At 40.0% G+C, this 121,925-nt stretch overlaps 1 protein-coding gene and 1 long non-coding RNA gene across 4 annotated transcripts; both read right to left on the minus strand.

Moving 5' to 3' along the window:
* Nucleotides 1-9,748: 9,748 nt before the first annotated feature.
* On the minus strand, nt 9,749-15,124 carry LOC308388861. 3 transcript variants are annotated; one of them, XR_013970184.1, is made up of 4 exons: nt 14,780-15,124; nt 13,129-13,317; nt 12,686-12,782; nt 9,749-10,420 (listed from the first exon to the last, which is right to left on the minus strand). It is a non-coding gene; the product is annotated as an uncharacterized lncRNA (long non-coding RNA). The 3 variants fall into 3 exon arrangements; XR_013970185.1 differs by having other exon boundaries at nt 12,678-12,782; XR_013970186.1 differs by having other exon boundaries at nt 13,115-13,317.
* An 11,493-nt stretch (nt 15,125-26,617) lies between these two features.
* Nucleotides 26,618-119,751, minus strand: LOC308388424 (uncharacterized protein). Its single transcript, XM_080869173.1, has 5 exons — nt 118,669-119,751; nt 56,186-56,290; nt 48,778-48,914; nt 38,731-38,855; nt 26,618-36,238 (listed from the first exon to the last, which is right to left on the minus strand). Exons 1-5 carry the CDS (start codon nt 118,777-118,779, stop codon nt 31,950-31,952), a joined length of 4,767 nt encoding a protein of 1,588 aa, XP_080725299.1. The 5' UTR covers nt 118,780-119,751; the 3' UTR covers nt 26,618-31,949.
* Between the last annotated feature and the right edge of the window lie 2,174 nt (nt 119,752-121,925).

The following is a 121,925-nucleotide window of genomic DNA, read 5'->3' on the forward strand; positions in this document are numbered from 1 at the left end:
CCTCGTAGTACCCTGTTCTTCCATCTTCCTCGTGCCATTAACTCTCTGTGATATAGTGGTTAGTTGCGGTTCTCAGTTTTGATTGGTCGAATCGCGTTAGAAGCTATTACAAAGCACCAGATAAATCTTTTTTTTTCTCCCCCTTCCAGACTTGAAATGAACGCTGCTGTCTAGAGTTGTGTAAAAGTGCCGTCATTGGAAGGGAAAACCAGAGCTTACAGTACCTTAATAATAATACTATTAAAAATCTATGTAAATGCTATTAAAAATGATAAATCTCACCAGCTTTCTACTCTCTCTTTAATGAGCAATTTTATTTATTCGCCAATTTCTTAATAATAACCACAGCACAGTCTCTGTGATGAGGGTGTGAGGATATCAAGTACCCCCACAGATCTACTAACATCTTATTATTAAAATAGTTTGGATTTCATGTTACTATAATCCTGGCACACCTTGACCACAAAAGCTAGCATTTTCTAATGAATGTGTACATTTTTATTAATAACTTATTGTTTTTATTAATATTTTTAGTTTAAAAAATATTTCAGTAAATCAGTCAAGAGGAAATGTTGGGGCCTGTTTTCCATGCAAATGAATCTACACTACAGGTCCAAGCTGCAGTATCATGCATAATTCAAGTGTGTGGATATAAATGAGATGTCATTATTGTGAAATTGAAATGATACAGTCCTTTTGTAAGGTGTTATAAGTGCATAAATGTTATACAAATTGGTCCTTTTAGCTTGTTCGTAGGTAGTTGCTAGGCGACATGATGCCATCATAATTTGTGATATAAAAGACTATTCAGGGTCGTAAGATGTACCTGTGTGCCGATTTTGAATGCTCATCTGTTCGAGGACAGTACAAATTTGTACATTTATGGAAGCGGGGTGATGGGACTGAATTAGAATAACCAGTATTACTAAATACATACTGCATATTAGTTAACTCAAAATTACTCCTTCCTCACAAAAAAGCGACTGCTTCCAGCTATAACTGCGCAGCTGTAATGCTACACTTACATCTGCTGCAGAGAGTGCTTGGATACCATTTCTACATTACACCCAAACAGCTTTTTTCTATACAAAAATATTGGAAAATATCAGCCAACAAACACATTTACAGTATACTGAGAGAAAGGCCAATATGGGCTTATAAATGTAATGATGAAAGAATTGGTGTCACAAAACTATATCAGTGTAACATCTGTGGGTTGAATCATTTCATTTTAGGTTCTGATATCTTCATGGGATTTATAGACAATAAGAAAAGACTTTTTTTTTCGAAAGTTCATGTGAACTTGATTTTTGTCTGATAAAGACGATAAACGGTGAAGCAGATAAGCACACTGTTGTTTTTAAAATGCAATCATTAATTTAATATTTTAGGAAACCTGCTTGAATAAAACGAGTAAACCTTTTTGTGTATTTCATCTGTACTGAAAATCTGTTAATGAAGGTTTACAACAAATGGTGATAATACCACTAACTTGTTTTGACATGTGACAAAGTAATCTCACTAAAGTCTGATTCTGTTTTCCTTTTTTTGTTAATATCATACAACCCTCATTGGTAGATGGAGTTTGCACTGTTTTCAATGGCTCGCTTTGACATTATATGCTGACATTTACATTCCTCTCTTTTCGTTATGTGTATTTTCTGCAACAATGCTGCTCTGTGGCTATTTTTGTACTGCGGTTTTTAGAAATCATTTGTCAGCGCAGCCAGTGCTATGACGTCTTTTTTTTTCTTTCTGTGGATAATCTGTCGACCACAGGAGTGCCCTTTTTTTCCCTTTGTATGTGGTATTTCAGGGCATGCTGACTCTTCGGTGCTTTTTAAGATATAAACTCGACCTCCAAATACAGCTTAGACATTTGGACATGCATCATGTAATACTATAGCAATGTGCCGTGCATATCGATTAATTGTTCTGGTTTTGTTTTGAATGACCTTTACAGTTTTCAAAAGCCCAAGAATGACTCTTTTGTTTGTTCTGTTCCAACATCCGTCATTATCACAAAGATAGTCAGATTACACTGCTTTTTAACTTTGAAAAGCAGCAAGTTGTCACAGAGTAGATATAATGTCTGAAAAATGATTTCCATTAAATGAATTATTAAAATATAGATTGATTTATTTGCATTGATCTCCTAATTATTGTTATTTTATTTAACACATTTAGGATCATAGGTTTTTTTTAGTTTAGCTTTTTGGGTAATGCGACAATTTTTGGAATTTTCCCCTGGTACACCACCACAGCAGACTCTAAATAAGAAAATCAAATATGTGACTGCATTTACTTCAAAAGGCTTTGGCATAAGTATTGGAAATTATGTTCAGAAATTACAAACATTTTTACACAATTTAAGCTAATAAAAGATCTTGAGTGTTGCATTTGATATTTTTACTTGAACTCTCTGGTCCAAAAAGATGCTAATGCAGTGGAAGGAAGCTATCATTAGACTGGAAACCAAAAAGAAACCTGTCAGAGCAATAGGAAAAACTTAAGTGGCCAAATAATCTTCTGCATTCTTTAAAATAATTAATACACTAGCCAGTTCACTAACACTGAATGGCCAGGAAGACCAAAAGTGGATGAAGTCTTTGTAGAATTATTTCCTTGCTTAAGAAAAATCCCATCATAATACTAGCTCAAGTAGAGAAGACTCTCAAGGGGGCAGGCATATCATGCCTCATGCCTTGAGGTAAACAGTGTTTACCTCAAGGCACTTTATACTTGATATTGTACTTTATATCAGCAAACACTTGGCGACAGTGGGAAGGAAAAACTCCCTTTTAATAGGAAGAAATCTCCAGCAGAACCAGTCTTGGGGAGGAATGACTGTCTGCAGTGACCAGTTGGGGGTGAAGGGCCACGTTTGACATTCGTAGTCCTTTCTGAAGTAACTTTGAGCACGTAAAACACCCTCAGATGAAGTTAGACTCCTAAATCCTTGGATGAGGAAGGGGAAGAGGAAGACTGACTGCATGGAGTCATATGAGTTTAACCTTTGATTTAAAATGAAAACTTCCCTGACAGTAGAAACCTTGGCATGCGATGGGATTTGAGTCAGGTCACTGGAGTTGAAGGTAAATACACACTTTGATCCACCAGCTCAGCCTCCACACTCTGACTTTGCACTTTGCAATTTCACTCTTAGACCTCTGACTGTATGTGCCGCTGCCTAACATATTTTTCCCATTTTTCATGCATTTAGTCATTTCTCACCATACCACATTTCTTCAGCTCTGTCTGTCACCCTTGTTTTATTAGACAACACATGAAATAGTATTATCTGTATGTATACACTGGCAAAATTTAGAAAGTAAAGACGCATTACGCCATGGGAACACTGCGCCCAATCAAATTTTAGATTCCAGCTTTGTCATATATAACACTGTAGCCTTTTTATTACACTGGTGATAAGACTATTTTATACAAGCAATAAAAGAGCAATAAACTGCTTGACAGCTTTCTTTACTCTGATGTTAAATCAGCTAACAGGATTTTTAAAAGGCAGAGACTTCTCTTCTGAAATCACTCTGGCCTCTCGTGGTTTATTCTTTAATTTTCTGCTCCTCCAGTCTCCTCTCAACTCGATCCCTTTCTTCTTCCTCCTACATCTCCCTCTTGCTCTCCTCCTCCTCAGCTCTGTGTTTTGATGTAATTGAGGAGGAGGTGGTGTGCAGTTCTCCCCCACAGCCAAGGGTCCAGTGAGCAGAAACGTCTAATCAGTGATGTCAACAGCCGACACTTTACAGCACTGCAATAGATGCTAGAAAAAAGACTGACTTTGTGGACTCGTAATGATTGTCTGAGCTCCTGACAACCAGATCACATTCATTTCAGCAAGGCTACAACAGACAGGAACTGTAAAGACACTTCTCTATACTAACCCCAATGCTAATGCAGGCATACTCTCGCTTTTCCCCTTTAATGTGACGAGGCTTGAAGTGATGAAAGCCCAAGAGGCTGAGGTGGAGATGTGAAGCCTCACACCAAGCTGGCTGTTATTTCTTTAACAAAACAGGCTGTAACACAGAAATGCTCAATAAACGGACCTCGCTCCCTGTCCTCTTCTCCTTCCATCGAGCAGTTTAGCTCCCGTCAGGGTTTGAAGGCTGATCTTCTTTTGGCACATTAACATTTAAATTAACATTCATGCGGTCACAGGTGTTCGTTTATTGGGTATTTAAAAATGGCTTCAGCTCAGCCAATCAGAGCCTAGGACAAGAAGTATCCATTTTATAAGTCATCATTAACATCGGCGAGCGGCACAGATGTCATACTCGCTGATGTTTCTGGGGAGCACTATCTGCGTTCACAAGTCTATTTCTGACTTTCTGGGATCTCGTCTCAATTATTTTTTTACACTTAAAGGCGGGCAGGACTGAAATCACCTCCCTATCTTTTCTTTATTATTGAAGGGGGAAGAAAAAACCTAATGAATAAACAGCACTTAAATGAGAGACAGAGCCCTGCACTGTCATCTGTAGAGCTTCAGCTCAGATGTCACACTTCAGTCACTGTGGATTACGTCTTTAAAAGGAGCCTCTGTGTGCATTTCTGTGTGCACATTTTCAATATATACGCAAGGCTCTTACTGAATTGTACTTCAGCCTTTACTCTATTAAGTGATTTTCTGAAAAAATACATACACTTAAATGGCTGTATGGTTATTTTGTGTTCAGCTCTGAATGCACACATTAGTTGAGAAGCTATTTGTTAAGATTTGTTCACATGTTATGGGGTGTATACAGTGGGGCAAAAAAGTATTTAGTCAGCCACCGATTGTGCAAGTTCCCCCACCTAAAATGATGACAGAGGTCAGTAATTTGCACCAGAGGTACACTTCAACTGTGAGAGACAGAATGTGAAAAAAAAAAATGATCCATGAATCCACATGGTAGGATTTGTAAAGAATTTATTCGTAAATCAGGGTGGAAAATAAGTATTTGGTCAATAACAAAAATACAACTCAATACTTTGTAACATAACCTTTGTTGGCAATAACAGAGGTCAAACGTTTACTATAGGTCTTTACCAGGTTCGCACACACAGTAGCTGGTATTTTGGCCCATTCCTCCATGCAGATCTTCTCAAGAGCAGTGATGTTTTGGGGCTGTCGCCGAGCAACACGGACTTTCAACTCCCGCCACAGATTGTCTATGGGGTTGAGGTCTGGAGACTGGCTAGGCCACTCCAGGACTTTCAAATGCTTCTTACGGAGCCACTCCTTTGTTGCCCGGGCGGTGTGTTTTGGATCATTGTCATGTTGGAAGACCCAGCCTCGTTTCATCTTCAAAGTTCTCACTGATGGAAGGAGGTTTTGGCTCAAAATCTCACGATACATGGCCCCATTCATTCTGTCCTTAACACGGATCAGTCGTCCTGTCCCCTTGGCAGAAAAACAGCCCCATAGCATGATGTTTCCACCCCCATGCTTCACAGTAGGTATGGTGTTCTTGGGATGCAACTCAGTATTCTTCTTCCTCCAAACACGACGAGTTGAGTTTATACCAAAAAGTTCTACTTTGGTTTCATCTGACCACATGACATTCTCCCAATCCTCTGCTGTATCATCCATGTGCTCTCTGGCAAACTTCAGACGGGCCTGGACATGCACTGGCTTCAGCAGCGGAACACGTCTGGCACTGTGGGATTTGATTCCCTGCCGTTGTAGTGTGTTACTGATGGTGACCTTTGTTACTTTGGTCCCAGCTCTCTGCAGGTCATTCACCAGGTCCCCCCGTGTGGTTCTGGGATCTTTGCTCACCGTTCTCATGATCATTTTGACCCCACGGGATGAGATCTTGCGTGGAGCCCCAGATCGAGGGAGATTATCAGTGGTCTTGTATGTCTTCCATTTTCTGATGATTGCTCCCACAGTTGATTTTTTCACACCAAGCTGCTTGCCTATTGTAGATTCACTCTTCCCAGTCTGGTGCAGGTCTACAATACTTTTCCTGGTGTCCTTCGAAAGCTCTTTGGTCTTGGCCATGGTGGAGTTTGGAGTCTGACTGTTTGAGGCTGTGGACAGGTGTCTTTTATACAGATGATGAGTTCAAACAGGTGCCATTCATACAGGTAACGAGTGGGGGACAGAAAAGCTTCTTACAGAAGACGTTACAGGTCTGTGAGAGCCAGAGATTTTCCTTGTTTGAGGTGACCAAATACTTATTTTCCACCCTAATTTACGAATAAATTCTTTACAAATCCTACCATGTGGATTCATGGATTTTTTTTTCACATTCTGTCTCTCACAGTTGAAGTGTACCTCTGGTGCAAATTACTGACCTCTGTCATCATTTTAAGTGGGGGAACTTGCACAATCGGTGGCTGACTAAATACTTTTTTGCCCCACTGTATGCTGGTGAGAAGGTCAAGTGTAAAAGAGCATTTCAGAGTATGAAAGCTAAAATCTGACACCTGATAAGAGAAAAAAGAGACAGTATAAAAGTACATTGACATTTTGGGGGTCTTTCATGATGGCAAGATGTTAAGATGACGAGGGCTGCAACTATCAATTATCTGTTATTCTGTTTATTTCACTTAAAAAGAAAAAGAAAACCACAGATAAGAGCTGATATTATATTTAAAAAAGCAGCAAACTGTCACAGTGCGTGACCAGTTTTTGGAAGACCTATTATTCACATCTTCAGCTCTATGTTTTTATTCTTGGTCTATATTAGAGTAACTTTGTGAGATTCACAATTCAAATTAATTTTTATTTGTCTTATATCGGCCAAAGATGGAACCCCACAGTCAAAGGAGCTTGCAAAGAAAAGCGTCTGGACTTCTTTAAGTTGCTTGAAGACGTTTCACCTCTCATCCAAGAAGCTTCTTCAGTTCTAAGGTCAAATGGTGGAGAGTCCCAGATATAAACCTAGTGGGAGTAACCCCCCATAGAGGGACAAAAGGACCCCCTGATGATCCTCTAATCGCCTGAGCCAAGGTGTGAAACTGGGTGTGGGTCCCAATCAGGCAGAGCTTCGGGTGTGTTCATTGTGAAACCTGGCCCCACCTTATCATGCGAATTCCTGAGGTCAGATGGCCCAGGATGTGAGTGGGCGTTAAGGCGTCTGGGAAGGGATCTCAAAACTGGATTGTAGATGGCAGAGAGTTGGTGTCGTAAACCCCCGCCTCTGTACGACACCAACTCTCTGCCATCTATAATCCAGTTTTGACACTATATAATCAGGGGGTCCTTTTGTCCCTCTATGGGGGGTTACTCCCACTAGGTTTATATCTGGGACTCTCCACTATTTGACCTTAGAACTGAAGAAGCTTCTCGGATGAGAGGTGAAACGTCTTCAAGCAACTTAAAGAAGTCCAGACGCTTTTCTTTGCAAGCTCCTTTGACTACGATGACCTGGATGACTGAGAACCTTCACAGACATGGAACCCCACAGTTCATCCACTGTCTGAAGCAAGCGGTTTTAGCTCCCCTCCCTTTAAGCAGTCTTACTTTAGATTGGCTGCCCCTTGTAAACAGAAGGTTTAAGCAACAAGTGGGTGGGGCTTCTTGCTTAATTTATTTATTTTTTTGTACTTTTCCTATGTCCCAGTTTTCCAATTTTGGAATGTTTTCTTGCTATTTTCACTCACTTGTTAGTTTTATTTAAACATATTACCCACTGGAATGTTTCCCAACCAACGTGCTGCAGCACACAGGTGTGCCGTGGAAGATTATCTGGTTCCACCTCTAAGCGATCGCCGTGAGTAACGGGCAGAACAATTACATTCTCTTCCAGTAGAGGGCAGTACAACTTGCTCCAATTAAATGGGTTTGCCAACTGCCAGTAAAACAGAACAAGATGAAGAAGAAATTACATAATAGTCATACTGTGAGACAACGCAGCAAGTAATAGCAATAGGTAAATAATGGAAAAGAGTCTGACCTGGGTCCTGATGAAAATTACGACCTAGATGAAGGCCCTAGCATGAGTAGTGGTCAGAAGAAAGCAAAAAAGGTATACTGGGGCCAAACTGAGCCAATTCCACTATACCTGATGCACGGGGAAAAATTATCAATATGCTTTTTGTGATGTTTTTGTTTGGTGGTGTGCTGTGTTTTTTTTCTAATGTGAAAATCTCCAAAAGTTTCGGAATACACGGACCTACTGTAACAGGGAACACCAGAAGCCCCCTGGTTACAGTAGGATGAAATGTCCCGTTGATAACAGTGATCGTGCATCTTGAAAAATTCAGTTTATTCAGGCCATTTAATTGTGGTATAAAGGAGTGTCCAAGCTCATCTATATGGCAATGAGTTGGGAGTTAAACTCATCTCACTATTATCATATTCCAGTCTATTATGTCATGGCAGATCTTGCTCCATTAACCACTATCTGTGCTTCTAACAGCCTGTACACTATGCCTTATGTACAGTTAATTTATACGAGGAATCTGTTCAACTATTGATTCAGTCAGGTAAATGTATGGCACTCAGTAAGCAAACCATATTTGTAGTTGTTGTTTTTTTTAAGTACATTTATCTGTAGTTTTAACCTCAGCTACTTTGTTTTGTTTTCTATTTCACTGAGCAATTTTTTTCTTTGCTATTTGTTCTGTTTATTGTTTTAAGTGCTGTAACACAGAAGTGGTAGAAAAAAGTACATCTTAAACTGTTATCTTACATCTTACTCTATTTTATTTCTCAAGCTCCCACACAACAAATGAAAAACTAAACCAAGGCCTAGGCTGTTACACTCTAATAAGTAAAACATTGGTTCAAATAAAAAAAACATGTTAACGTTTTCCACTAGAATTTTTGAGTTAAGCCAACTTCTGGCAGAATAACATTAATTCAAAGCAATATTTTTGAGTATGGTGAAGTAGCTTTTTTGGCCACAATTAAAAACATTCTTAAGTAAAATTAACTTAATAATTTTCGACTAGAACACAAAAATTTAAGTTGATCCAACGTGAATTTTATGTATAGTGAAGTTACTTTTTGGCCACAAAAAAAAACACATTCTGAGTAACATGAACTTAATAATTGTCAACAAATACACAGGAATTTAAGTTGATCCAAGATTATATTTATGTATGGTGAAGTAACTTTTTGATCAAAATAAAACACATTTATAATTAAAATGAACTTAACTGTCGGCATAAATAGTATTTATGTTGGTCAAATATGATATTTTGGTTACAGTGTAGTAATTTTTTGGTCCCACAGGAGATTCTATAAGGGTATTTACCTGTTTCCCAGCAGGCTAATTCGCTCCAAAATACAACCTTGATCATTTGGCTGTGTCTTATAACCATGACTACCGCGTAGGCAGGCTCATGCATGGTGGTGCCTGCCCACAAAGAAGTCAAGGTTCTAAGACCTTAGAAACTTGTCGATCACTTTTTTCCCCAAACGAACGTCAGCCTTAACATGGGCTGTGTGTGCGCTTGTGTCATGACCTTCAGAAAAAAGAAATGGATGTTGTGTGTATTTGTTTGAATGCGGCAGATGTGATGCCAAATACCTGGACATCAGCTAACGGACTCGTACCTGGTGCTCAGAAAGAATAGAAATTCAGACAGATGTATTCAAATGAGTTAGACCCATTTAATTACAATAACACACATCACAATTCTTTAACGTGCATGCGAAGTGCAAGATTTGTGGGCTTCAGTTTCCTAGAACACAAATTGCCCGCTGAAACTTAAGGAACTGTGTATTAAAATTGTAATAAAACCTACTACTTGAATCCTCTTTTTTTTACTTTAACATGTGACAGTGAATCAAAACAAAAGATGACAGGCTGCTATACATTAAATGCACTAATTTAAACATAAAATGAGCAAAGCTTCTTTCATTCAACTTTGTCAGCACTCTTACAAAGTATTCTTGATTCTCTTCCATATTTGACTTTTCACCCTCAAGATTAAGGCCAGCTAAAGAGGGCATTACACAAACTTTAAAACACACCAATACCCTCAGAACACAGGTCATGGGAGAAATTAAACGCATTCCTTAAAAATGTGCAAATAACAGCATTTAAGACACAGCAAACCATTAACTCAGAAGACTTAAGAACAGCGCTTTAAAATTTAGTAAAACACAATGAAGTAGTGCCAGAAATGCAGGAATAAGGTTTTTGTGAAACTCACTCACGAATGGTCTATCAAGTCTGCTCTAGAAAATACCAAACTAAAGATTCATTACTTTAGAGCTGGCTTTTTGTCCATCAAGCTCAAGGCATAGCTTTTGAAATACCTCAAAGGTAAATTTCAGCTGCTTGGGATAGGTAAGGTTCAGAGCGTAGATTACTCCCATCATCAAAGCACAGGATCTGGCAACATCAATCCTCTCCAGGATCTTGGATCCCTCAACGATGATGGTTGGAGGCCCATCACCAATGATAGCAATCTTCATGATTTGCATTGCAAGGTCTGCGTTGAGCTCCTCCTCATCCTTGTAGGAGAAATTAAATGTTAGGATGTATAAAATACATAGCTCAAGCACTTCAGGATGACGTGCATAAGGGAATGAACTACTACAGGTAGGAAAATAAGCTAAAACAGGTTGTCTTTTGTGTTTTTCAGTGATTTTACTTTGTCATTCTGTAATTTTTAAAAGCTAAATTAAACCATAATCCAACATTTAAAATAAAAAATGTCTTGTTTTTCACAGTTTTGTTTTTCCACTTTGAAAAGAAAATCTAATAAATCATTTTTAAGGGTTATTCCACTTCTAAGTGAAATTTTATCTATTGCCATATTGCCACAGTTAGAAAGTGAGAAACAAGCCTTTTGTAAACAGCACACTAATTCTCCTGATCCGGAAGCAATCCATTTGCTTTAGCAGAGCACAAACAATGGAAGTGAATAGCAGGTGCTAGCATGTTGTGTGCAAAAGTGATTAAAATGACTAACAAAAATGAAAACAGTAATGAAAACAAATATTTCTTGGGAGCTCAGTAATCATGTTCACGGCAAATGAAAAGTGCAAAAGTAACACGGAAGATTTGCAGAAGCTGATTTAGACTTGAGACTACATTGCAGTTACGACAAACACCGCTGTAAACATCCACTGCATGGTGCATGGATATAACGCAACAGTTGGAAAAGCCTCCAGCTTCCATAAACAAACACACACAGCCACTACTATACAAGCATGGTAAGCTGCAGTAACAATGGATGGGTCTTTGATTTGTTGAAGAAATATTGCACAAATAGCATGTTGGTTTATAGACACTGGTCGGCAGTGGCTTCAACTGCTGTGTTATAACCATGTGGAGGCTTACAGCAGTGCTTTGTCGTAATGTAGTCCCAAGTCTAAATCGGCTCCTGAAAATCCTTCATGTCAATTCATACTTTTCATTTGCAGTCAGCATGATTGTTGAGCTCCCCAGGAATACTTGGTATCATTATTGAGTGATTTTAATCACTTTTGCACACAAAATGCTAGTACCTGCCATTCACTTCCATTGTTTATGCTCTGCTAAAGCTGCTGCCAGATCAGGAAAATGACTGCGCTGGCTACAAAATTTTTTATCCTGTGTGTTTATGTTGCACCTTATCACGGAAACAGGTTTCTATTCAGCAAATTATGTTCAATGACAATGGCAATAAACATCTTCAGATTGTAATTCTGAAATGCTTTTTTCTCACTTATACATGGCAATAGACATATCTTCACTTAGGGTTGGAATGTCCCTTAACTCATTCAGTGCCAGCCACTCTCAGATTTCATACTCCCCTCAGTGCCAGAGATATTTAGCTTTTTCACTGATTTTGAAGGCTCACAGAATATTTTGTTCTATGACTATGTGAATTCTGAAACCACCATGACAAAAATGAGTCTCTCTTCTTTCAGCAGCAAAAAAAAATGTTTCTACCTCTGTTATTTAGAAATCTGCAGTAGAAAAGAGAAACTTTCATGACAAAACACCTGTTTCTGGATCAAAAGCGCTTTGTGTAAATAGGTTTTTCTAGCAGATCAGTGACTTTGATGTAAATATTTCGTGTTTCAATGATTCATGCAACATCTCAACTATGTTTTACTACTATGAAGTAAAAAAATCACCTGTAAAAATGTACTTTTGGCAGATTATTTTTTGTATAAAAATAGTTGTTTATAGACAATTTCAACATTTGAAAAATATATAAGAAAAAAGCGACTGATTTATGATTCAGAGAGTCTGTGTGTGTGTGTTACTCCCGCACAAGTGAGTGCGCGACTTAGTCTGTTCACCCCCCACCCGGCCATCGGTTCGTCTATCAACAATTTCTGTGCGTTTTATGCAGCAAATCGTTCATTATTCTGGTCCCTGCTGCCTTCAGAAGTTTCTAACAGGAGATACTGGTCAGATAAATCCGGTTCATGTTCACTGGAATCGCTAGAAAAACCATGACGTCAGGCTGCAGACACCTCAAGCTCGAAATGACGAGCTGGATCAAAAATCGCGCCACAATACTCGTTCTCAGTAGAGCCGACTGTCACGCTGGTGGGATTTTATCCATGTAATCAACTCCACCACCTTCTCAATTCAATAAAAAGCTCAAGAGGCGTCTATGGCACTGAGCATTCGGATTCATTTTGACGTCTAAAGACGTCTATGGCACTGAATGACTTAAATACTCAACCCTGAACAGAAAATCCAATGAACAAAACACAAAGACCCAACAGAGACATGCATTCAAAACTAAACAAAAAATTAAAAACCAACTCAAGTACTTGCGCTGTATTGTTTGAAAAGATCCTCCTCCTTCTCTCCAAGATAGACTATGAGGCAGCGAATAGCAATTTCTCTGCGCTTTTCAACTGTGTTGTCCTGATTGATAGAAAAAAATAGAAGGTGTTCAAAATACTCTTTTTCAGTGGAAAATGTGCCCACATTACAGAACTGGCAACAGAAACTGAGTATTTCAGAGGTTCTCATTGTTGAGTGAGTTGAGTGTTTCCTTGATCTGTGTGATTTTTGGCTACCCCATGACTTAAATGAACAAAAACAATCTAGGTAAGGACATGGCAGAGGCTGTACACTGGGGATATGGCGTAACCTATAATGTTTCATCAGCTCTTCCTTAGTGGAGGTTGCAAATTTACAGATTTTGCAAGGCCAATCCATACTTCATGATTCTGAATTACTCAATTCAAGCTTACTTGTTAAAGCTTACTTCAGAAGGTCCCTTGGTATTCGATACCAGGAGAAGATGATGGTTTGAGCCTTTGTCCTGGCAAGAAACACAGCAAAGTAACTGAATATTTCGGTGAGATTCCCACTTTCTTTAGAAGGCTGACCACGTCTTAACTGGAACCCCTAGATCTGCAACGCCAGGACAGTGTATAACACCAGAAAGTTGTGCCTGCACAAAAATACAAAAGATGGTATTTTCAACTTCACCTGTGAGTCTTCAATACAATGAATAAGTTTCACCTGTCAAAGCTGTGTGAGCTAGAACCAAACATTCAAAACTACATAGACCTGAATACACTGGGTGCTGGAAGGCCTAACGTGGCTTTCCATAGATCAAATATACATAGAGGTGACATGGACTGGGCCAGTCTGTTGGAGCGTGTATCCCCAACGACCGCGATCTTGGAGGGGTCTCCACTCGCCCCCAGTGCATGTATTTCTACTGAGGAATGTGTTAACTCAAAAAATAAATAAATAAAATTATATATATATATATATATATATATATATATATATATATATATATATATATATATATATATATATATATATATATAGTTTTTTTTTTATCAACAAAAGCAAACATAAGGTGTGGCATGACAGGACAGAATCATTTCTGACAGTAAATACGAAAAAAAAACCCCAAACTTTTTTATACACAAGCTACAATGTCAATAATCCCACTTGATCTGTTTTCATTTCATTCTCCAAAACCAAATTGGAATCAATGCTGAGTCAGCAGCTATGGTCATTTTTGTGCACCCTAGTGTTGCAAAAACTGGCATACTACTGAAACCATATGTGGGATTATTGACCTTTCTTGCCTTATCTGTTTGGAAAAATATTTAAACATTTTCCTTATTTACCATGGGTGAATACATTCCTCAGTAGAAAAAATGCACTGGTGGCGAATGGGGACCCAACCAAGATGGCGGCCCGCTATTGATTTTTTTCTTACTTTCAACCTTTATTGAGGCATATCAATGTTACAGCCAGTGCCAATGCACGTCGCCTCTACGTCTCTACAAAACACGGAAAGTACCCAAAAATTAGGGACAGCTAACTACCCTACCATATGCGGCACAGTGCACTTAAGTCTGGTCTTTTACCTGTGAAAATAGGCCGAGCAGCCGGTGAAGAACCGCTCTTAGCGGTCAACAGACACACCGGACTAATGGCGACCGCACTTCCTGCGCAGAAGCCAATGGGGTTGAACTTCACCCCGTAACGTTACGAAAATTTAGAAGCGTTTCTTAACAATTACTAACATAAAATGCTTCCCTTCAAAAAATAAATTTCACATTTCAAAAATAAAATCACAGTGAACACAACTTAGCTTGGCTAGCTACGTTAGCATAGTAGTTTGCGCCGGGGCGAACAACGTCCGCTATCTTTTAAAAATTATAAGACAATTACAGTGGTCTGCATTAGAGTAACGTCAGTGTTAAATTTTCCAAAAAGAGCCCAACAATTTATGCTATCGCGGAATTAGCTGCTGTGTGTATATTAAAACACACAAACGCGGGGGCAAGCTAAGATGTATGTTATGTATGTTACGTCGTTGTTTTAAAGTAAACTAACAAAATCCAGAGCGACTGCAGATATGTGTAATTTCGCATAAAATTACTCACCGTTCGCGACGAACACAGCTCTTGATAAACCTTGAACACGTGCTGTTGAATATGTCCGCTTGTGTAGAAGAAGGGAACTGTGAGCTGTTTACACGTCATCAAGTTGTATTTTACATCGACAGAACTTAAAATTATATTGTTTTTTGATTAAAAGAAGATTTTAAATTCAGACAAATCACGATTATATATTGAGTAAAGAGGCATAATTTATGTGTCACCCGAACTCAATAAAATAAAAATTTTAATTAGGAAGTCTAACAGTATTTATGAACTTGATTTTTCATTTCACAACAACATATATATGTAAGTAATGACTAAAGATCCCATTAATTACTTTTTAGAGTGTACAAGCAAAGAAATCCCATAAAAGCATGTAGTTATAGTAAAAATGTGCAAGTTTTGCAGCTCCCTGGTAGATTCTACAAACTAAGTTTTATGACAGCAAAATCACTGCCAGCACTTAAGAGGAACAACTGAGAGACTTTGACTGCAAGATGAAAGGGGAGGTTTTAAAACATATCATAAAGTACTCAAGACAAATCCGACCTGTCCACCTACCTGTAATGTAATTTGAGAGACTGACAGTCAGCACATTAATGTCACACCAGCTGAAGGACTGAAGGTCTATGCTCAACCGCCAAAGAACCACAGTAAAGCTCTCACATGAGGCCCATTCATCCACTCTGCTGCTGAACCATAATCACTTCGCTGCTCCGCGGCTGGCCGGTGTAATCGCCACCTGTGCTGACAGCGCTGGCAACGGGAACAGCAACCGCAGCCAGGAAGTGCATCAGCATTTCACCACCACACCGCGATTAGAGCACACACTCTGTACTTCATTTCATGGCATAAGAGTCTGTGAGATTTCTGTTCCACAGCTGTGAGAAAGCAGTAAAAACAATAAAGTGTGAGTTTTGCAGGTAAAATGTGAGAACTGACTGTTGTTGGCATTATGCTGCTCTAAATAATTTCCTGCTGATTTTTTTTAAAACTGTTTTGACATTTACATTAATACGAAAGTCTAATTCTCCTTTTATTGAAAAAGTAAAGACCCCAAGTTATTCTTAAACTACACAATATTGCTTTAAATCATCAGACTGATCCTTCAGGAGATTTTGAACGTATAGCTTTTAAGGTCTGCTATAGAACTACCATACATTAATAAATACATAGGTAAACACGATGGATTCCCATCTTACATCACTTCATGTTGAGAATTATCACTGGTAGCATGATCGAGGCATGATCGAGACATTTGACTATGACCGAGAGACCAGGAAGCAGTCTTTGCGGAGGAAGATTTCAGAGTCCCCAAGCCAGAAGGACAATTTTCTTCAGCATTGTGCTCCATCTGTCCACAGGGTAAGAGTGTCAACACTATCATCTAACATAACTGTAACATCGTGATGCCTCTGAGGGAAAACACTGGTTGCAAAAATCTCAGATGTGACACGCCAGCAGTTGGGTGATCCATCACAACACTGCACAAGTTTTTTTGGAGCTACAAGTATCACTGCCCACTCGTCCTCTTCACCAGATTCACCCTCATGAATGAAATCCAGGTGTCTTTCACACAGCTTTGTGTGAAAGCTGTGTGAAATATATATATATATATATATATATATATATATATATATATATATATATATATATATTTTTTTAAGAAACAGACGGGCAGTTTGTGTTCTGATAGTGAAGAATTTGGGAAAAGGAAATTGCTGCATCAACACACAGAGTCACTAAGTAACCATTTTGTTTTAGCTCATGGTTTAGCCAAATGCTGCCAATAGGTTCTCTTCTTTTGGAGTTCACTGCATCTTGTTCCTTATTTTCTGTCATATAAACATAACATAACATGAAATTCAGTTGTGGACATTTATATTAACTATTTTTTAGCATTTTGGCCAAAAAGCTCAGACTCAGAAAGCTCGAATTCTATGTGGTCATTTACTCCATGCACAGAATAACACAAAAAATGTTGTTCCGAGGCAAAAATCTGCCCAAACCCAAACAACCTTTTAAAATGAACATATGTTCAAAAAAAAAATAGTCTATTGGCGTAGTATTACCAGCATACAACAAGCATACCCAAGCATATAAATTGCTGACTGGGCTGAGTTATTAATAAATGATGTAACTGGTTAAGTTTATTTGCCTTTTTAGCATGAAAATTGGTTACATTTCAGTCTGTTTCTGGAAGCCAAGTGAGGGGCAGCCAGTCAGAAGGAAGCAGGCACATATATGGGGAGACTGGCCTTAAAGGACAGGAGATAAAGTGGCTTGTTTCAGACAGAAGATGAATCGAAGGCCTGCATGAAACCCCAAGATGAAAGAAATATGGATTATTTTGAACACTGGTATGTGCAAAGCTTTAGACCAGAAAATAAACATAATAGGCCCTTTAATGTCAAATCAGGCAGTGATTCATAAGTTATTAACTTTGTGGGTTTTCTGAGAGGGTTTTATGGCGGGGGTAAAAACACTTCGCACTTGTTCATTCGGGAAGGTTCCCCTGCAAAAAAAGTCATCCTTGAAGCGTTTTTCTCTCTTAAAAGTGAAACATGAAATAGCATCAAAGGCAAACACAAATCCCATAGTTGCCTAGTTTCTCTGCCAGTCACATAATCAAACAGCTTCTACTGTCTGGTTCTTGCAGCCGACGAACATTTTGCAGCCCTTCAGACATTTTTCCTTTTGTCTTTTTTTAAGCTCCTCGTTATGACACTCAGTGACAGCAGTAATTCTTGGTTGCTCGACAGATCATTTGGTCCCCAGTTTGTTTCGCTTCGCTAGTAAAAATATTGAGAGATGTTTCCGACGTTTTTTGATGGCATTGAGGAATTTATTTTCACTTTTTTTTTCTCTAGCAGCAAAATGCATTACCTCCCCCAGTCAGAAACTACTGAACATTAACCTGATCTTCCCATTAACTTTAAGGGCTGGCTAAATCTAAACGACACACCATAAAGAGACTTGAAGAACATCGTGAGCCTAGCACCATTGAGGGTACTAATGACCCATAATGCAGTGTCACACTGGTGCTCTCTACATCCGAAAAAACTATATCTGAATAGATTAGTGTCTCGTCCTCACTTAGAATATGACCACAAATGCAATTTTCAAAAATAAATGTAGCTGCACGTTTGGGTCAGTACTAAATGAGAAATCCAAACTGCCCTTCAGTCTTTAATTTTATCCCCAAATGTTTTCATTAAAGGAAATAGATCGTTTAACTGAAAAAAAAAACAAAAAAAAAAAACAAGTCAATCCAGCTTCTTTGGTCGATCATGGCAAAATCAAGATTCTGCTAATGATTTCTCTTTTTTTCGGAGAGCAGTTTAAATCCATTGCACTCTCAGACAGGCTGGATTTGACTCTGTGCCACACGTTGTGTAACTGGGTTTTAGGCTTCTTATGGAGAAGAAAACAGGTGTTTGATGAAGCTTTAAAACAGTTGGTTATTGAGCACAGGAGCTGCTCAAGGTTGTTCCGCCATCCTCCGTTGTAATTTCTGCACAATTGGTTGTGTTTATCAGGCTGAGTCTGTAAAGTTGTTTAAGCTCACAGAAAATGCCGCTGTTGTTGGGCTGATTGCAGATAATGAATCACTTTGCATAGCTAGCACTGAAGCACAGTGGAGAGGTTTTCAATCCGAAATAACCTTTTGTTTCGCCTGAACAGGAGCAACACTGAGAAAGAAACTCCAGGCGAGAAATGAGATGCAATCAGTCATCCTAAATGAGCAGAAAAGTGGAAAGGCTAGAAAAACTTTTTAAGTTCCTCAGCGCTAAAATACTGTCAGCTTTGAAACTGGAGAGCAATGTTGACAGCGTGGTGAGAAAGACCCATCAGAGATTCCACTGACTCAGACGACTACAAGATGTTTGATGAGTTTCTGGCAGCCATGACCCATTTCTGCAGTAACAGGAGTGATCAAAAATGTTAGAACAAATGTTATTGCTTTCTGTTGCTTCCCTGTGGTTTGGGGCTTTCTGAGTCTTGACTTCCTGTGAGAGGAAACATTCACCCATTCTGCTTAGCCATTACCAACCATCCCAGTGTGTGTCGGTGCACCGCACACAGGCAGAGTAATGCCTTGAGGATCCCACTGTTGTTCTGCTTCCTTGAAGTTAATGTAGTAATGCCACAATGGTATAAGCCTTCGTTACAAACAGAAGTCATTTAAGGACATATTTTCTTGGTAAACATTAGGAGTAAAATTAATTCAAATAGTCTCTGTCAGAATTGAAGAAATTAACACAGTGAAGCATAAAAATCGCCAAAGCTACAGATAAAATGTTTAAGACCCACCAGAGGAAGGATTACATGCTCCTTCACTGGCTGAGGTAAGTCTCTAAAACCCTTAAGATAATGTCTAAAAGTAATTTTCATCGAGGACATATTTTATAACCCCAGCAAATCAGAACCTGCAGAGCAGCTCGAAGAGATACTTCTCAGATAAATGTAGCCGTAAAAGACAAAGTAAAATAACTTCCCACTTTCTTTAAAAAAGGAGAAATTGTATTTACCACCCACAGCTCCAGCCGAGGATGCTAATAAGCTTAAAGTCCTAAACAGAACGGATGGGGAGTCTCATGTTCCTCGGAGTCATAGAGCCTTTCAGCCCAGCAAAGATAAATACATACATTAAAAAAAGCGCAAGCCACCTTTCAGTCTTGAGGTTTTTCTCTAAATTTATCCTCCGAGTGATATTTCACCATCATCAAGAGCGCCAAATCCATCTCTATAAAAATGAAAATTGCTCTTTATATGTCTGTGTTTAAATTTTTCACATGTATTAGATTATACAATGCAGCAGACAGAGAGCAGCATTCAGTGCTCATAACTAAATTCTGTGTATTATTATTCTGCCGAGTTTCTATAAGCTATGAGCTGGGGTATATTATGCTGTACCCTTGTTATGGTGCTCTATTGACAGAATTTGATATGTATTTATTATTTTCCAGTATAATAAAATCCCATCTGCTTCAATAGCTAATATAGCTAACAGTTTCTGTGAACAGCAGCACTCTGTTTGAAAATGTTATCAATCCACTAAATGGTTTTTATCAGTCCCATATTGTGAGTTGGAACCCTCCTCTGCCTACTAGAAGGTTCTTATCACATCTTATCACATTCTGTGGGGTCATTTTGCCTTTCTGAACAGATGAATGGTAGAAATGAATGGTGTGTTCTCAGTTTAAAATAAAAGAAGCCGTATCTGGATGCTGGAGGGCTGGAAGTTTTTCAGTCCGCTCAACTTCTTTTTCCTGCCGCTCCCTTTAGCGGTCATCAAAGCAGATTATCTGACTCCATCTCACCCTATTCCTATCATTCTCCTCTGTCACACCATCCCTGTGTTTGTCCTCCATCACTAAATCTATCCGATCTTCCTCTTTTCCTCCTGCCTAGCAGCTCCATATTCAACATCCTTTGTTTAATATCCACCATCCCTCCTCTGCACATCCAAACTGTCTCAGCCGTGCCTCTCTAACTTGGTCTCCAAACTGCTCAACCCGAGCTGTCTGATTTATTTGTTTCTAATCATGTCCATCCTAGCCACTTCCACTGAGAAATCTTAACATCTTCATCTACTGCCACCTCCAGTTCTGCGTCCTGTCTTTTGTAAGTGCCACTGTCTCCAAACTACATATCAAACCAGGTCTCACTGCTATCTTCTAAGCCTTCCCTTTCACTCCTTGTGTCAACCTTGACACTCGTCTCCACCCACTCTACCCTACCGACACTTTCTTCTTCACCTCTCTTGTGCACTTATCATTACTTTAGATGGTTGACCCAGGGTATTTAAGCTCATCTTCTTTAAGTACCACTACTCCTTTCACAAGATATTTGATTAGGTGAGGCATCAAAAGTTAGTGGTAACTAACTTTGTTAGTTTTGGTAAAAAGATCATCTCTTCACTTAAAACACATACATTTCTGAATTTCAAAGCACATTTTATAGAGGCACATTTGCCAGCTTATGGTAGTCATAGTCCAGTGGACACATCAGAGAGCAACATGAGGTTCAGTATCTTGTCCAAGGATACTTGGCCATACTTGGCTAGGCATTCATACTGGAGATTGGAGCAGCTAGAGATTGAATCACCAACCTTCCCATTAGGAGATGACCTGCTCTACCTCCTGAGTTAAAACCACCCTGGGTGGGGTACAGTAACACCATGGAAAAGTGGTTGGAGATGCAGTGCAAATAAAATTATTGTACCATGTTCAATGAGTCCTTGCCTTCAACATTTAAAGGCTGAACCATGAGATAATTGCTAAAATTTCTTTTCTGTTTTTTTTTTGAAAATGGAGTGTTTACTGAACCTCCTGACAAATTTAAGAAAAAAAAGAATTAAATATTAATTTGTCTTATGTGTGCTACATTAGGCATCCTTTTTTTGCAATTTATTTCTTAAAAATGTAAAAATCTACATGATACACTTGGCGTGAAAGGATTAAAATGATTGATTCAAAGACAGGGATCCAGATTTGTGACCACTTGCAGTTGGTTGTGATGTTCAATGCCACTTTGGTGAATCAAGATGAGAGTAAACCAGCAGTAAAAGAGAGTCTGTCTGCTACCAGTCTAATTCGACTGCCACTGTTTTGATGCCTCCCACCAGGCAACCTGTGCATTCGCCTTGTAATCTAAAGTAGTCGCCCAGAGATTGAAGCTGTTGCACACAATTTAGTGACCACCGCGACTTCTAGCAACTGGTCTCCAACACCAAAATAATTCAGTGCAGCGACCAAACAATCACTCATTTTTCCCAGTTGCAAAGAGGTTGCTCTCCTATTTTTACTTTGACTGAGTCTGAACACATTTACTGCTCATATTTTACATGCACTTCTTAACATGATCTCTAGAAGTTTTTACATCACCTGTGTGTCTCTCCGTTTGTGGCTGATTAAATTGCATAATAACAGCCTGCTACTAATAACAACTGATCAGTGCCATAATATCTGAATCAGATGCGAGCTTCAGGGTCGTAGCTATGTAAATTTTCTTCTGACACATTCCATGTCACATGTGGATGATGTAGCCTCAAGCAGAGATGAATTTCAGACTACAGCCGTCTGCTAGGCTCACTTTTTCTGACGTCACACTTCCAGATTGTTTTCAAGCTCGTAGTCATTAGCATCAGCCAGCAATTTATGAGACTTGGCTCAGCTCCCTCTGGAGCATCAAAAGGCTTTATACGTCTTCTATGTGAAATATGTAGACCTCTGACCTGTCAACAGATTTTAAAGTGTTGTTCCCTTACACTCGTGTGCTGAGCTGTTAGTTGATATATATACAGACAAAACATGTGCGTAGGGGCCCGTGACTGCCAAAGGCCCTGTTGCGCAAACATATTTTTCCCTTCTGCAAATATAAATTGATACATTTGGTAATTATAGGCCTCAGTACTGTCGCAGTGCATAACAATCAACTCTCTGCCCTCCGAACATAAGATTCTTCTGTGTGCTTTTCCAGCACTGCCCAGTTGGCTCAGTTGGTTAGAGCTCATCTTTACCAACATCAGACAACGTTTTGCATCAGAAATGGAAACAGACCTGCTTATATGCGTAACTGTAGCAGCTTTTTGATGTAAAACACATTAGCAATCGTAAAGACATTTTACACAAAATGGACCAAACGCATCCAATATATGTCATCCAGTCCTTTGATCTGTTTTTTAATGTCTGGACTTGAGAAATTTTTGTTGAAATCAAGAGAAATCAAATGACAATTAAGACATGATGGCATTTCCAATTTTGTGAAAAAGGCTTTTTTCCTGTTTCAATATCACAATGCGTCTTGTGCCACATGTCAGGTAAAGAAAAGGTTTGGCCTTCTCAACCCTTTAACCCCATCCAAGAATTTTACAATGACCTGTATCGCCGCCTGTAAACCCGCTCTTATCGCCAAAATGCAATTGACCTTATAGATACTCTCGTTGCTGAACAGAGGCAAATCCCTGCAGCCAGGTTTCAAAATCTGGCAGGACTGAAAACAGAGAGTGGAGGCTGCAGCAAATAATAAATTGCTTTTTGTAGCTGTTAATGAGACTTGTGCAGTTCTCAGCTGGTGATTTGGCCCACTCCTTTTAAACAAAATCCTTCACCAGGCTTGATGGGTGCCCTTTTATTAGCTGTGAGTTTCAGCTTGTTTCATTCAGGATCTATCAGATTAATATCATGCGTCATAGCAAGGCAATTCATAACAATTAGTCTTTGTTTTTCATCCATGTATGCAGGGAACATGACCTACAACTGAGGCAGACTCTATAACGCTGGGCTGATAGTTTTCCGATTTCCTTGTGTCCTGAGCCAACTGCTCCAGAGACACCAGATAACACAGCTGAGCCTCCTCTGTGTTTCACAGTAGGGGTGCTGTTTTTCTTCTCTGACAGATTCTCTTTTTATCATTGCATGAACACAGGACTTATGAAACTTGAAGTGACAAAAAACACTAATTTTGTTTCATCTGTTCCAGTGACATCCTCCCAGAAGCCTTGTCAACATGCATTTTAGCAAACTCCAGTTGGGTTTTTTATGTTTTTCTTTTAAATGTGAGGATTTTTCTTCCACAGAGCCCACTTTCCCTCAGAAAGCCACATACTGTGCAACCTTGAAGACTTTTAATTCACCACTCAAACCCTGCTTTAATCAGTCTGGTGGGTCAGTGTCTTGTAGCCTTTACCACAAGCATGCTTGTCAATTATTTTCCTTTCCTCAGTCAGCAACTGTCTTTAATTTATCTTGTTAGGATAAAGCAGTATGACAATGAATGTTTTTCCCTATTTAAAAAGCACTTTTTGCCATTGAAGATAAGTGCAATAATACTTAAGGACAATTGGAATTATTAAGATTTTTCTTCAAGATCTCACTTATAGTAAATAGCAGCCAGTTGCTGCTAATCAAATACATTTGATTCATCAATCATCAGCAAGTGTGGCCACCTCTGCAAAAGCAGAAGTTTGGTGAGTTTGCTGGTCTGGAGCATTCAGGTATGTGTTAACACATCTCATAATCTTCCCAGGAGTTGATGTGTCAGCAAATTCACCCCAAGGTCAGACTGTGGTTGGAGAAATAGCAAAAAACCCAAGAGCTACATGTCAGACTCTACAGGCCTCAGTTAGCATGTTAAATGTTAGAATTCATGACAGAATGAATAAGTATGGACAGTTTTGAAGGCTCTTCTCTACCAAAAAACAATATGGAAGAATGGGTCTGAACAAGCCACTTTTTCTGGAAGAATATTCTTTGAAAATATGAGACCAAAGTAGAATCATGATTCTGGCTGGTAATGGTTGAAAAACTGTAAATAATATTAATAATAATAATTTTTGTAGAGAACAAACAAATTCAGTTATGAAAATATTAATACATTACTGATTTGTGCATGAAATGTTTATATGCATGGTTTATGCATTAAGTTGTGCAGTGGTCCAATCAAAGCTCAGACCTCAACCTGACTAAAATGCAGTAGCAGGACTTTGAGATTGAGGTTTGCTGGCATTATTTAATTAAAAGTAATCTACTGAAACTAGCACTGTAAAGAAGGGTGGGCCAGAACTCTGTTCTCTGTCAATGTACGTACTAAAAAAATCTCAGCTATGGGCGTAAATATTGTAGTAGAAAGATGGCGAAGCCAAACACCTGCTAAGTGTCATTGGAAAGTGATTGCACATTAAAGTCACTCCGACACAATGTTTTAATTATTTATTTATTTATTTATTTTAGCAAAGACGGGAAGCACTATCTAACCACATGCTCTCAAAGTTTTTACAGCTCCGCGGGCTTTTCTCTTTTACTCAAGTAGGTTGAAGTTACATGAACATGATAAACTGATGGTTTGCCCAAACATCTGGCTTTTTTTTTTTTAAAGTGATTCATTGGAGTGACTTTTGTGCACAAACTGACATTATTTCTTTTTTGAACATGCTGCGTCCTATGTTTTGGTGGTATTGTTGGTTGAAGTTAGCTCATGGCACATATGATATAAGTCCTCTGGAGTTCTTCCTATGAAGGTGCCAAGGAAGACCTAATAATATGCTAACTACCCAGTTAGGTACATTGAGTACTTGTTGATCTTATTAGATAAAGTTTGCTTATTTTGAACAATGACAGAACATTTAACCAAAGACATGAAGATGACTTTGCAAGTGCAAGTAAGTAGAATTAGCAGTTAACATCACTAGTTTTGAAGTATTCTCAAAGTAGGCTACTTGTAAATTAATTATTTTGCACACAAAGAGAGTGTCCTGCATAGTTCCAAAGGTATTGCATTTCAAAGTAGGCCTAAGCATGCTAAAAGATAATGGAAATCATTAAAAGTTTTTATCAAGTTAAAATTATTAGTTGCACCTCACCTTAACAAAAAGGCTCAAATATGTTTTAGTTTGAATTTGTTTCACTAGGAATTGCTTGAAACTGATGGTAAGGGTTGCTGACACCAGTGGTAGAAGGGTGGGTCATCCATACACCTGACAAACGTTTAACAAATATACTCTGTGTTAATGCCTTCTATGGATATATTATTATACAATGACGCAAGTGTTTGTGTTTTTTTTTAGCAAGCACTGTCTTATAGTTCTTTTTTTGGTTTAGTTGTGATTAGCTTGTGTTAGACTACACAAAAGGAAATATCTGCAGCTTGTTTTTCATCATCAGTGTTCTTCACGCTTGATAGAACGATAGTTTGCCCAATAATCAGCAAGTTATGTTTTTGAAAGTGCCTGCCCTTTTTCAAACTGTTTCCAAGCAGGATTTCTGTGACCAGCCATCTGGTGTGTCAGACACAAAGAAGGAAGCATTTGGTTACATTTGTACATGTCCCAAAATTGCGTACACACAACATTATAAATGAATGAATCTGAATTTAACTGGGTAAAACTGGCAATTTACTGTGTTCCTGGTAAAAACATTTTTACATATAAATCTCTTACATATAAATATTTCTACAGGACGCGAGCGGCTTTCTAGCTTTGAGTGCTTCTGCTACAGAATTTATTTTTGTCAGAAAATATGCATTTTTCAACATATTTTGTTTCTAATTGAGCCTGAAGACAGTGAAAACAGCAGTTTCTGTTCAACCTACTCTCCATGCTCCCTGTGCACAATGACCCACTGCTGAGGTTTTCTTAACACATTGTTGAGTAGTTTCTGTGGTTGGAGCAAAGGAAGTGGACCATAATGTAGTGCCGCTGATACACCAAGAAAGTCTATTAACTCATTCACCATAAAGTGCCTGCCTGACTCGAGACATCCATCAACCCTTTCTGCCAAGTGCGGGGAGAAAAGTCAAATCACGGAGGCTGTAAGAAGCTGACTTCAGGGCCGAAAGATCACACGCACTCTTTGTGAAACTAATTCCATATGGTTGAGTTTTAATGTCAGAAGTTTCTTTGTTGGTTTTTAAAGGTCACTGAAGCAAATTACTGAGAACCGTTGATTCAGTAATGAGGTGAACTTGAATCGTCACACTCGCTGCATTTGTTACTTCCATACCCTAAACACGCTCACACACAGATGGAAACACTGTATGCATGTACACACTAACATAGCCCAAGGTGTTGAACATGTTGAATTTTGCTGCTATTTTAGTCATTGAACATGATGGTCGCAGCTGTCGGTGGGCCCTCTGGACACATGCACACACAGCCACACATGCATAAGGTCTCAATCCCAAAGCAAGCACGGATCATCTGAGGGAAATCTATGAATTCCCAGGCATGCTTTTGCCCCTAGTTTGCGATCCAAGTTTGAAAAATTATTAAAATATTTTCGAAATGAGCGCTGTACTCTTTTTGTCTTCATTTTCTTTATTGTTTCACAGGCAGGGGGAATTACAGGGATGTGGTGGTAAAAGGTATCGATTCACAGTTTCATGGACTGGGCTTATGAAAGCAAGTCAAAGGAAGAGAAAAACAGTGACAACAAGACACTCTGATATCAAGTCCACTGATTTATTTCCATTTTCAGAGTAATTCGTTTTTCTCAATGGATTTACTAGATCTATTATATTAGCAGGGTAATATCATTGAATATGAGTTTGCAGAAATGAGATTACACAAACAAATCAGCTAAATATTAGTTTATCAGATCTCAAGACAAAACAGGATAAAATGCTTTCTGAAGAAACTGAAATAATGCCTTTCGAACCCATTAATTGATGACCGGACCTTTAAAAGAACATACAGTGTGCACAACAGCTCAACAAGAGGACATAGTAGGTGGGCGTGGGGGTTTGTTTACTAGCTAAAATAGCATCAGAGTACATGATACAAAAACTGTGCCTCATTCAACTGAGGGTTCTCTACAAAAATACATCTAATAACAGCTTTTTTTTTCTTCTTTTCTAATGTACACAGTTTATCACAATAATACAGAAAACCTATGTTCATAGCGAACATATGGTTTCATACCCCGTGTGGTGCACGGCTACAAGGAGAGGACACCTTGCTGTGTCATCACACTAGCTATAATTCTCATGTTTTCTTGCACACACTGCTGCAAGAAGAGGAATAAGTTTTGAGGTTTGCTACTGTTCGTAAGCTGCATGTATGTCACCGCAGGCACCTATAGTGTCACTGCAGAGACATGTCTAACCTACCAAAGGTGAGGAGGCAGCATTTACTTAATGATGAGCTCTGGGAAAAACAGCAGAGCAGGCAAGGCAGGCAAAGACTGTTCCTATTAAGCTGTGTGTGTAGGTGTGTGTGTGTGTGTGTGTGTGTGTGTGTATGTGTGTGTCTGCGTGCGTTCAAGTTTCTGGGATCAATAAGACCCCAATATATTTTACAGAGCATGCCTTAAGATTTTAGTGAGAATAAGGATGCCAATCTGCCCACAAAAACTGATTCCTGTTGTTGAATTTTAATGCATATTTTTATTTGTTTTTATTTTGTCATAGACGCCTGCACCAGAATAATCCATATTCGCTGAGATGAATAGGTGCTGCCAGTGATGCCCCACAGCAATCGCAGCCAGATGTTCAGCTTCAGAGGAGCGAGAGAAAAACAATGTGTAAGTAGGTGTGGGCGTTTCTCCGCTCTTCCTTCCTCGTTACTCCTGCCATTCACGCCTCTGAAAGTCTGAGTGTCATGCAGTCGGGAGCGGCTCTCCGGATTTACGAAGAAGCGGCGCATTTTGTTATCTGAGACAAATTTCTCCTGCACTTCAGCCGAGATCATTTAAATGCGATAGATTTAAACAAAGAATAAGGGTAGAGCTACGCCTTTTCCGTATGTACTGTGTCGTATCCCTCTGCTTTAAAGGAAAAATCCACCCTGAGGCGTTGTTCAGATAGAAAAAGAAAGAACACTTTGAACATCCTGCGTTTGAGTGAAATGATGTGACTGCGCTTGGGTTATTTTGTCACACACCACAGAGTGGAAAATCACCTGTCAAAGTGCAACAAGCAACCAGTGAGTGACAACAGAGGGGTGAGAGTGTTAATTTTAAAAAATGGTTATTTTTTCATTACCTGTCAGTCAAATCCTCACATCTTTCTACGTTTCATCGCGGCTCTGTCTCATGGGGAAAACCCCTGTTGGAGTCAACTGTGTCCTGCGGCGTGCTAAATCACTCATTGTGTGCGTTTAGGCCTAAATGGGTGAGTCACTAAATGCAAAGTTAACCACCTCTTCGGGATGTTTGTAGTTCAGCTGCAGTGGAGTGAGACGGGAGAAAATCAACAGTCTAAAACGTCAAGCGTAAAGGTCAGACGCTGGAGCCAGTTCATCAGAAACAAAGAGCAAAGGCTTATTTCTGAACTCAACATTTTGTTCTGACGTTCAGCCGTCACAGCCTAAAGACACACTGCAGTACAGACTCACAATTTATGTTATACCATAGACGATAGTATATAAAAGATGGACGTGGTTTCGTGGTCTAAAAGGGGAAACGTTGGATTTTCTTAAAGCAGGTAGTATATGGTAAAACAACCCTAATCCTCACCTGATTTATGACCTCTGATTATTTTATTATCTCAATAGCTAGTTTCAAGCCTTACTGAATACAACATGTCGTTCGTTTAGTAACTTATGGTTGCATTTAGAGTCAAACAGTTCATAAACCAGGGTATGTTTTAAGGCCAGAGGTGGGCAATTTAACTTTCCAAGGGGCCACAAGAGACGTTGGGTCTGCTGGAGGGGTGCACCAATAGGCTTGTAAAGACTTAAATGAATATTGAAAAGAATTGAGTTCAACTTATTGGTGCAGCTTTCCACTGTGTCTCGTGTGGTCCCATGGGAAAATGCATAGCCCACTCCTGATTTAGCCAGTGCCAGAATATAAATAATAAAGTGTGACAAGGGGTATTTTACAACCATGCATGCATAGGACACAGAGAAATGGAGCTATAGTTGCAAAGTGCAGAAATATCTGTCTTTGATGGCGTGTTGTGGAAAACAGGAAAGTAATTTTTCCTACGTGCAGAAGTGGATTAATGAACTCGCTGCACAGAATTACAGTCGGGGTCACAGAGAGAGCGCAGAATGTGCTCAACACATTTCCATTTGTTTTGCGATTTTTGAGTGAGATCATGCTTTCAGTTACAAAATTGTAGGATTTAATGTAGCTGAGGGAGCGCACAGTTGCTACCTTATAATAGATATACAAAGTGCTGCCATGTGAGCATGTATTTCTTAGTATGAAGTCTTGGCAATGGCCAAAAACGCTTCAGTCAAGGTTTTAAGATTTTACAAAGCATTATGTGAAATCATTGTGGGTTTGTTCATCTATTATTTACAATCAATGGCTTTTGCTGTAATGGCAGCATTAGCAGTCCTATATTGATTCAGAAAATAGAAAATAATCATTAACATTTTACATTTTACTGTAAGTTGTGTTCGTGTTATCCACTGATTTTCCAGCTATTCACACCTCCCCCTTTTTTAAAATTTAGTACTGTAAGTTATAGGGTAATACAACGTAAAACAAAGACTATATTTTTGATACATTTATAAATTTACTTATAAACAAATAAATAAATTTAATCACTTTATTGCTATGTAGGATTTAGGACATGGCTTTTCTGTAATTTCAGATGTCAATGTAAACTCTAGACAAATTCATCTGCAAGGTTGCTCTTAAGTGTTTCTTGTGTTTCTTTCCCACACGACTGGGTCAAACTTGTCTGATGCTTGGTTCCGAGATACCTGTTGTTAAGCTTTGATTGGTGTACATACAGACTGCTCTGCGACCTGCAGTTATCCCTAACACTCATCTCTAAATACAGGGAAACCAACATCTTTCTCTGCTGCTTTAAAATCTCATTGAGCCAAGGTTTTCAAAGGGCGACCCACAGGCCAGTGGCAGTCCTTGGTGACATTAGGTAACAACAAGTCAATTCTAGGTAATAACAAATCAGCTTAGAATTACCATCAGGAAATCTGCTCATCCTTGAGCAAACGCAGATGTGTTTGCTGCATCATGTGCTGGCTCCCTAAATTGGCACTTTTAAAACCTCTCTCAAAGAAGGTTTTTTTTCTCTTTGCACTTCCTGAAAATCATTATTCATCTGTTTTATTGCTGTACTGGACAGTAAAATGAAAACATAATTTTGAAAGATAGGAGAAAGAAAGACAATTTTGTTACACAGAGTCTCTTAAGAGACCTTTTTTTTGGCTCATGCTGCATTCACATCGTGTTGGACCCTGAAAATTTCCTGTTATTCTGACTAGATAGTGTTCACATTATCTCGGCCTACTTATGCTTTCACGCCCTGAACATATTATCTGTCTATTACTATGCCAGTCTTGTAGTATTCTACCATTTTAGCATATATTAACTCTGCTGGACCCACAATGGGCAAATTTACTGTTAAAGCAGACTAAAGAGATATCATCTTTTTTAATTCCATACATTTTCTTCCTTGTCTTACTCTGATTCCTACATTACCCACAGTGCCGAGTGACTGCAGATGGTGCACTTCAAGGTTTGGGTATGTTATGCTAGCATTGGATCCTTTAGCTCCAAGCCTACAGCTTTAGGCAGCGATGAGGAATGGGCTACATGTGCCTGCTGCTAAGCTCAGTTCTTTCCAAACTCCACACCCCCAGATTTTATTCAGTTTCAAACTTTAGTCCCAGCCAGTTGACTCAAGGGCAACTCCACAAGACCTGTAAACAGTCTTTGATGTGTAGAATTTGTGGAGTTCTCCTTTAATTTTGCGCTTTATTTAGCTCCAAGTTAAAGAGGATTTGCTGCCATTAGTTCTATACAAATATCTGAGATTCTGTCTAGAATATCTACGATTTTTCAAGTTTGTTTCATTATGGTGTGGATGTGTTTTTCCTGTCTGTTAAATGGTGGATGCTTATACAGTACTAAACAGGGTCCTTTGAACAGTGAATCACACAGAGCTACTCCAGTATAGTTTAAGAATAAAAACATGTAGGTTTAAACTAAGTGAATGTGGCAACAGACTCATATTTTGTTAGTGAAATCTAACCAGAAAATACCCTTTCGTATTTGTTAAACGATGAAGCTTTCTAATTATGCAAAACAGCAAAGTAGCAAAAAATTGCGTGTTTAATGTTTTTAGAACTTTGGGTTTCTTTTGAACCCATTCTGGGAAAAACAACTTCCTGTTGTCCTGTGCAAATCTTGAATGCCATCAGCTCTTGATGGCCAGCGACCCGGAACATACAAATTAATTTAAAGAAAAATTCCCGCACATCTACGATGACAGACTGAAGAAATCTGAGCATGCGAGGGTGAATTCATCCTTTAAAGTCACAACATTTTCTAACGTGCCTCATGAGCAAATCGCCAGCTTAAAATGCAAAACAGCAGCTCTGACTGATTTCTGCTGAGGGAAACGAGCCCAGCTGTGTATCCCTACCACGATCCCGCTGGCTGCACACCTGAGGCTCATTTCAAGTGGGATTGCAGTTGATGAAGATAATTAGCCATCTTTATTGTTTTTCAGATGTGTGAATCAGTGCTTGAGTGTTTGGACGCGGTGATGAAGTTTTCCAGAGGATTTGACTTTAAGAAGGATCAGTTTTGTGTTTTTACTCAAGAGTTCCTGAAATTCCTCACATTTCAGCTACAGTAAAAGTATGCAAGCGATGACACCCAAAGCTGTTTGCACCCACCTGACAAGTAATTTTTTGTATCACAAATGTGAACATGTACCACTCTCAATTCTTTCTTTTTGTTCCTCTTTTTCAGAACAATAACTGCAAGGGCAAAACTGCTGGATGTGGAGTGGGGTACAGAGATGGGTGGTGGCTCTGCACAGGGTGAAATGCTGCTGCTAAGGGATATGGACCAGGGGCATCCAGGAGAGGGATGGGAGAAGATGCATAGAAAGTGGGAGTAAGAGCGGGAGGAGGAGGTAGTGGTGGTGGAGGTGGTGGTGGAGGGATGGGAGATAAATGTGGGGAGAAAGAGGGAATAAGATGAGGGTAGGAAGGAACGGGGAGGTGTGGTGCGGGTGGGAGGAGGGAAAGGTGATGTTGGATGATGGTGTGATGGAAGGAGATAGAGGAAGAGGAGGATGATGAAAAGGATGGCTGGAGCAGGAGAGGAGGATGGAGGTGGATGCACGATGGAGGGAGGCGATGAGGAAAGCGGGGCATCTTCTCTGGGAAGAGAGGTTCAAAATCTATCTCCCTCTCCTTACTTCTTTCCTCCCTTTCCTTCTCCTTCCTCCTCACCCATTCCTTCTCCCACTCTTCGTGCCTCTCCTTCAACTTTTTCCTCTCCATCTGTTTCTCCTCCTCTTTCTTTCTCTCCTTCTCCACACCGCTTTCATCCTCCATCTGCTCCCTCACGGGTGCAACTTCTTCATTCACAGCATTAGCACAGTGATTACAATCAGTGACATGATTACCGTTAAAATCGTCACACTGACCACCGTCAATATCATCGGCTCCACCTCCAACACTTTGCTGAATCCCTACGCCGCTTTTGTAATCAATCACTGAATCAGAGAGGCTGTTTTTGTGTCGAATGTGGCACTGAGATTTGGCTTTCTCCTCCTCGCTGTGGTCACTTTTGTTATTTTTCTGGCTGTAATCGCAGTTATGACTAAATGCGTCATTGGCTTTGGAGTCATTAGACTCTATTTCATTCACTGTGTTTTTACATTGACAGTGGTCAGTGTGTCTGTTATTAGTGCTACAGGCAAAATAATCTTCAGAAAGGCCATCCACAGGTGTGTCTGCAGTTTTCTCACTGGCTTTTTTAGCCACGTGACCATGACAAAGACTTTTGTCTTTCTCAAAAGTAGCACTAGAGATGGCAGAACTGTCACGCTTATTTTGCATGGTGCCCTTTCCATCATCCTGACTGTGGTCATTGGGTTTGTTATTGGTATGACAGTCACTAAAAGGTTTCTCCGGTGAACACTTCACCTTTTCCTCGCCTCCAGAGGGACCGACGTTAAACTGGCTGTAGTCATTAGCGTCTGCATTGCTGAATTTGCTGTCATCAGAGCTGCAGTAGTTATCGAGTTTGTCAGCGGTGTTACCCTCCCTGGTATTTGAACACAGAGAGTGTTTTGTCCTGCAGAGCAAATGGCAGTCAACAGTTTTGTCCTCTGAAGTGTTGCAGGTGTCCTTGCTATTGAGTTCAAGCGCCTCGTTACCATCCTGAATGCAACAGGCCTCGCCCTCGTTTAAATCCGAAGTCATATCAGTGCAAGCTCCGTCTTGCCTTAAAACACTAGCGACTCTCCTCGCCTGTCTCCTTCCCCTTTTCCGTTTCTTCCTCGGCGTTGCCCCAGCCTCCGGCAATCCGCTCTTCCTCTTGCTGGCTGTTGCTGCTCTCTTCGACATCCCTTCCTCTGAAAGCGCATCGGCAGGGAGGGTCATGTCTACACAGGCCGGCCTCAGTCTGGGCTCTGTTTCTGTCTGTTGGGCAGAGCAGCATGTGGTCGGGCTTGACACAAGATTGCTGTGTCCTGCAGGTATTGTTTGTCTTTGACTGCACGCTGTTTCTCTAAAAGGAGCAGGGACAAGGCTAATCGTTGGTTTGCATGCTGTTTCTCTGTGAGGTTTAGGAACAAGACAAATTTCTGCCTGGCTTGCAGTGTCACAACAGGAAAAAGGAAGACAGCTAATCGCTGGGTTACATGCGTTTTCTTCAGCTTTCGGAGCAGCGCTTATCTCTCCCTTACTCAGATTCCTTTGCTCCTCATCTCCCTGTCTGTCCTCCTTCCCTGCTTGTGTATTTTTGTGTATCACCCCCATCTCTCTGTCATTCTGAGCAGGGTCGGGTGTAATTGCAGGACAGCATGGCATCTCTATAACAGACCCTGGGACGAGGCTAATCACTGAGTTACATGCTGCATCCCTGCAGAGGAGCTTTCTGAGCCCCTGGCCCCACCCGGAGGCTGATTGCTGAGATTGATGCTGGCTGGCCTCCCTTTTCACCTGCAGACACAGCTGGTTACACCGATTACACCGATTCACAGGAAGATTACTTAATAGCTCCACTCTCTTCTCGTCATTTCTACCTGCCCTCTCTTGCTCTGTCTGATCTCGTCTTATCCTTCTCTCTTCTCCCCTCATCCTCTTTTTTATCCCTCCCACCAGCCGATGTGCTGCAAGATTACTTAATAGCTCTTTTTCTCTCTTCTCCTCTTTTACGGTGCCCTCTCTTTGCAGCCTGTCTTCTCCTTTTCCTTCAAACATCTGATTCACACAAAGACTGCTTATTATCCTTTTTCCCCTTTCTGACTCTTTTCTGTCTGTTTCCTCTCCTCTTTTCTTTCTCCCCCTTTTTCTCATTCCTCTCCTTACCCCACCCCTCCTCTTCCTCCTCCTCCTCCCTGATTTTTGAAGGCCTAGCGTCGGAGCATGGTGGCCTTCTGCAGAAATGGGAACAAATTTTAAAGCGCTTTCATCATGGCAGCTGGAGCGATCCGGAACTGCGTCGCTACCGCTACAATGGGCTACAAGTTCCATAGGATTTCCTGCCTGTCCTCCTTCATCCTCTTCTTCCCTTTCATCTATCTTCACCTCCTTTCCTCCCTTCATATCCTTCTGCCTCTGTTGGCAGTCAGGTTGTTTGATCACAGATGGCTTTATTCTCTCACCCCCTTCCTCCAGCCCTCCTTTCTTTTTTTCACCCCCTTCCTTGGCCCTGTTATGCGCTCTGAAGTCATAAAGTAGAGGATTGACACTGTAGGAAATGGAGGGCGAAGTTTTGGTGTAGCTGACCATCTCCGTTGGCCACAGAAGAACCCTGCTACCATCTCGGCTCAGGACACGACAAAACGGCTCTTTGGGACGACTTGGAGGCAAAGAAGCCGACTCTTTTGATGGAGCGGAGTTTGACTGGGGAGATTGGGGATTGGGGAGAGGAGTTTGCTTGGGCTGTGCTTGAGCTGACGTGGTTTCAACACATGAAATTGATTTTTTAGGCTCATTTGTTGTAGGACAAGCCAGATCTTTTACTTCTTGGGGTTGGGTTAAATCTGTCTGATTTTCCACAGCATCATGGATTTCAACTTTGCTGCTTCCGCATTCTGAATCTGTGCTTACACTTTCAGAAATATGTCCTGAAATGCCACTGTTTAAATAAAAATGAGCTCTAGTCCCACTTTCACTGCTGACTTGGGCTCCAGTCCCATCGTCCTTACATAAGGAGAGCTGGGCTCCATTCCCATTGATAATTGAGTCCTCTACTCTGATCACATGGCGATTACATAAAGAAACCTGGGCTCCAGTCCCAGAGAGTCCCACAGTTCTTTTCTCAGTAGACATAATGGCTCCAGCCTCAACGGGTCGAGTTTCAGTTTTACTCTCCTCACTGCACTGGTTTCCAGTATTCCAGTGATTTACACCAACAGCAACCATGTCTGCGGATGATTTGAGCTGCTGATCGGTGACTTTCTCCCCCAGATTTGTTTTCCTGTCATGCACTGCCGCACCTTCTTGCTTCCCTGACAAGCCAGAGCCCTGCCCTGCTTGGATAAATACGGCAGCTGATTGGTGTAAGAGGACACAGCTCCTTTTGGGGAGCGAGAAAGAGACAGGGCGGACTCTGCTCAGGATAGACTGCACGTCAGAGGCTCTGCATACTTCCCTGCTGCTGTTGATGCTGACATTGGTGGTATTAGTAATGGAGGGGGTGGTGGAGTTCTTGCTGATGCTGGTCACTGTGGTTTTGTTGAAAATGGAGCCATTATGGGTGGCGCCAGAGGCTGTTGTTGGGATGTTATTGGGAGTAATGGGATGGCTTAAATAATCATGAGCCCAAGGGATCTTGTTAAAGTGGCTGTTTTCTGTAGAGCTGTTGGTATCACTGTTTGTCAGGGTGGTGCTGATGCTGGGTGTAATGGTTGGCAGTTGACTGTAATCCAGATGGGTCTTGTCAAGCACGCAGGAGTCAGAAGCAGCAGTAGTTGTGGTGCTGTTGGCGTCTGTTTGCTCATAGGTCCACTGTGTTTTGCTCAGGAGTGCGGTTTCCAGAGGAAGGAAGGGCTGTATCCGGGGGATCTGAGACTCTAGATGGAGAGGGGAACAGAAAGGATTATAGCAGCTGACACTGGTTACATTTACATGTAGAACATAACAGGATTATGTGTCGAACCTAACTATAAAGAAAAGAGTAGGAAGGGATACAAAATACCCTTCCTACAAAGAATACCATTCATTTTTAAGGCTTCCTATACAGTAATCTCCTTAGGCTTTTTTGAGCATTTTGGTACCGCACCATTACTCTTTTGTTGCTTTCAGCACGTCTAAATATGATTTATGGATGTAGGATGGACTTAGGAAAAAATAAGCGCAGATTTGAATGTGTCTCACTTAGAAATGGCAAAAAATAAGACTTGTGTAATATGTGTAATATCCATCTTTTTACAGCCATTATGGGGCTCACCGTGCTGTCAGACATTCGTCTGTCTATACGTCAGTTTGGTGAGAGATTTAGAGAAATTGTTTGTTGAGTGAAGGTTTTAAGATGAATCATAACTTTAAAAGTGATCTATAATATGCTACATCAGAAACCTTGTTTGTAAACTGTTTGAATTTTAGAAGGGGAATTATGAGTCTTCCTACTCTAAAAGTGAAATGTATTTAGGACTTCAACTCCACTTAAATTCAACCCTTCTTGAACTTTTGCACTGATTTCAAATTTAAAATGAGAAGAGGAAACATATTGAACGCGTTGCTGTTGCTTACTTTTGATCTTATTGAGTTATTCTCACAGCATTTCTATTGAGACATTCACATACACTGTGAATGTGTTGGACAAAATACTGTAATCTCAAGTACAGTATAATAAAATAATAATAACTTATCTCAAGTGCAGTTTTCTCCCTCTTAACTAAAGGAGAAGTAAAGTAAAAAGTAGTAAAAACTCTATAATAGTAAGCAACTTGACCCAGAAGCATCCTTTAGTTATGCTGCTATAGAGAGGTTGCTGGGGATTTCCCATGATGCACTGACTACTTCTTCTCCAGGCCCTGCTACCACAGCATGTCATTAACTCTTGTATTTTTCTTTCCCAGAGTTTGACTGATGTTTTTGTTGTTCATGGACTCTCTATGAGGAGCTACAATCTTTTCTGTCTTCTATATTCTCATGGCTGCACCTCCTCTCTCTCTACTTCTTCCTGTTACAAAGAAATTCCTTCACTGGGACTCTCCACCATTTGACCTTAGAACTGAAGAAGCTTCTCGGATGAGAGGTGAAACGTCTTCAAGTAACTTAAAGAAGTCCAGACGCTTTTCTTTGCAAGCTCCTTTGACTCCTTCTCCCCACCTTCACCAAATGCTTGTTCATATCATCTGGGATCATCTGATCATTTATAATTTGAGTTTTTACCTTACAAAACAAGCCGCCTTGAGACAAGTATTCTTGGTGCTATATCAGTAAAACCGGTGCTATACATGAAACTAAATTCAGTTGGAAAAATATTTTTGAACAAGATACGAAATCTTAAGTTGCGATAGTTATATACCTTCCACCTGTGTTGCTTCCCGTTTCTTTCATTATTCTGTTCTGCTACAGTGTTTCCTCTATCTCAGGTCCACCAGGTAGACTAATTAAGGATTACCCTGCCCCTGCTTATAGGAGGCTGGGAGAAGGGTCTCACTGTCTCCCAGACCAAGTAGCTCTCCAGCATCCCTGCTTCTTTGCTTATTTTCTGGTTCAGGACTCATTGTTTGGCTTGCCCGGACTCTTTATATACTTTTTGTTTCTTTTTTTGCCAAACTTCTAGACATTTACTTCCCATTTTTTCCTGGTAAACTGAAGTTCAGGTGTTGTTCTACTGGGAACAGCAACTTTGTAATGTGTTAAGGCGAGCATTTTTGTTTTTCATCGTAACTATGATAGTCAAGCCACTTCCTTGCAGAGGACAGTAAAAGCAGAGATATAAGTGCTAAGTAAATGCCACCATTTATGCTCAAGCTCCTTAATGCACAACTAAAATACCCCAGTGTCCGCCAGAGCAAAATATAAACTGTAAAATGCTCATATGATATGATTTATTCTGGAGTCTTAAGCCATTCCATTCGCACAAAGGTCAGCACTGCTGAGATGGGTTGGAGTTGGTCAACAGCAAGAAATTGTGTGTCAAGGTTCATCAATGTTGAACACAGGGCAAAATGTCTGTGTTGATTTATTACAGCAACTCCAGTGATAGCTTAATTTTCCCTAATATTCACTGCAACTACAGAGACCCTAAAGCATCATTTTATTCAGTGTCTAACCAACCAGATTAGGTGCTTGTTATGTTGTACTCCACTCCTCCTCAAACCACACCCTCTCATATGTGTGCATTTCAGGTCTTATACATTGGAAAAGAAGTGAAAGCTCTGACATCAGAGTCTGCTGTCAACAGAGATATTTCAGCGATTCTGCAGCAGACCACACGCTATTGAATCCCTCAATATCAAGAGTGATATCCTCATCACCCAAACCAAACACATACTCATAAAGTATTTAAGAAGCCTAGTACATGCCTTTTTAAGTGGATAAAAGCTCTTACTTGTTCCCAGTGTGGTGTTGCTTGGATGGATATTGCTGCCGTTCTGCACAATCTCTGGTCTGGACTGATCGGCTGAGTCGACAGCCACGGTGGTGGACCGGAACATGGGACCAGAACCGGGAGCACTAAGGAGAGGAGGATACAAAGACCAAAGCGTTAAAACACCGCGAGAACAGGACGCAGCAATAGATCAGAGAATGAAATAAACAGAATAAATTAAAAGAAGAGAAGAGAGAAGAGTACAAAGGAAAAAAGGGAGAAGGGAAAGAAAATGGGAAACGTAGACAAAGGCAAGGCAAGGCAAGGCAAGTTTATTTGTATAGCACAATTCAACAACAAGGTGATTCAAAGTGCTTTACAGAGACATTAGAAACAAGAACAAATAAAAAGCATGATTTAAAATTGAATAAAACAAGCAAATAAACTAACTAACTAATTAACAAACAAACAAACAAACAAACAAACAACAGTATATAAAATCAAAACAGATAAAATCAGAACAGTAGATAAAATCAGTAGTTAAATGTAAGTTTTGAAATTTAAGCTTAAAGTGTGGATTTGGTGCTTTATTCAAATGCAGCTGAGAACAGGTGAGTCTTCAACCTGGATTTAAATAAACTGAGTGTTTCAGCTGATCTGAGGCTTTCTGGGAGTTTGTTCCAGATATAAGGAGCATAAAAGCTGAATGCAGCTTCTCCGTGTCTGGTTCTGACTCTGGGAACTGATAAAAGACCGGATCCAGATGACCTGAGGGATCTGGAAGGTTCATACTGGGTCAGGAGGTCATTGATGTATTTTGGTCCTAAACCATTCAGAGCTTTATAGGCCAGCATCAGAACTTTAAAGTCTATCCTCTGACGGACAGGCAGCCAGTGTAAGGACCTCAGAGCTGGACTGATGTGGTCCACTTTTTTGGTCTTAGTGAGGACTCGAGCAGCAGAGTTCTGAATGAGCTGTAGTTGTCTGACTGATTTTTTAGGTAGACCTGTAAAGATGCTGTTACAGTAATCAAGCCTACTAAAGATGAATGCATGGACTAGTTTTTCCAGGTCCTGTTGAGACATCAGATCTTTTATCCTTGATATATTCTTGAGGTGATAGTAAGCTGACTTTGTTATTGTCTTAATGTGTTTTTCTAAGTTTAGGTCTGCATCCATCACTACACCCAAATTTCTCGTCTGGTTTGTGGTTTTTAGATGTATAGATTGAAGTTCTCTGGTGACCTGTAATCGTTTTTCTTTGGCGCCAAAGACTATTACCTCAGTTTTGTTTTTGTTTAGCTGGAGAAAATTGTGGCACAACCAGTCATTGATTTCCTCAATGCATTTACCAAGAGCCTGTACAGGGCCTCGGTCTCCTGGTGACATTTGATATATATTTGTGTGTCATCTGCATAGCTGTGATAGTTTATTTTGTTGTTGTTTATAATCTGTGCCAGTGGGAGCATGTAGATGTTAAACAGAAGGGGTCCCAAGATGGAACCTTGGGGAACTCCACATGTGATACTTGTCTGCTCAGATGTGAAGTTACCTATTGATACAAAGTATTTCCTGTTTTCTACGTATGTTTTGAACCAGTTTAGTACAGTTCCTGAAAGACCTGTCCAGTTCTCCAGTCGTTTGAGTAATATGTTGTGGTCAACTGTATCAAATGCTGCACTGAGATCCAGTAAAACTAGGACTGACATTTTTCCACTGTCTGTATTCAGACATATGTCATTAAACACTTTTGTCAGAGCGGTTTCAGTGCTGTGGTTCTGTCTAAAACCTGACTGGAAGGCATCGTAGCAATTATTCTGTTTTAAGAAGTAACTGAGCTGTTGAGAAACTGCTTTTTCAATGATCTTACTTAAAAACGGGAGATTTGAGATCGGCCTGTAGTTGTTCATTTGTGTCTTGTCAAGATTGTCCTTTTTCAGTATAGGTTTGATTACAGCAGTTTTTAGTGATTCTGGAAACACACCTGATAATAAAGAAAAGTTGACGATCTGTAACAGGTCTGACTCTAAAGTCTTTGAGACCTTTTTGAAAAAACTTGTTGGCAGGACATCTAAACAGCAGGAGGAGGAGTTCAGTTGACCTAAGATGTCCTCCAGGTCTTTGCTGTTAATAGGTTGAAACTGTTTCATGGTGTTTAAACAGTTTTTTGGTGGACACAGTACATATCCTGGATCTGCTGTTGATGTACCAATTGCTTGTCTAATTTTTTGGATTTTTTCAGTGAAGAATTTGGCAAAGTCATTGCAGGCCATGGTCGAATGAAGTTCAGCTGCCACTGACACAGGAGGGTTTGTTAGCCTGTCAACTGTAGAAAATAAGACCCGAGCATTATGGCTGTTTTTAGTGATGATGTCAGAGAAGTAGGACCTCCTTGCATTCCTCAGTTGTAAATTATAATTGTGAAGTTTCTCTTTATAAATGTCATAATGAACCTGGAGGTTTGTTTTTCTCCATCTGCGCTCAGCTTTCCTACACTCTCTTTTTTCATTTTTCACCAGTGTGGAGTTTCTCCATGGAGACTTTTTCCTTCCAGAGATAACCTTCACCTTAATGGGAGCAATAGTGTCCATTACATTTAACATGTTAGCATTGAAGCTATTGACGAGCTCATTGACTGACCCTCTGGGCAGGTCAGGTGTTAATGGGAAGACCTGGTTAAAAATTGCACTACTGTGTTCAGTTATACACCGTTTTGTGATCACTGTTGTTGATATATTTGTGTGGGCTGAGATTTTACTTTCAAAGAAAACACAGTAATGATCAGACAGGCCCACATCAGACACAGTAACCTTTGAAATGCTCAGGCCCTTGGAGATCAGTAGGTCAAGAGTGTGTCCTCTATTATGTGTGGCCTCTGTTACATGCTGAGTCAGCCCAAAGTTGCCCAGAGTGTTACTCAGGTCTTTAGTCCCTTTGTCCTGAGGGTTGTCCACATGAATGTTAAAATCCCCAACAATAATTACACAGTCAAAATCAACACAGATCACAGACAGCAGTTCACTGAGGTCATTAAAAAAGTCTGTGCAGTATTTGGGAGGCCTGTAAACATTAAGAAACACAACTTTGGATGGGGCCTTCAGCTGTAAAGCCACATATTCAAAAGACTGAAAACTTCCAGGAGATAGCTGCTTACATTGAAATGATTCATTAAATAAGACAGCAACCCCTCCTCCTCTCCTGCTCGCCCTGACCTCACTGATAAAACTGTAGTTAGGAGGGGTCGTCTCGATGAGAACAGCTCCACTGTTACTTTGGTCCAACCAAGTTTCAGTTAAAAACATAAAATCAAGGCTGTGCTCAGTGATTAAATCATTAATTAAAAATGTTTTCCCAGCTAGAGATCTAATGTTTAATAAAGCCAACTTAAGTGTTTTAGAGGTATTACTTGTCCCCTCGTGTTTGGGAGCAGTCTGTGGCACACAAGGTATGTTTACTATGTTTAAAGATCTTTTAGAGTGCAGCTCTCTGTGTTTTGACCAGGCCACATGTCTCCTGTCACCTAAAAGTACAGAAATTTTAAAACCTTCTAGTAAACAGGGTCCCAGCTTCTCCTGGGAAAAGTCATCACTGCCATAATCCTCACAGCCCGGACCCTTCACACATCACGCATCAGACTGCGGAGACAGGGCATGAAGAGGAACTAAGGGGGGCGAGGCTGGGCAATGTGACTTCGATTGCTCTGTTGAGGGTGGGGCTCGATGGCGAACCTTTGGCCGCTCTGGTGGGGGGTTTATGGGGGACAAAAAGGGATTGGGACGGGGGGTAGATCTGAGCCCAGCATTGACCCGCTCCATCATCTCCTCAGTGAATTTCAGGTGTGGGGAGGAGGGAGAAAGGGAGGGGGAGGAGGGTGATGGCCTGTCAGGGGTTTGGGGGACTGGGGAAGGTCGTGGTCCCTTGTCCTGGTCGTTGGTGTTGTTGAGAGAGTTGGAGGCAAATAGGGACCCCTCTTCTTGCCTTAGATGTCTCTCCTTTCTGAGGCTCTTCCTCAGATGCCATGGATGTCTCTCCTTTCTGAGGCTCTTCCCGGGTGGGGGCAAATAGAGCTCCTCCTCAAGGTTTCTGCTGGGCTTTGTCTGTTCTTGGAGTACTGTTTGTTCCTCTTTATGAGATAACTCCTCGTTTATCTCAGCCTTGGCACCAAGCACGGATGGATGACGTATGGAATAAAACAAGTTGGAGGTGAACAGTTTCACCCCTGACTTGTTAAAATTAAATCCATTTGCTTTGAACAGATGCCTGCGTTCCCAAAAAATATTAAAGTTGTCGATAAAGTGCACTGAGTGGTCAGCACATGCTGATATAAGCCATTTATTCAGTGTAAACAACCTGCTGAATCTCTCGTCTCCTCCTCTGACCGGCGGTACAGGTCCACTGATGAATACAGCTGCATTCAGAGAGTTTACAGTATTTAATAATCCAGTAAAGTCCCGTTTCAGAACCTCCGACTGTTGTTTGGACACATCGTTTGACCCTGTATGCAGAACAATGTTTGTCACAGTTGGATATTCATCTGCAATTTGAAGAATTCTCTCCTTCAGGTTGTTGACCATATCGTTAGGAAAGCAGAGGACTTTAGTGTTCTTACCGCACATCCTTTGTACATCCTTTACGGCAGAGTCACCCACAATCAGAGTTTCAGGCCTAGCCTTTAGCTTTTCCTGTGGCCTTTCACTTTTCAACAGATTTTCAGACCTTACTTCGCTGCTTTTAGATGGATGGTTGTCCGATATAGATCCAGGGTCCTTTGATAGTGGAGCAAATCTGTTCTGCAGTTTCACATTCAGTTGTTTTGGAGGTTTGTTGTTAACCTTCCTATTCACGGTTGTCCAGTCCTGTTTCCTCCCGTATACAGGGGTAGAAGAGCTTCTCTGTCTCGTAGGAAGTGAAGGCCAGTCGGTTTCAGAGATTTCAGCTCGCTGTGCCCTGCCTGTGATACGTCCTCCCCCTTCCAGGAGACATGATTTATGTCTTGGTTTTGCACCAAGACAGTCTAAGGGGGGATTATCACTTGAGGATTTATAATAATGCACAGAGTCTACTTTCTTGGTCATGTTATCTGTGCTCCTTAGCTGTGTACTAGCTTGCTCAAAGGCAAGGTTGTTTCATTTCCACACAGTCCATTTACCTCCACGTTTACTTCTAAGCGATGAATTTTTGTCTCCAGTACTGCAATCTTCTGCAGGAGGCTGTGGTAGTCATCTGTGGAGAGGGAAGGCATCTTGTTGCTAGTTAGCCTAGCGGTTAGCACCTTTCCAGGCTATTGAGGCTGCTCGGTGCCCAGACGCTGTAATCAGGCTTCAGCTGTGTCTAGGCCACAGACACACGGAGCGCTGAGGATAAGGTAACCATAAAATGTTGCTGTTTCTGTTAAGAACACTCTAGTCCTAATGATCTACAAGTGTCCAGAAGTTATCGCAGGTAAGCTCACACGGAAAAAAGGGAAAAAATCAGCGTAAAAATCAATAAAAATCAATATAAGAAGCAAAGCATTCAAGAGCAAAGAGATGAAGCGTCCACCACAAAAGATGAAGGTAATGGGAGAAAAATGACAAAAGAAAAGATAAGGAAATCAGAAAGAGGGAGATAAAAAGAGATGGAGAGGAAAAGGTTAGAAGAAAGAAAATGCAAGGAAAAGAAAATGAGGAGACAAGAAGAATCAAATGATGAATAAGAAGAGATGTGAGGAGAAAATGAAGTGGAAACAAAGAGGAGAGGAAGCAAGGAGATAGGAGGGAAAGATTAAAAAAATAAAGGCAAAGAGGACAATAGAAATATAGATGGGAAACTGAAAGGAAAAAAATGAAGAGTGGAGGAAACAAGAAGATGAGCATTGAGGAGGGCAAGAGGAGAGTAGAGCTGAAATCCAGCTGAAAATCAATTTGGCCACGCTTCTCTTCTCTCTCCTTTTGTGCCAGGAGCCAAACTGCATTGTTGCAAATCTGAAAATGGCTATGACAGCCGATACTGATACATGTACAGTGAGTGGGTTCAGCCGTGCAGCGTGATTGGTCAGAAACACTTCATAGCCACTCTGAAAATACCCGTTAAGCACAACAAAATGCATTTTATTGCATTGTGACCAACGAGATTCTCAGTGATCTCTCTTTTCTTCTTTACTTGCAAGGCTGAGAGACAAACATAGGTCAGTCCAGGAACACATGAAGAAAACTTTCATGCATGGAGTCAAAAGTTGGATGTTAGATCATGTCTTCAGAGAGTATTTTAAGGCAGAGATCAATGTTCGCTTTACGTGGGCGTGCTCGGGTTGGGACTTGCAGCTTTGAGCTCAAATTGTGGATTCGTGTGCAATCGTATACATTTTGAGAAATCAATTTTTTGTGCTTGGTAGCTCGCCAGATGAACCTTTCTCATCACACGCTTTGAGCAAGAAGCAGCCAAATCTGCATCATCTGTTTTTGGACCTCTCTGTTTGTTTATCATTATTCTTACAGGATTTTTTTAAAGACAAACAGCACGTGAGCACAACAACTGTTTGGCAGCCCACTTGAGAGTCCCAGATGTCGGAGCCTCCCACTGGCACATGAACAAACAGACTGATATGTAGATTTTTCAGCAACATTAACACGCAGCTGTAAAGCAGCTCTGACAGACATAAACATGGCGGGGTGTTCCCCGTAATGGATAAGCCAGCTCACGCAAGTTCATCATTTCTACCGTCTGATGATCGTAACTCACTGCAGCTACATGAAAAGGACAGGGCTGATTTAGTAAAAGTCATTCCTGTTCAGTCGGGCGTGAGAAAGTACCCACCTCCAATATTTTGTGAGCTTCTGTTGTGATAATTGTGGTAATTTTGAGGCATATTTTCCACTCATTTTGCATCCTATCTGCTGTTTTCAACCCCTTTCTAGTAACTGTAGATATTTGTGTTAATTTTGTGCAGTCGGAAATTATATTTCAAATTAAAGCCTTAATTTGTTGGTCAACTATTTTTTCAATATTTTGATTACAGGCTTGTGTGGGGCAAACATTAGGTTATTTTTAACCACTCTGACAACTATACTGTAAACATATTGGAACAAACATAGTAACTGAACATGCATAATATTTTACGTAACACCCATAATTTGCTTCTGCAAACCCAGAACTTATCCAACACACCCACTCTGGATGTTACAATAGTACTGGACAAATGCAGCTACAAAGACACTATAGAAATAAGTACAGTGAAATTTTCCTAAATGGGTACTGCACATCTGTAAAATACTTCAAGTTAATTTAAATATAATCAGTTACACCAACTTAAAAAGGTCGAAAATTTCTGAGACATTAAAATGATTGAACTAGGATTTTCTAAAGTATAAGTTTTGATACAGTTTTATTCAATTATGTTAGTATTTGTCACCATGCTCTTCACTCTGAAGCCACCCATGGGTATAACTACTACAACTACTGTTTAGGTCCTTAAGTTTTGTGGCGTACTGTATTTGGGTCTCACATGGTTACTTAAACACATAATTTTAATCAGATGAGGGTATACATACTAACAAGCGCAGCTATATAAAGTACTCTACAAGTTCTTGAAATATCAAAAGTTTGAATGTGTTCTCACGAGGGTCACCACATGGGCTACACAGGAAACAGGGAATGTCTTTGGACGTGAACACATGAGCAGCAGCGAGGCCAGTACGAGCGCTTTGGTGTTTGTGGATTTTAAATTGTTTTCTTGAATGAAAAAGATGTGCTCGGAGGTTAGACAAGTTTCAAAATGCAGCAGGTCAGGTTGCTGTTTGATTAGTGACATTATTATCCTGTAATAATTCACACTTTGCATATTGTTTACACAGAGTACTAAAGTAAACCAGTGGAGCTATCAAACTGAGACACAGTGTGAGGCTCTTAAATACAAGGCCATCATTAATTCACATTTGAACTTTGAATGTGTCAAGTTCACTCTGCTACCACATGACTGTACCGCACAGTGCAGCTCAAATCACATCATCAAGTTTGCAGATGACACAACAGCGGTGGGTCTCATCACTAACAATGATGAGTCTGAATACAGAGAGGAGGTACAACACCTGGTGGACTGGTGCCAGAGCAACAACCTGTCTGTTCAGGAGACTAAAGAGATGGTTGTTAACTTCAGGAAGACACCCCACTGCACATCAATGGATCTGCTGTTGAGTTGGTCAACAACGGGAAGTTCCTGGGTGTGCACATATCAGATGACCTCTCCTGGAACCTGAACACCACCCCCATCACTGAAGAAAGCCCAACAACATCTTCACTTTCTCAGAGGCTGAACAAGGCCAGTCTCCCTCCTCACGTCCTCACATCTTTTTACCGGGGAACCATTAAGAGCGTTCTCATTCCTCACTATCCAGTACGGGAACTGCACTTTCGCTGAAAAGAAGTCTCTGATAGTGAGAACAGCAGAGAGGATCATTGGAGGCCCTCTCCCAATCATTTCCTAGCTCATCATCAAACACATCATCCGATGTGCAATCAGCATAGTGAATGACACTTTCCACCCCTCACATGCACTGTCCTCCCTTCTTCCATCTGGCAGACGGTTTCACAGCATCAAAACCATAACGGCCAGACACTGCAAGAGCTTCTTCCCCCAAGCAGTCAACTACCACCAAAGGGCCGATAAACATAAACACTTTTACAAACAAACACTTTGACAAACATAAAGATCTCTACAAACATTTTTACAGTACTCACCAGAAGATTCAATAATAACAACACAAACTTTCACATCTACATTATGCTACACTTGCACATTTTACATCTTTCACATGTCTTCGTCTTGTCTTGTCCACAATATCCTGACCATAACTTGAACATAGTATTCAATACCAACATCTCACTTTACTGTAATTACACATGATCACTTTGTATTGTCTTTTGTCCGTGTTTATTATACATAGATATAGTTAGTATTAGTACCTTTTCATCTTTTTCATTTTACTTAAATATAGTGAGTTATTAATTTTTTGTCATTTCTAGTTTTATATCCCCTGTAGATATATTTTGATACCCTTATAAATGCACCATGGGGGGCTTGGGGTGAAATGGCATTTCAATAGATACACTCTATACTATATATATTGTTGTATTGACAATAAAGATCTTGAATCTTGAATCTTTTCCCGCCATCTATTCTGGAATGAGCATTGTCACAGTTTTAAGTCCTGTGTGATGATGAAGCAGAAGACAAACTAAGTGTGGACAGATTATTAATAATATTAGTCTGATAATGTGATTTATTTAGCTTAAAAGATAGAATAAGTTTGAGATTAACCTCATGCAGGACAAATGTACTTATTTATGAGCAATTTTCCAAACTTCTTATAAACATAATGGAAAAAAAATTGTATTTGATAACATTTAATATTACAATAATGGATTACACAGAACTGGGCAATAAATGTCATTACACTAGATGTCTTTCTGAAAGTGCTGTAACTACGTTTAAGGAAGTACGTCCTTCACTGTTATCTTCTTTAGTGCCATGTAGCAGGACAAAGCAGAGCAGCTACCTTAACTCTACTCCCACAGAATGCAATACAATGCAAAACACCTTGAGGTGACTGTTGTTGTGAATTAAATTCAGTAACAACTGAATTTCATTTTTAGCTTATTCAGTAGTCCATCTAGTTTTTTTCCTCTAAATCTGCTGCTTGGTGCTGGTGGAAATGGTACTCCTGAGAGCTGGAAAGTGAACCAAAACTATAAATCTTCTTGGTCATAAAACAAAAAAAACAAAATAGATTTTTTTTATTCATGCTCTGTGGGGCTGAAGAGAAAGGCAAGAGAAAGGCAGATGTGGACATTGTACTCTTTTCATCCCATTGAAAAACTACAGCTTGAAGTCCTAAAAAAGACTTTAAAAGATAAAGAAAAACACAATGTTTAACAGTTTCACTGATTTTTGGAAAACATATTTTTTTACCAAGTCGATTTTGAAACATATTCCATAAAATATAAATGGAGCAACTGATACAATTGAGCTTTTTACACATAAAATATAATAAATGGGTTGAAAGGAAAGAAAGAACTTATGGATGCTACTAACCACTCTCCCGTCCTCCTGTCTTCATGCTGATTGAGTCTCCTCAGCACTCTCTCCTCTCTCTTCTCCTCCCTGCGCCTCCTCTGCCTCCTGCAGGCCAGTGCTCTGTAAAACTCCCTCTGTTTCAGCTCCTTCAGTCGCTGCAGGACAAGCAGAGTGATTAACAGAAGCAGATGCGGTCGTATCAGGGCTGCATTAAAAAGGAGATGTAAGAGGTCAAATGGATAATGCATTAAAAAGATGAATTTAAATGTTTAATTTGTGAGGTAAGTGGGTGGAGTTATCAGTCTTGTGTATTTGCTCTGTCTGTAAGCGTGTGTGTGTGCATTGTTTGTGCATGTGTGTCTATATGCACCGTCTAAGTCAGCCAGTGTCAGCTTTAGTAGAGTCCAGACCAGCTTAATTCACTTATTGAGCTCTGTCTGCAAGCTGTCTGCTGACCGGAGATACTGATACAGTGTGCGAGTGTCATTTGTGCCCGTGTGTGTGTGTGCCTATGTGTGTGTCACAAATAATAATAATGATAATAATATACCTGTGGGTTCACATCTCAAATAGACAGATGACAAGAGACAGACAGCGAGGCGGGCGGAGACACCAGCAAATAGATAAGCAGACATAAATAGACAGACAGATAAAACATGGAGGCAGGCAGGGAGACAGACGGACAAACAGAGGCACAAAGAGACAGGCTGGAAGACAGACACTGTGGGGTTTGTTAAAGTTTGTTATGTAGCCTGTGATTTTTCATGGAAGGTGTACATACAGTGTGAAGGGTGGACAGAATGACAGGAAGCCTCACGGTAGACCATAACAACGCGACAAACTAGGACTGAATCAACACCGTTAGCACACCGTCAACCGTTAAACTGTGAAACATGTAGACTGGTTTACAGCATATCAATATAAATACGAACATTTTAAAAAAAACAACCCAACATGTGATAGTTTCCTGCAATACCGATGATGTTGCCTATTAACCTGAGGTGGAATGAAGGCTATGTCTCTTTTGTGCAAACTGAGCCCAAATGCTCTTTTTTTGCTAACATTTGAGTGATTATAGCATCATATTTTTTAGCACTGATTTAGGCCACATTCATTCATAACACACACATGTACTGCTTACTTTTGAACCTATTTTTAACAACCTTTCACACACTTACAGGGAAATTCAGGGGATTCAAGGGAAATTTGGGGTTATGTATCGTGCCCAAGGACACTTTGACACTTTGTGGAATAGAGCCAGTGTCCTTCCAGATGGTCAAGCTGCACAAACTCCTAAGATACATTCATTCAGGTGAGCCCTACATACCAAATCATATCATAGAATGGAGACTACAATAATAGAGCCCTTGAAAAAGTATTTGCCCTCTTTCTGATTTTTTTCTTGCATCTTTGTCACACATGTTTCAGATCATCAAAACATTCAATATCATATACAGATAATTCACATGATTAACTGATTATCCACATTTTCTAAGAAACTAACTTACATTTCATCAGCCACACCATGCTCAGATTAATGTTAGACCTTTTGAATAAATAACTCACTTAAATATAACCTGTCTGACAAAATGAAGTATACTATCAGATCAAAAAGCAACACATCATGCTGTGATGTAAAGAAACAGATGAGAAACAAAGCCATCCATCGGTCTGGAAAAACATTATAGAGCATTTTATAAGGCTTTGGGACTCCAGTGAACCACGATGAGAGCCATTATCCACAAATGGAGTAAACAGTGGGACAGTGGAACAGTGGTGAACCGAGTTGCTGGCCGACCAAAATTACTCTAAGAGCGCATCAACAACTCACCCAGGAGGTCACAAAGGAATCTAAAGAAAACATCCAAAGAGCTGCAGGCCTCAGTTGTCTCAGTCATGAGTTCATGAGTCAACAATAAGAAAGAGAGTGGGCAAGAATGGCATCCATGAGTTCCAAGGCAAAAAACTCTTTTGGGAAAATATTTAGTGGACTGAAAAGACAAAAGTCGAATCTTTTGGAAGGTTTGAGACCCGTTACATCTGGTGTAAAACTAACACAGCGTTTTAGGTCATACAAACAGTCAAACATGGCGGAGGTAGTGTAATGGTCTGGGGCTGCTTTGCTTCTTCGGGACCTGGCGACTTGCTGTAATTGATGCAATCACAAATTCTGATGTCTAACCATCAGTTTCAGAGTCATTACCAGTTGCTGCAAACATTTGATTACAGTTCTTGCAGGCAAGGGTGGCACAACAATTTATTAAGTTTAGAGGGCAGTTACTTTTTCACACAGGCACTTTTAGATACCGGTTTTTTTTCTCTGAATAAATGAACTGATCATTTAAAAACTGCGTTATGTATTTACTTGTGTTTAATATCAAAATGTGTTAGACTAACATGTTCAGATCATCAAAGAAAGATACAAAAATAAGAGATTAAGAATCACAGCATTATACATGCTCTACAACTATCTAGGAACATGAAAGTCGTGCATTGCGAACAGTAGAACCTCTTGGAGTCTTAGGATGATGCATGATGACATTTTTCATCCAAATTTCATGTTGTCACATTTAGCTGAATACAGTTTGAGTGATAAACAAAAATAAGCTATTTCCAAAAACAGAAACATGATATTAACAGATTTTCTGGTATTTCCCCTGTTTGTTTTCAGTAATTAATTTGCCCTGTGGTACACAGCAAGATAATGAAATCAGAGGAATTTCCATGTACTTTACATTGTGTCAGCTGGGATACTGAAGCGTCATTACTCAGATGTGAAGCTATCAACCAATGCATAGTGTTTATAAAACAAACACCTCCCTCCACTCCTAGCATCATGTAGCAAATTCCTTTTTAAAAATATATATTAGTCTTACTGCTGTATTAGCAGCATTTTTAAATTAGACATCTCCTTTGTGTGAATCTTTTTTGTGAATATTTCTAAAGGGAGCCCTGGTTCAAGGGATCCTTATGCTTAGTATTCATCTACAATCCAAGGTTGCATTTATTTCCTCCCATGCTGATATTGTTATGTAGTGGAAATGATGCTGACCAGGTGAACTGTAGATAAATCACTGCTGGCAATAGCAAACAGGGAATAACAACTTACCCCAAACATAATGTAATCAATTGGAGTGTTTCACTACACTACACCATATAGAACATGAACAATAGATTTGAAATTAAAGATCCACATCGAACAGTACAGTTTGTATACAAAGGGCTACTGTATCTAGAAAGTTCATCAGCTGTAAAGCATTGGCCGAAAGTCGGTAGTTTCACCTCGAGGATTATTGTTTCCTTTAAGATTCACAGTGCTGGAGTGCAGAGCACACACAAAAAATGATGTGTCACCTTTCTGCTACTGACAGGTCTCACTGTTTAATTTATATATTTTATAAGATAAAAAAAAATATGTCTCTGTAAGCAGCATATATAGGATAAACTGTGGATGGTTGTTTTTCTCAGTCTGGCTCGTTTCATCTGTCACAGCAACACATCAAGCGCTGGTGACGTAGCCCCTCTGCAAACCACTTCATTTCTAAAAGAAAATGGGACCGTGACTGACCGTGAACCAAAAGATGGGCAGCTTAGCCGAGTGTGTGCAGGCTAGAGAATATTAGTGCTGGAAAATCCATTTCCTGCAAGTGTTGCAGTCTCGAACAATATGCCCTAAATGCTCCGCATCCTCAAGTAAACCTAATAACTCTGACACACAGCTAACTGTGAAAAATATTATGCCTCTTTCATCACTTGCAAGTGAACAAATGGTAATTGCAGCAAATACATTCCTCCCAGCACCTATAATTTTGTAAACACCCAAACAGCTGCAAGTTCTCAGAGTTGCCTTCCTCCACATCTCTCTTTTTTACATCCAACTGAAGAGAGAAAAATAATGAGAGAAGAATGTTGCAGCAATGCGACAATTTCACATATTTAGTTCAGGTAATCAGGCTGCATTATTGATAATCTTTGTGTTTTTATTTAATTAGGAGAATTTGTACTGTTGATTTTTAACCTAAAATGACCCTGTTTGCCTATTATTGGCTTTATAGATTTCATTTAATCTTTATGTCTTACTCTATAGAGGTATAGACTTCGGAATATCTTCATGAGGAATGTCTATGCATGCTGGTTAGTCAACCACAAGATTAAAACCACTGACTAGAGGATAATAACATCGATCACCTCATTACAATGCAATGTCCTGCTGGGAAATCTTGGGAAATAATAGGACTGAAAGCTATATTCTCTTGGGTGAAAGTCCAGCATCTGACTTACGCCATTGCACCTTCCTCCTCTGGACTTTGCTTCTTATCACAATTTACTAACTTGAAACCTGACACTTCAATGTGTAGATTTATGAGTAACCAACACACGTGGAGCTCTTTGGCATTGATTCTCCAAGCCTTTGAACTCTGCTACAGTAACGAACACCATTTTTCCAAATGAAATTTCCTCATTTGGTGTTTTGTTGATGATGGAAAACACATTAGTCTAATGTCTTCCTTAAGTCTTCAATGCAATTCTAGTGACTGTTTCTAGGATACGATTCACATCATTTTCAAACTTATCAAATATGTGACCTCGTACCCTATCGATATGATTACTGTCATCCTAGAAGACACTAGAAGAAATGTATCATCATATGATGAACGTGATCACTCAGAACATCTTTGTATTGATTTGTGTTGACCTTTTCCTCTAAGAAGACCCAAACCATATCGCCCCACCATCAACTATCTGTACATATAAAGTAAAACTGATGACTGCTTTTGCCCAATAAAATAACTTGTATATATTAAACATTGATTATTTCAGTGTTTACTCTTACTTTTTTATATTATTTTCTTTCTCTCTTTCTCAAGTGCAAATGGCCCGTGGATGATATGTATAAAATCCAATATAACATTATACAATTTTGGAGGGGCATAATACTGATATACAGTGGGCTGTGTCATCAGATAAAACCGCCATGCATTATGTGAAAAAAATCAATCGTTAATGGATTTTAAAAAAAGAGGAGAAGAATATTTGTTTTTGGCGAATCTTGTAAGTTGAATATCTGACTGGTTGTGATACTTAATCACATTGATACGAAAATCATTTTTAAAAAATCTAATGCTGCCATAAAACAGTTGTACTTATTGATTTGTAACATCAGCCACAATAGTCTAACACACACGAGCTGTGTAACTGTTAAAGGGGCAACAGTTTTAAACAAACTATCTAAATTTCTGCTTCAGATCTCTTGGTATATATATATAAAGTATATAAATTCAAGAACTGTAACAAGGACCTAATATAAACTCATTTTAAACTTTATTAGGTACACCTGTTCAACTTCTTGATAATGAAAATATCTAATGAGCCAATCACATGGCAGCAACTGAGCAATTCAGGACAGGGGATGAAATGTGATTTAAGTGACATTAAGTGTAGGCGGTCGGAGTATTTCAACAATGGCTGATCCACTGGATTTTCACACACAACCAGCTTTAGGGATTACAGAAAACAGACCAGATAGAGAAACTCTACAGTGAGCGGCAGTTGTCTCGGTGGAAACACCTTGCTGATGTCAGAAGTCAGAGGAAAATAGCCAGACAGCATTTACCTGAGAGAGGCAACAGCAACTCGAATAACCAGTTACAAGCAAGATATGCAGAAGAGCATCTCTGAATACACGACAACCTTGATACTGATGGCTTTCAGCAAGAGAAGACCACAACAGGTGCCACTGATGTGGGCTAAACAAAGGTAACTGAGGCTACAGTTCACACAGGCTCACCAAAATTGGTCAGTAGAAGACTGGGAAATGCTGCTTCATAGGAGGAGTCTGGATTTATGTTGCAACATCTGGATGGTAGGGTAAAAACTTGGCATAACCAGCATGAAAACCTAAAGCCATCCTGCCTTTTATCAGTAGTCCATGCTGGTGATGGTGTAATGGTTTGTGGGATACTTGCTGCACGTACCTCCCTTTGAGCCTCTTAGCACCAACTGAGCATCGTTTGAACTCTACAGCCTGCCTGAATGTTGTTGCTGACACTGTCCGTTCCTTCAAGATCATAGTGTGCCCATCTTTTCCAACAAGATGTAATGCACCATGTCACAAAGCTTAAGTAATCTCACACTGGTTTCTTGAACAGCACAATGAGTTCACTGTATTTCAGTGGCCTCCAGAGTAATGGGACCTCAGTCCAATAGTGCACCTTTGGGATGTGGTGGAACGGGAGATTCTCATTATTATCATACAGTCACAAATCTGCAGCAACTGTATTATGCAATAATGAAAACGTGGACTAAAATATCTCAGCGATGTTTCCAGCACCTTTGTGAATCTATGTCATTAAACTTTAAAGTAGTTCTGAAAGCTAGAAGTGTGTGCCTAATAAAGTGTCTGTTGTGTGTAATGTTGTTGAATACGAATATATTTAAAAAGTAGATCAAAACGTATATTTCAACACACATAAAGTTGTTCAAACTTCTGGTTTCTTCTCTTGAGTGTGTGCTTTCCCTCTCGCTCTCTACCACAGAGAGCTAATTACTGTAAACTCAGCTTTTTTATTTTTGTTTTTGCTTTTTTTTTTTAGCACCACTTGGTCAAAAGATGCTTTGATACATTTTCTCTGCTCATCACAGAGGAAAGAAAAACCCGGGCTTTATGGTTTGATGTTCTGCTTGCTTGTCTTGTTTGCCTATATGTTCTACTGCTGTGCGGTGTGTGGGCCAGACCATCAGGTCAGCTGCAGACGCTTTGGCCCAGTGTTTCACCCATAAAACTAAACCTTTGGGGGCCCTTGTTCCATATGCATCTTTGCTTCGTGCCACTCAACATTCCCACCAGTTCACTAATCCACTCACACATTCTCGGTACTGATGAAACTGACTTCCAGAGCTCACGGTCGTCTTTGTGTTGGTATTTTTATGTTAATTTCATGTTTTTTGTTAAAATAAATTAGTATTTACTGGCCTTCACCCTGTGTCTCTGTCTCTTGTCATGGCTTCTGAGCTGAGGTCTTGGCAATTTGCATATATTAAGAACATTATTATCCATATTAATCACATTATAATAGTGGGTTACCAAACAACGGGCTTTGCCTAGTGCTACTCTGTCACCATGTCCACTCCGAGTAAAAAAAAAAAAAAGAAGCTAATCCTGTCATAATGTAACTGTCAATTCTTCCATGAAATGAATCAGAAGTGCTGCAATTTTTAGTCATAGTGGTCATGAGGATGGATACGGTTCTGTGTTAGTGGGATTTTGTAGACCACAGCGAGTGTGCCGTGTGTCTGAAATCAGACTCGAGTGCTTGTTGTGGCACTGCGATGTAATAAATCCATGACCTTGGTCTGGAAGGTTTAAGGTGTTCTGTGGCAGGATAAACCAGACCTCTTGGTGCCTTGTTAAGGTGGCATGACTCACCTGCCTGTGGTGATGGTCGTAGGAGTTGATGTGGTTGTCAAACTGTTGGTGTCTCAGATACTGCTTATCGCAGAGCTCACAGTAAAACCTCGAGTCCCCCTCCTCCTACCGAGAGACAAAGGTGAGAAGGAAATCAGACAAGGAGAAAGGAGTGAAGTCTTAATATGAAAATATCATTTCTTATATTGTGTCTGTGTGGTGACCTTGGGAGTTATTGCTCCATTAACAAGACATATGGCTCTTTATTCTCAGTTTATGATGATTTTTTTATTAGAAAAATATTCATTTTTTAAATGGTACTTTTTGAAGCATGAAGCATATTATTTTCTTTATTTCATGTGCAAAAGGATTCTGGTTAGTGCAAAGGGAGTACAGTGTGAAAAAAAGGAGGAAAAACAAAGATGAAGCTGTATCACACAAAGTTTCTTTCCAAATTAATTTTCAGCAAACTATCACAGTTTTATCTCTTTAAAAGTTTGGCTATAGCTTCCTCCTATACACACTTTTCCCTTTGGACTTTTGAAAATTAAGAACAGACTTAAATCATTCTTTTTAATAAAGCTTGTAATTAGGGCCAAATCAAACTCAGACTTTCTGTGATACACAGACCATTTCTTTCCCACCCTCCTCTATTATAGGCGTTTGTACACCATCTCTGCATGTCATAAAACTGTGTCTTCTCTGTCCCAGGCCAGTGTGTGTTCTGTTTCCCTGTGCCTTTTTTTTTTCTTCTCACCCCCGAGCTGGTCAGGACAGATGTTTGCCCTGCTTGTTCTGCAGAGGTTTTGTTCTGTTAAAAGGGAGTTTTCCTCTCCCTCTGTGTAGTACTTGGTCACTGGGAGCCATCTAATTGAAAACCTACTGGGTTTCCATACTGGTTGTCTGTTTTTCTGTGCTGGCCCTGTAACAGGCTGGTGACCTGTGCAGGGTGTACCCTGTCTCTCGCCCTATCATAGCTGGGATACACTCCAGCAGCCCATGACCCTGAATTGGATAATCAGAATAGAATGGATGGATGAAGTGAAATGAACTAACTGAATGCATTGACTGGATATTGAAACCTTGACTCTTCAGTATGTCCTTTGACATCATGGTATCTTGAACCCTGGCAGGAAGGTGAGGGTGAAAGACGAAGGACCCCCCAGGTTTATACAGTAGCAGCCTGTCACTGACAAGAGTAGAAACCCTACCTACCCTATCATACCTTGCTTTATCATCTATTTTAGACGGGACCATACGTTTCTAAATGAATATCATGGTATAATGCACAAGACTTGCAACCAGTGACTGAGACTGTAAACTCTTCTTAAACTGTTACTCAAGTCATAGTCTGAGTGAAAAGTGAAGTCATATTCTCAAGGTCTTCTTTACAATTGGACTTCTTTTGTGCAACAAGAGAAGTCACCCGAGTGCTGGTCATTAGAGATAATGCAGATCAGAGATCTTTTCGATTTGTCTATGTGTGCTGACCGTAATGAATTTTAGGTAATGGTTTTTCTGTGTAAACACTCTGCTTATTACAGAATAAGAAAAAAGATTTGTAAACCCTCTAATATATATTTTCTACATATCTCCAACAAACATGAACTAAACTTCACCAGATCTGCACACAAGTCCTCAAAGGCGATAAAGAGAACCCAATTAAACAAATGAAATGAAAATATCATTACTGGTGATTGTATTTTTCTGGGCTAGATGACATTTTAAAATACGTAACACTATTCGGATCACAAGGCATGCAGCTTTTAAAAAATGTAGAGTTTGTTAAATTAGATTGAAAATAGTCATTCTCACAATATCCCAACAGAAATTACAAACAATACTTATACTAAAGCACTGTAAAGTATTAACTAGCTAATATGTTTTTTGTATTCAAATCATCTGATCAAGATGTTAAATACAATGCATAAATGTATGTGAAGGCCCTGAAGGTGTTTTGAGAGAAATAGCTGATTACAAAGACGTAGATTGTTATGCAAAACCAAACAAACTAACAAAGCCTCAGAGTTACACAGAATGTTTTTATTTTCATCTTATTGCACAGGATAAAAAATAAATATATAAACTTTAAGGACCTTCGGGCTACATGATTTAACTGTGGAAAAGCCCAGTTTGCATGATGAACACTTTTAGTGTTGATACCCTTAAGGAATTTGACTTCTGCCAAGTGGAATTTAAAATACAGATGTTTTTCATATTGCCATTTTCACATAAAGAGGACCAGTGATGCTCATTTTCATATCCTTTATGTAATCTTCAGGTCTGCTACAGTAGCTTTGATTCTCATTGTTCAAAATCAAGGAGTATTTTGATGTTATTATCTGCACTGATGCAGCCACTTTTAGTTTATGCCCTGTCTGTAGCAAGGTATTTTAGCATCCTTTCCTCTTCCTTTAAGCCAGCCTTGCCCCTTATTAGCACAAGGATTGAATGTGCCTACAGCCAGGGCTGTGTGCTTCAGAGGAGCATATAAGGGATATCCCATCTGTCTGATGTCTTACAGGTCCAAGCTTACAAAAAATGAGCATTTAGCGCAGTCTGAAACCTTTTCGCTCACAGGGATCAAATGCACATACAGTGACTTCAAAATGTGGCAATGTTTAATATGAGCATTCCCAATTCTAACAGTAAATAGTTAACAGAAAATAATAAAATAATAATAAAAGCACTTTAGCTGTGCATTTTGTAAAGTGTAAATGTCTCTTATGACCATGTCTAAAGCAGATTTACCTCATATACTCTTTCCTTATCGAAGAAAAAAGAAGAGAAGACAGAAACAAAACTGCATTAAGCCGCCTGCTGATTAAATTATTAGTCATAGACTCGAAAAATCAGTTCACAGCCATTTAGATTATGTAAAGAAAAATAAAATCTGACTTATCAGATAAAGATGGAAAAGTACATTTCAAAGTGTGTTTGCATATTTATAAATCATGATTTTGAAAGTTGGCCATAGGAAGCAAGATGAAAACAAAATGTGTTTGTGGAAAATCCCTCTGTGTTGGCTGGAGTGGTAAATTACAGTCATAACCAGTATCGGTTGTAAAATGCGTTTATGGGGATGTGTATTCATCATACTCAAGCTTTTAATTTGTTACCTGTCATATTGTGTGTGCGTGAGTGTTTGTGTGTGTGTGTCTGTGTGTGTTCATTGTTGAGTTTGTCATTTGGAGTGATGCTGTCTCTATTGCTTCCGATGGCTAATGGGCCCTTCAATCACAATTATTGATCAGCAATCTGAGTGTCTGAGTGAACACACACACACACGAGCTGATACACACCCAAATATACACGCACAAAAAAAACACACACAGTTTTGCAAACCCATATGTGATAATTTCTCTTTATACAGAACATACAGAAGTGTGTCTAAAGCCCACGTGCTTTCACAAATGCAATGCAAGATTTTAACACGCACGCACACACGCAGACACACACATTCTCCATTAATGGAAGATTGATTTATCTTTTAAAGCAGGGAAAACTCAATCTGTGACACGACCTTCAGTGGAGGTCTGGGTACTCGGCTGTGTGTGTGTGCGTCACAGATTGCATAAGTTGGAAAATTCCAACTTTTTGTCTCTAAAAATCGAGAAGCTTCCTGAGCACTGTGAGCATTGTGAAGAGGTCTGTGGGAGAGGAGGGGCCAGAGACAGAAAGACAAAGACATTAAATGTGATAGAGGACAGACAGAGACAAACAGAAAGCCTGTGACAAAAGCAGAGGGGAAACGCAGACAACCTCCCTTAATCCCTCAACGTCCCAGAACGGCTGCCATCCTCTGCCATTACCGCAGGGATCTCCTCCTTTACTCAGCATTAGCTCATCAGAGAAGTGATTACCGTAGCTACCATAATTCCATTAACTAACGAATTTATGTTGCATTATTCTATTACACAACGAAACATTACATTTGCATTATTTAATCAAAGACGGCATAGGTTTGCATTATGTCATTAAAGATGTCGTTGGGTTGCATTAAGCCCGCTGAGGATGGGTTTCCATGTCCATTACACATGACTTGCTGGATAGTTTGGAAATTGCTGCTCAGTAAACTCAAATTAAAACACATTACAGTTTAGAAGCTTTTGGTGCACTGCTGTGCAACAAAATAAAGATGTTTTCTTGCTGTTCTTTGAAAATCGCATTCCTTTTTTAAAATTTAATTTAATTTTGTTTTTTTACTTCAGTTGTGGGAGAGCTTTGTGGAAGAGTTTGGGAAATTGTCTGACCTGTAGAGTGAATGAATTTTTTAAAACCCTTTGGACAAACTCAGATGCACAGTTGTGAGGAGAAAAAGTAACCTCCCAAATCCACACTACATCTTACAAGCACAGTTTTCAGTGTGAAAAACAATTTCTGAATAGCTGCTTAGTCAGACCACATGTATTTAAAAAAAAAAAAAAAACTCAGCTAACTGAAGTAGAGGTGAGTCACGACATATCAGTCAATCTCCAAAAGCTGGTAAACAACTGCATTTAAAAATACAGATGTGATGCTGGCTGCTGCATTCCCTGCTTTAATTTCCAGTTTATTTCAGTGCTCAGGTGTTTGGTTCATGAGAGAATGAGCATAACATCTCACTGTTCTGCTTTGTGACCTAAGTGGGTGATTGGTAATTCATCCAACTGTGTCTGTTCAAGCATTACTCAAACATTATTCAGTTGCAGATGAGTTTGAAGAGACTTAAGTAAAAGTAGCTGCAGTAACATTGTCTTGGCTGTTTGACTTTCTATGTCTTTACACACCACTGTGCATTTAAATATTACTTATTATTAATCTCTGGCTCTCTTCCATAACATGTTTTTTGTCCTGTCTTTCTCCCATTATCCCCAAACCGTGGCGAACGATGATGTCCCTCCATGAGGCTAGTGCCTTGCTGTTAAAAGGGAGTTTTTCTTTCCGACTGTCACCAAGTGCTTGCTCATAAAGGGTCATCTGATTGTTGGGGTTGACTGCATTATTGTAGGGTCTTTACCTTACAAAATAAAGCGCCTTGAGTCAACTGTTGTTGTGATTTGATGCCATATGAATACAACTGAGCTGAAACTGAATTGAATAAATCTGTTTTCCCTTCATGAGACACCAGGAAAAAAAGAAAAGAAAAAACAGGGAATTCACTTTCAATCACTTTCACCAAATTTACTAAATCATATAACTAAATAGCATATTTCCATACTTCTGTGTGGAGCTTACATGCTCTCCCTGTGCTTGCAGGGGTTCTCTCTAGTTGCTCTCACATTTTAATACATGCATATTTGGTTAATTGGTGATTAGTTCACTCGGAATTGGTCACAGGTGTGAATGTGAGCATGAATGGTTGTCTGTCTCCCGTGCTGGCTCTACGATAGACTGGCAACCTGTCTTGTGTACTGGACCCTATCCTAGTGTAGAAGCCTGAATTGGATATGCAGTTAAAAAGATGGATGGAAACGCAAAAGCAACTCTGATGGACCTTCATCTTATCAACATGCCAATATGAACCTATTGGCTAGTCTGTTGACTTGATTTTCTGGGTACAACTCCCAGTTTTTATGGATTCTGGTCTAGCCACAATAATACAGAACATGCATTATATCTATACCCAATGATGAATGTCCAATTCTTTCATTTCTAATTCTTTAAAATGGAAATTGATGCTTTCAAGATTGTATTTTGGTACTTGCGTGCAGCCAAAGCATGTTCAAACATGATTGCTCACGAGAAATAACAAAAAAAACTAGAAGACTTCTGGTACTGAAGATCTTGTCCCTTGGTTACAAATTCTACATATTTATATGATGATATCTGATTATATAGACATTAACAAGAAGTCAATAGGTAAATTATAAATAAGATACAACCGTTAGATACAGAGCAACATGAGCATCCTCTTGATTTCATGATTCTGGACACTTGACTAATGTTGAAAGGTTGGAATGAAGCTATTAGAAGAAAAGATAACTTTCTCCATAGACCTACAGACAGCTGGTATACATTTGTCTGAATTTGAGTTTCCTTTTTCATATTATGAAACCAAAACAGGGCTCATATCTGCTTGCAGATGCAGAATTGTCTGTTATGTCTTGTTACTGTAATTGTCAACATCTGATTAGACCTGAGTGTTTCATCTTGACTCCTCTGCTTTTTTTTACATTTCAAGTTGAAGAAAATATATGAAAGAAATAGAATATAAAGCATCAAATAGTCCACATTTTGCCCCGCTCAACTCAATATCTTGAAATGTTTTACTTTTGGTGAAACAAAGCTGTCGGCTGTAACTAATTTGATTTTCGATGTCTTGTAACTGGCTTGATAAGTCTGATGTGTGAAGTGAAGCCCCTCTGCAGCTTTTTTCCTGCCTCGCATGCTCACTGAGCTGCTCCTGTAAATGACTTTCTTACTGACAGATTTCTCTTCCTCTGTCTCCCTCAGGGTTATGTTCTTTCTCCAAGCTTGTACTTTCTTAACACTAATGACAAACCACAGTCAGGATGTAGATAGACTCTTTTATCAGGTTTAAGGGAATAAAAAGGAGAATATTGATCATTTTATGCTGCCCATGGTGTGGCTTAATCATCACTTTAATGCACTAAAAATTAGGGACAAGGTCAAAACATTTTTCAAAAAAAAAAAAAAAAGGAGAAAGAAATGAAAGAAAGATGAATTATTGAATATTTTCTGTCAGTGTATGAAGAAAAAGACGAGATCTGTAGGAAATGCTGCGGCATTTGTTCACCTTTATACTGACTGAGCTCTTTAAATGTTCTTTCACTGCTTATAATGAATACCGGCTGATGTGACAACTAGGTGATAAGTAGCCTGGAAGGTTAGCAGCATTCAATAAGAAAAACTGAGTCAACCTTTTAAAGAGCATGCAGCAAGGAAAGATGAAGTCACTGCTCACTACTAGTAAGGCCTCTGTGTAATATCTCAGAGTGCCAAAAGTCAATAAAATATGTAATATAAGTAAATATGAGGTTACTTTATTACCACCGACCAAAGAATGCCACATTTTTTATTGATCATCTTTTCAAAGGGCCACATGGAGCTATTGACTCGTGCGCTGTTATTTTGTGTCTTTATATTAAACGCAGTTATAATTTTCTTTGCATTTGATCCGTTTTATTCATGTGTGGTTTTGGCAGGTTTTTTTCATCATTACATCCCTTCTGGAAAAATAAAGGCTTGCAATAAAAAAGGAAAATCAAATTCAGTTAAATGGTACTGTTCTCGTGTGTGTGTCAAGTGTGTGTAGTCGGAATAAGTATGTTCTAATTGCAAGAAGAAGGAAACATGGTTCACCATTTTATCAAATGTACCAGTCTCCAAGAAGGACCTATTATATTATATTATATTATATTATATTATATTATATTATATTATATTATATTATATTATATTGTATTATATTATCTGTAGGTTCTGGTCTTCTAGAGGGGAAATAAGCATTTATTAATTTGTTGTGAGAACATCCAGGCCTTCACATTATGGCAGACCAGCTCTATTACATTTTAGAAACTAACAGACTCAGTTTTAGAGCTACAGAAATGTATTTTGCCTTCAGTGGATAAATATAAAAACCCTTCCAATTTAAGGCTAAATATGAGAGTTTCAGTCCCTTTATTTCCTCCATGAGTCTTCAATTGATGAGTGCTTTGTAAGGTCTGGTAGTCCAGCGAATATTGTCCCTTGTTCATTTACTGGAGATTGGAAATGGTTCAAGAACAGAATGACCCGTCCTGCCAGAAGATGTACAGACAAGCTCATGTACATATAACTGAAAACTGAATTGGTTGCTCTTTGAAAATAACAGTGTTTGTTTAAGGGAGGTAAGCTGATTTAGAAAGAAAGAAAGTAAACATAGTATTTGCAGTAAAGGTCTTTTTATAGCCTTGATGCTATTCTATATGAATTAAAGGCAACCTATTTGGATCAGGTCCAGGTATGTATTTCTTTTGTTGGACAGAGCAGCTTTGCATGCCTTCCAAGTCATCCAAGTCTTTTTAGCTCCACCCTCCCTCAAAGCCAACTTCCTTCCAAACAGCTCTGCTCTGTATGATATCATGCAAAACCAAGAATAAAATTCTATATATAAATAAAATGCATATGCTCATCTCATTATTTGAAACTATGGCCACCTTTAACATAAACGTCCACCATTATAAGTATGTAATATATAAGAAAAGTAAAAAAAAAAACCAAACAAACAGTTGTTTAAAAGAAAGCTCTCCTGATATTGGGACTGATAAAAATGCCAGTGTTGTGTTTGAATCTTTGTTTACCCCAATAATCAAACCAGCAAAACGACTTTCAGATTCATTCTTTCGAGTATGTGATTCATTAGAGATTCAACAGTTATTTCTCTACTAATAACAGAAATGTGTACAGATTCTTGTCATACATAGTTTTAATCGCAGATGTCAGTAATGCCTTTGAAAAAAAATGAATATTAAAAATCAAACTTAGATTTGCAAGCATGGAAAAAGACATTCAAGGAAAGGAGGCAATGCAAAGAACACTTGTCTGCATATAGCACTTTGCAAGAGTCTTGAGTCTTCTTTATGGTTTACTAGGAAAATGGGAAAATGCTGCAGCATTATACTGAAACATAGGAATACAGCATATACTATCACCACAGCCTGAACCCTTTTAGGCAACTTCATTGTAATTTTTTAAGCAGACCTCGGGAATACTTCTCCAGGCTTCTTGAAGGACATTCTTCTTTGGATGTAGAAGGACTGGACTGAAAGTAAAACATTGAAAAACCTTCAGAAAGTCCAGAGAACTATTCATAAGTCTCAAGAAATCTTTAAAAAGTCTGCATCTTAAGAGGCAAAATACAATGAAATGAGGGATGTAGCTCAAGACTTTTGCACTATTATTATCATGACTATTATTATTATTAATCATGGTAATAATTTTATATTACTATAGGTAACTTGTTTTACTTTCAGTATCCACTGATGTGAATTTATGTCAGAAGAGCTGCACAGAAATGTTTGGCTGTATTTCAAGCTTTGCTCTGGGGAGCACACTCCTGCTCACTCAGCTGTTGGAGCTGCTGCATTTCAGTTAGCCAAAACAACTTCTTGTTTTGTACATGCAGGGGACCTGCGGGATTACTACACATTTTATAACATGTTGTCAGAGTCAAAGTATGCTGGTAGAGTCAGAGTTTCTGCACTGAGGGACTGCAACAAAGAGAGGCTGCTGCCTAAAAGCACCACCAGTAGCTGGGACTATAAAGGCCGAGCTGTCCCCAGCCGACTGGATGCGTCTGTGCTTAACCTCATCGCGCTGCAGTAAGGTCTTCTCTGGACTCTGTCTTTTTATGCCATTGCTGACAACAGCACTGAAAGAATGTGTGTGGAGTATAAAGAGGCTCAAAATTTTCCTGGGTGCCAAACTGAAGGAAACTATCACTGCTGGACAGCAAGAACTATTACTTGGATTTAAAAAATGACTTCTTGAGTATTTCTGCAGTGATTTAAACAAGGTGTGCATCAGTCATGGTTTTTCAGTTTTGATCATGCTTAGCCTCGGGCGATTCTCTGTGATCCCTTTTCATTGCTGTCAGTTTAACTTCCTCCCTTTGTTGGTTTTCTCCCCAATTTCCTCCACCACCTGTTCTTGATCAGTTAATCGCTCTCCCCAGCGTACACACTCCCCTGTTTCCCTCGCCAGATTGTCTTGTCACTGTCCAGTCAAGCTTCCAAGTGGATATTCCTTGAGCTAGATTTGACTCCTTGTGTTTTTCTTTCCCAGTATTTATCCCATGTGGGGTTTTTTCCCCTATTTTAAATTTTTCTTGCATGTTTTTCATAGTGTGACTCTGCTCACGTGTGACCTTTCACCAGAATCATCTGCCTTACTGACTGGGAACCCATGTATGACCATTGGTAACTTTGAAAATAAGCTTTTGATTTGATATTTTGCATTGTTTCGTGTTTTTGGTTTGTTTGTTTGCTTCCCTCATTGAATTGATACATCATCAGATGGTCATCATCATCTTTGGTGTCATTACATCACACAGTAAGTTCAACTACAGTCAGTCAAAGAAGACACTGATACACTGAGATAAAATAATAAAGTAACCACCTGATCATTGCAACACCCACAACTTGATGTCTATTTTTTACGATTGCAAACTTTTAGAAGCAGTGAAACTGGATCCAAGTTATTCTATAGGTTGCATGAATAAATTATTATAAATTATTATTATTAGTATTATTATTATTATGTTTGTTTGTTGCATTATCAGAAATGCATTATATTATTTGGTGTTTATGGCTAAGACAGGCTAGTATAAGGATATCTTACTCGGTTTACTTGGTTATTACAAATGTGGTTATTATTGTGTTGGTGGGACAGGACGCTTTCTGCAGTTAGACATTAAAGGTTGCAGCCAAGTAAATGTACTTTGGTTTGAGTGTTTGCTTCATTCATACTGGCAGCCAAGTAGAAAAACATTTGTCAGCTTCGTGGTTGAAATAACAACTAGTAGATTTAGAGAATATCAGATGGCTACAAGTTCTCCTGCGTGAAGATGTGCCAAAAAATAAGTGCCAAAATGGCTCCAAAGCCACCATTGCTGGCAGTTTCAGAATCAGAATCAGAATACTTTATTGATCCCTGGGGGAAATTATTTTTTGTTACAGTGCTCCATTTTAAACCAACATTAAGACAAGACAGACAATACGCTAACTAAGAATAGTACAATATATACATATATATACATACATACATACATAAGTCACTTATAAATAAATATTTGGAAAAGAAACATGTGTAGTTGTAGCAGCAAACAGTGTGTTAAGTGGATGCGTTGTACAGGGAGATGGCCACAGGCAGGAATGATTTCCTGTGTCGTTCAGTGGTGCTTTTCGGTAATCTCAGTCTCTCACTGAACGAGCTCCTGTGACTGACCAACATGTCATGGAGTGGGTGGGAGGTGTTATCCAACATTGTCTTTATCTTGGACAGCATCCGCCTCTCCGACACCACCTTGAGGGAGTCCAGCTCCATCCCCACAACATTGCTGGCCTTACGGATCAGTTTATTAAGTCTGTTGGCATCTGCGACCCTCAGCCTGCTCCCCCAGCATGCAACAGCATAGAGGATCGCACTGGCCACAACAGACTCATAGAAAATCCTCAGCATTTTCTGGCAGATGTTGAAGGACCTCAGTCGCCTCAAAAAATAGAGACGACTCTGGCCCTTCCTGTAAAGTGCTGTGGTGTTTTTAGCCCAGTCCAGTTTATTGTCAATGTGTACTCCAAGGTATTTATAGTCCTCCACAATGTCAACACTGACCCCCTGGATTGAAACAGGGGTCAAGTGTTTCCTGGTCTTCCTGAAGTCCACGATCAGTTCCTTGGTCTTTGCCACGTTGAGCTGCAGATGATTCTGCTCACACCACGTGACAAAGGAGTCGACCACAGCCCGGTACTCTGTCTCATCATCCCTGCTGATGCATCCAACCACCGCAGAGTCATCAGAAAACTTCTGAAGATGGCAGGTCTCTGTGCAGTGGCTGAAGTCTGTGGTGTAGAGGGTGAAGAGGAAGGGGGAGAGGACAGTCCCCTGTGGTGCCCCTGTGTTGCTAATCACCTTGTCAGACACACACTGTGGGAGACGTACATATTGTGGTCTTCCTGTCAGGTAATCAACAATCCAGGACACCAGAGAAGCATCCACCTGCATCGCTGCTAACTTATCACCCAGGAGGGTCGGCCTGATGGTGTTGAAAGCACTGGAAAAGTCAAAAAACATGACCCTCACAGTGCTCGCCGGCTGGTCCAGATGGGTGTAGACACGATTGAGCAGGTAGATGATGGCGTCCTCTGTTCCGAGACGAGGCTGATAAGCGAACTGAAGGGGATCCAGATGTGGTCTTACTATGGGTCGCAGCTGGTCCAGGATGAGCCTTTCCAGGGTCTTCATGATGTGGGAGGTCAGTGCCACGGGCCTGTAATCCTGGGGGCCACTGGGACGAGGCGTCTTTGGTACAGGGACGAGGCATGATGTCTTCCACATCACCGGGACCCTCTGCAGACTCAGACTCAGCATAAACAGTTTATGAAAGACTCCACACAGCTGGGGGGCACAGGCCTTGAGGACAAGGGGACTCACTCCGTCTGGTCCAGCAGACTTGCCTGAGTGAAGTCTCCTCATTTGCATCTCAACCTGGTATTGAGTGAAGGTGATGGGTGGGGGAGGGGTGTCAGGAATCTCACAGGAGGCAACATGTGAAGAGAGAGGCTGGCACAGTGGTGTGGCTCTGGATTCCAGGCTGACTGCAGGTGAGGTTGTGGGGGTGGGAGCAGACACTGTGGTGTCGAATCTATTGAAAAACAGATTCAACTCGTCGGCTCTATTCGCACCTCCCTCAGCTCCCCTGCTGTTGGTTGGCCTGAATCCAGTGATGGTCTTCATGCCCCTCCACACCTCTCTCATGCTGTTCTGCTGGAGTTTCCACTCTAGCTTCCTCCTGTAATTGTCCTTAGCCTCTCTGATCTTGTCCTTTAGTAACACCTGGACCTTCCTCACCTCCTCTTTGTTGCCCCCTCTGAAAGCCCTCTTCTTGTTGTTGAGGAGGGCTTTGATGTCCTTAGTCACCCACGGCTTGTTATTTGGGTAACAATGAACAGTCTGAGCTGGAACAATGGAGTCGGTGCAGAAAGTTATGTAGTCTGTGATACACTCAGTAAGCCCATTGATGTCCTCGGCGTGAGGCTCACAGAGTGTTTCCCAGTCGGTCACCTCGAAACAGCCCTGTAGTTCCGCTATTGCCTCCTCTGACCACCTCCTAACAGTCCTGGTGGTCACAGGTTCCCTCCTCACAATTGGCACATAGCGGGGGGTGAGGTGAATCAGGTTATGATCTGACCTACCAAGTGGGGGGAGGGAGGAGGAGCTGTATGCATCCTTGACGTTAGCATACAGTAAGTCTAAAGTTTTCTCTCCCCTGGTGGGACAGTCCACATATTGTTTGAATGTTGGTAGTGTATTGTCCAGTGATACATGGTTGAAGTCACCCGAGATCACAATAAAGGCACTCGGGTGCTGAGTCTGTAGCCGAGCTATGGCAGAGTGGATAGTGTCACATGCAGCTGTGGGGTTAGCAGAGGGGGGAACATAAACAGCCACCAAGATGACGTGAGAGAATTCCCTGGGTAAATAATACGGCCTGAGTCCAACAGCACACAGTTCAGTGTCCGGGCAACAAATCCTTTCTTTGATTGTTATGTTGGCAGGGTTACACCACCGGTTGTTAACTAAAACAGCAAGCCCACCTCCTTTACACTTACCGCTAGCGATGCTGTCCCTGTCCGCCCGAACAGTGTGGAAGCCTTCCACGGAAGCATTCTCATCGGGAATGACCTGGTGCAGCCATGATTCGGTGAAACACATCAGGCTACACTCTCGGTATTCCCTCTGACTCCGTACCAGTGCTGAGAGCTCGTCGATTTTACTTGCCAACGATCGCACATTTCCCATCACGATAGACGGCAGACACGGTTTAAACCTCCTCCTCGCTTCGAGCCTCCGCTGTCTCACCGTCACCTTTTTTCTTCTCTTCTGTCCTTGACCTCTGCATCCCCGATGTGTTTTCCTCCAAATTTCAGCTGGTACTTCTGCGGGCACTTCTGCGGGCCTGGCCAGCGAGCCGGCCGGCATCAGGGCGATCAGCTGATCTCTGGAGTAAACAGTCCGTGCGTGTAGGAGATGTGCCGCGGTCCCGTTCCATGATAAAAGTAACAGTTCCACGGCCACCAGAAGAACAAAAACTCTCTCAATCCACATGATTGAGTAAGAGATAGAAAACGGAGGAAAATACAAGTCAGAAAAAAAAAAGAATACGTAAGAAAAAAGAGCTAAACTAAGAGAAAAGCAGGAGCGACTGTAACAGGCTGCACGCTGGTTGGCGCATGCGCACTGAGTTTACTAGAAGTAAAATCCAAGAGTACAACTAATTACAAGAGGCATACACAGTATGACCTGGTCTGTTTATTTATACATGCTTTAAATTAGAAGCCCATTATCTTTAGGCTTCTGTATATTTGGAATGATTATGGGTCTAGAAATAGGTATAAGCCACATGAGAATAATGTGTGAATGCTTGTCCTTGAGTATATTTTTGTCATTGTGTGTCAAAATAATGTGAACATTGTGAAATATGGTACAGTACACGCAGGATCTCTGAAGTGGAGAGTTCCAGTTTGTAGAGAATGCTGAAGTGGTAATTAAGGACTCATGCAACCAGCACAGACTGACATTCATCTAATTAGAACAAAGACACTGTGACACTGGAAGGTATTTTTGTAAAACATGCACACCTGGTGGCCCGAAGTGATACTGAAATGTTTTGATCCAACCTAATGTCTCTCACAGAAAAGTGACAAATTGTTCTTACCTCCAAGTTATCACATATTGATATTTGGGCTACGTCCACACGTACACGGGTATTTTTGAATACGGAGATTTTCCGTTTTCATTTAAAAAAATAATCCCGTCCACACGTAAACGCAGAAATGAAGGAAAACGCTGCTAGGAACATGCCAAAGCAACAGGTGGCGATATATTCCTAACCGTGTAGAAATGTTGGCCAATCAGAAGTCTAGAAGCCTCGGTGGGAAATAGTAAACAAAGCTGGGGCATAGAAGCAGAACCGAGTCGTATGTGTGGAGGGACAGTAACTGTGTGTGTATATGTAAGAAAGAGAGAGTAAAATTAACAGTAACAGTATTGTAGAAATTAATTTCACCGAAACAATAACGTGGCGCACAGTGTGACGTCAAAAAAGGCGCACACCTCTGACGCTGCGTTTTCTCCGTTTTTTCTCGTCCACATGCAAATGCAAAAACGGAGTTTACGAAAATATCCACCCTGGCCGGCGTTTTTAGAAATCTCCGTTTTCAGTGACCGAAAACGCCGTTTTCGTGTGGACGAAAGGTGCAAATCCATAGAAAAATCTGCGTTTTCAAAAATACCCGGGTACGTGTGGACGTAGCCTTGGTCAGAACTCATTTCCACTTAGAGGTTAGCCACTTACCATCAACTTTTTTCATCTTCTTGTGTTGTAAACTAGACTTCAATATGCTTGCTGGTGTTTTCACAGAACCATTTAACAAAGGAGGAGAAACCTCTTTGCAAATGGAAGAAATTTGCTCTTTATCATGTGGTTCAAGTTGTTGAAGAGTGTGTGTGTGTGTGTGTGTGTGTGTATATATATATATATATATATGTGTATATATATATATATATATATATATATATATATATATATATATATATATATTAGGGGTGCAACGATACACAAAATTCACGGTTCGGTTCGATACTTTGGTGTCACGGTTCGATATTTTTTCGATACAAAAAAAATGTTCATGCCTTTTTAATTTTTCATTTATTAAAATTATAAATTTATATTTTAACTCAAAAGTACAGTTTTTAAATTTAACCCTAACCCTTGTGCGTGTTTTTTATTTTGACAGCGAATGCGCACCTGCGGACCACTTATGTGCAGCCCTGGTTATATAGTTCGTCATATTGCAGCCACAGAAATTATTTTGTCCATGAAACCATAAAGCTGCACTTTCTTTTTGCCTTATAGTCTGATTTGTCATAACTTCTCCGTTTTGTGGTAAGCTTTTCTTTGGCTGTCACTTCTTCACCCTGACCTGTCTTATTTGGCTCAGCAGAACTAAAATATATATATCCTGCTGCTTTTACACACGCACTCACATAAGCTCAGCGATTCTCTGCGCGATCAACCTCTCACATGTTTAAGCTTGCTGTGGGAGATTTCACTTGTCATGTTTGCATAGTAAGCTAACGATTAATAAGACGATGTCAGAGGAATTGGTGCGCAAATTATCATCACTCACAGATCAGTGCTGTCGCTCTCTATACACAGTTCGCACGATTGCAAAGTGAAAGCAAAAAAACAAGCGCAAATTCAAACGCGATTTCAATATGTCATATATTGACAGTGGCTCACAGATGCCAATGACATAATTACCTAGCTACATTTCTGAAAGAATGCAAAAGCATTGACATATATTTTTCCTTCCTACAATAGCCCGACGGGCAGGGCAGAGATAGATTTTGGTAGCCCGACTGAAAAAAATCGCTAGCTCCAGGACGTCGGGCTAGCGATATTGCAAGCCCTGTATCTGATTGAGGAATCACTCATCTTTGGAAAAGAGAGTTTATTACAGAGAAATGTCTCTTTCCAAAATAAAAGCTATACTATCCGCTCCTTCTGGGCTATATTCTCAGCAGCATAAGGAGAATCATGTGCTAACAGCTGTCTAAATGACTCGGCTAAAGTTAGTAGCATGCTTGTTGTTTTGGTCTTTGCACTAGGATGATGTCGGTGTAAATGTGCAGTCATATTCGTTGTGTTCCCACTAGTGCTTTCAGGTTAATCTCGTTGAAATGACCTTAACGCCACAACACGGCAAATCTCCGTTAACGAGCTACCGCCGATCGCCCCGTGTGTGGGGCTAGACAGCCAACACGTTAACGAGCTAACTGCGCTAACACACTAGCTCCCACCCATGTAATTGAGCATTGCATGGCACATCCAACATACTGTTTTACTTTAGTCCATGACTCGCTTACCTTCAGGGTCATACGTCACATGAAAACCAAAATAATTCCAAACGCCAGATCTGAATGAGGGTGGGGGAGGTCCATGTGTCTTGCTAGCTTGCCCTGCGCTCTTCCTTCTGACTATGCTGTCTGTGTTGAGCGCTCAGTGGATCTGCGCTCGACAGTGCAGCCTAGGCGGAGTAGTCGAACGAAGATTCACTGAGCGCTCAACACAGACAGCATCGTCGGAAGGAAAGTTGATAAAATAAATTACAAATGTTGTATTGTTCGATACATATGCGTACCGAACCGAAAGCACTGTATCGAACGGTTCAATATCGATACGAATATCGTTGCACCCCTAATATATATATATATATATATATATATATATATATATATATATATATATATAAACACCCAGCACGCCCCTGCGGGCGGTTTATCCTTCAAGCTCGGGTCCTCTACCAGAGGCCTGGGAGCTTGAGGGTCCTGCGCAGTATCTTAGCTGTTCCCAGGACTGCGCTCTTCTGGACAGAGATCTCCGATGTTGTTCCCGGGATCTGCTGGAGCCACTCGCCTAGCTTGGGAGTCACCGCACCTAGTGCTCCGATTACCACGGGAACCACCGTTACCTTCACCCTCCACATCCTCTCGAGCTCTTCTCTGAGCCCTTGGTATTTCTCCAGCTTCTCGTGTTCCTTCTTCCTGACATTGCTGTCATTCGGAACCGCTACATCGATCACTACGGCCGTCTTCTTCTGTTTGTCTACCACCACTATGTCCGGTTGGTTAGCCACCACCATTTTGTCCGTCTGTATCTGGAAGTCCCACAGGATCTTAGCTCGGTCATTCTCCACCACCCTTGGGGGCATCTCCCATTTTGACCTCGGGACTTCCAGGTTATACTCGGCACAGATGTTCCTGTACACTATGCCGGCCACTTGGTTATGGCGTTCCATGTATGCCTTGCCTGCTAGCATCTTGCACCCTGCTGTTATGTGCTGGATTGTCTCTGGGGCATCTTTACACAGCCTGCACCTGGGGTCTTGCCTGGTGTGATAGACCCCAGCCTCTATGGATCTTGTGCTCAGAGCTTGTTCTTGTGCTGCCATGATTAGTGCCTCTGTGCTGTCTTTCAGTCCAGCTTTGTCCAGCCACTGGTAGGATTTCTGGATATCAGCCACCTCCTCTATCTGCCGGTGGTACATACCGTGCAGGGGCCTGTCCTTCCATGATGGTTCCTCGTTTCCCTCCTCTTCCTTGGGTTTCTGCTGCCTGAGGTATTCACTGAGCACTCGGTCAGTTGGGGCCATCTTCCCAATGTATTCTTGGATGTTCCTTGTCTCATCCTGGACTGTGGTGCTGACACTCACCAGTCCCCGGCCCCCTTCCTTCCGCTTAGCGTACAGCCTCAGGGTGCTGGACTTGGGGTGAAACCCTCCATGCATGGTAAGGAGCTTTCTTGTCTTTATGTCAGTGGCTTCTATCTCCTCCTTTGGCCAGCCTATTACCCCAGCAGGGTACCTGATCACGGGCAGCGCGTACGTGTTGATGGCCCGGATCTTGTTCTTACCATTCAGCTGACTCCTCAGGACTTGCCTGACCCTCTGCAGGTACTTGGTGGTTGCAGCCTTTCTAGCGGCCTCTTCATGGTTCCCATTTGCCTGCGGGATCCCCAGGTACTTGTAACTGTCCTCTATGTCTGCAATGTTGCCTTCTGGTAGTTTAATCCCCTCAGTTCTGACTACCTTCCCTCTCTTTGATACCATCCGACTACACTTCTCCAGTCCGAACGACATTCCAATGTCATTGCTGTATAGCCTGGTAGTGTGGATCAGTGAATCGATGTCTCGTTCACTCTTGGCATACAGCTTGATGTCATCCATGTACAGGAGGTGGCTGACAACTGCTCCGTTCCGTAGTCGGTATCCGTAGCCAGTCTTGTTAATGATCTCACTGAGGGGGTTCAGGTCTATGCAGAACAGCAGTGGGGACAGAGCATCTCCTTGGTAGATCCCGCACTTGATGGTGACTTGTGCTATGGGCTTGGAGTCGGCCTCTAGTGTTGTACGCCACATCCCCATTGAGTTCCTGATGAAGGCTCTTAGGGTCCCATTGATCTTGTACAATTCTAGGCATTCCAGTATCCAGCTGTGGGGCATTGAGTCATAGGCCTTCTTGTAATCAATCCAGGCAGTGCACAGGTTGGTCAGTCTGGTCTTGCAGTCTTGGCTGATTGTTCTGTCTACCAGTAGCTGGTGTTTTGCGCCTCTGGTATTCTTGCCAATTCCTTTCTGTGTCCCGCTCATGTATTGACCCATGTGCCTGTTCATCTTAGCCGATATGATGCCTGACAGGAGCTTCCATGTAGTACTGAGGCAGGTTATTGGTCGGTAGTTGGAGGGGACCGGTCCCTTCTTGGGGTCCTTGGGGATCAGGACCGTCCGGCCTTCAGTTAGCCATTCCGGGTGTCTCTCGTTAACTAGCAGCTGGTTCATTTGTGCTGCCAGACGCTCGTGGAGTGCAGTCAGCTTCTTCAGCCAGTAGGCGTGAACCATGTCGGGCCCTGGTGCTGTCCAACTCTTCATACTGGAGACCTTTTCTTGGATATCTGCCACTGTGATGGTTACTGGACCCTGTTCAGGGAGGTCGCTGTGGTCTGCCCTCAGATCCTCTAGCCACTGAGCATTGCCGTTATGGGTTGCATCCTTCTCCCATATGCTCTTCCAGTATTGCTCCATCTCCAGCCTTGGTGGTGCTGTTCTCTTATTGTTCCCTTGCCACTGAGAGTACACCTTTGCTGGTTCTGTGGAGAACAGCTGGTTTATTCTCCTGCCTTCTATCTCTCTGGTGTACCTCCTCAAGCGGCTGGCCAAGGCTGTGAGTCTTTGCTTGGCAGTTTCCAAGGCCTCAGGTATGGACAGCTTGCTGTATTTCTTAGGCACCTTATTTGTCGCACCTTTCTGCAACTCCGTTAGTTGGCTAACCTCCCTCCGTGCTACTTTGATCTTGCCCTCTAGCCTCCTTCTCCATGGAGGGTACTGCCCCTTGTCGCTGTTCAACTTGTGGCCAAGCATCTCACTGATCACTGCTGCCGTATTGTAGATCAGCTTGTTAGTGTCGGTAATCGTGGTTGTAGGTATTGCCCGTAGTGCTGCATTAACATCATCTAGCAGACCTTCTGAGGGTATTTCACGTAATCTTGGTAACCGGCTACGGGGGATCCAGGTATATATATATATATATATATATATATATATATATATATATATATATATATATATATATATATATATATATATATCCAAATCCCTTTCGCTAAACGTAACCAAGTAGACAAAGTGCCTAAACACAACCAAACCAAATCTATGATTCTGTCCCCACTTAGTGTCATGTCATCTATGAGTACAAACTGTGTCCATAGGTGGGAATAAGATTGCAGATGCAAGTGGGGCAATTAGCTTCCTGGGCTCCCCTCAGTGATTTGCATGAACCACTGCTTTCCTGCATTGTAGTGTGGCATCTAACTAGGATGCCTCCTGGACGTTTTCCATGGGAGGTGTTTTAGAGAATAACCAATTGGGAGAGGACCCCGGGGCAGGCCCAGGACATGCTGGAAAGATTATGTCTCTCAGGTGACTTGGGAAGGCTTCATTATCCTCCCGTATGAGCCGAAGGAGGTTTCTGGCGAGAGGGTGCTCTGGGCATCTCTGTTTAGTCTGCTGCCCCTGCAACCCAGACCCTGATAAATGGGAGAAAATGAATGAATATATGGATGGATGGATCAAAGTAAAATAAGTGGGAAAATAGTGGTCCCAAAAGGGATATGAATCCCCTTCTTCTCAAATCGAGAGATTATGCCAACGACATCATTATGCAAATTTGACTCATCTGGCAAAATGGTATTCAGGAGCCTTACCGTGTATGTTACCTGGTGAGAAAGCTTCTCTCCAAGTATTAGCATGTGAAAAGTTGGGACTTAAAACACGTTTTGGGTCTTTTCCATCAAATGGGGGGAAAAAAACAAACACAGAAATACACAAACAAGCAGTATTAAGAGCCAGGGTGCTTCACGACTTTATAGAGCCTTAAACTGACAACAACTTCTTTAGACCCACAGCACATAAGGAGTTTTAACCTCAGAAGCGATGTCGTGCTAAAGATGTCAAACATATGGACGTGCCTCTGGCTTCATGTCCACAACAGATTTTATGCACTTTTTATAAGTTGTGTTGCATAAACAGGGTGAGGATGTGTAACATTTGGAATGGGGATGTGCTGCAAACACATTTAAATTGATGTTCCTGGCTACTTTAGACAATAGCACCCCCAAAGAGCAGCTTATATACTGTGGATGATAAATACTGCATCCTACTCTGTGCTCGAACATCCCAGCAGGGGATTAAAACCTGAACAGGCTATCCTTACAATGGTTTTGCAAATCAGCTGTTTTTTCAACTTTGCAGACTTTGAAATGTTTTTGTACATTTATTGAACTGTTGTCCCCTGGTTGACTCACACTGTTTTGTCCCTGCAGTACCTTGTTAATTGCAACAAATTAACCCAATTATCTTAATGGGACATTACCTCATTATAGAACTATGATTGACCTCAGTTGGAACCAGGTAATTGCGGAAACATCAACAGGTCTCTGGGATAATGTGTGGCAGCCATTAATGCACGACAGAAATATTCCACAAAGATTTAATTTGATATTTTAGAGGTTTTAATATTTCTGGATGATACAGAGACAGAGATATCTGATATATGGTCTCTGTAAAAGACTGAATTTGATTTATTTTTATTTTTTTATTTCATCACAGATTTAAAAACAAAACCCAGCCTGAAGACACTATTACTTCTATAAAGTCAAATTTCGTATACATTATTTTCCCATATGGAAAAGAAATAGAAAAAACGTATAAAAGACTTGCATAAGATTTGGCTTACTTCATATAGTGAATCATGTAAGGCTTATATGATTTACTCATGAAAGTGGCCACTTTCTCATTACTTTCATATATTGTTTTAGTAAGTATCCAAAACATACAAGTTTCATTTATATAATTTTTCAAGGGATCTTATATCTGTTTTCACTCTTGTATGCTTTTCATATAAGTTTCGCACAAGACAGATACAAACTTTATAAGATTTATATATATCTTTTCCATATGGGTTGTGAGACCTAAATGTCAATGACAGTATCAATACTTTTATGAAAGACTACATCTACATTATGGTGCAAGTAGCATTTTTATGTTACTCATATTTCACCTTTTTAACAGTAAAATTCAGTTTGTCTTATAAAATAAATAATTCTATAGATCTGTATTATATTTCTTTAATAATATTTCAATGAAACTTAAAATACATCATTTAGATTATTATATTATTATAAAACAAATCTACAAGGTTCAGAATAAATGGTAGCTAACTTATAAGCGTTAACATGAATAAACATCTGTTTCATTCTGTTATTGTCAGTGGTCCAAAATATTTTTGAATTCTTAACAGACATTTCATTAAATAAATAATATTTTACTTATCACAATAAGGATACTGTAAAACAAAAAGTGATTCATACTCAGCTTCTCTTAAGTGACATAACTTACATACCTGCTGCCCTCCTTTATATTTGTAAATCTGCCAAATTTAAGAGAAAAAAGCAGGCGTCCTGTTTGCTGCTGGTGCAACTAAAGCTCTTTGACCATTTGATAAATTTGCAGAACTTTTTGGGCCATAGTTATGCTTGATCTAAATATAGATTGGCAATTTTCTTCGTGCCCATCTTAGATGATAAATTATATATTTATACAGATATATATTAGTTCCTTAACAACTGCACTGGAGCTCCAGAGGCCACAAAAATTGTTTGATTTACTAATTTAATATGGAGTAATTTAATATGAAAACACAAAACAAGAGTGTAATCATTCATCATTTGATATTTTCAATCTATTGATCCAGAAATCTATCCCATAACTCTATCACAGCTCAGGCAGCAATTATTAATAATTTAGCCACCTACATGTTTACCACAAGGAAACAAGAGGTTCACTTGATTGCATCTCTAAACCTTTTCTTTCATAGAAATTACACACTTAAAGAAAATCCTTTGTGCCTGAAAATGGCTTCAATGTATCTCTACACCCCCTTAAATATGTGCAGATCTATGCATCTATGAATATGCAAATTATTCTTTGCTTCGGTCTCCACCGTCCCTCCACCAAGAGCATACCTGCTCACCTCCGACTCTGCAGAAACCATTTGAAAGTATGCAGTGGGAAGTTATATAATTGGAGCACTTTAATAGTTCGTGCTCAAACTGAAAAACAATACTGAACAATAACAAGAAGAGTTGTTGTGGGTTGTCTTCATGGGAATTTTATGTATCAGTCTTTATGGTAGAAGTGGAGTGATAATTACTAAAATGAGCCTTAACAAACAGATCAAAATGTTCTGCCAGTGTTATATTAGCTGAACCTTGACTCCTGAAGCCTGCTTTGAATAGACAGCCATACCCTGGAGTTGTTTGAAATTATTCCATAGGTTTGTTATTTATAAACAGATGTCTGAATCTTTGTTTTTGAGGCTGCAATTCGTCCACTGCACTCGCTTTGTAGTAAAGGAGTGGTCGGTGGCCCCAAGTCTGCCTACCCAGCACAACCTATAAGTGCTTGGTCATAGAGCTGAAGATACCACCAGTATTATTTATCTGGTAGACCTTTCTTGCAGATCCTGCTTGAGTCTACTGTTTTTAATTGTAAATATTTGACCAACAGAACACAACTACCCATTACCTTTTTGGTATTTTAGCTTTCAAAACAGTTGAAAAAATGTTCTTTTATAAATTGTATCAGATTTATTTTCTCATTAATTGAAGGTTATCATGGTACCTCATGGTACACTTTAATGTGGGAATCAGTCTAAACTATAAAGAAATCATATAGCTGAATTATCAAAAAAAAAACTTGACTATTTGCCACACAGACACAGAGTGAGACATCAGTTTCTGTTCTTTAGATGCCTAACAAATGGTATGTTAATTCCTCAGCAAGCTTTGTCCACCTTTTTAGTTAGCAGTTCTTTTTTGTTATAAAATATTTGTTAAAAATGTCCTAAATTGCAAGTTTGTTCACTATATGTCTTTCAGAGGTGCTTAATTAATATTTGTTCTTCAATGCTGTAACACGTAGAGGCTGTGCTGCACATGCAAAAATTACTCTGCACAGCAGCCTGCAGCTTAACATGTAGTTGAGGAAAATGTTTCTAAGATAAATTTGGTATTGGATGAGTGTTTACCCTTTATTAAAAATAACGATATTTTGTTTTCTTTAGGGACCTACAGAGAAAATTACGTGTTTTTGATGATTCAGCAAAACCTGATATTGTGGTCAGGGATAATTCCTGCAAGAATATCTTTACATAGCAACTAGTCAGGTTTAGGGGATGATTGTGTTTTATTAAACAATAAAACACAATCTTCTGTGCTAATTTAGTAAATTTGCTTGTGAGATTTCTGGCTAGGATCTCCGTGAAACATCCTCTCTCCTTGGCTGGTCAGCTGTGCAGCCATGACTAGATTCACAATTTTTAGCAGCCAATTTGATTTCCTGCCTGCCAAATTACTTTTTGGATCACAGAAGTCGGATCAAACGCAGGTGGGCTACCTTCCAGAGTGGCTAGTAGACCTGACAGACTTAAAGCCAAAGTCATAATGCACACAAACACCCACTCTCATGTGCACAGCCTGCCACCCACACACACAGAGATACACACACTCAGAAACTCTCTCTGTGTCTTGATGGCGAATATTTTATGGCTCATTTGTCTGAGTGTCTGAACAACAGAAAGCAAGAGAGACAGAGAGATAAAAACTAATGATAGAGACATGAAGAGAGAGGATGAATAATAGAAAGAAAAGATGAGAGGGAGTGCGAATAATAATGAAAAGAGAAGATGAGACAGTAGAGGGAGAATGGGTGTTGAAGTAATGATGCAGGAATAACATCCTCCTTATTGTCTCAGTGTATCTATGTGTCTCCTATCTTAGTCTTATTCTGTCTCTTCCCCTTGCCTCTCCATATCTCCGTCTTTCTTTGGCGGTCTCTCATCTTTCAAGTCATTTCATCATCAGCCATGCGGCAGAGACAAGGCCGAGTCAAAAATCACTCAGAGACATTTTTTCTTCTTCAGATTTTCACTTGAACCAAGACCGCAAAGGACCTCTTTGTGGTTTACATCAATGGATAACTTACTAAACATGCCTACTGAAGATGATCCATGACACAAACACATAACAACCAAACAGAGATTAAACAATCAGAAGCAGCCAGAAAATGACCACAAAGAGATACAAAATCACTACAAAAAGATAGGAAATATCGGCACATAGAGAAAGGAAATTACCATAAGAAGAAAAAAAATGATAATATAACACGGTAAAATGGCAATGCAGACACTTAAAAAAAACCAAATACATAAAATAACAACCAAATCACTCAAGAAGTGAAATATGAGCACAAAGAGATTCTAAATGACTACAAAGACAACCAAAATTGACAAAAAATTGTCTTAAAAAAGAAGCAGAATTGCCATAATTGTCCATGAAATGGTGCAAAATGACCAAGGAAGGCATGCATTTACAACAGAGCAACACAAAATGACAAAAGAAAATGGTCAAATGAACAGCAACACTATATAAAATTACATCAAATAAACACAATGTGTTGCAAAGCATGACCAAAAAACAAAATGCCAATCAATAGACAAAAAGTAACTAAAAGGATGTGCTACTGACAAAATGGAAATGGAATGGCCACAAAGAAATGATCATCATTACAAACAGAAAAATGGGTGTGCATTATCCATAATTAGACACAAATTACCCTAATGAGATGCTAAATTGCAATACACTTAAATCCTAGCAAAGTAGCAAAAAAATGGACACAAAGAAACTGAAAATGATTATGCAGACAGTCCTAATCTCCAAAAACAGACACAAAATGACTGCAAAGAGATGTAAAGTGACAAACTAGATGCAAGCTGCAAAATTTCTACAAAGAAACCTCAAATGTCTACAGACTATAATGACTGAAAGGAGAAGCAAAAGTGCTTTAAAGGGATTCAAAATTACCACAAAGAATGCAAAAGCATGACAAATGGCCTACCACGAAACCTTAAAGTGACAGTAAATTGCAGCAAATTTGACAAAAAAAAGACATATAAAGCAGCCATAAAGTTACATCACAAAAAGATAAGATTAAAAAAAAAACAAAAAAAAAAAACAATTGCAAAGATACAATGCAGCAACTGAAAGAAATGCAAGTGAGTCCAAAATATGCCAAGGGAGATACAAAATGTCAATAAAGTGCCTTCAGAGAAAGCCAAAATACCAAAGAAATACAAAACAACTATTTAACTATTGTGGCAACAAAAAGAAGAAAATTTATGTTGAAGTATTTTTTTTTTATGTCTGCAAATAGAAACCAAAAGAAGGCAGTGAGGTGGCTATATAGCCTTAAAATGACTCAAACATGAAACAACCACAGGAATAGTTCATTGGCCAAAAGCAGTCCAGAACCAAAAAGAGAAACAAAATGAATGCATAACCATAAAATGAAATGAGAAACAACTACAGAAATAAGTCACAAAAAGAGAACTGAGACTCAAAATGACCACAATCAGAATTTAAAAAACAGACACAGAATGGACCCAATGAAAAAAGCCACAAATAAATATTAAATAGCTACAAAGAGAAAGACAATGACAATAAACTATAAAAAAAAAATAGAAACATAATTCAAAAGTACTACGGAGCAATGTAAAAGAGTGTCCCTTTTTTTCAGGGTATTTATCGGGGGGGGGGGGGGGGTATGGTTTTTATCGTTAACCCTGTTTCCCTGGGTCTGTTCCCGTGTATTATGAATAAATCTTCCTTTTTTTGATACCGGTACTGGTTTTATTTTGTTGGAGATTATGTACCAGAATTTCAGGAGCAGGACCACGCCTCCAAACACGCTCCTTCCGGTTGTCGTCTATATAGGTTCCCCCAGTTCTGCAAGCTGTTCATTCTCGTTTACGTTCCCCACTCTCCCTCTGCCAGGACCTGCCGGGCTCGGGCGCCATTGCCAGTCCCCTTCGAGGCCTTCCCCAAACTGCAGCTCAATTCATGTCCAAGCATTCACCTTTACCTACTAAAACACTGTCAAACCTAAAATGAGGATGTGGGCCCAGCTAGTGAATTGTATTTATCTGCAACACCTTAAAGGCCGGTCCATGAAAATATTGTCGGACATAAACCGGTCCGTGGCGCAAAAAAGGTTGGGGACTGCTGTTTTAGTTGACCTATCCGCTTGTCTTGTGTTCACATTTGATCTTCACAACTGTTTCAAGAAATCAATTCCACTCTCAAATATAACACAGCAAAATGCACATAGGTTTCCCCCTTGCAGGCACCTTTCTCTCACAGCTAATTTAAAATGAGTGGATTCATATGTTGCAGACATTGGCTCTACATCTCCAGGGAGGTTCTTAGGCTACACGTTACTTTACTCTAACTTTAATGCTAGTCTTAATTAACACCCCGCAGGCATCACCGGCTTCTCTTTTCTTACATGGACTGAAGCGATCAAAATATGTGTGTCTTTGTCCTGTTACACCTGTTTTGAATTGCTTAATTCCAAAACACAGAGCTACAGTGAGGCTCAGAGGAACAGGAAATCAGTTGCTTGTCTGAGGAGCTAGTTCCTTTAATAGGAGTTTGACATCCTCGAATCATGACTTCTTTCTTCTCAGCTTCTCCCTCTGACCCACCCCTTTCCTCCTCATCCTCCACCTCCTTGTTCTCCTCCTCCTCCTCCTTTTCTTCCTCCCCTCCACCGCCTCATTACGTGCTGCTTTAATTAGCCTGTCTGATATTGCAACCGGACTTCAGAGAAGCGGCAAGAGATGAAGATAGAGAGATAGAGACAGGGACGGAGGAAGGAATAAGTAAAGAGGGTTTTTGAAGTCGACAGTGTACTTTGTGGGTTAATTACACAGCTTTTCCCTCCCACTTCTCTTTCACTTTTTACTGTTGTCAAATGATAAGTGCATGTAGGGATGTTGGACTAAAACTGACAACAAGCATACGTTTGACACACTCCCAAACCATCTGCTGAAGTCCTCAGAATTAAACATAATTCAGTTGTTAATAGTTTAAACAAATTTAGACATTTGGAATTTGTTTCTCTTTTATATTACCTCATTAAAACTAGTGGACTGACTAGAGGCTGTAGTTAAAAAAATGCACTAAAATGCAAGTAACACAAGCATAAAAGCAGTATAAAAGTAGATCAACAGAAACATTGCACTTCTTACACCCTTGTCCCAAACTGTAAGCCACGCCCATTAAAAATGTTCCTGTCCAAGGACAGCTGGGAAACATAAAACCACAGAGGGTATGTAAGAGATGGACATTGCTACTGAGGAGTTAGATTTTGAAGTCTTATTGCTGGGTTTTCAGAGCCCGATGTGACCATATTTGGTCAAGACGGTGGAGCGCTAAGTTATCAGCTAATGCTTGCAGGCTTAGCAAGATGCATGGGTAAGCTACAGGGCTAAATGCACAGACATGCATGCACTCATTACCTTTTTAAGTTTCACAGCTGTGTCTTTCTGTGGGCAGAACTAGTCACTTTTAATTGTGTTCCCTTATTGTTTTGTAATTTATTGCTAGGTGTCAAACACTTGGGGGTCTGGCTAGAAAAGCACAAACTTCTGGGACAGTCAGCACCACACTGCAAGAGATATTATTTCGCAGGTAAATCCATTAAAATGCTAACAACTTCACAAACATAACAAGAGGCCCTTTTTGGACTGACTTAGAATTATGAGCTAAATGATTAATTCGTTAATGGAGAAATGAACCAGCAGGTTAGACAATAACTTAAGTTGCTGCAGGTCTGATAAAAAACAAACCTGTTTTTAAAATAGCTTATATCTGCGACTGGTGACTTTGGTTTGAGAGTTATTTGTTTCAGCCTTTAGAAACCATATGGGTTCAACTCCTTTGTGTATGTGTTGTTGTTGTTCCTCAGCGTGCTCCCACGCAGGACAGATATTGGCCAGATTACCAAGCTGTGCTTCATGCCAGCTACTTTTTAATGGCGATTTTGCTCTCAGTGTGAACTCCTATTCGGGAAAGCAACTTTGTTCCATAAAAGTAATAGTTCCTTTAATGCTCAGCTGCCTGAATCGGATAAGGTATGTTTTTTTATGATATGTCTGCAAAAGTTTCGCTTTCTTTTCGTCCTGCAGTCCTTCATGCTTGTATGAGAAGTAAGAGATGAAACAGATTTACTGCCAACTCTGTTTCAACACAATCGCAAAGATAGATTTGGATTTCTTGGCTGCTTAGCCATTCTTTTATTTTCTCTTTCTCTATTATCTAATAACCATTATCATACTAACATGCCTGCAGTTTAGTATTTATTAAAGTTTTCTTTCTTTACTAACTAGTTTTGTCCACTACCTCTGTGCAGATCAGCTAAAAGGACATTATATCAAGTACAGATTCTAGTACTTTTAGGATTTTATTTCTTTAAACGAATGCCTAGTTGATCACCTTTTCAACAAGTTTTTCTTGTTTTTCAGCTTTTCTACAAGCTGTAAAGAGTTCTTTAAAGGAAGAAAAAACCAAGACTAAGAGTCCTGATTCCCAGCTTTAAAATTGAGGTAACAGATTTTTTTTCATTAAATATTAAACATTCACACTGAAAAAATGTACAATTTAAAGAAAAGAAATTCTTATAGTGTTTTTATAAATTATTATAAAAAATTATTTAGTGTTTGACGGTAGCAACAGATCTCAAAAAGGCCATGTTTACCACTAAAAGTCTTGGAAGTGAGGAGAACGGTTGGTGGACTTTTGGGAAAGAAAACATTCCCATCCTTGTCTGATAGAAGATTCTTCCTGCTCATCAGTCCTGGGTCTGTGTTGTTTTTTGCATTGTTTGTCTCATGGTGCTCCAAATGTTTTCAGTTGGTGAAATGTCTGGTCTGTATGACAGGCCACTCTAATACTACGACGTCATGCTGTACTATGAATAGCTACAGTATATGGTTTAGCATTGTCATGCTGAAATCTGCAAGGCTTTCCTTCAAAACATATGACTCGGAGCATATGTTGGTCTAAAACCTGGGTACACATTTAAATGTTCAGGCTGCCAATTCCATAGGCACTAACGCACCCCCATACCATCAGAGATGCAGGCTTTTGATGAGTGCTGATAATAAGCCAGATGGTCGCTGTCTTCTTTACTCCGAGGGATGCAATGTACATGTTTTCCCCAAAAAATGTCAAATTTCAATTCGTCTCACCACTGAACAGTTTTTCACTTTGTCTCAGTCCATTTTAAATGAGCTTTGGCTCAGAGAGGACATCAGTGTTCTGGATCATGGTTACATGTTGCTTCGTCTTTGCATCATAGAGCTTTAACCTGTATTTATGGATGGCACAGTGAACTGCGTTCACACACAGTGACTTCTGGAAGTGTTCCTGACCCCATGCAGTGATTTCCATGACAGAATTGTGTCTGTTTTTAATGCAGTGCTGCTTGAGAGCATGAAGATCACTGGCATCCGAGATTGAGTCTCGGCCTTCTCCATTGCACACAGATTTCTCCACATTTTTGGAATTTGTTGATTGTTACCACAATTTTTTTTTCTTCAAAAATGTTGAACCTGTGCTCATATTTACTTCAGAGAAACACTGCCTCTCTAAGCTACCCTTTTTATATCCAGTCATGTTACTGACCTCCTCTAACTGTATCCAGCCTTTAGTTTTCAGCCAAATTCAGAATACGCTGATATATTTCATGAAATATCTTCTCAGTTTAAATAACTGATCTGTTTTCTGTGTTCTGTTGTAAATATAAAATATGGGTTTTTATGAGATTTCTAAATCTTATTTACATTTTATTCAACATGTCAGTTTAAAAACATAGTTATATTTAAATTGTATGTAAAAGAAAACATAAAAAATATTTTATCTTGTATTAGTTGGGCTACAAAGCCGCAAAACCAATGAAATGCATCCGCTGTTGAAATTATTTGTCAATATTTCGTGTTGTTATCTGACAAAGTTGGGTGTTTTCACTTGAGAGTCTGATTTTAAAACGAATGGTCAAAATTGAAGCCTGAAAAGTCAAGATGTCCTGACTTTTATTCCCCAGAATGAAAGATCAGGTTGACTTGGCAGCTTGAACCTGATAAGCATCTTTTGTTGAATCCTTCCTGCTGAGGGATACAAAACTCTTTCATATTGCCCTCCACTATTTATAACACAGACTTTGTGTTTTAAAAAAAAAAGTTTTAAGGTAAGGTTATTTGGACAGAGCACTTCATATAAAATGGCAAACAAAGTGCTTTCTTAATGCATTGAGGATCTTCAAAGATAAGCAGCATAAATACATCACTGTACTAATTAGAAGAGTTGAAAATGAAAATAAAAGAAAAGCATGCAAAACAGATAACACAAGTTTAAATCAGAGTTAATAGAATATGTAAAAGTGGCATCTTAAATAAGTAAAAACACTGGGTCTATATCTTAGTTTTAAAAATGACAAAAGTTGGGGAAAATCTAAGCTTCAAGGGGAGCTGATGTTTGGGTTGAACTCAGAATGCCATTATCTAACCAACCCCCGAGGAGCCGAAAGAACAACTAGACTTGTGCTCAGCAGAAATAAATCTGATGTATTTTTGGCCTGGACCACTGAGAGCCTTATAGATAATAAGTAAGGCTTTAAATTCAGTTATATATTCACGCTAACAAGAGGCCAGTGCAAGTGTCTAAAAACTGAAGTAATAGTGTTTCCCCTCTTGGTGTTTATTGAGACTATCCTTCCCCCGAAAATGACCTCATAGGTGATCGTACAAGCTGCTGTTCCTGCAGTTATGTTTTAAAGTTAACCAGCTTCCAGCAGCCTTATGAATAAACACAAGTAAAACATATATTTGTTTTGTCACCTTTAGTGGAACTCACTACCCTGGTAACCTCTGAAAAATTACGCTTTGTAGCATTTGCTTCACATAAAAAGGGTAAATCGTGTTTGTGTTTGGTATGTTTCACACAGTAGGAACCAGCAGCCACTATAACTGTTAGTTGCAGGGCTGAAGTAGTTTTGTAGAAGCGGCGTGTTTAATGAGATGTCCACTTTTCCTACTCGGGAAGCCAAAGAAGAGTGTGTTACTGTTGTCCATCCTGCAAGAGCTCAAAGTACAAATGAGGTTTTCTAAATCTTCCTTAGACACCATGTTTCTCCTTTTAGCTAATTTAAGATGCCAGGATAAAGCCTGAGTCATAACTTGGAAGTGGACAGTGAAATTTAGATCTTCATCAATGATTACACCGAGATTCTCGCCTTGGGTTTTAGTTTTTAGTGCTCTTTACGCTGTGTGAGGGTAAGTCTTCCTTCTTTATTGCCAAAAGAATTACTGCACTCTTATCTTTATCTGGTTGAGGAAAGTTTTGTTACAAATCCAAGCTGAGATAAAACTTGGCATTACAAAGGGGTTTTTTTCAGGCTGAAACCGCAGAAGAGGTTTTTAAAACAGCTTTCCCAGGTTGACTAACATTACCTGTGACTTGCTGCCTGTCTGATGCTCTGTTGCATGTAACACCAATGCAATATCTCAGTTTTGTTGTGTTAAAGTCTGATTTCAGTGAAAAGTAACGGAACGTTTCCTTCACTCTGAAGTTTTAGTATTAAGAGTAAATTAAAGGGTTACACTGTTTGTTGAGTGTAGACCCTCCAAATCTGTGACACTGGGATGAAAAATGAGACAGGCATTAATATTACATCACTTTCAAGAGTGTTTGCCATGTTGTTTCATGAACATGACAACCCACATTCTCGCCAAACAGCCTAATCTTATGAATAAACATTGTTCAAATTAGACACGACATGCACTCCCTCCCTCACCGATGCCATATATTGTCCTCATCACTAGGGCTTCAACGCAGGGCTCATCTCTCACAATTATGGCAGTTATTTCATATTAGACTGAGACTCTATTACTCACGGTGGATTAAAGAAAGAGCCAATTGTGTTTTGTTTTTAATCGAGAGGCCGAGCATCACCTTTCCATCCCCTAAATAAATGAGAAGCGAGTCCGCTCCGAAATGAGCCGGTGGGCCTGCTGCACACCCACCATCTCCACTTTACAGTCAATATTAAAGGCTTTCATCCAAGAGACTGTAGAAATATCTTGAAATGGAGAACAAAATTTGATTTATGATGTAGATTAAAATGTATTTGAGTGGCAGCTTCAACAGGGAGCACTGTCTTTTAAAGCGCAGGAAAACCAGTGCGTGTACTGTTCACTTGTGAGTAAATGTAATTGTGTGCATGCCTGTGTGTGTGAGATTGTGAGAGTGTGCGATGTAGCAGGGAGGTATTTGCAGCCAGAGGGCCAGATGGAGACAAATGGATGATCTTTCAAGACAACAGCTCTCCAATTAACACAGAGGCACACTCACAAATCACACTCACACAAGCCACATCCACACACTCATACAAAGAAAACAGGCACACAAAGCTGCATCAGCTATACTAGACACTTTCACACACACACACATATATATATATATATACATGCTTATTTAACACTTAAGAGACTTTAAGATGTATAGAGTCACAAGGGGTCTCATCGGGTCACATGCTACCTGAATAGTTATAGCACCTTTCCTAAGTTTGGAGGCGTGTGCAGAGCACTAGATCATCCTGCAGTAAGTCATGCACACATGCATATCGTTAGCTTCATAGCATAATTGCCTAAGTCATTTGACTAAGTCAATGACTTAGGCACTTATGCTATGAAGCTAACGATATGTAACTGCAGCAGCTAAATTAAGTGAAAGTGGAGGAAGTGTATCAAGATATGTATTAATCATCCAAGTTCAGTGCAACTTTAGTTCATGTCAGATTATAATAATGTTGTCATTGACTTTTACATAACTCATAACTGAGATCTGAGTCTTATTAGGCAGTGGGTGAAGGATCAGTCAGCGAAAACTTTTGGCAAGTGCCAAATTGGTCAGATAACTGCATTTCCAAAATAACAAGGCTTGTGGGGAGCTCTGCATTAGTTCAGCATGTAGAGTTCGTAGAGAAGCAGTCTGAGGAGAGGCAAAATAACAGACTGCTGAATGGGCAGGTACTTTTACTGCGCTTGTTTAGTTGAGTGTGGGCAAAAGTGCACCTGTTTTAGGTTTAGGTGAGAGGCTTGAAATGATTCATTATAACAGACACAGTTAAGGTTATTGACTCAAAGTACATAGTTTGAAATGGAGAAACAAACATCAGTCTCCCATATTAAAGGCAAGTGTTTTATAGACCCATCCATCCAGCCGACCGCCTGTCTATTCAGACTTTGCAGCTCTGTAACTGCATCACAGCACTGCCTTCTGTGCTCTTGTCACAAATATTTGCAAGGTACTAAAGCATCTTTAGAGGTCTTGTAGAATCTATGTTTTGGCAGCAAAAGGTCAACAGCATATTAGTCAAGTAGTCATAATGTGTTGGATCATCTGAATAGAACCACATGCCTTAGCTGTCATTATTCATCATCTATTATTGTGCTTCAGCCTCAACACGATCTGACCTTAATTATTTGTAGACTAAACGACCAGCCTAAATGCAACTAAGTACTTGAGCACAGTTTAAAGGACAAACTTAAACACTGTTGATTCAAATGCGGTCTGTCTATTTAAGAGCCATTTGAAATAATCATTCACATTCTTTAGTAACCAAATCATATTTTAAATGCAGCTTAAATGTTTGACATTTTGCTCAACAGTGTACAAGTCAAGTGGCTTTATTGTCATTCCAACCATGTGCAGTGGTATAGTACACAGTTCCTCCAAGGCCATGGTGCTACATATGACATATAACAGACAATCAACACAGGACGACATAAAGTGCAATGTGCAGACACATAAACAGATTTTCCATCTTGTTAGAATGGACCTAATAGTTAAATTTCAGACATTATTGCACACAGAAAGTTAAGTACATTTTGAAAATATTCATATCATGAACTTGATTTCTAAAACTGATAAAATAACAGCCTGAGATGTATTTTTTATGCCTCAGTGTTTCTACATTTGGCCCGCCTACATTTATGACATAGACATGTTATTCTAATAAATCAGCAAGACTGGAGAGTTACAGTCTAACAAATAAATCTGTAAGCTTAAGAAACTATATTGTATGTAATTGTTCCAGTTCAAAAACTTTACATTTTGTGTTAATTCAAAGAAAATGTCCTATTTTTTTTTAGACCCACACTGAAAAATAGGAAATTTTCTGTTTCTAATTTTCTGTTTTTGATGCTGTGTCTATTATTCTGGCATTATATGGCAGGGCAAGGTTTTTATTAAATGGCTGCAAGCATTACTGTGACTGAAACCTCTGGACTTTCAGTTTTGACTTTTATGATATAGTTAAAATTTTACATTTATGTCTTATTTAATTTAAATTTTCACATTTTGCAGAGCCATGCAGTTGGCAAAATTAGAAACTTTGATGGGCTGGTTGTAGCCCCCAGGCAGTATATTTAACACCCCTGATCTTGTTGACCTACCCTGCACATTTATTTTTAAAAATTTGTTTCAAAGCACCTAGTAGATTGATCCAAATGTTCTGCTTTTTATTTTGCAGGCGAAATATACTTAAATAGACATTTTCAGAAGCTGCAAAGTTGTATTGTTTAGATGTGTGACAACCCTCCTATGTCTCCAAGTCTGTGGGAAGTCCCCACATGCTAGTGACAAATAGATACCTATTGATCTTCTGTCTGATCTTTCTAAAGGGAATATAATTCATTCAAAATTCACACAGAGCATATTTTGATAAAACAAAATCACTGCATATACGCTATAAAGACTGTGATTCATAAGAGATGGAGTTGACGTAAAGACAGACCTGCACACACTCCACATTTAGTCATTCAAACACCTTAATGTTCCACCATATGGAGCCCAAACATCTGTGCCGTGCTGCAGTATATCTCTGACTTGCAGCACTGTAATCTGAGCAATAAAGCGTTGATGAACTGCCCAACATGCCAGGGTTCTGCCGCGGTGTTATGGATTTCCTGGAACCTGCAGTGTGACCAGGAATAATGATTTTGGATCCCGGCTACATGCGTGGGATCTGGACAGGTTAGTGCTGCTTGTACTTACACGGCCCTGTCTTTAACCCCCAGCAACCCTTCCCCCTGCAACCCCAGCTCGCCGCTTCCTCCCGTGCGTCTGTTTTCCGCCTCTCTGGGCCAGCAGAGCAGACGTCCGCTTGAGCCGGCTGAGCAAAGATAGCGTGACCAGGAGGAGGCTTAGTTTCACTTACTACCCCTGCCCTTTCCCCGCACATTTAATAAAGTGACTTTTTGTTGAACCTGAACTTTCCCTCATTGCATTCTGGGAGCTGCGTTTACCTCCAGTGAGGCAAATACACACTTATGTAGACATGTGCGTATGGACACACACACACACACACACACACACACACACACTCTCAGGGCAGATACAGCAATCAGCCTACGACTCTGTATCAGACTCAGACACACATCCCAAAGGCTTAGTTAGGATTAGACCACACACACACAAACACACACACACACACACACACACTGCAGATATTCACTCACATCCACACACACACAAACAGATGCTCGATTTAGACACACATCCTCTGTCATACTGTCTCTCTCTTTCACACACACACAAACACACAAACACACGCTGTTTCTCATTATCATGCATAGTGGTAGTGGCTACATTGATTTCCACTCTGTCTTAAACTTAGCCCACACAAAACGTGTGTGTGTGTGTGTGTGTGTGTGTGTGTGTGTGTGTGTGTGTGTGTGTGTGTGTGTGTGTGTGTGTGTGTGTGTGTGTGGTCAGCTTGGCAGAGCTTCTCCAGGCTGAGTGAAGATTATGGCTCAGAGATTTTTCACTTCTCCTCCTTTTTCATCCCTCCCTCCCTTCTCTTTCCCTCTATTATACCCCCCACATACACACTCTTACTCCCTCTCCCTGTCTCTTTATTGCTGTTCACTCCATCAATCTCTGTCTTTCCTTGAAAAAAAGAAAAAAACGAAAAGTGCCGTTAAGGAATTTCTAAGAGGCAACTAGAGGGAATGGAAGGAAGAGAGAGAAATAAAAAGACAGAAGGAGATGAATTGATAAGAGAGGCGAGGGAGGAGCACAAAGAGAGAACAGATAGGAGGAGGGATGGAGGGAGACAGGGGGAGGATAGAGGGAAAATGCAAGTGGGTAAATGACAAAGAAAGATGCCTAGGAAGATGAGAAAAGGTAGGGTTTCAGCCAAATTCTGAAGTTATTTTGCAAATAGGGAAGCTGTGACAAAATCCACTGAAAGGGATTGATGGATGAAGCAGAGGGAAAAACACTCTATCGTCTCATCTCGCTGTGGTGCTTCTAATATCTGACGTCCAGCTTCTCAGACGTCAGATAATGCGGCTGGAAGCTTGAGTCGCTCCCTTCCAGTCAGAGGGGCTGTTCACATGAGATCTCTCAGGCATTATAGCTATATTATGGGATGTCTTAACCACTGGCGTTGCTCCACTCTAATTAACTACCTCACAGCGTATATCTGGCTCCTCACACATTTAGTTAATGGTTTGCAGCAAAGCATGAGCGATCCAATACCACAATTAGAAAGGTTTACTAACTATCTAGCATGAGATACCTGCAACATAATTACTTAAAGCTTAAATCCACAATAGTGAGACCCCTGTTTTTTTTTTTTTTTTTTTCATCACAGATTTAGGTAATGAATTTCAGAGTGGAATAAATGCAGTTAATCCAATAAATCACTGTCAGCTGAGCCTCAGGCTGTATAATTCAAGCATTTGAGCAGTGAATAATAAATGCTATACAGTATGGTGCAATTTTGCATTTACATACAACTTGGGCCAGGCAGTAAATCAGCTGTATTTCTTGCATTAGATTGGGCTGAGTCAACAAGAAAGAGCCCCTCATTTAATTTTTGTGCATTTGACCCCTATAGATGAATATCACTCAGCTCTACAGCTTTGCTACAGTTTTTCAGCCTCTTTTATCCAGTTGTTTTGGTGCGATGGCACTTTTCACTTTGTCGGTCAATCTTGTTACGCTCTTTAATCTGGGTTCAGAAGCACCAAAAGACAAAATCAGACAAAATTAGTGACTGAAAGGTCAACATATAGTAATTAAAAGGTCAAATTATTCTCACAAGAGAAGAAAAAAGAGGCTACATGTAGGAAATGTATCAGTTAAATATATATAAATATATATAATAAACTTCCAGCGTGACCGCTTGTCTAAGTAAACCCTTCTTTGATGTATATTTTGCTCTTATTCCTACCGTAACTCACATTATGAACAATATAATCAGTAAGACCTGAAACTAACTCACCATAAAAAGTTGAAAGAATGCAGGTTAAAGGCACTTCTTTTCAAACGTGACAAATTTGTCCATCTTTTTTATACAGTCTGTGGTGTAAACTGGTAATCAATTCCTAACATTGTCAACTACTTTCAAAGCCAGAAATTTTGCACCAATTAAGTGAGTCAGTTCAACATAAAACTCTCTTCCAAATTAAATGTGATTAGAACTGAATTTGCTTGTTGTTGTCTTCTTCTGTTTTATGTATTAATTTCTGTCTTCCCTTGTTCTCACTTCTTGTTTTGCTTTGGTAATGCCTTTCCTTCCGTGTCTGCAGTGTTTTTGCTTCATTAGCTTCCTCTCCTTTGTGACCACCTACCTGTTCCTCATTAGTTTCACCTGTCTTCAGTTGTTTTCACCTGTGTCCAATCAGCCCTTTGTGTACTCGCTTGACAGTTTGTTTGTTTGCTCTAGGTTCACCTGGCTTTTTTTTTCACCTATACCCCATTTTTGTTCTGTTTTTCTCTGCGTGTGTTTTTTTAATCAGTAAAGTCTACTTTGTTTTTATCCAACCCTCTCTCTAGGAGATCCAAAAACATAAGAAAATGTTAAATTTAGGTATTTAAATATGATGATCACCAGTTTGATCGTGCTATATCTAAAACACGGTTTTCATGCTTCTGAAAAGGAAAAAAGTGAACATAGCCGTGGGCTTGTGAAGTGTTTTTGTTAGCTACAGAAAAGCTGACATTTTGGAGGAATGGAAGTGGAGATGGAAGTGTTTTTTGGGGGCGGGGGGTTGTCCATTGCATACAGCAGTCTATAACAGACTGATTTCATAATGAGGATTTAAAGGATTTTGTTTACAGTTTTTGGATAAAAGGTTGAAAAGATGTGTCCATGTTTAATAGGAACATTTTCATGTTGATTTTTTTCACAATTCATATTCTCTGGGGTGTAAATGAAAATATCTATATTTTCTTAAACTGCAACTTGTGTGCAGGTATTTCCCTACAAACAGTTTTAATGCTCATTAATTAAAATGCTGTTTGTCTGACACAAACATACATTTTGAAAAAGACATTTCGTAGTTGTGTATTAGGGGGAGTTAATGCTCTAATTCTGTCTTGGCTAACGACAGCCAGTTGCTTTCAGAGTCACAGTAATAGCTGGAGATGGAGAGATGCATTGGACAGATGGAAATGTTTGCTGTTGGTTAGTTACAGTTTGTAATTTGACTAAAATCACAAACTGTTCATGAAATGTGTTAATTAGTAAGCTTGAGGTGTGTTCTTTAGGTTATTGTTGGTTATGAGTTCGAATAAAGGATTCTAACTGAACCTGTTATAAATTCTGGGAATGAGAAATAGGATGACAAAGGGAAAGGGCAGATGATTATTCAGGTTTTCACACAGAGTTGGTGAGAAACAGATCAACTAAAAGGACTGATGTAAACCCAGCAAAGTGCCGTTGGACCGTTTCATCACTTTCCTGACTGGATTTTTTTCATCATGTAAAACGTAGGCATTCACTGGAGAAGTGGAGGAAAAAAGAAAACATGTATTTGTTCATTTCTACTCAGGAATTGTGAACAGAAAACAAAGTACCAAAGGAAAAAAGGTTATCAGCTCTCTAAGTCCAAAGCAAAGGACCTTGGCAGAGGTGAAACGAAATAATCTAACTACAAAGAAACAGAAAAACGGTGCATCACTTCACACAAGGAAGCCAGAGTGTTACCCACTGCAGAAGCTATTTACAACAACCACATTTAACAATAATAATGATTGTTAATAAACTTTAAAATATATTTATACGGATAATAAGTACCCAAGCAGGAAAGCAAACAGGAACAATTATCAGCGATGTCTGGCATATGAAATGACCTGTTTTGTTCGACTTGACGCTCTAAAAACAAATGTATGTATGGTTTTAAGTATGTGTTACATCAGCACATTTTCACTGCACATTCTTCCTTTATAGAAACCTTTGTGATGATACAAAGCTACTCAAATATAGGACCCTTAAATCTAACTTTAAGGTGTGAATGGTAACAATGTAGGATCAAGTGAATGAGGCTCCAGTTTCACAGGCTTAGAGACTGACCTGCAACCCACTAGCAACCACCGGCTGCGAGTTGTAAGTATTGATTGATGGTTGATGGCAGTTGCTGGGAAAGTCACTAATAAAGAAAGTGAATACGCCTCTCCTCCAGCAACCATCTGTTGCTAGGGAAAAAGATGTATTCTCCTGCTGTGTGGTAATAACTTACTCGTGATCGCTTTGGGCACCAGCATAGTGCCGTGTTCATAGTTTTAAAAATTGTCAGGCTTGTCAACAAATGCTGTCAAAAGTTGCAGCTTGTGAAAAACAATTGTTATTTTAAGGGCAAACTTCTCCATATAGAGCAATCTTTCAAGTTTTAATAGTACTCAACTAGTAGTCAACGAGTATTCTCAGTCAAATAAGAAAAACTACAGGCAACCGTGGCAATCAGCTTACAACCAAAGCAATCACTAGTAGGTTTATGGTACAAGCAATTTTACCTAGCAACGGCAAGCAACTTCCAGCAAACACCACCAACCAATCAGAAAAGGTACATTTTTGGTGTTTTTATTACATCCAATCTGGCAAACAACTCTTGAGTAATGAGTAATGTGTACGAGATGCTGTTTTCATTATAGTTGCCATCTACAATCTTGATAGGATTACCTTAACTTATAGTATAGCCACAGTAGCTTTATCTGCTCTAAGCTTCAGTTTTCAGGGAGTTTTATTACATACCAAACAGCCTCTAACATGTATTTGTGAGAGGCGCTTATTTGTTTATGCATCAGCTCTCCCATGCTGCTTACTTGTTCTTTCATATGTTCTGCTCTGTATGTCTTTACCCCCTAAATGTGGAAATTATATGTTGTCAGTATAGCGGCGTTGAACTGACAAATGCAAAGTACAACCTTGCTGCGTCCTGCCTCAATCCCTCTTGTCTCTTGTCTGCACCAGCCATAACTAATTTTTTCCCTTCTCAGCTAATCCCTGTGCATCTTTTTTTTTAACTTGTTCACCTTCTATCACTCATTTCCCTGCCTCTATATCTTCCTCCATCGTCTCACTTTTGCCCTCATCCCTCCGTTTCTCTCTCTCTTTCTTCTGTCTTCTCATCCGTCTCCCGCCTCACCACTTCCCTCCTCTACTCCCATTTCTCTGCCGTCTTCATATCTATCTCGCTCTCTGTCAGGGGTAGAGGAGGCAGAGTATCATTTAGAGAAGATAGCTTTGGCAGACATGCTGATGCACTCGTGCACAAATACACACACTCACACACATACGCAAGTTAGCTCGGCTATCCATTGTCGTGTTTTGGTGTGCAGCTGCTAAACTAGATGTTATAAAGTGCAACTGGTGCTCTGTTTGGGGAGAGCTTGAGAGTTAGAAAGAATTGAGAAAGGATGAGGAGAAAGAGGGAAGGAAATAGGAGAGGACGGGGGAACGGTGGATAGAAAGAGAGAGATGAGGCGGGGGAGATGGAAACAGGAATGAAACACAGGAAAAAGCGAGGCGGGGGAAAAGCAATCCTGTTGGCGCTGATAGATTTCTGGGAGAACAATGTTATCTCTGTCTCCCTCTACACACACACACACACACACACACACACACACACACACACACACACACACACACACACACACACTCACTCAAATGTGCACATCTTGTAATAGAGAGAGCTAACAAATCTTTGTGGAGAAGTACATGTATCCGCAGCCTTTATTTTACAACCAAGAAACACTCCAAAGGCGGCGCGACAGACTTACAAAGAACTCGAACCGGCCCGAAATAGAAACACAGTGGAACTCGTTGCCGCATACAAATCTGTGTTGCGTGCACGTGTGTGTGTGTGTGTGTGTCTGTCTGTGTGTTTCTGCATGAGTGAGTGTGCGTGCTGGCTATGGATTCGCAATGTTGGTTTATTTACATTCCACGCTGCATGGGGGCGCGTGGTGAGGAAAGAGGTAAACCGAGGGAAGCCGGAAATAGCGGCGTTAGAAAATCTGAGACAGGTGAGATTCAAGCTGCGGCGAAAGAGTGGCAAAGAGGAAATGTTTGAGAGATATCTGATTCATTGAGATGATCATCTTGTGGTTGGAGTCACCTTTAACCGCAGTGACTTGGAGGTTAAAAGGAATTGGAAATCTATCTTTTGAACAGCAAATGCTAATCCTCTGTGGGTTTGAGTGTCTGGAGCTGACAGAGCAGCTTTGATTCACAGCAGTTACGGAACAGAAACTTCTCAGACCATTTCTGCAATATAACTGACTTCTTCACAGTTCATCTGCAAGTTTTAGAAGTGAAAGATTTTCAGTTCATTAGAACTTTTAATTACGCTGTCCTCTTGCTGAGACCTAAAATTTGGCTTGGGTATTTGGAAAAGCACGGGTTTGAGGATTGGAGGGTTGTGCTGGGCCACATACAGGAGCTGATCTCCAGTGGAAACCCGTGAAGCTCCAAGCACACTGTCTGTTTTTGTTCTGATGTTTTTGTGCTGATGTTCATGCCACATGTTGTGACCGTGTGTAACTTTACATTGTCTGCAGGGCAGAAGGGAACACATTTTGGAAATTGACTTGTTGCAGTGGTGGCGTCCTGTTACAGTACCACACTGGAGTTCAGTGAGCTCTATGGAATTAACTATTTTTTCATGAGATGATTAATTTTATACACCTGTGGCAACAAGACCTAAAACACCTGAACTCAAAGACAAAGAGGTGTGGTTTAACACTTTTGTCCATATAGTCGCAGGTTTGTCAGAGATACTTAGTGACTCTTTTTTTTTGTGATTTTTATTTTTCCTCTTGCTGATTTAATGAAATTCTCATTCCCTTTTATTTACCTTTATTTTAGGCAACAAAATATACTGTTAAAGTTTGCATTTTGGGTTACAGTATGAGCCTTTGCAACACTAACCTGGCACGTTGACGAATGTCTACTCTGGAGTGACCAACCTGTCTCACTGATGTCATAACCTGATACATCAGACTCTGTCACTAAAGGACATGTTGTGCATAAACGAGTCACGCCATCAGCTGTGACAAAACATTCTTAATTGATGGCTCGAATGAGAACAGCCTGGCTGAACACACAGACTGTTTACCTGTCTGCAATCTAAGTCAGTCCCAGTGTGACTGAACTATGCAGGTCAGATAGAAACTAAACTGTACATGTTCATTTGCAGATATCTGTTCATAGAGATTAGTGATTATATGCCACTATTTAAAGTGTTATAAGCTTGTTCTGATAAGTGTTGTCAGGTAAACAATAACTGCCATCATCGTCCAGTAACGACTGATTACTAATCCTTTTTTATGATCATTTTCATAATACATATGTGTTATTTTTTGTGGATTTTTTTTAACAAAAAGGTATTATAGAGTTTCATTTATGCATTATAAAATCTAACTGTAAATCAATTCTTAATTATGACAGTATCTGACCATTTTGGCATTTCATCTGGCACAGTTGTAGACAGACACAACACAGACCATGTGTAATCTATTTACACTCTGTGCTGAGGCGTGCTATGTCCTATAGCATTGCATTTTGTGCAACATAATAACTTGACTTCAGCTCTCGCCAAAACCTAGAGCACCCGAGGAGTCATATGCAGGTCGAGTGAAGAGGAAGCTCTAAATTGTTCATTAAATGTGTTTGTTCATGCACTGAGACAGCAATGAGAAAGGTGAACTAAAAAGTCAAACTGGCCTGAGAAACAAACACAGTCGCACTCAATTCCTAGTTGCATACAAATGTGCAGAAGCTTTCAGCACCTGTTTATCTGAACTCCCCTCTACAAGGAGATTAATGGGTAACTGTAACCTCCAAGCAATTATTAGCTTGGGGATTTTGTCAGTTAAAATTCAGGTTAGAGTTAAGCACAAGTGGCCATTGTCATATACCTTTAGATTACCTGTTAACTGTAATTTCAGGGGTATTTATTCCATATTTCTGAAAGATTCATGTCCACCTGTGCCAGAAAAACCACTGTCCCACACACAAAAAACATAAGTAGAAATGCTCTTGAAGCAATATAGCGAAGGAGCAACAAAGCCAGCTGAGAATTCGAGGGTTCAGCTTTCATTGCTACGGTCGACCACGAGGCAGTGAACCAGAAGGCAGGAAATGGAGACGCTTTTCCACAGTGCAGCACCACCAATCATGTGGCATTTTACACTTGTCACAGACGGTCACAAAGTGGCGGCTGGTGTGTGAAACATTTGCCGAGTTCAGCTTGCGAGTGTGTACACAGCGTGTGGAAGTGCAAAGCGAATGTGCTGCGTCGTGATTTTTTTTTTTTAATAAATGTGCCCTTTTGTCTGTGCGAAACTGTCAGAATTAGATTAGTTTTCCACAGCAAGCATGGCCTTTACACATATACAAACACACTCGAAGATACACATAGACAACTGGGCGCTCATTCACACACACCAAGAAGACAAAGAAGGACACACACAGACACACACGGACATTCAGGGATAGACTCTGTGTGTGAGGCCAATTCATTTTGCCACAAGTGGTCCCAGATTGGATCTGGTCAGAGTCCCATTACGCCTCACCTTGTCTGACCTTAAGCTGCCCGACCCCACCCCCCCAACACGCACACACACACTTACAACACACACACACGTATACGCACAGGCAAATGCACCCTCACGCACGCAGGTAGCATCACAAAGACACAGGTCAGGTCATCAGTGCAGACACACACAGACAGACATACCGAGAGTGTTATTGATTGTAACATTATCTAGATGGGATCATTCCTATTGATTTAGAAAGACGGGTCATTCTGATCAATGCTATCTGCTCATCTGCAGTGTCATTAGAGCAGACCCTGAGTGCCAAAATATCTGGCTATCTTCTTTTCCTCTTAGAAAAGAAGAAGAAATTACTTGTTTGATCTCAGGTATCAACAGCGGCCGATGCTGCTGACGTGCCCCAGAGCAAGGGCATCTATATGTCATCTGGGTTTATCTGTGTTTACACCCTCTGCTCTGCTACAAAGGAGCTGTACTGGACATTAGCTAACAGCTAGTAAACAGAGATAACAAGAGGAGTGGTTCATAGCACAGCTTCTGTTCTTAATGGACACTTAGAAACCTTCAACGAGTATTTTTGAAATACTCTCGTTTATGCTCGGGACTGAAAACGAAATGGAAAGGAGTAGTAGTAGTGTCCTCGCTCAAGGACGGTAAACAGGAAAAATATTATTTATACCTGGTAAATATCCTTTCTGTGCTTAGTGAAGAAAATCAGTCAATATCAGTCCTTATGCCTTCACTGAAATATGTTTTCATATATTAAAAAATATATCCTAAATACCATGTTCCATTTATTCAGACTGAGAATAATATCAAAATAATCCTTAATTATTTCAATCAGGCACCGGATGCAGCCCTTCAGTTCCTCCTCAATATAAAAGTTTACATTATCTGCAGGGCAGAAGGGGGAAATTATTATGTAGCTCCTCCCACTGTACACCAGCTTTCTTGTCATTGGCTGATCTTCACAAACAGAAGGACAGAACAACTGGTAGAAGGACCTCTGTGCTCAAAGCCAGTGCTGAGTGCAAGAGATATCTCCCCTCTATGACATCATCCAAAAAGACAAAAACAAAAAAACTGCAGAAAACAGTGTTTCATCCACATTATTACATTTGCAGCTTTAATATCATGATCAGTGGAAGTCCACTCGGTCCTTTTGTTGCTCATATTTCTGAGCTATCTTTAAGCATCATAAAGACCAGAAGGATTAGCACTGGCGGTAGATGTGGGCAGCAGAATGGCAGATGTCCCTAATGGCAACCTCCATGGTTCAAGCCCCACATCCTAATGCTGGCAGCACTAATGTTTGCAGACTGTCAGCAGAATTTTAAGTACTTAGGTTAGTATGCTGTCTGTTTCCAAAAGCCTTAAAAATGTTAAGCTGTGTTGGTTTTCTCATGTCTGAGCTACTTGTTTAGTTGCTTGTGAATAACACAAAAGAAGCCAGAAGTGATGATTAACAGCCAGAAATGCGGCCCATATAGTGACCTATATTCAGTGGTGATAACACCAATTATTGGCCATGGAAAGCATCTCAAGCACATCAACATGGCCCACTAAAAGGACATCTTCCATTTCATTATCTTGTAGTGTTTCACTGGAATACAAATAAATATACATTTTCGTGAGATTAGCAAAATCAGGGGAATCACGTGTTTTAAACTCAGATGCTTTGAATGATCTTTTGGAAGGCCAGCAGCACTTAACAGACAATATCGGGATGTCTTAATTGGATGAAAGCAAAAGTAATTATGCAAAAAGCAGATGATGACCAGATAGGAAAAAATAATCAGAGGCCACACAGTATCATTGCTTTCTTCAGTCTTTGTTTGCTTCAGTGCTTCCTACTTATTATCTTAAATGTGTTTATACCAAACGTAAAAACAGTTTCAAAAAGTTGTTAAATACAGATCATCAAATAGAGAATCTTATTACACGAAAGAAACCGCTTATCCCAAAGCACACTCCAAATAGTCTCACCATTATTAGTTTCCACAACATAAAACCACACAGCTCGTACAGTGTTTGCCTGGAAAATGGTGGAGAATTAAAATGTAATCTGATTACATGTGTTCACAAAATTTTGTTGTCCACTACTACATGTAGGGAGAGTTTAAAAGAGCTGTGTTTCTGTGTGTGTTAGTCGACTCTCTGACAGACATATTTTTGTGGAGAGATGTTTTTGACAGGAGACTTCTGGAGAGGACATGATTGATATTGAGTCTCTGGCTGGGTCACGGTGACATGTGCTGTTGGTGCTGCTTTACCACATGTTTGTCAGAAAACTGGGATGATGGCTGAGGAAAAGTGTTTTTCCTCATCTATAGAAAACTCGAAGCAAATTTCCTGGAAATGGTGAAGTCTGCAAACCCTATTTGGTTTGTTTTTAAAACTTTGGATCAAAAAGAACATTTTCCATCACAGCTTGCATTCAGGGCTAAAGTTTAAATTTAGATTTTGACATATCTCAGCTGGAGTCTTCCACTGTGGCTTCCCTGGGGCAGTTATGACCAGATGTGCCCCTTTTGCCATATTTTTGCACCGCTGCTTCGCAAACTGGGCCCCAGCAGTTTCACTGAGGAGGTCAGTCCTTACATTAACCCACCTCTCCAGTGACAAATCATCCACTTAAATTTGAAACTGCATTTACATTTTTAATCCCAAAGCTTATCAGGTCTTATTACATTCACTTAAAAAATACTGTAAAAGTCAAACTTATACTATCAACGAATAACTTTGATGTTTTTGTACACTCCATAGTCTCTTCCCATCTAACCTGTTATAGCTCCCAATTTTTCCTATTCTCTATGTTTTGCTATGTTCTCTATATATAAATGTACACTTAAGAGCCACTTTATTAGGTACACATTGCTTGAGTAAAGCAAATTTAAACAGTTTGAGATGATCTAAACGTTGTGACACTGAGTATTCTCCTGCTTGAAGCAGCCATCAGAAGGTGGTCAGCAAAAATACTGAGGTAGGCTGGGAATTGAAATGATTCTCAGTTGGTGTTAAGGGGCAAAATGTGCCGAGAAAATATCCCTCACACCATTACACCACCAGCAGCAGCTTGAACTGTTGATACGAGGCTGGATGGGTCCATGCTTTCATGCTGTTTATGCCAAATCCTGAAAAACCAAAACTCATTAGACCAGGCAACATTCTTCCACTCTTATCTTGTCCACTTTTGGAGAGCCCGTGTGAACTGTAGCCTCTTCTGCATACTTCAGCTCAAATGAGTGGTTATTTGAGTTTCTGTTGCTTTCCTATCAGCTTGAAGCAATGTGGTTATTCTTCTCTCACCTCTGATATCAACAAGGCATTTTCACCCAGAGGACTGCTTTTCACTGGATATTTTCTCTTTTTCCCACCATTCTCTGTAAACCCTAGAGATAGTTGTTTGGAAAATTCCCATCAGATCAGCAGTTTCTGAAATACGCAGACTGTCCCGTCTGGCACCAACAACTGTGCCACACTCAGAGTTGCTTAAATCACCTTTCTTCCCCATTTGAATTTCTGTAGGTCATCGTGACAAAAAGGCCATTGAGTGCATGTTTTAGTTTTGTGGCATGACTTCAGGGTATGGTTCACAATGATGCTTGCAATCAAATCTGCATGTTTGTACACATGTATTAATAAATGCATGTATGTTTGAATGTGCATTTTTTATGTGAAGAAGATTTAAGAAGGAAGGAAATTCAAAGGAAATCTGAATATTTGATCATAAATAAATGTAGAAATCATTAGATACAAATTTGACGACCATGAAAGGTAATAAGCTTCACACCAGTTTAAACTCCAAAGCAAAATCCTACCTAAATAATCCTACTTAAGTAATTGTCTAAAAGCTTAAACATCCAAATATGCTTAAGACAGCAAAGCACAAGTATTCCTTATGCAGATTCCTATTCACTACATGATTAAATCATAGTATTGATTCATGAATGTGCACATCTCTTTGATGTTATAGCTGGAGATCATTTTACTTTGGTGGGTGTTATATATACTAAAAAAAAAGCATAATTTATTAGGACATTTATATTTTAAAATGGTAAATATGTGAACTGGGGTTGATGCCACCAAATAACCCCCACCCCCTGGGCGCATTTAGTGACACATTAACACACACATGCGCTTCTGTAACGATAAATACTTAAAGTCAGTAATTAAATGTTAAAAGATCTTCTAAAATGCTTTAAATGTTTCATTCACTCATGTATTTGCAGTTTCAGTGGTACAACCAGACATCACTGCAGTGATTTCCACTTGATTATCAGTTTTTACTAACTTAGCCCGGCATCACTCCCTGACCTCCAGGTGTCTTTAGTCTGAAACGTTCCCTTGAGTATCGACAAAAATGTTTCAGGATTTATCTCATCTTCCTGCGGCTGCGAGGACACGAGGTTCACACAATGACAGGAGTGAATACCCTCTCTGTTCACGCACACAGTCTCGCTCTATCTCTCTCCCCATCTCATACACACACATTGTAGAGTCGCCTCCAGTCAAGCGTGTCTTATTGGCCTTCTGTTTGACTTCCTACTCGGCTCGGTGTGTGCGTGAGTCTGTGTGGCGGTGTGAGCGATCCAGATGGAGATGGGTTTATAATCACGGGACAGTTGTTGTTTTTATTATTATTTTATCGTTGTTTTTACTGCTCACTAAACTAAGGGAGAAGAGCGCAGAGGAGAGGAGAGGAGGCGGAGAACTGAATGCAGGAAAGGATGAATAGAAAGCAGGATTTTAAAAAAAGCAAAGGAAATAAAATGAGAGAAAAGGAGAATAAACAGAAAAAGATGATGAGAGGAGGAAGGGATATGGAGGAGAGATTGCAGGAGAAGTGATGGAAGAAGGAGAATCTGAAGGAGAAGAGGGTAGGGAAATAAAGGATGGCAGAGAAGAAAGGAAAACAAGGAGTGTAAAGGTAACAATGGGAGAGGCAGAGAGGAAGCAGGTGAAAGAGAGAAAAGGCAGATAAGAGAAGCGGCATATTATGATGAAAGGTGAGCAGAGAGGAGAAACAGATCAGTTGAAAGCAAGGTTGGAAATGCTTCATCGGAGAGGAACAGGTAGAACAAGCTTAAACATGGGTAAATATAAGGAGTAAAAAGATGAGCAGAAGGCAAATTTGCAAAGATTGGGTTTAAACAAGAGAACAAAAAGTGCTGAGGAGTGAGAAAAGAAAAAGGAGTAAAAGAAGAACAAAATGAGGGAGAAGTGGGTGGAGATTGATGTAGTGGAGAAATGAAAAGCAGAGTTGAGGAGGAAATGAGAAAAAAGGGTGTAAGATTAGTACATAAGTATAAATGACGGAGGGAGGACACAGATAAGAGGGTGACAAAACCCAAAAAGCCCTGTTAAAACCAAGAGAAAAGTAAAGCGAAAGAGAAGAGAGCAAGCAAAGTGCAGAGACATGCAGGAAAAACAAGAGAGAGCAGAGAAGCATCAAAGGTGAGGGCAGAAGCAGCTGAGGAAAAACCAGCCGCCAGGTTACAAACAAGGGAGGGAAAAAAGAGAGAATGTGGAAGAGCAAAGGATGAGTCCAAGTTAAGAAGAGGAGGAAGAAATGGTAGCATAAATAGTACATTCCTATCCCATTCAACTAAAGTGGTGCTTGAATCTAAAGGTGTACTCACACTAGGGTTGGTTGCCTCGTACCCAAACACGACTATCGCCACTCCCTCACTGGCCCTCACAGACACTGTAATTAATGTTCCAGGCTCGAATTTGCTTCAGTGGTCACTCCCTATATTTTACTTTATCCCTTTTCTCCCAGTTTCCATATCTTCATTACTCTCTATCTCACATAGAGGGATGCTTGTTGTTAAGGTTCATGATTTTATGGATTTTGTGCCTTAATTGGGGCCATTTTTGGACCTGTGTGTGATTTATAGATCTACTATTTAATCAACACACCAATTTTCAGCTGAGCTTCATGAATGCAGCTGAGGGAGTCGCCCAGGTCCACCCTAACTATGCCCCCGCTTCTCTTATTTATTCTGATTGGTTGCTGAACACTGGTTGTGTGAATATAATCCTGGAGAAGGTGGAGAATGGTGGAGAGCAACTTGCCTCCTCCCTAATTTTCTTCAAAAACATCTTTATCCTTTGGTTGTTTTTACAGCTTTGTTTATTAAGTATACGTTGAGTTGGGAGTTACCAGCACGTCCTGAGACAAGCCAAAGCCATAGCATGGCTGGTTTGTTGTTTCCTTCCTCGTTGGTTAGTTTAACCCAGGGTTCCCATCTCTTTCTATTTCCATTTGTTCTTTGTAAGTATTATACATCATTAAAAGCTTGTTGAAGAACAGCAGCATTGTTGTATCTGGTATGTTGTGTTTCTTTCAGCCATGAATTTAGGAGCTGTAATACAAACTAACTGGACTTTGGGGTTCAAACGTGCTTGGACACGATACAGATCACCAAGCATGAGTACATCTTTATCTTTGTCTTCATACGACATACCGTCACTGGAATGTTTTGGGGGGCAACCCAAAGAAGAAACTCTTTCTGGAGTAGCACCAATGACTGAGTTTATTAGCGGAATTTCAAATTTACCAGTAAGTCCTATGAATTTGTTTACTTCCATGCCTCTGCCTGCCTTCAAATAAACAACTTGTCCTTGGAGAGTCCACACCTCTGGGACTTGGTCACTTTTTTACTGAAGTTTCTGTAAAATTTTTAATTTGTGCACATGATATGCGGGCAAAATGTTAAAAATCAACAAGGAGTCCTACAGCAATGAGTACTGTTAAGGTGGCTACTTGCAGTTTTAGGGCATGTGCATATTTTGAAGAATGACTGAAGGATTTATGCATGAGTTCAGAGGAAAAGTGTTTTTGAAACAAGAGGAGAAAATGAGAGGAAACATGAAGAAAGGGAGAGAAAAAACAACACGAGTGAAGACAAAAAAATATGAGTGTGCAAATGTTTTTTCAGACTAGGGGAACGGACTGAAAGATGAGAAGAGACAAGCGAAAGAAGTGAAAAGCAGGACGTGCAAACTTCTCATAGCAACCAAACATTACCTCATTTCAGCGTTTCTTTCTTACTTTTCTCCATCTGCTTTCATTTCCTCTGTCACTTTATCTCTCTCTCTCCGTCCCTCCCACGACATTTGCAGGGTTCATCCAAGTCGCGTTGACGCCCACTCACCTCCAACATGCTACCTCAGTTTCCATGGTAATCGAGTAACGGCCATGCTACATAAATATATACTTTAACATTCAGCACTCCACAACTCATTAAGAACATCTTCAGATGAAAAATTAATCTCTCAGGGTGTTTTTGCTTCTTAAAGGGCCACATCGGCTAAATTAAAAGCACTGACAGCACAAAAACCTGTAAGGTCAATGGAAAGGAATGTGACCGGGTCAAGTCATGCAGAATGAACTCGCCGTCTTCCGCAGAAGCATTTAATGAAGGCGGAGAATAAAGTTCAGCAATACAGGTTGACACGTGAAGCAATCCTCTTCTCTGAAATTCACCCTGATAACAGTTATGTGAAAATAAGCCTTTCACGTGTAATTAATATATCACAAACATCGCAGACGGCAGATCAAGCTCTGCAGGCCCCCCGCTGATTATTCCTACACATGATGTTCCTCGTGCTACATGAGCTTTGCCAGGCACCTCTTTTGAGGAAGCCACTCTAATGCCGACATTTCACGTAAATCGTGAAGTGTTGGCAAATTATTATTTCCACTTTTGTGTTTTACAAACCTAGCCTTGAGTGTCCAAACCACAAACAAGCAAGTGCATGCTCTTCAAGCAAATCAGAAAGCCCTTTGAGGTACATTCAATTTTAACCCAAGTACCACAAAACAAGTAACTCCAACCTCTTAGGCTGGCAACACAGAGAAATGAAACAGTGCAGGCTGCTCTCTCTAAATCACAGCTACCACTAATGACAAATTGGCAGCCTTTCTGAGCCAGCTGCTGCAGTAAGCTGGAGTGTGGTTGGGGCACAGGAAAAGGGCACCGGTCAAATCAGGGATGGTGGAAGGCAGAAGTGTGAAGCACTTAAGAATTGGAGGGTGGGATAAGGTTCAAAAGTAGACACCAATCAGGTGCGTGGGTCTACACATGGTAATCGGTATACAACAAAGTTAAACCAAAACCAAGGGGAAGGAGTGCAGCAACCCTGGGCTACAAAACACATCTATACTACTTCTCTTCTCTTCAAACTGAAACTTGAAACTGAACCGATCCTTTTCATCTATGACCTGTTTCAAGTCATCTGAATTTTGCTTTGAGCCGGAGTGACCATACCCTAGCACACATTTTGATATTAAAAAACTGTCGATTGAGCTTCTTTTCTCTACACCTAGTGCTAATAAAAAAACAAAAAGTAAAATGCAAATTAGAAGTTGTGTTGTGAAAAACTCTGAAGTGTCATCTTACTGGACTTTCTAGCAAGATTGTATACAAGAATTGCTTTATACTATCCCTTTGCTGACGAGAACTAAATAAAAGCAATTATTCTTGGCTGAGAACAATAAGAGACATGAAAATTAATCCATGATGGGGGAGGCTCAAACTAGTGACATTAGGGGGTGTAGGTGATGGCTGTGACAGTACAGGCAACAATAAGAGCAGCAGTGTGTTTAAATTAAACGGGTAACAGCTGGTAATAGTCATCTGGGTAGATGGGAGGACTTTGGGTGGCAACCACTTTGTAGTCCAGTATAATGGTACAAATGCACGCAAGGATAAATGTATAGTAGTGTTTGCAGAATCTGAGATCTATAATAATCAATAAATAGAAATATGATCCACAACTAGCAGCTATCAGAGAGACCCCCTCTCCAGACCCACATCTCTTCCACTACCTCTAAAATCTTAGTGGATTTCTCCAGATGTTTCCCTTTGTCTTTCTACAAAGCATGCTCCTGCAGATTGTGCTCTTCATTCATTCATAGTTCAGTGGGAACCTACTTTAATTACAGTGTGCGGATGGAACAACACCATATATGCATGAATCTCTGCAGTTGGCTACATGTAGAGAGGCTCCAGCTTTATTTGAAGGGAAGGATTTAATGGGGATGAGATTAGATTCACCAACATTTCATAGAACATTTCAAAGTTTGTGGACTTTGCTAATCATGTCTTTCCAAAGTTGATCTGTCACAGAGTGTCTTGGATTGTAAGCTAAAACATATTAAAACCAAAAGATGGAAAACTAACAACAAAATGTTTTAAGAAAATAGAAGAAAATAGAAACTTCTTTCACTTTTTTGTGTTTTTTCTATGTGCACTACCATCAAAGTTGGATCATCTTTATACAATAAGGATGCTGCAATCACAGGTGTTGCTGCTTCTTAAGAGATGCACATTTACGCACCCCAAGCATGGATTTCCACTTTGTGTGAAACGCTGCATTTTATTTTTAGCAGGAGGAAGACAACTTGCTCTGCAACAGTGCACTTGTTGTGCTTTAGTACATTGTGTAATCAGAATCAGAATCAGAATACTTTATTGATCCCTGGGGGAAATTATTTTTTTGTTACAGTGCTCCATTATAAACCAACATTAACAAGACAGACAATACGCTAACTAAGAATAACTACCCTTTAGTGGTTTTTCATTGCAAAACACTCACCTGTTTTTACTTAATCAAAAAATTTACAGCATGTAATTCTTGGCAAAACTGTAAACTCAAAATTTCGCTCCTACTTTACACACACCTGATCAATAAAAGCCACTATATTAAATAATTGCTTATTTCTCTCTTGAGAAACTAGTGGTTCAAAGCTGCATTTTTATCAATTTTTCATTTTTTCCAACTTGTGTCTTTTTAATAAGACAAATTCCTTTAGTTAATTCAATGTCGTAATCAGAAGATGTAATTCAAAATTGAGAAATGCAAGGTCTGCGTCTTTTTTTTAGCACCTGTGAAGCCTGCATTGACTGAGTCTGCTTTTGCTTCTGAAATACCAGCCACATGTCTGAGAAATTATATTCATACAGACTGCAATCTCACAATGTGAAATGTTCTGTTAAATGGTGAAATTTGCTTATTTAAATTTCTGCACAGCCTATCGCTCATACACTGTTCAGATCAAATGAGTGTGTGCATGTAAACACGAAGGTGTATGAAAACCATATCACATGTCAGCACTTGGGAAATCTTCAGTTGGAACGATTTCAATCAAAATGAAAAAACTGCGCACATGGAAACCGCTGGCAGCGATGCAGTTCATACATGTGATGCATCATTCATTCATTCAAAAAGAATCTAATTGTTGCCTCTGAACATAATCCAGCCCAAATGTGAAAAGAATTTAGTTACACGGGAATGCAATTTCAAGACGACAGACTGCATCTAAGGCAAAACAAAAAAGCTGGCATGTAAATTTTAACAGAAGCAGACAGAAACAAAGTTTCATCCTGAGGAGGAGTTGAAATAATTATTAGATACTTTAGCTGAGCGGGAATCAGCTTGGAAACTTCTTGATGTCCCACATGCACAAAAAAGCAGCAACTTGTTGGTTCAGGCAAGTAGTCAGTAGTGCACATACATACTCGTACATACACTGCACTGTCACATAAACCCACTCATGCATGTAGAGCAAAAATACGTTCTCTCTCACACACACACACACACACACACACACACACACACACACACACACACACACACACACACACACACACTTGCACTCTATCTCTCCCTTTGGAGCAGATGGCTCCACAGTCATAGCTGATGTTTCACACATCAATGAAGCACACCATGTACTCACAACTACCGAATACACAAACTCACTCCATCACACACACTCATGCCATGCAAGTCACAACAGCTGAACGCACTCACACAGATCATGCTTGCACACGCAGACACATGTAACCCTTTGAAACCCAGATGAACTTGGAATGGTTAAACACACACATGCACGGACGCAGTCACACACACACACACTCACACACGCACAAATCATGCACGCAGCGTCCTCCTCTGTGATAATTTATGGAGCGTGGAGCCACGTTGTTGGAGAATTAGCTCAAATCTTATAGCGCGCACACACAAAACACACAGGTTTAAAGCGTTAACAGCTGAGAGGCAGTGGGTTATGGCGTAGTATTGTCCTGGGTGTTGTTAGGCCTGATGTGAAATAGCCGATAGCACCAAATGAGTATACTGCTCAATAACCCAGCAGCTCAAGGACATTATTGCTTTTATAAGATAGTCTGCAGCACCTGTGGTTTTAACTGAAAACACTCGGCACTAAATGCAGACTTCTGATGAAGAAAATAAAACAGTCCAGAGTTAAGGAGCTATGCTGCTGGAGCTCCGGGGCAAAACGCTGTCACATCCTCAGCGGCAACTTCGGACAAAACAAATAAACAAAGACTCAAAAGGAAGTTCATGTCAACCTTTTTGCCAAGTGGGGTGCAGAAAAGAAGCGTTACTTAACTTCCGGGAATCAATGTTTCTATAGCAACATAACGCCGGCCTCACTGATATTGGGAAAGGTGTGAAAAATTCCCCGACAGCTGGGCAATCATAAATTAATGTCACCATGGTGTCGTTGTCATGCCAGCAAAAGCACACATTTAAAACACAAGCAGACACACGCGTGATGAAGGACAGAAAATCGATATGCATGTACACCTGTTGAATGATTTCAAATGTTGCTTTAGGACCTTCATGGACAGCATGAATAGTAACACAGAGCGAAACACAGGCAGCAGGCCCAAATATCTTTGGCACCTTAAAGCAATTAAGGTACAGAAAAACATTTGATTCAAGGTGTTAGAGTGATTTGTTTTCCTTTGAAGAGGAGCGAAGTGGGTGATATCAGCATGCAGTGTGAGATGTGTTTTCTCTCTGCAGCAGGGAAACGCTCACCTGTCGGACACAAAGGTGTCAAACATCTGAGGAAATAAGACTAAAATGCTGTTTATTATAAGCATTACACAAGGTCTGAATTTTGCATAATAGTTTCAGGTGTTTCTTACATGATAGATGCCTGTAATCAAGGTACTTTTATGCAATAAAGTTAGATGCCTGATATGCCTATGATCATTTTTTAGGGCTTTGGAACATTTTACCACAGTTTCAAAATATTTTTAAATACTCGTTTGACTTGAGAAAATAATCTCACCAAAAGGTCAAATGTGATTAAAAGCTCCAGATGGACCTCATAGTGAGATTGTTTTCATAGCGGCTGTTTCCATGCGCAGCATTGAACTTTGAACCTCAATTTTGAGCCAGCATGGGCACGATGTCCTGAAAGAGGTTGGAAAAAATTAAATTAAAGTCTTGCATTTTCATGACATCTGAGAAAGTCCATCTGCTGGCGATAATGATTGAAAAAACAGGAAGAGAGGGATGCTGCTATAGCTCACCTTGTTCAGCAGGCGACCCATGTTCCACCTTGCCGTATGGTGTCCTGAATTTGAGTGCTCTTTAAACCATTTCAGACATGTTGATCCTTTGGAGTCTTTCTCTCTCTACTGTCCTCATGAATAAAAGCTTAACATGCCCAAAAAATAATAAAACATTTCAAAAAGAAGTTGCTGATCGGGGTGGATAAAAATGCATGCTGGTAATGTAGCATGGATAAAATAAAAACATGGTATAGTCAGCCTGGAGGTACAGAGCTAGGCTAGCTGTTTCGCTCCTAAGCTATGCTAACATGCTAATATATGCTAATATTTACTGGACAGATCCTCTCATCTCAACCTTTATCCAAAATGTTACTCGCTAGCCAGTTCTCAAGAAAGAGGTGTGGCAAGGCAAAAGAAGGAAGCCATTGTAGGGCTGGATTCAAACTTTTTTTAAACAATGGGAGATAAGTCTTGATCTGTACTCTCATTCAAGATGTATGCTCCTACATCTCTGTAGCTCTCTGGCAACGCAAGGAGATACACTATGTAAATTAAACCTATACAGAAGCTACGGAAACACACTCGCATGTTGCCATGGTGTCTTTGTAGTTGCCCAGTGGCAATAACACTAGCATGCTGCTTAGTTGAAAAGTTGGCTTGAACAGAAATAAAAACGACCACAGAGTTTAACATTAAGAGGAAGAAGCACAAAAAAACATCAAAGATCAAAAAACCCTCTGAGAAGCACTCACATCTCTACAAAACATTCTTTATGGCCTCCATCTTCTCTTTAAGCTGACGGATCAACAACTGCACAAACATAAAGTAGACAACATCGCTGCTTGTTTGATATATTTCTGACACTTCTCTCTGGTGACAGTACACAGCTACAACATCTATATGTGGGTTTACAAAGGTCTGTGTTGCACCTAAAGACTACCAATGCACTACCACGCCATGCCCATTTTTCCCCACCAGACGTGAGGACACCTACTCTACTGGGCATTTTAGCAGATGCTAATATGTGTCTGTCTGCCTGTGGACAGATGTCTTCACCACAGTAGCAACTCAGCCATGCAAAATGCACTCTTAAAACTTTACAGGTGTGTAGCTGTCATCAGATTGTGTCCAAAGATGGGTGATAACTGGATAACTGTACTGTAATGTAATGTAATTGATATGACCAACACTGAGAAAAGGTTATGTTGAGTAATTCAAACTGTTTAAGGTAACTTTTTGATCATGCTTTACAAAAAAAAATGCTAAAAATATTGTTTGCTAAACGAGGAGTCAAGTTGAGTCATTTGAGTTGAAGGAAAGTCATCCATCCTACTGATCCCAACACTATTTTGGCGTCAGACTCTGCTGCCTATTTCTGCCCATGTCTCTCTCATGCAATTCTTTTGTGCTGGCGCAAACATATCGCTCTCATTTTCTGTGCACAGGCCATGTTATTTGAATTTTTAAAACCTCATCATTTCATGCAATTTCATCAGACCTGGCTGTGCTAAAGAACTTGAGGATAAAATTAGCTTGGGTATATGAGGATCCAAGGTGACTGGTGATAGTCATGTGTGGTTGTTTGCCAATTAAAACTCTTGATATAGCTTTCTATTCCTGGATTACGTGACGAACAGAGTTGAATACGTGCCTCTGAAATGCCACCGTTTGCTTGTGTGGGTAATTAAAGAACATTTTATTTATGGTACTCTGTTAGCAGTGGAAAGTTTACCTTATGTTTTCTTAGTTGGATATCATTTAACAAGTCTGAAAGCTCTAACTTGTTGAAGGTGCTATAACAGCTTCATTAGTTTGTCATCTATTTAATGAAGCACAATAATTAATGTGTTAGAAGTAAGTGATCATCTTTTTTTCTTTGCTTTTTATGACAGTCTTTAATGAGAAATGTGGCTTCAGTGATGAAGTTAGTTAGAAAAGAGTTGGAAATAGGCCCTGTCAAGAAGATAACTTAACAATATATATATATAAGAATATATATATATATAAATAAATATATGAACTTCATTTCAACATGATTAAACATTAAAACCGCTGACAGCTGAAGTGAATAAAATTGATCATCTCATTACAACACAATCTTCTCCTGGGAAACCCTTAGTCCTGACATTCATGTGGCACATACCACCCAGCTAAGCATTTTTTCAGACCAGGCATGCCCCCCCATCTCCCCACTGTGAACAGATATTACAGTGTATGTTCAACTGTAGTACATTTCATCCTTTGTCCTGTTCTATCCAAATATTCAACACATTTCACCAAAAATGCACAGCTCAAACAGAACTCCTGCATTACTGATTAAGAGATAGTATGACAACTGAAGTGAAAGTTAGTTTCTTTAATAGTTAGTGGACTGAAAGAAGTACACCAATATAGAACCAAAAGTTAGGAAAATAACATTCAAAGGAAACAGAATATATTTCTCCATCACATGACTTATGCCACTTCGATAACCTGCACAGTATCTGTTTATTTTTAAGATAGATATATCCAGATTTCAAACTGCTTCTCAGTACAGTGTAGTAATATTTTTAAAATAAAGATCCTATTTCTATAAACTGTGCTGCCAGACTATGGGTTTAGAGCCCAGAGTTTTTGTCTGCATGGAGGATCCAAATGAAAAAAACAGCAGACAAACTTTGATGTCAATCTGTTTGAGACTTAATTTGAAGTTCCTAAAAATTGGTCTATTTAGCATGAGCCAGAAATAAAACCCAAACCTAACCCTAACCTTAGATGGATCACCAGAGACCCCCTGGACGTAAAGAGGTTAATAGGGAAGGTTCTGGGTCTGTGAAGGTTCTCAGTCATCCAGGTTAATAGGGACTAAAGTCACAGCAGCTATTTTTTAATGAGTAGTAAGAGGTTAAGCAAAGGTTAGTTGCTTAATTCGTTTAATGTATTATTTGTCTTTTACTCTACTATATATTGTAAGATAAAGACACTACAATATTAGAAGGGGAACCATAAAACTATGACGAGCCCTTATGGGCAACAACTTAGAAATAGTGAGGAGGAAGAACTCACTTTCAAACAGGAAGAGCCCAGGCGCAGGGAGGAGTGGCTGCAATAGCGCAAATGATTGGATTATGAGGGGAAACTGGAGATAAAGACAGCACGGAGAGACCACAAACAACAAACTAAACGTCATGTTTGCTGGATGATCTTTTTGTTGGATTTCACCGAACATCAACAGTGAGTCAAGGTTCAGACGATACTTAATTAACAACAACACATACGCAGCATTTAACAGAGATAACATTTCTCTCTTCCTTTGTTCTGTTCCTCTGTTTCCTGGCCAATTTCCTGGATGAGCCTATCCAGTGAACCCACAGAGATCCAGCAAGCCAATGAACAAGTATTCTTAAGAGTAATACTATATTGCAGTCATTGATTTTCCACTTTCACTCACTATTCAGACCTAAAAAACAACATTAGTATCTCCTAACCATGACCATAATTATCCTTGAAGTCAGTCAAGTGTTTATTATCGTCACCGTATCATCAAAAATCCCCTTACTTTGAAAACCTGTGATCTTTTTCTAGCCTAACCAGACCTCAGTCACAGCAGGGTGAAATCACAAGACACAGTCGCAGTTTTTTTAGGACACTAAGAAATAACTTGTCGAGTTCTTAAGAAACACTGACAGATTCAGCAAGCAGAAATCCCCAAAAGATAAACACGCAGGCTTTGTTTTTCCTGTTGTTTTTTCCTCACTCTGTTTTTAGGAAATTTGGAAGATATAGCATTGCTGATAAAAGTGTTTGATAAGAAATCACTTCTTTATATCACTCTAGTTAATATAGAGCGTAAACACACACAAAAAAGGGTGGTTGGGGGGGTGTTTGGAGGCGATGGTACAAAAATTTAATTAAGGGCTTTAATATTAATGCTTCATTACATGCTGGTGCAGTGTGCATGGACTTAAATCCACTTTAATTTTAACAACTTAGGCTGTGCATTGTTGCTTTTTTATTAAAAACACAATAACACAATCCACAGTGCTTTGGCTGCACAGTGCTCCACCGCTGCTGTGGGCTCTGTTGTGCTCTCTAGTTAATTGCACGCTAAGTCAAATGCATTGTTGATTTTCTGTTGTCCAGCCGGGCTCTCCTGAAGACTTATAACCCTATCATTTCACCATGACAAGCCATCGTCATTTATGATCAATGGCTGTTATTAAAAGTATTGACACAGGTGAAATATGATCTAACAGTCCTATCACATGATAGAGATGGAGTAGAGATTTAAAATGACTTCTTTATCAGCAGAACGCTGGCATTTAATTGATTTGTAATGGCCAATGCACAGCTCCCATCAGCGCTTTTGCTGATAGAACATAAAATCAGCCATGTTTTGCCATGCCAGGGTTAAGCGTGAAACTTTTGATTGATTTAAAATGACAGACTAATTTTATTTCTTCTAAACCTTGCAGCAAGTGTTTTATGCCTAATGAGCTTACTGTAGTTCTGCCCTTACACAACCTCTTGACGTCTCATGTGATGTGTCTCTTTGAAGCCTGTTGGAATCTTTGGTGCATCTCTACAAGGACTCTCAGTAATTATGTTTGCCTGCAACAGTCAGTACGAATGAAGTACAAGGTTTAGTCTGAGTTAAGAGAACCAAAAAAAAAGTCAAGACGCGTGTGACTCATCTGGTCGGGTCGAAGCATCCCACACAGTTTCATGACACCACAGTCGTTCTGAATAACTAATTTTCATTCAGGTTTTAATAAAATGCAGCGAGGGGGTTTTAATTTGTCTCTAAATGTTATCTGACTTTATTTTTAGATTCTCCCCACTTCATTAACATAAGGAGGCTTGTGATAAGAAGATAAAGGTGAAATTTACACTACAAGATGTGCAGAAAACTGCGTGAAAATGATCCAAGTGCATGTGTTTGAAACAGAGTGCTGTTGTAAAAGCGCTGAAGTGGCGTGTCAAACTAAGGATAAATGCAAATGTAAAGAGAGAACACCTACCTGACTTTTTAACTGAACTCAATCAGTAAACACTTGAAAGGTTAAAAGGGAAAAAAAATCTAATCCTGGGCATGTTTAAGCACGGACTCTGAGCCAGAGAAGCTCTTAGTGCAACAGACGGGGACCCGCACCAGCCTCCCCACCCCCATCTGGATCTTTCTGCCTCCAATACCGAGTCAATTAACCTAATGGAAGTGGCAATTAATTAACTCTACAAACACTATGATTAAGGAGCTGACAATCAAGTGAGTGGGAGTGGTTTAACTAATGATAATTTAGAGGTAATGATTTCCTGGACGTGTTTGTTGCAGCAAAGTTAAAACACTAATAGCTACACATCTGAACTCTGGATTAAACTGGATTTATGCCAATTAAATGTAGACAGAATCTAACTAACCTCCCGCCACCAAAAAGCCTCGAGTTCAAATACCAGAAAGACTCCAATAGTCTGGACGTCAAACACAGTTACACTTATGTGACCTTTTTCCCTTCTTTTCTGCAAACTCTGCATCTATAAAAGAAGTAACTGTTTGGTCTTACCGTGTTTCTTTGGCCATTGGTTCCTATTGGTCCTCTGAACACCCCCTTGATGCTCCTCAGCTGTCCGTCACGCAGGTGGGTGGAACTGATCACAATGTAGTAGCACGCCATTGGATATACTTCTCTTTCATGCAGTTAAATATCTATCTATAACTCTCTTGATCTATCTGGACTTTGCCAAAAAACCCTTGAAAACTCCTTCTTCTCCTTCTTCTGATGTTGTACTACTCAACTCTCTCCTCACTTCATCTCCCCTCCTAGGTTTTATCAAGAAGAGGAGGGACAGAGGAAATAAAAAAAAGAAAGGATGAGCGCAGTTTCCCTTCCCTCTGCTGCTCTGATTTATTCTCTCTCTTCTCTAAGTTTTTGCCAGTGACTCTTTAACTCTGCGTTCTCCTGCTCATTTCCCCTCAGCTTCTGTCTCTTCTTAAATATTTCACCCTCTGCTCCCCTTTCTTTCCACTCTTATCCTCCTGTCCTTCTCTAAATGTTTTTTTAATTCTTCTCCCTTTCTTTTCTAAATTTGCCTTCCGCTAGATGCCCCTGTCTCCTCTTAAATATTTCTCTTTAAGTCTCCTTCTCTCCAGATGTTTTGCTCAAATCTTTCATTAATCAATCTTTCCCTGTCATTGACTCCCTCTCTCGCTCGCTCTCTCTCTCTCTTTTTCTCGCTGAGTCTAAATTTCTTCCCGAAATCTCAGCCGCTTATTGATCAGTCTTGCAGTTCCTTTAACTATCTCCCGTCCGTTCTCCTCACTCCACAATCTCTCTAGCCCCTTTTGTTTTCCCTCCCTCTTTGTCTCTGTATCTCTGTAAGTGGCTGGGAGGGATACTTTTTCCCCCTCCTGTTACTATCTCAGCATCTCCTCTGTCTCTGTCTTTGCCCCTCTTTTTGCTCTCTGCCTCCTTGTTAGTGTGGAGAAGAAGTACTCAGTCTTCTCCTCCCTCTCTTTCTCTTTCTGTCAGAGCAAGCGTGCAGCTTCCTCTCAGATGCTCCTCTCCTCTGCTGCGCTGCATGTGTTCACTCTCCTCCCTCCCTCTATCTCCCTCTCTCCGCTGATCTCTTGCTCTGTGGCCAGCAGAGTGGTTTGCTCCTCAGTTACCCGCGGTTACCATCTGCCCTTTTAACACATGGAGTGCTGACGCTTGCTCTCTACTCCCTCCCTCCCCATTTCTCTCCCTCCCTCCCTCCCTCCCTCCCTCTCTCTCTCTCTCTCTCTCTCTCTCTCTCTCTCTCTCTCTCTGCCTCTCCTTTTGCTGTCTTTCTTCTCTCTTTAATCATCTCCTTCTCTCCCTCCTTCTCACGCTCTCTCAAGCCAAAGGAGACAAGCTCCACCTACTGGTAAGCAGGAAATGCACAGACAGGAAAGACGGAGAAATAGAGCTTAAAGGAAAGTGAAACAAATGAATGTGTTATTTCTTTAACCCATAATGCCTTTGAATTAACTGGATGGATTAAAACTTGATAGTAAAACTGAACCATGTAGTGATTTAGTGTCTTTCTTAACATGCATGTCAGAGCAAAATCATCTTCCCATGGCGAATTTTAATCATTATGAAAAAAAGAAAACCTACACAATTAAGTTCCCAAATGATGTGCAGAAATTCAAGTATAAAGAATCTGTAGATGTCACAGGTGTCGCCACGTTTATGTTGGAGGCTGGGGTGGATGGCTGGGTTTAGAAAACACAGCCAGAACTAATAACTGCTTCACAAACCACAATCTTTCTCTGCAGCCCCTAGGACACCTCTATATAGGAAGCTCAACAGATATGGATTATTTGATTTGTCACTTTATTTGTGTGTGCACACACTTGCTGTTTTTTTTTTTCAAGTTATAGTCGGATCACAGGACCAAGCCCCTGCCTAAACGGTTATAGAGCCACAATTTTAACTTAGGTGGATGAGACATAAAACATAAAACAAGTTTGATTAAAGCTTTTTGACAATGACCCAAAAAAGATGTAAAATTATTCCTTATCCCCAGATTATATTCCACTATAAGGAAAGTTGGACACAGTTTAATTAAGAGTTTAGTTCAAACATGACTTAACTCTCTACATCATTCAACCAAAGCGCTTGAACAACCACCTCGCTATTTGACATTATGAATACAGTTAGCCAAGAAAAAGTACATTTACCAAAGTCTTTTATACAGTAATGAGCAGATATATCGTTTGTCCATGTAACAGTATATTTGGTTTGTATTTTCCCAGATTGATTGCCATTTTTCACCCTAAACAGTTAGTTAAATAATTTGTTAAACAGTTAATTCCCATTAATACAGATATTTATAGCAGAAAGCTAATTTTTCCATTAATGACAACTTAAGAGGGGTTAATTAAGGCTTAAATTTATAAAAAAAAATAAAATAAATGAAAGGTACATCATGTTGAGTGGGCATTCACAAGAGACAAGGAGTGATGTGTCTGCCAGAGACATTGGTATGTCAGTTACATCTGATGACATGTAGCAATGCCAAAAGTGAAATAACCATTAAATCAGCAGATAACAAATTATCATGTCAGCTTTGAGGCTGACAATTTAAGCAACTCCCATCTTGGATACAACTTTTGTTTTTTCAATAGGAAGAGGGCCATGTGACACATCAAACTTATTGGTAATGTCACAAGAAAAACAATGGTGTGCTTGCTTTCAATGTAACTTTATTCTTTCATGAGTTATTTACAAGTTTCTGACCACTTATAAAATGTGTTCAATGTGCTGCCCATTGTGTTGGATTGTCAATGCAACCCTCTTCTCCCACTCTTCACACACTGATAGCAACACCGCAGGAGAAATGCCAGCACAGCCATCCAGTATCCGTAGTTTCAGGTGCTGCACATCTCGTATCTTCACACCATATACTAATGTGCCACAAACAGGACTTTAATATCACCAACCATTCCCATTTTATTACGGTGTATCCATATAAATGGCCCACCCTGTATATATGTGTGTATGTTTATATATATATGGTATAAACCAGGATAAATTTTAAAATCTTACTTCTTACATACAAGTGTATCCATAAATCTGCTCCTTCATATTTGTGTGACCTGCTCCATATCACCACTGTTTCCCTCCCTCTCAGATCATCATCTGCTATTCGTCTTACCGTTCTGTCCTCATGCCTTATTACTATGGGGAACAGAGCTTTCAGTCACTCTGCTCCCCGGCTCAGAAACTCTCTTCCTCCAACCATAAGAAATATTGACTCCCTTTCCGTATTTAAGTCACAGCTCAAAACACATCTG

The sequence above is a fragment of the Rhamphochromis sp. 'chilingali' genome (assembly GCF_963969265.1).
Source record: "Rhamphochromis sp. 'chilingali' genome assembly, chromosome: 20".
In the NCBI taxonomy this organism is placed as follows: domain Eukaryota; kingdom Metazoa; phylum Chordata; class Actinopteri; order Cichliformes; family Cichlidae; genus Rhamphochromis; species Rhamphochromis sp. 'chilingali'.

Excerpts from the sequence above, each read along its gene's own strand:
- LOC308388424 (XM_080869173.1), bottom strand. The coding sequence starts at position 118,779 with ATGGCGTGCTACTACATTGTGATCAGTTCCACCCACCTGCGTGACGGA. Across the intron at positions 38,856-48,777 it reads GACAGGAGGACGGGAGAGTG|TGCTCCCGGTTCTGGTCCCA; the intron begins GTTAGTAGCATC and ends TCCTCTCCTTAG. Across the intron at positions 36,239-38,730 it reads CAACACCACACTGGGAACAA|AGTCTCAGATCCCCCGGATA; the intron begins GTAAGAGCTTTT and ends CTCTCCATCTAG.